Source organism: Dipteris shenzhenensis, chromosome 11 (genome assembly GCF_047967505.1).
Source record: "Dipteris shenzhenensis isolate YYH24624 ecotype China chromosome 11, Dip_SZ_1.0, whole genome shotgun sequence".
NCBI classification, from domain to species: Eukaryota; Viridiplantae; Streptophyta; class Polypodiopsida; order Gleicheniales; family Dipteridaceae; genus Dipteris; species Dipteris shenzhenensis.
The window spans coordinates 3,599,805-3,743,983 of record NC_141606.1 but is presented as its reverse complement, the minus strand read 5'-3'; the positions used below and the strand labels follow the sequence as shown (position 1 = coordinate 3,743,983).

Genomic DNA, 144,179 nt, shown 5'->3' with positions numbered 1-144,179 from the left:
TCTCCTAGGTTAGATCTAGTTTTAGATTGAGAGTTATCTTCCACACAGAGAGAATTTCAGTTTGTTTTGGGAAAGTTCCACTCATTGAGAGAGTTTGAGAGCTATTTAACTCTATTCTTTGAGAGAGAGAGAGATAGTTTAAGAGCTTCGAGAGATGGAGACTCTATGCTTCGAGCACCTCCAACAAAGGCAAGCCTTTACAAATGCCTACCTCGACTAGCTTCAAAGACAATGTTTGGACTCCATTATGCAATATCTCGCATGATTCACTCTGCTAGATAGAAAGTAAGAGCTTCTACAACCTTTGCTCCATAGCACCGACTACACAGCTAAGGCCATTCTATTAACAACAAGCATAGCGGCACACCTCAACTCAGCTCTACAACTCCACGCTCAAGTCACCTTCAACAATATATAAGCCTCACGCCATCCTTAAAGACGGCCTAAGATGACCGCTTAGGTTCTCCAACGCTTTCAACCTCCTATCTGCTCAAAAGCACCACAATCGACTAGTAGTGGTAGGTCCAACCCGGAACTCCATTGACTTGCTTCAGCCAAGCATCCTATAGACGTAGTTGTATCTTCGTTGACCATTTGCTACAGATGCCTCCTACGTAATGTGTGCAATGCTCAGCAGACCTTGTCAGTAGTCGATGGCCGCGAGCTCCATCTTGCAACGAACACTCCTAGCACTTGCCTCTCCAACACGCACGCGAACTTTCACATCGCATGAGCACATCCCGAATTGACTTCATCGTTTAAGTTTCCATTGATTCCATTCCTCTACCACTCCTCTCGATCTCCTCTCGATCAGAGCTCTGCCTTCCTTGTGATCGCATTGCATCTTGTTATTTTTCTACATCTGCAGCAATCATTTCAAGACTCCTCCATGGACGGAGCTGTTGTACTTGTCTTCCACTTTTTCTCTTCACCCTGGACGTGATTTAGAAGAAGTAGTTGTATCGTAGGGTTGTCTCCCGCACATCCAACTATTGTCATCTTGCTATTTTTGAGCTATGTAACCATTGCTCCTAGATACCTATAGCTAGTGCCATGCCTCTCTAAGCAACACACATCGACTGGTGGAGAGGCGAGTGCACATGGTAGAAATTTGCAACTCCGAGGCCACACAACGATTGGCAAACCTCCCCTGGTATACTATTTGACATCAAATCTGCTTCACTCCCGGTAACAACTGCACCTCGCCATAGCTTTAGCACATTGGCAACCAGTCGCCTCTAAGGAAAGCCTTCACAGAGCTCTTCACGTTGCGCCATCACCTCCGACCTTACGTGCCTCAGCAGAGAAGAATGCCTTACCTTAGAAATCTAAGGTTCTTAGAAAATTAACACGTGGCAAAGATAACAACTAACCATGGTTCATGTATTAACCTTGGTTGACTATGCACTGTTAAGTTACCTCACCCTCTACCACATCATCCAAGTGACGTGTCAGAATTAAATCTGATCATGGTTAAGTTTTCTTAAACTTGGGTAAATTCAGTTCAGTAAGAAGATTACCACATGGCATAGGGCCCCTTGCCAAGCACAGTTCTGCAAGCAGCGTATGAACTCCTATGCCACATCATCGAGGCCTCCTCTTCTTCACAAAAACTTCAACAAAGCATAACTTGCAATCCAGGGGGAATTTGCACACGCTCCAAAAAGGAAAAGTGATCGTCTTTTTAAGCTCTACATGCCTATCAGATTAGAATCACTATATGCAATTAGACACTGACAATATTGAAAGAAATCAATTGGTAAGACCTTTGCAACAAATGCTAAAGCAACGCATGAACGTAATAAGCATGCCAAAAGTGCAAGTGCATGAGATGAGCATAGCACATAACATGGCATCCACACATAAAGCATTAAGGCACGTGGTAGAACAAAGCATCATGCATCAAGCTACATCAAGCAAAGAAGACAACGACATCAACAACAAGCATTGAGAAGCAAAAACCTTGCCACGTTTAGCCCATATGTTTGTAAATCAAACCTGACCACCCGAGAGTAGCTATGAAAGCACCTAGGGAAGCTATTGACATGTAAACCACACTTGAACACCTTAACTAGCAATGCATGCACTAACGGGGTGATGGATTCGAAACTCACATCTGTCCACCTTGCAGTAAGCCAAAAGATCATGGCACCAAGGGGAGGTGTTGAGATATGGTGCCATGTGCACATAATTACATGCTAAGCTATGTGCTAAGGAAAGAATTAAAGTAGCCACCCTACAATGTGGACGACATGATGTGGAGATGTGGATTGAGGATATCCACAAGGAGAGATGTGGATCAGAGGATCCCACAGATGTTGACTATTCAAAGGGAACTCTCTATAAGAGGCCTATCATGTATTATCGAGGACACACATTGCAAGAGATATAGATTTGCTATCTCGCTCTCATGTCTTATTCACTGTGCTTTGAGCCTCCTTAGTTCTTTCGCAAATCTTGTGTGCACTAGGCTAGTACGATCCACACTTTGTCATCATATGCCTTAAAAGGAATTACCACATATTGAATAGATAAGAATGACATGTGCAATGTCATCCAAAATGGCATACAAGCACAAGTCTACTTTAGACGGAGAGCATCGAGAGTTTAGATCCTTAGACAAACATATAACCTCAAATTACACATAAGGTCAAGGGCACAAAGATTTGGATATCCAAGGAGCTCACTCCAATCCAGCTCAAACAAAGAAATATTGAACTCACCCAAGTAAAGGAAGCATGCAAAGCAAGCAAATGGGATATTTATTGAGATGGAAAAGCATCGATTAGGGAAATCCAAAACCAAAGACTCTCAATCTTGCACTGATCTTATAAAGGCCACCTTATGATAGTATAAGAACGTAGTTATGCTCTGTACTAACTCAGAAGTAGCTAAGCTTTGTGCACTCCCTCGATTCTTTGGTTATCCAAAGTCACTTTTTGGTGTTGTACTTTGTTGCATACACTTGTGAGGACTTCAATAGACGTTACTCTCTCTCTCTCTCTCTCTCTCTCTCTCTCTCTCTCTCTCTCTCTCTCTCTCCCCCCCCCCTCCCCCTCCCTGCCTCCCTCCCTCCCTCCCTCCCTCCCTCCCTCCCTCTCTCTCTCTCTCTCTCTCTCTCTCTCTCTCTCTCTCTCTCTCTCTCTCTCTCTCAACCCTTAAAGTACTTATGGAGGAAAGCTCACTACAAGGTAAAGGCATATTTTGTTACTTCATTGATTTCAAAAAAGCCTTTGATATAGTCCCAAGACTTAGACTCTGGCAGAGAATGCAAAACATTGGAGTACTCCAAAGAATACGTGCAAGCAGTTATAAAAGTTTTGAAGCATGTTTCAGGATGAGAGACACTTTTTAGAGACCTTTACAATAGTATTGGGGTAAATCAAGGTTTCCAGATCTCACCCACATTATTTGGATTCTGCATTGATGAGCTAGAGGAATTGGTTACAAAGTATACAATCCAAGTGAGGCAAATGGGACTTCACATAGGTGCACGTCATTCTCTTATTGTTGTATGTAGATGACATTGTCCTAACAACAAAAACACAAGAATATGCTTGGAAATCAATGCATGTGTTGGATAACTTTGACCAAAGTAGTGAGCTGCAAGTAAATATAGATGTTAAAGAAAACGCTCAAGAGAACATAGCTTCGTATCACTTATCATTGGGATGAACTCAAAGTTGTTGAATCCTTCAAATATCTTGGCATAGATGTCCCTTTTTTACATTGATGGCATAGTTGTGGAATCCTTCAAGTATCTTGGCAAAGACATCCCTTTTGACATCGATGACATAAATGTGTGGACAAAAGGATTTGGGCTAGTAAAAGAAGGTACTATGTCTTTGAGAATACTTGTAGGTAGGCAAGATATGGAGCTAGAAAATGAAAACGTATCTCTTTAATGTGTTGGTTATGCTTGTAGTGCTTATGAAGTAGAGTTTTAGGGTGGGATCTTATCCAATTTAGCTTGGAATGAGGTGGAGAAAATCTAGAAGCATTTCATAACCATGTTCCTAGGAATGAAAGACGATATTCCATATTCCATCCTACTCTTGGAGACTGCAACACCCCATTGGAGCTCTGGGAAATGGAGAGAATGTCACGATACTTAGTTAAGGTCACCAAATTGCCTAAGAGACTCCCATGTCTCTCAGGGGAACCAAGTTCAAAGTTATATAAACTAATAAGAGTAAGATTCTAGTGTTGAATTGGTTGAATTGGATGGAAGACACAAAGCGATGGTTTATACAATGAGGAATCGAAGCATTATTGGTGTCTTTGATAGAAGACAAAGAAGTGGCAAAGGCCTTCTTGAGGAGATGTTTGTTAGCATCATGGGTGATGTAGATCACCACATAAGATTTGAGTACTAAACTCAAATAATATGCCCGCATTACAAAGACTATTTTTTATACCAATTGGACAATGTACTCAGCCTTACTTTCTAGAACCGATCTCAAGATTTGTCGTGTACTCAGCCTTACTTTTTAGAACCAATCTTGAGATTTGTCATGGATGCAATCGCTTCCATAGGGACCATGTATCATCTAAAATAGGTGGATGGCATGCTACAGGCCTCATGCCCACTCCTCATTTAGAGAGGTTGTGCATGCTATGCCATTACGGGCACAATAGAGTCTAAACAACACTCCTTTTTAGAATGTGATGCATACTCAAGCATCAGAGAGAATTTCAAGACTATCATGACTGGGCATTTGACAATTTCTAGTTTTCTTTACAAACATGGCCATACCTTAGCCATGGGAGCATACATTACAAAGGTTATGGAGACATGATCTCATTTGTTGGATCACCAGACATGCAGCATGTTTTCCAGCAAATGCATGAAGCAAAGTGTAGAACTACAAGGGATTAGCATACGCATTCATCAAGATCACAAGTATTAGTGGAATATACCTCACTTGCTTTATCTTGTAACCCCAATGAATTCCAAAGTTTCCTCTCAAGGGTCCCTTCTCTTCTTTATGCAAAATCATAAAAGTATTAGGTACTTAGGGACAACTCGCATAAACCCTAATATAGCTAAAACAAGACAGAGGTACCATATGTCCCAAAGTAGACTACCATCTCCCATATCAAGGTCCATCTCCACTTTATAATCCCTCCATATTTATTCTAATTTTTAATAGCATACTTCCTTTTTTGCCCAACAATTCTTAGCTCTTCACCCACACTTGAACGTAGTTCCTAACGTGAATGCAAATAAGCCACTATCCCTTACCAATATTGCTTTTCTCCAAAAGCCAAAAATGGTTCTAGCAATTGCTAGGGGCTCATATCTCCATACTTGTCGGGGTGACAAGAACGGTGTATGTGTATGTACATGTGTGTATTCATACATCCACAACATGGCTATAACCAATAATCTCATCATAATGGGGACACGGGTAAAGGTTTCGACCCCACAAAAAAAACTCTAGACTAAGACTTATGCATCGTCTCTTAGCCTAATTAGGAAGTATACAAACTATTTTTTAAGGGGCTCCCACAATCCAATTTTTGCCCCCATTTTCCCCCCACTCACCACTTGTGTGTGTGTGTGTGTGTGTGTTTACCTACTACTTCAATGAATCTATATCCCCACTATTCCATATTCTTAGTCATAGATTTTCAAGGCCCCTGGCAACCATTGCTTCATCAAGATTATGTTCACAATTAAGTTAATGCTTCGAGATTCAGCAAATAGAGTGACCATGCAAAGAGAAATCCATTTGAATATTATAGCTGCATTTTCATTAGAGAATCCAAGGGAACAATATTTCTCCTATGGTAAAACCATAAGACAATTTTTGAAGTGAGCAAGCTTTTAGGTAGTTCACTTTCTAGTTCCCACTGCAAATCGATACATTTATGTAAGCAAGTACAATAGGGTTTAGAATACTGTGTCTCTCATCATAAATTACCAAATTGTATTCTTCAAGGTTGCCAATATCCTTTTCTGCAATGTCATGCCTAAGATCCTATTGCAACTCTGATGGAGAGGTGTGCCAACTCACCTGGCGCCATCACAACACAATGGAAGTTAGAACAATTCATTCATGCTATGGAAGCCATGCTTCAATGCCGGCACCCAACTATTATCCTTGTCACTCTATCTAGATTTGCATTAGTCAAATCATGGCATTCTGATAGTACAGTAAGCACAAGAAGACTCCCTTAATAGTATAGTGTCCAAAAGGAGCCTGTGTTAATAGATAATTTGCAAAAGGAGACCCTCTCAATCCTGTATATCATAGTCAAAAAGAGATCCCAATTGAAGGCGAGGTAAAACAAATTTGTGCTCCAACCAAGTCAAAGAAAAAGCACATTGTCAAAAAGTCCAAATATATCCTTGGCATACTTGCATCTTCCATAGATCCAAGGTTGGCATCATAGTAATAGTAATCAAAGCCATGGTCTTAACCAACCAAAATCCTTCAAATTCAATTATAAAAAGGTACTTGTAAAAGGACCAAATGCTATCACACTATCCTTAAATGTTTTACAAACAATTTGTGACACCATCCTTAAATATTACACACTATCCTTAAATGAATGAGTCCATGGCAACTATCCTTAAATGAATGAGTCCATGGCCTAAGATCATGCCCTTCACCTTATCATAAACAATCCCATGGCCATGCTATGACCGTGGTGAAAGTTGGCTCCATTGGTAGAGTGTACATTTAGGCCCTTGGGGACATGAGCTACAATCATGACCTCTCCCTATATATATCCAAGAGACACGCCTTTAAGGTTCAGTATGTATCATTACACAATGTCCAAGTGTATCCAAAAAGTAGCTAATCAATGTACTAAATCATCTAGGGTCCAAACCTTTTCCTGGTTGATGCCCTCAGGCATGGGGTATATGATATCATACCAACTTCCATCTTCCCAAGTAAAAGTTATTAATTAGCTAAGTCCATGAAAATAATGAAGGAACACCAATCCCTTTAAAGACCCATTCCCTATAATCATAATCTGTTATGTAACAAGCTTTAAAGGTTCCCTCAAGCCCATCATAGTCAAGAGGAAAAATTCAAAGAAAACCTTAGGGACCCTACACTTTCTTCTATGATTAATAGTGCCACAAAAGAATCCTCAATAAGAGAACCGCTTAGTGTACAAAACTTAGTTTAGCATTGTAGATCATCATTTCCATTTCCAAAGAAAAAATGCAGAGAAAGTTAAACATATCTATAGGCATCATAATCAGGGTTTCTCTTCCAACCTCCTTCAAACCCATTCTGTCATGTTCAAAGGGTTCTTTTTCAGCTCCATCCATCATGTTCACACCACAACTTTGTTGAGATATCAAGCTCCACTCGTGATATGCCAAGGTGATCGTTGTGCATTCTTGTTAGCTAAAGATGCGGTTGGTACACTGCCCATGAATAATAGCTGGATGACAGCTATCCTTATGTACTCTAGTTCGTGGCTCAGTTAGTATGCCACCTTAGTTAGCTGAGTTTGGTTTGAGACCCACATATAGGGTTCTTCTATTTCTTTGTACAAGAGTTCTTTTGGCTTTCACAACTAAGAAGAGGAAAACTGTTTTCAACCTCCACCTTTGTGTGTATTCCCCCATTGTGTATGTGAGAAAGCCGCAAGTGAGACTCCTTCCTTCTCTCCCACTATCTTCACATGGTATCAGAGCCTGGTTCATGGTAAGGAGCTTAAGAAAGCAAACCAAGTTCAAGGTGTCCTGGTAAGAGGACCAGTGTTGCTTTCCTTTTTTGAGTTTGGGAGCAAATCTCTGCAGGTAGCACAGTCGAAAAGTGCAAGAGTGCATTGTCTCAGATTGAGACACATATGGCATTGATTATGAAGAAACATTTAGTCCGGTTGCAAGGATGGCAACCGTAAGAGTAGTCATTGCTATGGTTGCATCAAAGGGATGGTCTTTACATCAGATGGATGTAAAGAATGCCTTCTTGCATGGTGATTTGCAAGTAGAGATCTTTATGGAGCAGCCACTAGGTTATGTTCATGTTGTTCATCCTGAGTTTGTTTGCAGGTTGAAGAAAGCCTTGTATGGCTTGAAGCAAGCACCTAGAGCATGGTCTAACAAGATAGGACAGAATCTTGTCACTATTGGCTTTCAGATTTCCAAGGCAGATTTCTCACTTTATGTGAGAAAAACAGAGAAAGGTATTATGCTACTTGTCATTTATGTTGATGATTTGATCATCACAAGTGATAGTGATGAAGATATCCTTCATGTGAAAATGCTATTGAAGCAAAAGTTTGAGATGAAGGATTTGGGAGAGCTGCGTTATTTCTTGGGCATTGAGGTGATTAGATCACCAAGTGGGATATGGCTCTTGCAGAGGTAGTATGATTTGGACATGCTGTCCAAATATGGGATGACAAGCTGTAAGCCTATTTTAGTTCCTTTGGAGCAGAAAGTGAAGCTAAGCGCAGATGCAGGTGAGCTTCTGGAGGACCCTACTATATACAGATGCATAGTAGGAAGTTTGATTTATATGACTATTACCAGGCCAGATTTGAGCTATGCTGTTGGATTGGTAAGTCAGTTTATGCAGGCTCCAAGGAAACCGCATTTGGATGCGGCTAGACGCATACTCAGGTATGTGAAGTCCACATTGCAATATTGACTATTTTATGAGGGGGAATGTTGAGATATCGAGCTCCACTCGTGATATGCCAGGGTGACCGTTGTGCATTTATGTCACCGACTTGTTAGTTGCAGATGCGGTTGGTACATCGCCCATGAATAATAGCTGGATGACAGCTATCCTTATGTACTCTAGTTCGTGGCTCAGTTAGTATGCCACCTTAGTTAGCTGAGTTTGGTTTGAGACCCACATATAGGGTTCTTCTATTTCTTTGTACAAGAGTTCTTTTGGCTTTCACAACTAAGAAGAGGAAAACTGTTTTCAACCTCCACCTTTGTGTGTATTCCCCCATTGTGTATGTGAGAAAGCCACAAGTGAGACTCCTTCCTTCTCTCCCACTATCTTCACAAACTTGTGACCCCCCGTTCTGCCACAAGCTCTGCATGGGATGTACTGAAGTGTTGCACAACCCAGTGTGAAACAAATTCCCAACACCATAGTCAAACGTATAACAAAGCATTAAATCTATGTAGCGTAAAGTTTTGCAAGATACATCCTGTGAGCCGGAACTCAATGTTACTACCAGTGAATTGCAAAATCAACTTCAATGAGGTTGTTGGCCAATAGTAGATTGCTCAGTGAAATGAGAGAGAGACCTCAAATAAGAGGGAACGTAGTGTAGAGATTAACGACCAACTATGCCATTTTTGGGTGGTTTTTTAGCTTGTAACCACAAGACCGAACGTGTTGTTAGACGCTCATATTGTCAAAAGGTCAAAACTTGAACCGCTAACCTTTTTGCACCCCAAACAAGCCATGTAACGACCCTAGAGTGAAGGAGTTTCATGTCTTTGGTTTTGAACCTTTCCAAGACAAAGAAGAGGCTACTTTTCGTTCTAAGTTTTCGTTTCTCTCTGAGGAAATTTCCGCAACAGGATTCTTTTAATGATAAGGCAAGAATTTTGTCTCTACTGAACATCATTTTCTATGCAAAACTGAAGCCCACAAGCAGAAGGTTCTTAAAATAGGCTTCATGCCTTGGACACCGTTGGCTCCAAAATTATACTATGAGGTCTTGCTTGGTAGACTTTGCTCATCAGGAAACATAAATAAGTCTATACCTCTAGTCAGACCATATCGACTCTAATGGTAGAGAGAAGTGAGGCGACACTGCCAGTTTTTCACAGTGTGATGCCATGGATTACTGACTGGGGTGTTAATCTGCTAAGCCTTCAAATCTAACACTGTAAAAAATAACTCTAACATGGGAAAATGGGTGGTTTTACATGATTGAGATGAATATAAAATTGATCTTGATTTACCTGTTGTTCTCAAGGTCAGCATTTATTTAACTTTCAAAGGTTCTTCTTTTTACCCATAATGGATGTTACACAAATGCCATGGATTGTAGAGAGTTTTGTTTGAAACGTCTTATTGAATAGCTAGGTATATAATATGTTAGCACATGGAGTAAAACACAATCATCAAGAACATAGTATTTCACAACTTATTTTGTATAAATGAGATGATGACAAAAACCTCTTACTTCACCAGTAACTATCATGATCAATAATTATAGGTATTCATCTTTTAAAAATGTAGATTAACTTTCTTATCTATATATAGTTTTGAGAAAGAGAGTACAAAGATGTAATTCTTTTGAGTACATTCCATATTTAATCTATATTATATTCGTGTATTCTTCAAGATCCCTTTGCAAAATAAAATAAATAAACACAAAATCTAAATTCCATAGATAGTAATGATTGTAGAGATCTTTGGAAAGAATCATACACACACACACACACACACGCACGCATGCATGCATGCGCATACAGACACACACATACACGCACGCACACATGCACACACACACACAAGAACCACTATATTAAACATTATTTGCAACAAATTTTATGTATTATGGATTTGAAAATGAATGATTTAGGCTATTTTGACAAGTACAATCTATCACTGGAAGTTGGGGAAATTTTGCATCGCAAAAATGGAGATTTGATATTAAAAAATTGAATGAATTTAGGTAGATTGAGGGAAGCTTTCTTGCTAAGAATGAATCGTGAGTCGGTCCACCTTCAACAAATTTTGGATACATGGTTAGATAGCTACAAACACGAACTTGACACTCTATGAATCCAGGAAGGATTGCCCTTTGGACTTTCAAACCGCATAGAATAGTAAAGGCAATAAAATTTTGGTATAAGACTAAGAAATTCCAAGTTCTCGGTATATTGTTTTGCATCACTAGGTCCAATATTTCCAAACCTTGGAACCCTTGAATTCAAAACCTAAAGCCCTTGAGTATCAATCCTAGAACCCTCAAAAGCGTTGAATCTATATCTTCAGAAATATAATCATAACATGTCATACAGTTTTTAGACACAAAGTTTGTTTGTATCTAGTAAGTGATTACATAAATGGATGTATGATGTCTTGGCAAGGCGACTTGATGACATGTTTTTAGGATGAAAAGAGAGGAAATTTTATACTCTACATTGAAGTTTTGTTCTGCTTCAGATTGAAGAAGGAAATGGTCTCATTTAATGGAGCATGTCTTTCAAGCTTGTGGCGACTTTGACAAACTGGTACAATTGAGCTAGTAAGTCATTCCTCCTTCAAGAGTACACTAGAATAATCAACAAAATGAATAAAATAGAATCTTGTAAATGGAGGTTAAATCTCAAGTTCATAATTTGAAATTGGATCCTTTGAACCTCAACAACCTGAAGGCTTGAAGGTTTTGTTAAAAGATAAAAATACAATAAAACAACAAAACAAGCTATAAAGGGTAAAGCTACATCTCCACGTCATAAAAACTGATGGAGTCTTTCTCATGGAAGCACTCAATCATGGCCATAAGTATTCAAGTCATGGCAATGCTGATACTGGCCCGAGGTCCATAAATGTTGTGACATTATCATGCAATAAACTTCAATGGTAAATAGGAAACTAATGTGCCCATATCTTTTAGAGCTAATAAGTTATATCTCTAACTTGGAATAATTCAAGTATCAACCAAAAGTGTAGTGAGGTCAAAGGCCTATTTTAGACATTCCCATTATTGTGCTATTGTCTATAGTGGTATGCTTTAGGCCATGCTTTAGGCCAGGAGAAACTTTAACGAGCCTTTTCCATTTGCATCACCTATACTATCCTAGCAACCATTTTCAAACCCATTCGATTTTGATTGGAGTTGGACCCATGAATTGCTTTTAAGATTCTATTTCATAAGATATACAATTCATTCGTTTTATTTCCTCAATTCAATATCCTTTGTCCAACCATTCCTTCTCCAACTTTGTCATCAAAGTTGGATACCTGATCCGTACTCTAATGAAATGGCTAATGTATGTACGAAGGGCTTCAAAGTAAAAAGAATTGAATCTTAAAATGTAGTTTCCAACAATGTGTAGCCTTTGAATTATGGATGAGAGAGGGATTGATGACAAACAATAAGCAAACTCATTTTATCATCATTGTACAACTTTGTAAGATATAGCTAAAATTACAACAAAGGGTCAAGTCAAACCTTCTTTAAGCAATAACACAAATCGATAGATGAATGTGATTTTCAAATATGTATTTTTTGAAGGCCCTATTCCTTTGGTGATGGAGTGCATGGATAGACCTAACTTAAATTTGTAAGTGCAACTTCTTCATGTTATCTCTATAGTAAGCTTAAAAGTACTGAGTAATGTAAGGGGTTGGAAGAATCATTCCACATAAGTAATTCTTCATGGATCTAATTGAGCTACATGATTTATGCAAACTTTGTATTTTGCCTTTAAAGAGAAATCACGAACATGAAAAGGGGAAAGAGAGCTAATTGGCATATCACACACGCACACATGCACGTAGAGAGAGAGAGAGAGGGAGAGAGAGAGAGAGAGAGAGAGGGAGAGGGAGGGAGAGAGAGAGAGAGAGAGAGAGAGAGAGAGAGGGGGGGGGGGGGGAGAGAGGGAGGGAGGGAGAGAGGGGGAGGGAGGGAGGGAGGGAGAGAGGGGGAGGGAGAGAGGGAGGGAGAGAGGGAGGGAGGAGAGAGAGAGAGAGAGAGAGAGAGAGAGAGAGAGAGAGAGAGAGAGAGAGAGGGAGCATTCTTTGTGAAAAAGCCCATAGTGACTTTAATTTAAGTATAGACATCAACCAACATAACTATGTGGTATAGCATCGAATGATCTTGAGTGCAATAGAGACATATGGAATGAAACACCTTGCAAGGAAAAAGGAAGTTGATGCTAACTTGGTGATAATGCGGAGGCTGGAAAAAGCTAGAAAGGGGGAGCAGCTTCTAAAAGGGAAGAGGGTGTCTTAATTAGTGTAGCATGGTATTTTCCCTAACTTGGCAATCTATTAAAGGCCCTTGCAATAGTAGAGGACACCACGATAGCCTAGTGGTGGGGTTGCCTACCTACCAAGGCGGCAGCCCTCATTCAAGTCCTAAGAGTGTGCTGCGTCTCCACTCTAATAGACCATCCCTAGAGACATAAAAATCAACAATGAAAGACAAGTTTAAATCAAATGATTCAACCTTTTCTTGGTAGAAAAGTTGGAATGTACCAAAGAGATAAGCATCATTGAATGGCACAATAAGATCATTATGCCTTGGAGGCGCATAATTATGCAATCTTGAAATCCTACATACCTTGAGAGAGAGAGAGAGAGAGAGAGAGAGGGGGGGGCGGGGGGGCGTGGAATCCTTCATTGTTGTTAAATTGGAAAGTACACTATTAAAACTCAACATATTAAATGCTACACATCTCTAGCACTATCTTCTTTTATCATAAATATGGGAAAGCAATTGAGAGAGCCATCATGCCTTTGATCTATCGATGTCTCTCTCCTTTCTTTTTGAAATTCTTTGCCCTGGATCATTGTTGAGGCATGATAAGTTGTTTACAAAGGCTAGATAGTGCAGATCTTAAGGAAATAGAGTTTGGACTAGCCTATACCTACCTTTGGCCTTGCACGTAAATGGAAAGCTCACTAATAATTGTCAATCTAAGAGCTTATAGGTGGCCATAGTTAGTATCTTTCAAGGAGCATTCTGCTACACCTTCAAGGAGTTCATTGCTCTTAAGATGGGATAAAGTTGAGCAAGAGAGGTAGCTTCATTTGTGAGCGCAAGGGTCTTGTCCTTAAGATGTGAATTAGATAGAAGTTGAAAAATTTGAAAGGCCTGACATTGTTCTTCGTATAAGTCGGTATATAATGCAGAAAAAGGATGGACAACAGACAAGAACCTCAATTTGAAGGGGGTGGTTTGCACTTTGCCCGTTGAAATGGCATCAACGATAAGGGTGAGAGTGCCGAACAAGAAGATCTAGGCAGCTCAGCTTCTGGTTAGTTCGCCACCGGAATTGTAAACTGGCAACCATTTTCGAAATGTGGGCTTCTTTGCTTGCGTCTATGCGGAAAAGAGGTCTGTGCATCGCCCTTTTTGTGAGGAAGGCGCGGGGTCTTGCCTTGCCAGTCAGCTAGCTTAGGCAGCCGCCAAACTGGCTATGCAGTGCTGCAATGGAAAAAAGAGTGACAGAGTGGCGATGGGATGGTGTAGGGGGAGGGAAGTGGGCGGTGTGAGCACTTCAGAGTGTGTTAGAACGTTGCTGTGAGTGTGATGCGAGGGGTAACATGAATAGTTTTTTGGGTTTGGGCGGAAGGTAAAAGCAGAAACAGGCAGGATTTTGGATATGAGCAGGTGCGAAATTGCTGTCTGCGTGGGTGTAAGGAAAGATGTCGCGGAGCTATAAGCCAAAGTATATGTGTGCTTCATTTGTGAAGATGTTTGATAAGCAATTGCATTGTGTGTGTGTGAGAATGAAGTTAAGAGATTGAATCAATCTGAGTTGCTGAAGCGTTTGAGATTGGAGCTATGAGTAACTGCTTCATCTCTGAAGGTTGCGGCCAATTGAATTTATCTCAACACTGCGTGCAATTTCAAGTTTCAACCTGTGCGCGATTCTACAGAGTGAGTGAATGAGTCTACTGTAATGATTCGTTTGGGGGATGATCTCTCTCTCTCTGTGTTCTGTTTCCAGTGTCCACCTCCATCACAAGATCTTGCTTTCGTGCATCTTGTAGACTTAGACACATACAATCGATTTGGAGAGGGAGAGAGAGAGAGAGAGAGACACACACACACACACTCTCATGTATCGTAGTAAGCTCACACTCATCTAATAACTAGTTTTTGAAGAAGAGATCCCGCTCTCCTTGTAAATGCCTTCCCTTCCAGCTTGCACTTACTCTTAGTGCGGCCCCTGCCGTGCCTGGTGCAAGCTTCCAGCTCTTTTATGGTCAGATTTGTACTCGCCCAGCTGTATCTTCTGCTGCAGCAGGCGCAGCGAGGAGTTGGGGCTGCTGCTTCTGCTCGGTGGTCGCCCCTCCCTCACCTTTACGCAGGTGCTGCCTATCCGCTTTGCTTGCTTCCTCCTCACTGTGCTCCGCCTTTTGGCAGTCCACCGCTCGTGATCCTTGCGTGCCCTGCAGCTTTTCCTGGCGGATGGATCCCCTTGTCTTCCAGGACTCGCTTCTTCCCGACTTTCACCACCGTCTTCGGCCTGGGGAATGCCCACCTCGCATTTACGTCGATAGCGCGGCTGTTGACGGAATTCATGCCAGCCGATAGCGCCTTGGTGTTTTGCAGAAAAGTGAGCGTAGTGCACACCAGCTTTTTACCATTCTGCATAGCACTCTCTCTCGGGCAGTGCGCTCGTCCACCGTTGTAGAAGCGTGCAGATCCGAAGAACCGCAAGTAGACTCTGCGAATCGCTTGACAGTTTCGTTCCGCTTGTGTCGGACTTAGGGGCGTGCATTGCACGCACTTCCTAACACTGTTTCTGTTTCTGGTGCGATGGCGGATATCATGTGTGGCTACTGATTACTATTTGGTGCTCTTTGTGGCAGGAGAGCAGTGGCAACGGATGCAGTTGGCGAGCCGGGTTCTCCTCCAGATCCATTGCCTTGTGAAGAATGAGATTTTGCGACTGTTGCTGCAGAGCTGCTTTCGATCCAGAGAGAACATCTGCCCCGCCACCACGATTCCCTCAACAATAATGTTTTCGTTGTCGAGGCAGAAGGCTTTGATCAGCTTGGATTGTCGCAATCCCATCTAGAACGCAGCGAAAATGGGCACCGGGAACTTCCTAGACAACGAGCTGTCCAAGAAGACGGGCATTTTTGGGCTCAAACTCTGGGCCGTTATCGGCATAGGAGTCGGGGCATTCATCGTCCTTATCCTCTTCTTTCTGTCTCTATGGCTAAGCTCGAGGAAGAAATCCGCAGAGAAGCTTCCGCCCGGCGTTCTGATCCCGAAGGTCTCCAAAGATATTAAGGTGGATCGAGCCCGAAAGCCCATCCCACAGCTGCTCTCCGATGGCCCCTGTCGCTCTCCAAGCAACGTTTCAGAAGACAGGACCATGGAAAAGGAGGTGGTGCACGTTGGGCACGGGGCTACCCCCATGGATCGCAGCTTTGACACGGGCAAATCAAACCGGGAAGCTGAAAGAGATTTTGAAGGCAGGGGTCCGGAAAAAACAAGGCAACCGCCATCCCGGCTGAGAGGAGAAGAGGGCCGCTTGGAGCTCGCTAACAGGGTCCATTTGCCAGCGGTGGAAAGGGGCTTTGTGGATGGGGAGAGGAGGGCGTATCATTCTCTGGACAGAGGTTCAAGTGCTAGTGGCGACTCTCGTTCTGCTGAGTCTCCGGCTCCATCACCAGCTGCAGGGATGTCAATGCCTGAGGTCTCCCACTTAGGCTGGGGTCATTGGTACACTCTCCGCGAACTTGAAGCTGCAACCGATTCCTTCGCTGACGCCAGTGTGCTTGGGGAGGGTGGCTATGGCATCGTGTATTATGGTCTATTGCCTGATGGCACTCGCATTGCTGTGAAGAACCTCTTGAACAACAGGTTCAAATCTCATCCTCCAATGTATGGGCAACCTACACGATTTTCAATACGGAATTGTGATCCTGAACATGTTCAACTGGCTTTTGGGTTTTGCAGAGGCCAAGCTGAAAGGGAATTCAAGGTAGAGGTGGAGGCCATAGGGCGAGTGAGACATAAGAATCTTGTTCGCCTTATTGGATACTGCATGGAGGGCTCACATAGGTGAAAATTTTCGCCTTCATTTTCTTTTGTGATATTAATATAAAACTAGCACCTCCGATGGATGAGAAATCATCTTCTAAGATACCATCTCCGCAATTCCGAGGTCTTTAAACTTCTACAATTGGTATATATTCCCCTTTGTCCTGAAAGGACTGCAGAACGTCTCTTCCTGCTTATTTTATATTCTACCTGGTTCTTCAAACGTGTCCACTTTTTGAGAATCTTAGGCCCTGGCCCCTCTGATTCTGTGTTTTTTACTGTATTGAAAAATGTATGGGAAGGTTTTCCTATGTGTTCAACAAATGTGTTTTTTTACTGTATTCATAGATATATGGGAAGGCTTTCCTATCTGTTGTTCCATAGTATTCATCGTGTCTACTTTCTTCGCCAGAATGCTCGTATATGAGTACATTGACAACGGAAATTTGGAGCAATGGCTTCATGGACCTCTAGGAGAAAATCAGCCAATGTCTTGGGATAAACGAATGAAGATTATTCTTGGTACTGCAAAGGGGTAATTTCTTGAGCTATTGATTCTTTTCCCTGTCCTTTCTTTGTCGTTTGTTACAAAAGGAACACAAGAGGAAGCAAATTAATGGTAGAATGGACACGTTTTTGAACGAGATCAGATATTGTGATTTTAGGGTGAGTAAGTTGCTCTCATGAAAGATTTCAAATTGGCTAAGCCGTCAACGTAGATGTCGAGACACACTGTCCATAACGGATGTAGCACATAAGTCTTCTAAGACTCTAGGATGGACTCTTAGTCCTTCACTAACATTTTGGTTTGGATGGACTCTCAGTCCTTACGATTGTGGTATCTTTAATCTCATAGACCATTTGGTCTTTCGTAGACTATAATATTCTCTCTCTCTCTCTCTCTCTCTACAACCTGTTAGCTGTTTGATAATTCAGAAGCATGTACTGAAATGAAAGGCACAACTTTTTTCGTGTTGTGATTGTCAGGGAATGCTGGATTCGGTTGCGATTCCCCCACCTGCACAGAGAGTATTTTCTTTTATTATATTGTTGCCAAAAGGTTGATAATACACCTCTAGGAAAGGGCTGTCTCTTCTTGTAACTGTGGAGGTGGAGAGAGGCAGGCTGCTGCTCTTCTCCCACGCCTATCTGCTCTCACAAGGGTACTGGATCCTCCTGGGTCTGCTGGAGCATTGGCCGGTGCTCTGAAGCTGCTGCTGCTGCTGTTGTCGATGGAGAAATGAGGGGGAGAATGATTTTTTGTATAGCTCTGGACACCTCCTCCTGCAGGGACTTTAGAGCCTAGGCCGGCTGACCTGACTGCTGACTGACTACGTCTATGGGCTCAACTGACCCCCAGCCTGTCAGAAGCAGCCCTGACCTGCCATGTGGCAGTCAATTGACTTCTATGACCTCTCTGCATGCCCCACTTGCTGTACGGGCCATGTGGCAGCCCCTAGTTGGCTGCTGGCAGCATGCTTTGTCAAGTTGGCTGCCATACGGCTGATGTGGCCCTGCATCACTGACTGCTATCTTCGTGGCCTCCTGTAGGCTAGATGGCCTCAGCATGCCATGGCCTGTAGAGCCCATGACATACATGCAGGAAGAAAGCAACTGACAAGAAGGACAGCAAAGGAAAGACCAAAGAGAAGACAAAGAGCAGTCCGAATGCAGTCATCTACAAGCTCTTTTCTCATTATTGAGAAGATCCCATCATTGCAAATATGGTATTATAACCAAAACATGTATCGTATGTTGACAATGGTGCTACTAGGCATATGGCCAACAAACGGGAGTAGTGCTGCTCCATCAAATTGGTGGACCCTAGGTTTGAGTTCCTATTAGTGACATTTTGAGATGTCTAATGTAGGGAGTCAACAATGTTCCATGCATTCTCAGAACAAGTGAGACCTAAGCTGCGCAAGAATCTTCTCTCTGCTCATCCTTTTACTAGGAATGGAATGAAGGTAGAACTTAGAAGCATTACTAAGTTGATTGTCTAGCATGGTTGATTCTGTAAATGTTTTGCTTGCCATGCATCCAGTGCTGACATCCCCTTGCTCCTGTCTCTACTCCTCTTGAAATACATGCATGTAACATGCAGGGACTTACTGCCATGCCATGCTCGGAAATCCAACGAGGCATATGAGACTAACTACTGTGCTGTGCGGAAGCAAACTGAGTGTCTGTCCATGAAGGTGTGCCAAAGAACGCAATCATGAAGGACACTAGAGATCTTCCTAACCATGTACACATGCTTTATTTATAATGTATAAATGATGGCAAAAATGCCTAAATGACTTGGCTGTATATGACTGCAAAATGGATACGAATATGTATCATGTGCACTACTGCCAATGCGGGATGACTACTGAGGAGACCCTCTAATCTCCATACTGATGCAGCACTATGCTGGAGTAAATGCCAGGACCGGATGCTGGAAATGACTGGACACAACGGAGGGCTGAGGCTCCTTAAATAAGGCCTGAAATCAGCCAGTTGACCAACCAGGTCAACCGATCTGGTCCCGCCAACCAGCTGACCCAACTGGTCGGCCTGACCTGGTCAGGTCAACCTGCTGCTTGGTTATGCCCTCGCTGGCTCTGACGATGGTGTGCACTTTGGTGCCTTTGCTGGCCCTGAATCCTTGCCAAAGAGGTTCTGAATTATGCTGCCAATTGCTGACTTCGCAGCCAGGTGTCACTGCCACCTGTGTCTTACACCGGTGCACGTAACAATGCAAGTTGTTTTTATTATTATGATTGTCATTTAGTTGTTGATCTCTGTTGGATCATGAGGATCCTTGATAAAGTCAGGAAACATGTTCTACAGGATGATTGTATTAACAACTCAAGCCAATACAGCTCCAAAAAGTTGTGGTGCAAAAGAAATGGATTGATAGATGGGGTACATCCCTCTCAGGATATATGTCTTCTTGCATGATGGACAAGTAAGCGAACAAAGGCTCCAAAAAGTTGTGGCACGAGGGGTATGGGCATTTTCACATGGACATGCAGAGGATGGAGGTGAGGTGAATTACTTTCATTGGAGTCAAATCAATTTCACAACTCAAGAGGGATGAAGTGATGGTTCTGTAGGATCCCGTAGGATAGAATAGATGCATCTCGCAAGAGGTGTGAGAGCACAATGAAAGCAATATGGTAGATCTCTATTATGATTGTGAGAAAGAATACTCTTTTATAGAAAGGGGGAGAAGGTAATACCTTCCCTACATAGTGGCAATCAGCCCCTGCATCAGTGGGAATCAATCCCTACATCAGTGGGATTGCCTTTGTCTTACATCATCACTTAGGTCACACACTAGACACATCATAGCACTTGATGTGCCTTTACAACACACACAAACACACATGTGACTCCCCTAGATGCACACATGCATCATAGAGCAAGCCCTTGATCATACTTACCCCAACAAACCCCCCTCAAGGGATTGCCTCTTGCAGTGTCAAGGATTCATCTAGTCTCATAGTTTCTCATGCCATCTCATGGTGGTCAAGGATTAATCTATGGCTAGGATCTCATGCTAGCAAGGGTTCCCAAGGGTGTGAGTTTTAGAGAAATGGGATAGTCAAAACACATATCACATGGTCTACATCATATGGTGACCAGAGGTGATTTAGATAACATATTCTTTTTGGAGTACTACTCTAGGCAGAGAACCTCAAAATTTTGACCAAGTGATGATAAACAAAAAAGACAAAGTGCCTAAAAAGCATAGTCTTCATTTTCTTCATTTGCTGATGGAGTTCTTCCTTTAGGCATAATTGCTTTGTTGTTGAAGTAGTCCTTCTTGTCTTTAGCTTTTCTTTTGTAGACTTCTTTCCATTCACAACATTCCATATCTTCTTTTTCATAAGCATAAGCTTGGCTTTTGTTTGCCAAGTATGGAAACTAGTTCCAACCAACTTCTCAAAAAAGGTCTTAGCTTCCATGGTAAGGTCTTACCCAAGGGCAGTGTCTAGTGCCTTACAAGTGAAAATATGAGCAAAAATAATCCTTCAAAGTATTTAGAGTAGCAAAGACTTGTAACCAAATTCCATACTACAAATCATAATGAAAATGATGCCTTCACTTGCATGCTTCATAGAGGTGGCTAAATGAAAGCATTCCAAGCAAATCCAGGTGTAGCAACTTAAAGCAAAGCTGTAGCCATAGTTGTATTGAAGCCATCAACACTTTAAAACATCAGAAATGCCAAAGTAGCATCTAATGTAGCATCAAACTCACAACATTGTCAAAACTGTCCAAAACACAGACCAGAACTTGGAGGGTGCAATTCTCACAGCTCATAGCTCTATTCAAGGGGATTTTTATGCAGGAAGAAGGGCCTTATACCAGAGAAGGGCTACCAGCAAGGAGAGGCGAAATGCCGCGTCACGTCGCCATAGCCAGCAGCTTGAAAGTCAACTGGTTTTTTTGCTGTTTCTCCCTCCTTGGTGAACCATTTCCCTTCAAATCTGGACAGGAGCTAGCTCATACTGTTGTGCAAGCTTGGCTCAGAGGAATTTTGGAATGGCTGCTCCAGCAAGTCGCATTGTAAGAAAAGGCGTCAGGGAGTGTGAGTGTTGGCATTTCACATATAGTCGAAATTTCACCAAAAGCTTGCAGCTGGAAGTTCGCCCATACAAGAGGAGTTTGCAGCTCAGAGGGTTTGGGCAATGGTTGTTTGTAGGCAGAGAACAGAGCTCTCAAAGATTTTGGGAAGGAGGAGGAAAATGGAGAAGATGAAGAAACTTGTAGTTTATGCTAGAGATAGCATCTAATGCTAGGCTAGGCTAGATCTAGAACCTAAAGCTTTGATACCATTTGTAGGATCCCGTAGGATAGAATAGATGCATCTTGCAAGAGGTGTGAGAGCACAATGAAAGCAATATGGTAGATCTCTATTATGATTGTGAGAGAGAAGACTCTCTTTTATAGAAAGGGGGAGAAGGTAATACCTTCCCTACATAGTGGCAATCAGCCCCTACATGAGTGGGAATCAATCCCTACATCAGTGGGATTGCCTTTGTCTTACATCATCACTTAGGTCACACACTAGACACATCATAGCACTTGATGTGCCTTTACAACACACACAAATACACATGTGACTCCCCTAGATGCACACATGCACCATAAAGCAAGCCCTTGATCATACTTACCCCAACAGGTTCTACATCATAGGATGGGTAGTAAAATGGCAAATAGGGGACTTTCAACAAAGCTCAATAAATTTCCTAGCTCAAGAGTTCAAGTGTCAACTTACGATGGAAGAACATATAAAATTGAGATGGCGAGGTCAATGGACAATGGCAAGGGGCTTCAACATCTTCATATTGGATTGTTCTACCAAATGGTACAACGAAAGACTTTACAAAGCGCTTGAAGGTTTGAAGGTTTTTGATTTCAAGTGTTTCATGCAAGACAAAGCTTGAATATAAATGCTCACATGACGAATGCAAGACAAAGCTTGAATAAAAATGTCAAGAATTTATATTCTAGGATACGATGTAGAATTTATATTCCAAGTTGTGGCCTGCTGGTATTGCGATAATTCTTATATCTTAAATGGTGCGTTGCCCTATCAGCTAGATTTAGATGCTCCTTTGGGAGAGACTAAAATGAAATTGTTTAGACTTCACAAGCAGTTGTAGCTTGAATGAAGGGATTTTGGACTAGTCTTCGTCATGGTTGAGTCTGCCCTTCACCTCCGGAGTGCCGACAGAAACTCAGTACGAAGACTTTGTATAAATAGATGCTCAAGTATGTGTGGGGGTGTGTGGATTGATATGTGTGAGAGCATATTTTTATACTATGGTCTACACCCACTGTTGGGTAACAGATGACGTCAGTGGTGATGTCATAGTAGCTATTGGGAATGTTCTTGGATTCATCTAGGTATAGGATACAATGTAGAGTCAATGTCACGTGCACCAGTGCTAGGCACAGGAGGCAGTGACACTTGGCTGCACAGTCAATTGTTTCCCAGCATCAATTAGCAGCAGATTTGCATGGTTTTGGACACAGAAGACAATGCAGGTAAAAAACACAGAGTTGACTTTCCAACCATGGTCAATGTTGACTTTGACTGACTGGTCAACTGTTGGCATTGACCGCTGACCAAGGTCAACAGTCGGCGTTGACCATCCGACCAGGGTCAGTCAGTTTGCCCTAAAAGTCTACAAAAGGAGGTCATTTTATTCGTTCAAGCATCATTCATTCCAACAGACATTCCAGGCGGTTTGGCCCTCCATTAGCATATACCACAACTTTCCACCACCGTTTAGCGTGCATCAGTCAGCCACAGTCCCTCAGTTAGCATACAGCAGTATTCAGCAGTATATTTTCCTTCCAAAAAGGGTGGTCATCACAAAATAAAAAATCTACCATAAGGTGGTGGTGTTTCTTGAGTGAGCCAATTCTTGTAAAGAGATAAAAAATGACACTATGAAGATGAGATTAGGGGCTGATTCATCCATTGGATATTGCAGATTGGGATAGCAAGCTCACAAGCAATATTTGGAGAGCCTTATATTTAAAAACCTAAGTTGAAGCTTTCCTCATCCTTTCATCCTCAATCAGAAAGAAAGTGTAGGAGTTAATAAGATATTGTTTGAGCTTTTTAATAGCTATCTTCATGATATCAGACTGGAAAAATACCTGCAGCTAGGGAGTTGGTCCAAAAACAACACACTTCCTTCTTTCATTGATGTGTGTAAAATAAAGTTTTTGCTGCTGATTAGTCAATGTAGAATCATGAGAAGACATATAATGGTATATGGAAGCACAATATTCAATCATAGAACTGCCTGCCAACATGTAAACTACAATTGGAATTGGAGACTGGTTGAGTGTAAAGAAGAGGATTGGAAGTTGCTGAAATTGAATAAGGCAAGGCTCAGTAAGACATGGGTTGGAAACTGTATTGTGTATTTCAAGAAGTCAAGGCTTTTGCTAGAAACCGTATTGTCTAAATTAAGCTTGCTTTAAGGTATTATCAACCATTCTTAATTTCATCAAAACCGACCAATATGGCTTTTCATGTACATTTACCATGTCATGGTGACTACATAATGTAACCCTGTAGGAACTCTTGTTTCTGATGAGCATCAGAAGTTGACAATGATATTGAGAAGGCATAGAGCGTGTGTGGAAGTTCCTTGTTATTACAAGACTCTACGTGACTGGGGTCATGAGTTTCAGTTTGGAGATCACTGACATTTAGTGGCAAGTATTAAATCATGTTTGATGTTTTGTTGGTGAGATATTGCTAGTATATTTAGTGGATGCCTCAAACGATGGATCAGAGCCATATTGTGGCTTGAGAGATTCAACTTTGATCATATAAGGACCATACCTTGGAGCCATTTTCACTCAATTATAATATCAAGATGCATACTAGATTGCAACGCATATACTAAGTGGCTTGGGAGCTAAGCCTTGAGTTGATGGGAGAGATAGAGAGTCTATGAGGCAGACACTGCTTTTTATGCCATCACTTTCTTGTGGCTTGGAGAACGAGCCTTGCAAATGATGGTGGAGATACAGGCTGAGCATAACTCAATCTCAAACAGTGAGCTATCCCTGTAAGCCCTCCTCTCTTCTCAGTCTTAGACAGGAGATGAAATCCTCTCAGGGCTGGAAAGGTGCCTGAGTTGTGTGTGTGTGTGTATGTGTGTGCGTGTGTGTGTGTGAGAGAAGAGAGAGAGAGATTTTCGGATTGGGATTTTAAATGTGTTCTTGGCAATTGCAGGCTGGCCTATTTGCATGAAGGTCTAGAGCCAAAGGTTGTTCATCGGGATGTGAAGTCCAGCAACATTTTAATAGACAGCCAATGGAACCCAAAAGTTTCAGACTTCGGCCTGGCAAAACTATTAGGAGCAGGAAACAGCCATGTCACCACAAGGGTTATGGGCACTTTTGGGTATGTTGTTGGCTTTCAAGATGTTCTAGCTAAAACGTTTCAGTTATTGTTTGAAGGGATTTCAGCTTTACTTTTTGTGTGCAGATATGTTGCTCCTGAATATGCAAGCACCGGCATGCTAAATGAGAAAAGTGATGTGTATAGTTATGGCGTTCTCCTTATGGAATTGATCACAGGACGAGATCCTGTGGATTACAGCAGGCCAGCTGGAGAGGTGAAAGCTCAATGCTGTGTAGGTTGTCAAGCATAATTTCAAGTTTTGGAAAGTTTCTGGTCATGTTCAGTCCCAAGGTGGTTTGTTGCAGGTGAATCTAGTGGACTGGTTAAAAATGATGGTTGGCAGTCGTCGATCAGACGAGGTTGCAGATCCAAAGATGGTGGACAAGCCATCACCACGAGCTCTGAAGAGAGCACTGCTAGTTGCTTTGCGGTGTGTAGATCCTGATGCCCAAAAGCGGCCAAAGATGGGGCATGTGGTGCATATGCTTGAGGCAGATGATACTCCCTTCCGTGATGTGAGTGAGATAAACCTTTCTACTTGGTTTACCCCCTTTTCTCAGTCGCTGCGACAAAATTTGTTGCTCTACGGTTCTGGGTGCAAGTGGCCCTGATTGGCTGCTGTAGGATATGCAAGGAGATTGACATTCTGCATGTAATTAATTTGTAAGATTGGAAATCTTATGAAGTTATATATTCATTTCATGTGCTATATATCAATGTTTCCGCAAATTAAGTTATTAAAATCTTTCTTTTGATGTGAATAGGAACGCAAAAATTCTCGGGACTCTCTTAGAGTTAAAAAAGGTCCTCATCATTTGCAAAATCAAGCCATTCCAGATAGTCCTTCCTATGCTGCAGCTCAAAGGGAATCAGCTGCATGGAGAGCAGTCCACAAAGATGTTCCACGGAGAGCAATCCCTGATGATAGTGATCCAGAGATCGAGTCCCCTAGCACTGTTGATCCTAGAGCAAGGTGGCGCAGATATGAAGTTTGAGAGCTGTTGGGCTTTCAAAGCTCCTATGGGAGTTTCTTGAGCAAATGGCCATATACCCGTGCATGTCTTGAGCTCCTACATAAAAATTTCCAATCGGAAGCATGTTCAAGGGATTCTGTGTGTATGTATACACCATTTGTATGTATTAATCCAGTTTGAGGACTGAAGAAGGTAGTGTTTATGACTCATTCTTTCATGCTTTTTCAGTGTAACTGTAGGTTATTTCTTGACGTCACAAGCACACTTCTTCAGTTTTAATGAACATCGAGGGCAATTCTCTTTTCTAGAATCATCCGTGTTTATCAAGTCTGAATAGGCCTCGTTTGGAACTGAAGAAAACAGAGTAGATATTAGCGTGTCTCCAATAGGAGGTTTGGATACATCTCAAGGTGTTCATGGGAGATCTACATATATTCATATTTAGAGAAAATACATACGTACATATATGTATTTACACGCCTGCTCGTGCGCACACATGCATGCATACATATGTATGTATGCATGCATGTATACTCAGTACAAAGACCTTTGTATAAATGAATGCTCAAATATGTGGGTGTGTGGGTTTGTACTGTGAGAGCATATGTTTATATTATGGTCTACACCCGGTGTTGGGTGTTAATGATGTTAGTGGGATGTCATAGTAGCTAGGCCTTGTGATATATGGAGTTTATGGTTTTCAATCTTGTGGGTGACTATCATGAGATTGAAACTGCATTATGTGTCATGTTTATAGAGGATGAGTTTGGGCATGTTCTTGGATTTATCTAGATGTGTGTGCGTGTTGCACGTTTTTTGGCGGAGTCTATTTAACAAAAATTCCTTCCTTAGACTTGAAATCCTTGTCAAATCTCCCTCTACTAAGACTGAGGGAGATAAGACGATATTGATAGATAACAATGAAATTTATGTATCTTTGATCCATGAATAAAATCTAATGCTCTTCCGGTTGGGCCTTGAAGGATGTAACACCATTCTTGACAAACATCATCAAGGGTAAAAAAAATTATATGTAGGGAACCAAGTCAAACATGCAATAGTCAAGTAGCTAATTTCAAATATTCCAATTTCTTTAAAAGCTTTGTTGCTTAAAGCACTCTATCAATTTGTTGACATGAGAAATCATCCATCCCCATGGATAGCCAAGATGATGAACGAGTTGGCTTGGCAAAACAATTTCACTAGGCTAGAGAAGATGCTAGTCATGCAGAGGCAGAAGCTTGGATTTTTGAAAGTTAACTTCCAAACCAAGAGCCAATCCGCACAATGATAAAGCACGCACGAGTTTTAAAGATCCTTCTCAATATTCTTGGTAGTGAAGAAGGAATCATCAACAAAAGCTTGTTCAATCATGGGATTTCTTTCATGAATCTCCAAACATGCAAAGCATCAATAGCCACAAGATGACCTATGTATTGAGGCATAAGATGAGTGGCTATTGCATACAACAAGGCACTAAGAGGGCATCCCTATCGTACCAAAGGATGGATGGAGAGTCCATTGATTAGACACTCTTAGACATAAAGCAAGTGGCTTTGCTATCATAGTACAACCAATATATAATACGTTGGAGTTTTTCTCCAAATTCCAAACATTGCATGGTTTGTAAGATAAAATCCCTTTGTACAATATCACATGCTTTAGTGACGTCTATTTGTAGCAAAAGTATGTCTTGATGTGTGTATCTTGCATATTCCATCCCAACATAGGTGTTTGCAATATTATCCATGATGTGTCTACGTGGTATAAAGCCATATTCGGTGGGATGTAGACCATCGTGCAGGAAACCTCAACCATCATTTTAGCCACCACCTTATAAATGACAAGCATAACTGTAATTGGTCTACAATAAGCAAACAATGCACACAAATGCTTCTTTGGGAGCGACTTAACTAGGCCTTTTTTCCAAGCATCTAGCATTTGCTGATTTTATCAAGCATAATTAATCATGTGCAATTAAATAGGCTCTAAGGCATCCCAACAAGCAAGAAAGAACTCTACAATGAGACTCAAAGACTTCCATTCGCCACATGATTTTAATGCATTAGTAAACTCCATTCTTCAAAGGCTTTTCAAATTGCATAGCCTGTGTAGGAGAAATAATAGGCGAGGTAAAAGCTTCTGCCATCCCATCATGCCTCCTATGAGTTAGATTCCATATGCCCGAACTGTTGAGCAAAATCAATAACACAAGCAGGATGTGCCCATGAGGAAGTCCAACAACCATCAGATATCAAAGCCTGACTAATATTTTCAGATTACCTATTATAGTGTAGGCTTTCGAAGGACTCTTTAAATGAGAAACCTTTATCAAGAAAAGCCCTTTGCCTGGCTTTAGTTTGCCATTTGGACACACACACACACATACACACTTACTATCCCTTTTCCACTTTACATTTAATTTACGTTTTATCCCTTCCCCCTCTTTATTTCCATGTTTAATTTCCCCCCCCTTCCTTTTTCCCTTACTTCCCCCCACCCCCTCTCTAATTTTCCCTTAGTTTTCTCCTTTATTTTTCCCTATTTTTGCTTAAATTTCCCTTAAATTTTTCCTATATATTTTTTCTACTTTTCCTAACCCCCCCCTCCTCTAATATTTCCCTAGTTTTCTCCTTTATTTCCCCCTAATTTTGCTTAAATTTTTCCTATATATTTTTTAAATATTTTCTAATTTTCCTAACCCCACCTCCCCCCCCCCCCCTTTCCTTTTATCCCATTGTTGTTCATTGCCCCTTGCTTCAACTCTCACGTCCGACTTCATTGGCCCCTCCCTTCAATTCCCATGCCCAACTTCTATTTTCCTCTCCGTTGCCCCCATTTTCTCCCTAATTGGCCTTAATGCAAATTACCATTTTCCTTCCTACATAACCACTATTGCACCTTCCTTCAACACACCTTTATTATTTTTACTCATGAAGCGTAATATCTTAATTCTTGCTTTATAAGTTTGTAGTGCATGCAATTTTTTTATCGTGATCCCAATAACAAGGGAGGGGTGTTTATGACATGTGTCTTCCCAACTAAGTAAAATATGATTCTTATCATTTCTCTTGTTGGATGGTCGCAGGTATGCAGACTCCCCTCTTCAATAAAAGTGATGCTTGCTACGACTTATCAAAGTGCAATCTTTTGAACAATTGTGCATTCTACAATTTTTTTAAAAAATGCCCACCTCTCATTGACCTTTTGATAAAACATTAGCGTTCAATATTTTTCATTAATAACAATTGTTCTCTCTTTTGAGCTACATTGTTTTCATTTCACTATGGAAAGGGGTCTTGTCAAGCCTAAAACACACACATAATGTTTCCCCTGCAACTTTGGACGGTTGCACATACATTTAAGTCATTAAGGCCTTCTTGCCTCTTGACTTACTTCTTTGCTCACTGAGCAATTCTCTCTTCCCGACTTACCTTTTTGATCTTGCTCTTCTAGCTCAAACAATTCCCATAGTAGCCCCAAAAAAATCTTCTATCCCAAATAACTCCTAGGTTAGCCCACCTCCCTCTCCCACCCCAGTATTGCTTAATTTTCTACCTAAAACACACTTGCTTGTCGAATTTCAAACTCACCATACTCTAATACATCCTTTCCACTCCTTAAACAACACTTCTATTCCTCTTCAGGTAGACAGTAGGTCATCACACTAGGTGATGACCTACTGTCTCACCTAGTGTGTTGTATACTACTGGGGTTAAGTTGGGTACACACACACACACACACTTACTATCCCTTTCCCACTTTACATTCAATTTACTTTTTATCCCTTCCCCCTATTTATTTCCATGTTTAATTCCCCCCCCCCCTTTCCTTTTTCCCTTCCTTCCCCCCACCCCCTCTCTAATTTTTCCCTAGTTTTCTCCTTTATTTCCCCCTAATTTTGCTTAGATTTCCCTTAAAATTTTCCTACATATTTTTTGTATTTTTCCTAATTTTCCTAACCCCCCTCCCCCCCCGCCTTTCCTTTTACCCCACTGTTGTTCATTGCCCCTCGCTTCAACTCCCACGTCCGACTTCATTGCCCCCTCCCTCCAACTCCCATGCCCGACTTCTATTTCCCTCTCTGTTGCCCCATTTTCTCCCTAATTGGCCTTAATTTCCCCCTTTATTTTCCCTTAAGTTTCCTTAAATTTTCCCTATTTTTCCTATTTCTTTGCTATTTTCCCTTAATTGCTTTTAATTTCCCTTAAATTTTTCCTTAACTACACTCCCTAACCTAACTACCCACGACCCCCCGACTGTCTCTGACTGTCTAACTACCTCGCTCCCCCATTTCCTTCCCCTACACTATATAATGCCCTCCTTCTACCTTTGGTCCATCCACTACCCCCTTTCGCTATGCCTTTAGACTCTTGCTTCAACTAGCTACCTCCCCAGAGTCTGCGCCTGTGAGCTACCTCCACAAGCTATGATTTTGGTACCAGTACATTTCCCGAGCTCCATTTGGATTTGGTGAAATGAGCATGGAGATGTTCTTATACCATATCATGCTACATTGGCGAGTTTGCATTTGTGTGCTTCCTACAACTCTAATTCTATGCTTACTTGAGGATAAATGAAACCTCCTTATAACGTCAAAAAAAAATTGCGTGAGCATCATTTGGATAGACTTCACTTGATGTTCCTACAATTAGTTTTGTATGAGCACTAGAATGACTACTATGAACCTTCACAAGCTATGATTTTGGTACCAGTACATTTCCTGAGCTCCATTTGGATTTGGTAAAATCAGCATGGAGACATTCTTGTACCATATCATGCTACATTGGCGAGTTTGCATTTGTGTGCTTCCTACAACTCTAATTCTATGCTTACTTGAGGATATATGAAACCTCCTTATAATGCCAAAAAAAAATTGCGTGAGCATCATTTGGATAGACTTCGCTTGATGTTCCTACAATTAGCTTTGTATTTAGAGTTTTAAGGGACTAAAAAGTTCTCAGAATTTCTTGTTATTCTTAAAACAATTTGCTCTTGATACAGATTTCTTTGAAATAAAAAATGTACAATAAAAATAAAAAGTCAACTTGTAACCTAGTTGGTTAGACTAGTAAAAAAAGGACCACTGTACAAAATCAAACCATCTACAAGGGGCTACTTGCTCATGGCCTAGGCCGCATTATAGCAAAATCGACACTCAAAAAGAGTATAAGGTGGCTAACATTAGCCAAATTGGAACCTATCAAGGAATCCATATGACCAACAAAGACACTCCGTGTCTTGAAGGAAAATCTTCAACTCAACAAGAGCATAGTCTTCTTGGCTTCCATTATGCAATTCACTCTGAAAGGCCACCGAATTTCTAAGCCCATGCAGGAAAAAGAAGATTGGTGCCCTTAGAAGGGGCCAAAGAGCCATCACTGTGGAATTCAATGCTTGGTGAAGGGGCCAAAGAGCCATCACGATGGAATTCAATGCTTGTGAGTTTCTCGTAGCCATTTCCTTCCACCAGTTGGTACTAAACCTCGCCATTAGACGTGAACTTCAACACTTCCTCGACTCGCCTCCAAGCCTTGCAGGCTAGTATACAATCCCAAAACAAGTGTCACATTGCTTTGATCGACCCTTGCCACATAGGATAGGTGGAGTTGACCTCAACTCACTTACTCAACTTGCCTCGATCAGGGAGCCAATTCTACAAGACCTTCCAAATAAGAAATCTCCTCTTTCCCACTACTAGCCCCTTCAAATCTTCGACAACCTATTCTTTCACCACTCCAAGCCTATGCATAAGCCCCATTTGTTAGTATTGCCTTGCAAGGTAGATCGAGCGATCTAGTGAGACTTTTGCAAAAGAGTGTCCTCCCAATAGATTTTTAGCATGCCTTGATTAGCTACTTTTTATTCTAGTTTGCTCTTGCATGAGTATTCTCTCTCTCTCTCTCTCTCTCTCTCTCTCTCCTCATTAGCATCCTTCTCCTCTATCAATATACTCCAACGCTCTATGAAAGCTTTAAAAATTGAAATAATGAAGATTATCATGTGCTTTGTTTTTTTTTCACACATGCACCCAGATGCACACCCACAGAGATGTGCAATGCTCTCTTTTTTCTTCACTCACACACCCACATGCACACACACACACACACAGAGTTTGCACATCGCTTGCATTTGCAAGTGGTTGCATTATAGCACTCAAAACTTCCAAGCAGGTGCTGTAAAGTAATCATGCATTCATCTTCACGATCATTTATGTTTACAAGAACCTAAGGCAATGCTCACTAGCACTTGTACTTGCTTGTTATTCAACAAGGATACCAATGCTTCACCTTGAAGCAGTAATCTGTAGACCGTCTTTGTGAGCTCCATCTTGCCTCACATTGTCCATTGTCTTGCTCCTCGTTTTGCTACAAAGATAATGAAGTTCATCAGCCAGCCCTAAGGAATACTTCTCAACTCCTTTAAGAGGACCCTAGCTTCCCTTAGATTGAGGTGATAGGCCTCCTCCATAGAATCTACCTATTGACAAAATATGAAGATAGGAGAGGAGAAGAATGGAGATGAGGAGAGAGGGCACAGCTAGAGAGCACACCACAAATGACTAACTGTACACTAGATTTAGTTGGAATTTTAGAATATATACAAACCCTTTTAGGGTTAGGGTTAGGGCATCTAACCCTTTCCTTTATAGCACTCTATGTGTTAGTGCTATGCACAATATCAAACACATGATGTTGAGATGAAGATGATGATTCTAGGGAATCGAACAAGGATTGAGCATTACATTCCATCACACCCCTTTAATGGGAATGTCCTTCCTCTGCGCTAAACCAAGAGCTTGTCAGTGCTTCTCGAAAAGCTTTTTGCCAAGTGGTTCGGTAAAGATGTCTACATTTTCTTTGCTATCACAATGCGGTAGTGGGATGTCACCAAGTAATACTCTTTCTCTGATGAAGTGCTCTCTGACATCAATGTGCTTTGTCTTGGAGTGTTTTACCAGATTCTTGGCCAATGCTTGAGCTAATTGATTATCATAGTATATTGTTGTTGGCTTTGATTCATTAAAGTATCTTGTTTCTAACAATAGTGTTCTGAGCCATATAGCCTCACATGCACCTGTAGTGAGTGTTAGAAAAGAAATTGTTGGCTGTTTGTTTGACAACCATGATACATCACCTTGACCAAGGAGTGGATCTCCTGGTCTCATGATCTCCTGCATAGTCACTGTCACAATATCCTTGTAACCTTGGATGACTTCCTCTGTATACTATTCCAAACTGTCTTGTACCTTTTATGTATTGCAAGAATCTTTTGGCTGCATTCCAGTGAGACTGTTTTGGATTTGCCATAATTGTGCTAGTGAGCTTACTGCATAACAAATATCTCGTTGTGTGATAGTCAAATGTATAAGAGATCTGATGAGTTGCTAATAGTAGCTGTCATTGACTATAGGCTTTTTTGAATCTTTTGTAAGTTTCAAAATTTGTTCCATGGGAGTGGCTGCAATCTTGCAATCTGCCATATGAAACTTCTACAGGAGACTATTAACATATTTTAGCTAACTGATGAAGGTGTTGTCTGAATCTCTCCAGAACTCAATACCAAGACAATAGTGCATAAGTGTAAGATCTTTCATGTCAAACTCTGTAGATAAGTCTTGTTTCAACTTTTTGATGAAGCTATCATTGCTTCTTGTCACAATCAGATCATCTACGTACAAAAGTGTAATAGTATGTCTTCCCCTTGAACTTTGTAGTAGAAAGTACGATATGCATTGGATTTCATGTATCCCATATTAGCAAAATACTTGTTGATTCTGCTGTACCAACTTCTGGGTGCTTGCTTTAAGCCATAAAGACTTTTCTTGAGATGGCAAACCTAATTCTCTTTTCCTAGTTCAACATAACCTGTTGGTTGTTACATGTAGACTTCCTCGTTTAGGTAAACATTGAGAAAAGCATTCTTAACATTGAGTTGGTATACATTCCATCTGCTGAGTGTCGCTAGTGATATCAAGAACTGTATGAATTCCATCTTTGCTACTGGAGCATAAGTCTCATCATAATCTCGACCATATTGCTATGCAAATCCTTTTGCAACTAGTCTAGCTTTGTATCGTCCATCTAGTTTATACTTCACTTTGTAAACCCATTTGTTTGCTATGGCCTTCTTTCCTAGTGGAAGGTCATATAATTCCCAAGTATTATTCTTGTACAAAGCTTCCATTTCTTCATTCATAGCAGTTTGCCATTCTGGCTTGTCAACTGTGTCTTTGAAGGACACTGGCTCTTCTGTAGCCATGATGGTAATCATAAGAGCATAGTTGGTGGTTTCAACCTGAATTGCTTTGCCTTTCTGAGCATATATCAATATGGTATGTGGTCTGCTTTCCCTAGTAGATAGTCTGAGTTGTTGTGGCTCTTCTCGGGGTGCTTCTGGCAATTCTTGCTCTTCTTCATCTACCTTTTCTGTAGGTGAGTGAGTAATCAGTGTCTCTATCTTCATTATAGCCAACCATGATGCATTTGCATGACTTCGCATCCAATTTTCAGTGATGATCATCATGTATATGGGCATATGCTATGCAATCAAATGTGCAGAGATGCCCAATGCATGGCTTGTGCTGTGTGAATGCTTGATAGGGTGTCATACCCTAAATCGGTTCGGTGGGAAGCTGATTAAGTAAGTAGTTTGCAGTGACAATTGCTTCTACCCAATACTGATTCGAAAGATGGTTCTCACTGAGCATTTCTCTAGTTTTGTCTGCTAAATTACCATTCTTCCTTTCAGCTTTTGCATTCTGCTGAGGAGTATCTGCAGAAGTGAATTGTCTTCAAATGCCATTACTTTTGCAAAACTTCATGAATGTTGAAGACATGTATTCACCTTCTCTGTTTGATCTCATGACTTTGATCTTTCTACCTGTCTGCTTTTCAACCATGGCTTTAAAGTCCTGAAATCTGGAAAATACTTCATATTTCTATTTCAGAAAGTAGACCCAGCAATATCTGCTATACTCATCGATGAAAGTCAAGTAGTAAAGTGAACCATTGATGTTGTGGGTTTGGGCATAACACCATACATCTGTATGAATCAAATCAAGAATACCTCGTGCTCAAGAGGTGCTTCTACCAAAATTGGTTTGCATTTGTTAACACTAACTTTTCTAAGAAATTGAAGCTTAGGAATTCCAATTGCCATATTCTGATTTTTGAGCTCTATCAAGCTTTTGAAATTGATATGTCCATATCTCTTATGCCATTTTGCAAAAAGTGGCATCTATTGCAGTTGAGCTGACATGGCATGCAAATCTGGTACTGAAACTAGCATTTTGAACAAGCGTCCTTCCTTGACTACTTTTCCTACTAGCTAATATCCTTTGTATTTGTCTCTTATTGTGTATTCATCTCCATCAAAGATGACTCGATAGTTGTGTTCCATCATTTGACTAACTGATAAGAGGTTCTTGCTAAGCTTTGGAGCATAGAGTACATCTTTCACCAATCCTTTCATACCAGTGAAATTGTTCATAGGGACAATGCCTTTCCCTTGACTTGGATTGGGTGTTTTATCAGTAGTGTAGATAACGTTCTTGTGTCCTTCTAATGGTTTCATGTCTGTGAACCATTCCTGATGTTTTATCGTATGAGATGATGCACCGCTGTCAATGTATCAAGGATCTTAATCTGGTTGATTGACTTGATAACTGAATTTCCCTTTTGAATTACAATCTATGTCAAGATACATTGTTTCAGTCTTTTGCATATCCTCGCTTGCAAGAAACATGTTCTCAGGTTCATTGGCATAATGACTATAACCTAAATGTCCACCACAATGATATCCTCCTCCTCGAAAATTCCCTCGATTGCTGCTAGATTGACCTCCTTTGTTGTCCTGTTTCTTGTGACAATCTCTTTCAGAGTGTCCAAACTTATGACAGTAATTGCACTGAATGTTTGACATGTTGCTAGATGCATTTTCTCATCCTTGGAATCTTCCTCGGTCAGAATGTTTCCTCTTTGCTGATGCTGATGTTGCAGAGGATGGTGCTGAAGCTGATCTTGAATTTGATGCTGACTTTGTTATGGATTATGACCACTTTGCTGCTAGAATGATCTACCTCTGCCTCTGCTCTGCCTCTGCTTTTAGCTAAAGTTGTGAATGCTTGATCATTGGAATGACCTTTGCGTGCATGAATGGCTTGAGTCCTTTAGTTCTTCGCGAAGTAAAATTGACTGGAGCTTTTTCGGTTTGGAATTTGCTGTTGGATGGAAATACACTGGACTAGATTCTCGTATCCCTCTCCTAGCTCATTCAGGATGACTTGAACCATTTTTGCACAATTCATAGTCTCTCCTACTACTGCGAGTTGATTGTTGTAATCCTTAATCTTGAGTACATAAGCATGACCGGTTTCACTACTATTGCAAAAACTCTGGTTTATTCAGTTTCTCAATGTGAGAATCTTGGAAGTGTTCTTGGGCTCGTAAAGAGCTGCGAGCATTTCCCATGCTTCTTTTAATGTCTTGACTGTGTTGAGCTGTCCTAGCATGACATCTTGCACATTCTACTTGATCAAATGATATGAATATTTATCTTTCTTGTCCCATTTTGTTTGGGCTCTGGCAATGGCAGAATCTACTATAGGTGCGGTCATTGTTGGTGCAGTTGTAGATCCCGTTGCTAGTGCTATGGCAACAGGTGGAGTAGAGCTACTCTTGGCTGGATCATCCAATGGTCTAGGTGTAGACCCATTGACATACTCCCATTTGTATTGAAGTACAAGAATGGTCTCTATTCAGTGTTTCCATATGCCATAATTGGAGTTTTCTAGCTTAGCAGATGCCTCCAAATTGCGGTTGCTAGTCGTAGACATGGTGTAAGAAATGTACTCAAAGTGTCTATGAAATCACTATCTAAATCAAGTGCAAAACGGCATGGCTCCTCCAAATATTCTCAAGAAGACTCGCATTATGTTTTCCGTCCTCTCCATGTCAAATGCTGTAGATGTCTTCCAAGAAGATATTAACCCATCAATAATATTTGAACTAGAAGCCTTGAGGGAAAACTAGGCGAACAATTGGTCATGCCACTGCTCCAACATGGGAGCATTGAACCTTGTCCACAAACCCTTTTGTGATCGCTACCCATGGCAACTAGCAATCAACTGCTTAGGCAACAATTTTAGTGAGCAATGTAGTATTCCTTGCACCCATATAAGTTGAACACATCACTCAATTCTTAGGGGGCCCTAAGGCACACAATGTAGCCTCCTCCTGTTACGTTGTTTATCCCATAACAACCTTCTTTAGAAGTTTCTTAACCTCTTCCCAATGACTTTTTTTGAAGTTCCAAACCGATGCAATGTAAATAGTGGATGTCGAGAGGATGTGTTGAATCACTAACACCCAAGAATTCCTATCTAAAGAGTTTCCTTGCCAACTGCAAATATTTTCTTTGAGCTTCTCCCACCACAACTCAAACCTTTTCTTTAAGTGAGACCTAATCCCAGAGGAGCACCCAAATATCGAATAATAGAACCCCTCCCCACCCAACTGACCTATCTCTCCTCTCCTAGACGCGTCAATTTTACGAGCAAAAACATATGAGCAGGTTTATCCGTGCATGTTTTTCAAGAGATTTAAAAATTTGTATTTCTTTAGGAAACATGGTTTCTACATTTTTATTTTCACTAAAACTAGATCCCTTTATCATAAAAATATACAAAATAGTCACTCATTCATTTTTACATAGCATAAATTTTCTTATTCATAGACATCCTTTGTACCCCTGTTATTACCTTTAAAAAGTGTTGAAAAATAATCCCTTTAAGAAACATCCCTCATAATCACTCTCAAGGTAATAATATTATACATATATAATTACTTATTAAACACATTTATATCAATATGACAAGATCTTATAAAAATAATTATTAAACACATTTATATCAATATGACAAGAGCTTTCTAGTGTTCTAATAGCATAAATAACAAGATATTTATGGATGTGTTTCTAAAGAAGTTTAAATTACTACTTGGGCTTATAAATCACTCTCATAAAATACATGTAATATTTAATACTATATATGCACTATATACATGGATATGGCATAGCTACAAAGAGAAATGATGTGCTTGAGAGGGAGGGGAGAGACCTCCTTTATAGAGCGATTCTCAACCTCCTTTACCTTGTTACATTTCTAGTTGGTGGATACCTTCATCCTCTGGTGACATAAGGCGATGGTTTACCCATCAATTGTCTTGTTAGGTTAATTTTGACAAGTGTCCCATCAATATAACCACATAGATGTGCTCAAATTGGGTTTTTCGATCAATTTGAGTGGTTAAATGACTATATTTGGACATTGGATCTGAAAGTTATGCCACTTTTAAAAGTGTCGTGTCCATGGTAGTTTCGCCAACGAAACTACCTTGGAAGACCTACTTCAAAGGGGTTTCGCTCTGGCAGAACTACCTTGATGGCTTGCTTCAATGAGGTTTCTTTGGAGAAACCCTTCATGAAGCTAGGTTGAGAGAGGGTTTTCAATGTCACCCCCTATTAAGTAAAAGTTGTAAGAAGTATCATAAGGGGATTTTCATAGACAAGTCTACTCTACATATGGGTTTCTTCAAAAGCCATCCCAGTATGTTACTCACCATTCCCAAAGATTCATGTAAAGATTTGTGTATAAAATAGGCATTGCCATAATGCTTTGCATATTTCTAGGTGAAACTATGTTTTGTTCCGATCCATTTTGCCATATTTTTACTTGTTTTTTTCCTTCACTCGGATGCTCGGAAGATTTCACTCGGAAAATGGTCGTCCCTCTCCTCTTCTCAGGGTAGATGAGGGCTCAGATCCACTCTTAAGGTTTGCTCTAAATGCACACTGAACCCAAGACTTCACAAAAACTACTTCAAGGCATCAAATAGATTAGACTCTGCACCCTTCTTGGATCTCCCAAGTCATAGCGACAAAATCATCAAGTAAAAATTGAGAGCAAAATTATTTCCCAAAAGGAAGCACTAAACCTTGAATAGACCCTAGCTCCATCCCTTCCTTTAGTAAGACCAATCAACTAAATAGTACTGAGAGCAAAGAGAAGTGAGGCAAGTGGACATCCCTACCAAATGTCTTAGGCATAGAATGGTTGCAACATTCCCAAAGAGAATCTGCACCATATTCACAAAACGTTCCTTAAATCTTAGCTGGTTTAACACCAAACCAATGTAGTCCCATCTCTCCAGGTCAAACCTATTGAGATTTATACACCAAAGTGATTGGAGTGGTTTAAATCTACATCAACATCCTCTAATCATGTAGATATTGGATAGGTTTGGATTAGGCAGTGAGGACATTGTTTCTTACTTAATAGATGATCATCCCTTTGTATAGTATGAATCACTCTAGCCTTCCGTTTTGTGAAGGTGATAGTGAATGCAATCTCTTATGTGTTGATTGACTCCAATTTATGTGATTGAGGCAATTCTGAGTGTGTCACTCATACTTGGTTTTATTCCTCACATGTTTTGAGGCTGATACCTCAAATAAATCTTTACTCATCTAGTCCCAATGGAGGAGGTGATAGAATCTTTAAGATTCCGTCAGCATATCAAAGATTTCGGTGAGCCTTCAAAGTGACACATGGCCTTATCCCAATCCTTGGAGGCTTGGCCCAAAAGTTGACATGCATCATCCTACCCACGTGGCACCCTATCTTGAATCTACCACATCATCAGTCTAAGGACACGTGGCATGTTATCTACCATGTGTCTTATCAACCATGTCGACAAGGCGATCATGATGACACATCATCAACTAACCATTCAACTATCCACATCATCTTTGCCACGTAGGCTTGCTGTATCAACAACCTCGATTAGCTGACATATCATCAACCACATCACTAGGTACAATCAGCAGGCCACCTTCGCATCCCAGTTATATTGCCACATCATCTGCCATGTGGCACACAATCCCCTGCCAAGCGTGCTTGTCTCTTGTTAGGCAATGCACGTGAACTAGATTGCCATATCATCCAGTGCTCCACTAGCACACCACTGCACATGCACTATTTTTGCATGTGACTCTAATTGCCACATCATCATTTTCACCCTTTTTTCCCCTCCACCTAGATCCAGGAAGAATTTGAGGGCACTCCAAAAAGAAGAAACGCTCAATTTTTCATGCTCTACACGCTCGTCACATCACATGCACATTCTGGTGCATGTGTCATACACTTTCTAGCCTTGGTAATAAATCCAATTCTTGCACACATATAAGCCTCTACATCGATGCATCTGACCCAGCACCTAAAGGAACTAAAGAAAATGAATTATTTGGTGCTTTTTCATAGCTTGATGGTTGGTCTAGATCGAGATTAGAGTAGTGTGGTTCATTCTCAGAGGAGAGAATGGCAAAGCAGCCAATCAAAGCCATTCCCAAAATTTCCCATATAGTTTCTACTCAGAGTGAGTCCCTTCACTCGCATGCAGTTTCACATTTCCTGAAACCCAACCACCATCAGTTCAATGAGCATACTTCAGAGTTTTTCAGAAGCATTGGCCAATTGATCAGAGGATAGATTGCACATTATTTGATTTTTACACTCACATGCCACCATTGTAAAGCCTATTTGGCTATTTTTTGGGATTGTGCACAACAGTTAAGCCTTGTAAAACCTGTTGGCTATTCTTGGCATTATTTGCCGCAATCTTTGTAATAGAATTGATACATATTGCAATTCTATCTTCACCGACTGTTCAAATTTCACTTGATACAAACGATGTTTTGTAGTTATTCATATAGTGATTTTTCACAGCAGATTGAGTACATTTCTTGCACCATAACTACCACTAGCAACTTCAATTTGGAGGCATTTGCTAAGTTGGACAATCCAAATTATGGCACATGGAAATACCAAATGGAGACCATTCTTGTACTTCAAGACAAATGGGAGTATGTCAATGGGTCTACACCTAGACCATCTGATGAGACTTATGCTCCAGTAGGCAAAGATGGATTCCATATGATTTTTGATATCACTAGCAACACTCAACAGATGAAATGTGTACTAGATTGAATCTACTTCGCTTGCATCTTTGTATGCTTAATATGTGATTAGGTATGCATTAAGCATGTTTAAAGAGAGAGAGACAGAGTAGTAGCCACTCATTTTGTAATTTCTCATCAACTTAGCGAAAAGATTTCTCTCCTTGGATAGGAGAGGAAGTTAGTGAAAGGGAGGATCCCAACTCCATGGAAATCCCTCGCTATAATTTTTATTAATGTGGGCAAGGATTGATAACCTGGCTTTGGAATGCATCCATGCCTTCATAAATAATCAAACTCCCAATCAAGACTAGACAACCCTTGTGAGCTTGAGCTTCCAAGATTACACTTTAGTTAAGATTTTTAGGCCATTGTTGGGGAGATTGATTGGCCATTGATGGTTGTGCTAATATTGGCCAAGCAATTAAGAGAACCTCCATGGTTGTATTTGGTGGGAAACATAAGTGGATCCCATATTTAGAGCTTGGGTTTTTCTTTTAATTACTTCTTGAACTCGTTCCCTTCCCACTCATCTCTTGCTCAAACCCTCAATCCCTTCTCTACCTACAGGTGTGCATGCATTACTAGATGATTTCACTTTCATGGAATTAATTATCTTCCTCAATACTAGTATTGTCTAGATATTGTCTTCTTGTGGCCACCATAGTGAGAGATCCCCTAGTGGGTCTTCAAGGGAGACCATGACAAGTATAGCTCAACATGCACAAATTTCCCCAATATAACCATTTTCCATTAAAAGTCCCTCTATGAAAGCATTTCCTCCATGTGAATGAGGATGGATTCATTCAAGCACCAAGATAACTATAGATCTACCTCATGGCTATATGGATCACCATGTCCTGGCTCCAAACATCATCTCATAAGTTGTAGCTAGAGGTAGGGCAAGAGATTACCACCACAGGAAATTGTAGAGACTTGAAGCTACATACCCTTTCCAATGTGTTGAGGTAGAGCATTTGCAAGTGACATGCCTTAAATACTATGAGATTTGTTTTTTGTATCATCATGAGCTCATTCATGGGTATCTAGACATGATGAGAGTCATTATTTACCATTACCATATATTTATGTAGCAACCTTGTATATTAGGCAAAGGTTCCAATGGGAGTATTTAAGTGACATCTTGGTTTGGTTGGAACATGAATTCATGCCTAAAAAGGCAATGACAACATTGACTACTTTTTGCCTCTTTTAAAAAGTTCATTCTTACCCCCTAACATGGCTTTCATCTTGGTCCCCAAAGTGCCTATGGTGGTAGTATGGTCAAACAAATTTGGAATTCTATATAAATTGACTTAGAGATAAGCAATGGCAATCTATGCTGATGGCACTATGCCCAACTGTCCATGTTTACATGGTCCCTTCAATATGTAGAGTACTTATTGACTCTTACTAAAAGTAGTATGGCTATCCAATCAATGTATAGACATTAGCATTGGGGGAACCCAATGTCCATTCAACTAAACATTGCCTATTAATTGCTTGAATGGTCTCACAGTGACCTCTCATTTTGCACAACAAGCCTTATCAAGAAGATGTAGCCATCTAACCTATACCATAGACCCTTTGTAATATCGATATGGAACATAGTCATTAGACGCTTTGCAATGAAAATCTGAAACCAATCTTCGACTTTATGGATGCGATGAGATAAAATAAGGTGGCCCATTGTGCCTACAATACAAGGATCACCTTGTGCGGAAGGCCTTCATGTCCCTCTTGGCATGTATGACCGCACGCAGTAGGGCAACATACTCCCTTCTATAGAAGGCTCTGTGTCGATAAGGGGGGTGCAGTTATTACGTCTGGTGTGGATGAAAGCTTGCATACTGGAGTGCATTCCTGAGGATTGCTTGTCAGTTGATTGAGCTCTACAATTTCCGTAGGTTTACATTACAGTAGGACTTAGGAGTTCCTGACTGACCTTAGTGCCCCGACTTAGTCTAGACCACATTCTGGCACTCAGAGAACGGTGCCTCTTGCTTGCAGTGGCTGGATACCCAGGCTCCCTCCTCCTCTTCAAGAGTCCGGCAAGTTTAGAGCTGAAGAGCATCCTGCAGTGCCTAACGAAGGATCGAATTGCGATGGTGGTAGAGTGGCCACCACAAAAAGGTCATGTTTGTTTACTTTGATCTGCTAAAGTTCAGTTGTTTCATCACCTTCTAGCTTCTCCAACTAGGTTTCATTTTGAACGACGTTGATCGAATTCGCTACCTTGAAAAATACTCTGTCCTTGTGCAAGTGACATTTTGCGAAGCTCTTCTTGTATGGGCATATATCAAGGCAGAATGCTTTGGACCCCATCAAAATTTGGCAAGGGAGGAGCAAAAGAGGGGTAGTTCTATGGTGCTAAGCCAGGAGAGTTATTCAGCATCTAGAGCCCCATCAAGAAGAGCATTGACGACGATGAAAACAGCTTGACCACCAATCGAGGTTCAAACAAGAAGAAAATGGAGACAAGTAAAAAAGAGAATGTGCAAGCTCTGAAGAAGAAAAAAATGAAGTTTCAAAGTTGACCCACAAAATTGAATAAAGTTCCTTCGTCATATCTTGATGTCCTTCACCGATATGGTGAAGGAAATTTAGACTTTCCTTGTATGTAATCAAGGGGAAAATATGTATGCTTGCATGTTGACACCGACAAGCCAAGCATTAGAGATATTGAGCAAAACCATTGTCTATATTGAATAGTCCATCATGGTAGTAATTGTACATCATTTTGTCTACACACATATAGCGCATTAAATATGTGTACTATAATTGTAAATGTAATTTGAAAACTTTTGCAACTTGCACGGGAAAATTTTTAACGTGCTAATTTAATATTTGTTAAAAGTAGTAGGAATGACATTGTTCTTTAGATATGCACTCCATTTTAAATTTATCTTTTTGCACTTTACAGAAGGACACCCCTATACACGAACTAAATTCAACTTGGATATCACTTTCCTATGGCATAATACAAGACCAACTACTAACATTCAGGTACAAAATCAGCATCCTATGCATTGACGCTACCTCTTCATGAAGCTACTGGATACTACTACTCTCGATGCTTGAAAACTCAATGCCCAAGGAAGGGCCCGTTCCCTCGGATTATAATTCTTTGGGGAAGGAAGAGTGCCACCTCCCTCCCTGCCCACACTATGTGTGGTTATTACTATAATTATACTATATATTATCAGACACACATCTTTCATTCCTCGTTCTTTGTCACCTTCTTATTGTTTCATGATCTAACTTTCTTCCTTGCATTGCTTGAGGTGATTTTGCTCTCCTTGAAGTTCCAATTGTCTCAGCGTTGCAGCAGAGAAAATACACATAGTACGTGTGCGATATACCTTTCGCCTAGAATGTGTACCAATTAGTTTGAGAAATGCAGAAATAACTTATATGCTTGCACCTGGTGATAGGATACAACTACCTTAATGATGAGGCAAATGATTATCGAGAGGCGTCGCCTTGTTGTACGAAAAACGTTTGATTTGAAAATGCATAAATTGCCAATGTTCGATCTTTCTAGATCGAACATTGGCAAACTGGAATAATGATTGCCCGCAACGAATTAAGAAGCTCCAATTTTGCGCTTCATGTGGAAAGTGTGAGCTTTGGACTAGCAGATGTTGCAAACTTTCACAATTCCAAAACACACTGGAATCAAACATAGTCCCTCCTTATTGCTTCTCCAATGTCCTACTTCATGTGCACGCAGAGAAAGTGCATGGTAAGCTGGCATCACAAATGTTTTGTAAGGGGTGCATCTCTCAGCCTTTTCAAAAGTTATACTCAATTCCATATGAGGTCGAATATATACAAGGCATTCTTCGCACAAATGTCTCCCACATGCAAATGCTATTATTGTTAGATGTTAGTATAAATATCAGCAAATTGTCATTGGTAGTAGGGCAGCTGACATCAAGATCATTGTTAGATAATCCTTTCATTTGTTGGAATATAGAAGAGCAATTATGTCAAAACACTGAACATTTCTTGACGGCCACTAGAGACATCCTCTCTTTGAATCTCGCATTGAACCCGCTGTTAAAGCAATACAAGACAATGCTAGAAAGACCTCATCCAATACTAGGGATTAGTGTTGTCTCGCCAGATGCTATCGCAACAATACTAGAAAAACACTCTGCCAATTCTCCATTTGAGGTGATGGGCACTGCACATGAAAGGAACTACTTGTCTAAATTGGAACACATTGACCAAGTTCCCAATAAGTCACAATTCTCTTGGCTGGCAACTAGAGAGGTTGGGTCAATCATCGTATGTACAAAAGAAAATTCAAGGGACCAAGCGGCAATTGCCACAAGACACGGCATGATAGAAGGCGAGGAACTGATGATCGAGAGTGTCCTCTTTCCATTTCTTTTCCCTTTCGGGCATGGTTGGCACGATGGTCGTCTTTTCGTCCATGACTATTTAAAAATGAGGGTGTCTACATTCTTCTTGCTATTCACATTGTACAAGCCGTATATTTTGCTAATGTATCAACTTCGTCAAGCATTTGCGGTAGCAAACGGGACACAAACAACTATCCTTCAGAGAGAGATCGATCAAAAGCATCATGAAAGACCAAACACAACAACCGAGGGGTTGATAAGGGACATAATCAAATTCGAGATCCTAGCAACAATCCCAGGCTCTCCCTTCTAGCATCAAAGAAACCTAAAGGATCTAATGGCAATGGTGGATCATTGGGGTCTATGACATATATTCTTGACATTAACGGGGCTAATGAGGTTATAGACACGCGATAGTTCGATGATCTTGAGCAACTCGTAAAGCAGTACAACCCATAGCTCACTTGGAGAGATTGCCCTGTCGAGTGTGCCATGATTTTCCACCTCAGGTTGCAACAGTTCGTGCACCAATATATTTTTAGCAACAACGGCTTGTTGGGAAGAGTCAATCATTACTTGATTAGGTACGAAATACAAAATTGTGGATCACTTTATGCACAAATTATGCTATGGCTCCATGATGATGATGTTGATCATGCAATGAAGCTGTGTACTCAATTGACTCGTCCCCTCCGAAGCTTTGTCAAAGATACTTGTGAAACTATTTTGTCGCAACAATGCATCTAATTGACACTTATTGCACGCGCGGCAGTACTAGAGCACCTCACATTTCAGCAATATTGGAAATCCTTCACACACCAAAAGGAATGAAGGCACAAGAGAACCCATGCAACGATGAGGATTTATTCGGGAACTATGTATATCCCAGCACATGACTCGTACACTTCACCAATTACCATCCCACCCACCACCTTGAGGGCTTTTCTTCAATGAATTGCTAAAGAAGGTCCCCTTTAGGAATGAGAATGAATTGCTCTCGACATCCAATCAAACAAGGTTGTACTTTTTGGAATGTCACATGCATGGGATTATCTGGATAGAGCATGACATCTCGTCTCGAATTACTGTAAGATTCATATGCTTGTCGATGAGACAAGATAACAAATAACAAACATGATCTTGCAAAAGAGTCCTCTGCGAGCCATGGATGATACTTCTCTGACCATTTGCGAGGATGGCAGTGACAACACAATCCAGAGGAGCCGAATCAAGACTCTACAACTACTAGACGAATGTAAAGGCATGGGTAATAGTACGCTGACAGAAGATCCAAGTGCTATCTACAAAAACATCTTCGAGACAAAAGGCGGGCTACACATTGTTCGCAGAGCACCAGGCTCAGACATTCATGATCAAGTACATTACATACAATCACATTATGCACAAAAAAAACCATAGTTCTGTTAGCGACAACTGGTGTTGTAGCACTACACTTGAGCCGCCTAGCAACAACAGTCCATCATGAATTCACCCTTCCGAAGAAGAACGATATGTTTCATAGTGCACTTTCCAATTCAGATGAACGCTACTTTGCTTTACTTGCGGCAGACACAATCATCATCGACGAGATATCTATGATGACATCCCAAATGATGAATCTAGTGGTTCCACAACTATGCGATGTTTGCAACAACAGTATGCTAGACCTGTTCCAATCCAAGAAGGTCATTCTTTTTGGCAACATGCAACAAACACCACCGCTATGCAAATGTACGATCGTTGCAAAGGACTGTTGCCAAAAATGCCACATCAGTAATTCGCCCTTCTAGAGAATGGAAAGATTTCACTACATGCACACCTCCATATGGCAGCTGGAAGATCTAGATTTCAATACGTTCTTAAACATCATTCGCACAACACCACCAATAGAAGAGCAGATCGAACAATACCAAGGAGGTAGCAACATTCATGGACGCAGAGATGACTATTCTATGCACTCACAGATAGGATGTACATCGATTTAATGACACAATATTGACAGCACGATTCGTGGGCTCAGACATGATATCAATCCAATTCGTTTTGAATGTCACCAACATTGATGAACTACAAGACTAGATTATGGACCTAGATTTCCATGAAGTTCCTCATGTGGCAAACAGGGCAAAAATAATGCTAACAGAGAATATCAACTTGATGATCGGGGCGGCCAAGGGAGCAACAAGAACTATTCAAAGAGTGGAGTCGGACGAAGCAACATCCATATTGGTAAGGATTCATGCCATCCTCTCCTCGACACGAGAGCGTATAATCCTTAGACACTCAAAGCACACACAAAGGGTGCTGAATGGAATGTGGTACCACAAAACCACATTCCCAATCATGCTTGCATATGCCATGACTGGCCACAAGTCACAAGGTGCAACACTACAAAGGAAGACAATAATCATGATATGAGAGTTGTTCTGACGTATGTCATGCTCTCTCGAGTGACTACTCATCAGAATATTTGTATCTTGCATGGCATAAAATCGACTGACTTTGTATCCATGCCATATATCGCACCACCGGAATAAATGAGGTATTTTCTTTAAAACAACCATCACGTCCACCCTTAGGTTTCCACTAGCAGTTTGCTAAGAATAAATAACAAAATAAGGCCGAGATACGATAAAATCAAACAAATGTAATAAAACATAACTAAGTTGCCATTCCTCGTTTTGTCAGATCAAGCAGTCCAAAAAAAACAAAGGAGAACTCAAAGTAATGGCTACCGCAAAAGAGGTAAACCTATATGCTTTTACATTTCGGCTGCCCTACATTGAAGTAAACATGCCTTGACGATATTCAACAAATTTAACACTCACTACTTTGTAGCTCTTCCAACAATTCAAAAGAAAGGCAGTACAAAAGATCGATGAACAGGAACGTGCCTCCAAGACGCAAAAAAAAGGAACAAAGATATTCATCATCGACAAACAAATGCGAAGAGCTAACATAGCAGGAGCACTACTAGCAAAATACATCTATGGATTCAATTCTCACGAAGAATATCATTCACTAACGACAAGAGTGACCCGGATCTTGCTAGACAAACCAAAAGGGTCCAACAACCTCGCAGATGGGCTAACTAAGCACATTATACAGAAACTCTCAGATGGAAACAAATCAGTCAACGAAGAGATGACTCGTTCGATGGCACAGACGCTCCTTGATAAATATGGTAAAGGAATATCCATGTACTACATGATAATGCTATACTTCGCATTCAATGTTGACATCGAAGAGCTCTCCCAATTGGATGAGCAAGAAGCAGATACCATACTTGAGCAATTCAAAGACGTATACAATGTGGAGGCAGGTCAGTGGCCAGTAACTATTGAAAAAGTGACGTACAAGGTGGACTCCAAATTTGCTGAAGAACATTATGAAAAGGTAGGAACCATCTTCCCGACACCAACAAAGATCAAAACTAAAGGTAGAGTACAGTTTACATAATTGTCTACAATCTTCCTTTCAGAACACCATGAGATTAAACTAACACTTTTCTCCATTGTATCCACAAACCTTGCAGAGATAGACCAAAGCAGCAAAATCGAAAAGGAGACTTCAGTAATGAATTTTATTTATTGCATCACTTGTCTTTACAATGGGAAAAAATACATTGGCCAAACTACAGACGCCGTAAACCGACTGCAATAGTATAAGACTAACCCACCAACTAAAATGCTCGATGATGTACATAGGTACGCCCCATTTGAAAGCCACTTCAAAATAGACATAATAGTGTCGAGACTGCAAGCAAAAAGGAGGCAAATATCTGGGAGCGCCAGCACATTCTACGCAGCCTATATTTTGGTTACACCGTTTCAGATCATTCAAAAAAACATTGAGCCGATATCATCACTTTTGGCTACTTTGACTAATATTGTTATAAGTTGCTTACATTAATCTTCGATAATGCAATGCTGTGCGGTTTTTCTTTTCTAAAATTTGAGTCTTTTTTCTATTGTTAAATGAAACTGTCGTAGAAAAGAACACTATTTTATTTTCTAGTTTTTTGAAGTTTAATGTAGTTAACTTATAATAGAATGCTACTAAAATAGCCACAAGTGCTCATGTTGGGATTGTGAAATGAACACTGTTTACAATCACGCCTTGCTGTCTGCGTACCACGGAACTAGTTGGAAAATTATGAGTGGTAGTAACTCGACAGAGAGAGAGAGTTCTAATGTATTGTGACTTAGTTTTTTTTCCCGCGATAAAGTTAAATATATTGAGAAAAGGAGAAATAATTACAATTCACCTTCCAGAGTGGAGGTACTAGCTTTAAACCCACAGCCTTGACAAGGCATTACAAGCATCATTCTTTTTTCCAAAAAGGGCTGTGAGAGCCCGCACTTCCTCTGAACTTTTTTCCATGGGGATCCTAGATCTAGGCGCTCTGTGGAAAACGATGGCATTCCTGTGCCTCCAAATGATGTCTAGCACAAGAGCTCTAATCACTTGTAGCATCTGATGCATTAAGTTGTTGAGGTTTTTATTGTCCCCCAGTAAAGCTGCTATATCCCGTGGGCTGTCCAGAGCTGAAGTATTGCGACTTAGTTAGTTACTAGGACCTCTCCTTCACTCGAAAGTGTTATATCATAATTTTGTAAATTTGTAAGGGCAAAACATGTGACAATAATAGTCATACGCGTTTAGGTCCCATGACATAGCCCCTTAGTAGTAGAATGAATGATTAGCTCCGTCTCCTCGTGCCAAAGACCCATTTGAAGCGCCGTCCATTGCCTTACTCACACCAATTGTTCGCCCTTCTCTTTCCATTCTGTAGCATGCGAGGCGACTAGCTTGGATTAGCCTCCCCAAGGCCACTCAGTGTGTGCACCATGGGACAGACGTTTCGCAAACTTTTCGATAATATCTTCGGCAACAAGGAGATGCGGGTATGTGGGTTGCTACTAACCTGACAGTTTTGGGACTTCGTTTTTTACTTGTTAGTGAGTACCCGAAGTCGTAGGATCTGCCTTTGAAGTCTTGCAAAAACTCTGTTTAACGTTATGGTTCAGACTGCCAACGGATCCGTCGCGGAACGCATTGTATTTTGCGCCGACCTTGGCGCATCAGAAGGTCTATTATGTAATTAAGCTAGTTCGTTCTCGATGTACAGTTTTTAGACTACACATTTCTTGAGCGGAATCTTCAAAGATTCAAGCTCTCTTCTGTCTGGTTTTGCTTTGACCACTAGAATATAACTCGGTTGGTTTGCTGAAAACGAGGATCAGGAGAGACGATCTTCAGATCCAGCCTTCGGCTTGCAGAGTCTTCTCACGTGAGATTTAAGGTTGCTGCAGCTCTATGCATTGGACGGCTTCGTGCGGAAATGACTTACATGATGTCGTATTGCCATCCAAAGACTCCAAGAGAATGATATCTAATGATTATTATTTAATTATCAGAGCAAATGTCACAAGCGAAAGCTCCTTAGAGGGCTTCCCCACGCTTGCCAGTAGCGCTGTTCCAGTGCTATTTGCAGCTTGCTAGCAGCGCCTCATGCTTCCAGGATGCTCTGCAGGTGCATTAACATTGGCATTCCAGCGCCAGCCCGGCAGCTCTGTTTGAGGGTCTGCTAGCACAGGACTACAACGCTTGGGTGATTCGTTATAACTTTGATCTTCCATGCAATTGGATGAAACAGCCTCCGGCATCCCTGCATGCAAAGATGGCGACCAGGGTGGCTGCCCGGGGAATCTGATGGCCCCCCATCACAGAACTGGGTTCTATTGAGCCAAGCCTCCATGGGGATTCGTCTATTCAATGCTAGCTTGAGCGTGGGGAGCTCCTCATAAAAATAATGATTAAAGCCATGTGGGTAAACTAAATTTCCTAGGACTGGATATTATGGATGGAAACCGTCAGAGCATTATTTCAGGCAAACATAATGAGGGAAAATCCTGTCAAGGCAGTATGAATCAATGTTTATCTTCTGCATGAACTGTGCGCACAGGATAATCCTGATGTTGAGCACAGGATAATCCTGTTTTCAACATTGACAACTTGATGCATGGATCGTGTGAATATTAGTGTATGCAGTACGTTGTTCCTTCATGTGTGAGGATACTACATCAGGTTGTTCTTCTGTTTTTCAACAGATACCCATCTGACCAGACTGGCCCTTAGTCAGGTGCAGTCTACCAATTGTGTAGTGTATTGAGCTCGTCAGAGTTCATTGTAAGTTACAAGGTTAAGAGACTGGGCGATTTGTCGACTCATAGCTCTAAATGTCAGCATTGCCTAATTTTTCTTGCAGCAGGCCCATATAATGCTATGGGCACATATTTTGCCCAAGTCATGGAGACTAGGTTCCACTAGCTGTAACCAATCTCGCTTAGGATTGCCATTGGGCAGTTCTGTGTTTCATTGCATGAGTCTACTATGAGATTCGTGGACGATATCACTGCCTCTTCAGAGACGGCTTTGGGCCCCTTTCTAGACTTCTCTCATACCCAGGCCAGAGGTGCCTCGTGGCTTTCATTCATGGAGCGGTCCGACACAGAGAGCGTCTCATGAGATCATAGAGACATGGACGGGAGACCCTATCAGACACTGTTCCCACGATCACAAATAGCAAGCAAGAGAGAGACCCAGAGACTGATACACGACTTTTGATAGAGGACAGATGCGTATATCACGCTCGTTGACATGTCATCTATGTCTGGACCTAGGATACAGTCGATTGGGGTTGCTGTGGCGCTTGCCAAGCGTAGAGCTGTTGCTAGGATATCACGATTAGCTACACTTCCAGATAGTAGACAACGATGTATCGTGAGGTTTTTGCCTGTACAGCCTAGTCCGTCACCGGGCCTACGTTGACATTTCGTGCCGCGTGTGTGCTGTATTGCATTGTATTGACTATGGTAATCATGACATTGACTATGTCCTACACAATTCTCTAGCATGGGTTAGGATGCTCGTTTAGTAGCTCCACCCTTTTGCTCACTGTATCAAGTTTTCTATCAGTCTCATAGACCCATGAGTCTTTAGTAGACTTTAATAAACTTTCTTTCTTTCTTTCCTCCTCCCCAATCAGGTTCCGCTTGTTTTAAATATACATGCAATTGATATTTCTCAAGGACGCATTTGGGTAGTCACAAGTTTCTATAAGTGTAACCGGCCTTCAACAAACTAAAGGGCAGTGATCTTCTTCTACTCAGTCATAAACCTCATAAATAGCCACAATGCAAGCTTCAGCCACTTGAACCACTTAACAAAACTTAGAACAAACTTCAATAACAACAATGGGGAGGCTAGAATGCCCTTGCTCAGTGAAAAGAGTACATAGTGCACCCACTTGCCCCAAATGCCTTGGCGCCCCTTTCGGTATTTATTTAATGCTTCTGAATGGAAATGCTTTACACCAGGGGTTCACCCTTGCCTGTTCTTCTCTACAAATCCTCGATTTGTCTTCTGGGCATCTAATCCAACTGCACCAGGCATCCACTTCTGAACTGACCCAACTGAAAGGCATTTAGGCATCCAAACCACTAGCAAACTGTACCCAAGCAGCCTCAAGGCTATCATATGCATCCACGCTGTCTTTAAGCCTTTTCCCAGGAACACCCTTGCCTCTGGGTGCTTGCTAGAACTTAAGAGAAACTAGAAAGGACTGCAAAATGCTTCAAAGCAGGAAATGCAAACAAAAGGGAAGCCCAAATCCAAATACCCGCTGTCCGTGGTAGAGGGGCGAGCTCAATCCTCGTGCCTATCCCTTGACCAGGTTCCCAGTAGGGTGCACGAGACTTCCAGCTTCAGGGAGATGATAGAAAATGAAGAAAGAGAGTGGAAGGGGGGCAGGAGATAGGCTGAAGAGGACACCGGCCTGCAAATCTGCCCCAAAGCCTTGTCCTTGGGATCTGTGCCTTAAAAACATGCCCTAGCAGCCTGTACAACAGCCTCGGTGCTGTGCCTTTGCTCCGTACACTCCCTACGGCTGCACAGACTGCAGCAAATGACCCGTACCTTGCTGCGGGATCTGCGCTAGCAACCGCACAAAGCCTCAGGATGCGTGCCTGCAACAGGCCTGCCGCGAAGAGCATGCAAGAGATGGAAGAGCAGCCAGAGCAAAAGCAAGAACCAGCAAAAATCCAACGAAAATTGAAGAGGGAGCTTTTGCTAGACTTGCCAGCCTCCAGGAGCACTGTGTACTGTTTTCACTGAGTAGGGGCATTCTAGCCTCCCCATTGTTGTTATTGAAGTTTGTTTCTAAGTTTTGTTAAGTTGTTGAAGTGACTGAAACTTGCATTGCGGCTATTTATGAGGTTTATGACCGAGTAGAAGAAGATCACTGCCCTTTAGTTTGTTGAAGGCTGCGGTTACAATAAGCATGTGGAGGGAAGGGTTCAAACTTTGTATGCCAACCGTTCTATACATTGATGAACTTGAAACACTGGTGATGCATGCAGTAAGCAAGTTGTGGATGCAGCCGGGCAGAAACCTTGCTGCTCATACTTCATGCAGATGGCACAATCTTAATCTCCTTCCCCCCAAAGGATGTGCAGGCAGTCCACTGTGCTTGTAGTGGACTATTAACCAACTTTATTCAAACAAAAATCACAGTGTTCAGTGGTTGTTGTTAGGCCTTACAATGGCTCTCTTTCTTCCTTAGAGAACAGCTTTGAGATTCTCCTCATACGCTTTTGTGCTCTGGCACATTGTTTTGCTTGACTGCAGCATAGGGGATGTCAGTATAAAGGACAGCAACCTAATGCTAGGATAAGTTCAAGGCACTGCGAAATGCCTCAAACTTCTCACGTGGAAGTGCTTTGGTCAACATGTCTGCAACATTGTCATGTGTGGAGACATAGATCATACGGATCTCCCCTGCATGCAACTTCTCTCTGACATAGTGATAATGAACCTTAATGTGCTTCGTGCGAGCATGAAACATAGAATTCTTTGCAACTGCTATAGCCTTTGATTATCAGTGAGAATTGGAGAAGGACCCTCCAATGATAGGTGAAGATCAGCAAATAAGCGGCGTAGCCACACACACTCAGCTGTTGCTGTGAAAGCTGCCCTGTACTCAGCTTCACAGGAGGAAGTAGCCACAATCGATTGTTTCTTACTTAGCCAAGAAATGCAGGCATGTCCCAAAAAGAAACAATTGCCACTTGTGGATTGCCTAGTGTCATAATCTCCAGCCCAATTTGAGTCATTGTAAGCATGCATTTGCAAGTCACCTCCCTTGGGCAACATCAAGCCATAAGACTTTGTGCCTTGCAAGTAACGGAAGATGCGTTTTACAGCTTGCCAATGTGTTGTCTTTGGGCTCGGTAAATCAAAACAAAAAAGTTAGAAGAAACATATATAGAGAAAGGTATAACTTTTTAGCTAGGTCAAACATGAATAATCTTCATGATTTTGTGGAAGGTAACATTAATTGGTCTAACTTTAAGGCTTTATTAGTTAGCACTCATTATACTAATAATAACATAAGAATTCTTAATAAACTAAGACGTCTTAGAAACAAGCATCTCAAGACTTCTGTTTCTATTAGTCCTATTCATGCCACGCAAGTAATTTATGTTGTCTATAACATACATAGTAATAATATGCTTTATGTAGGACAAATCTATAGGACAACTTTTATTCGTTTTCAAGAACATGTTAGGGAAGCTAGAAAAGTTCATAGGAAGAATTCCTTAATTGAGAATTCAAAACCCTTATATGCAGCAATGGCAAAGTCTGGTTTCGAATCTTTTCGTTGCTTTCCCATTGAGCATATAGAGAACCATTTTAATAATGCCAAGGACTTTTACAAGGCTGCTCGTCCTCGTGAATTGTTTTGGATGAGAACTTTACACACTTTCTTTCTAGGAGGTTTTAATTTGGAAGGAAAATCAACTCTTCGTAAAAATAAAAGAACCTCTAAAAAGAACCCTTTGATGTGGAAAACTCATATCAAGCCCTTTAACATTCCTAATTACCAACATAGTCATACACCTAACATCGTATGGAAACCTAAAGTTATGTTACGAGGTTGTCCTAGCTCTCTTGCAATCTCACATGTAGTTCGTGAGTTGCCTCCCTCACTTCCTCTTCCTCCACTTCCTCCTCCTTTAGTTCCTTTAACTTCCTTAGGTCCAAGAGTTTTTGCTTCTCGAGACTATAAAAGAAGACTACTCTACCTAGATAGATTAATGTCACTGGGTCTTTTTTCAATAAAAGTTTTTGAAAAATATAATGTCAAAGTTCTTTTTAATCTTCAATACACCTTGGAAAACTTCTCTTTTGAGGATTTGAATCTAAATAAGCTCCATTATATACAACTTAAAACTTCGTTGGATCGCTTTAGCTTCCTTTCAAAGCAAAGAAGTCTATCTAAATAAGGAACTCTTGATTTGTATTTTTACTTCTCCCTCACTTGACAAGATAGGCTTAAACTCCATTTTGAAGTCTCCTGAAGTAATGGATTCTCTCCCTCATTTTGTGAGAAGAATTTGGAAGCATCCAGTAGTAGCTTGGAAGTATGTAAAAACTTTAGGACAAAAGGCTTTCAACTATGGAGAGATAGGTAAAAGGCTTTCAGAGCATTCAAAATCTTCTATCCTTAAAGAACCTTGTTGTTGTAAAAGTAAGAGATTCCAAAGCTTTATTGATGCTGATTTAGGACATGTAGTCACAGCTGATACCTTATTTTTGCTTTCTAGTAACCGAAGAGACCTTTTCATGAAAGGCACGAAATTTCGATTGTACTCTTTTAAAGAGTCTTGCCTTTTAAAAGCTATCGATAAGGGAATCTCAAAGTTTGTTTTGCAATTAGAAGAATGTTTAGGAGTTAAAAATATCTTATCAGAATGGAAAGGGAAGATTTTGAAGAAAGTTGCTCTGAAACTAGAAGAAGTCTCTTCGGTTAATTGCTCAAAGAAAAGTAACCATCTTTCTAAAGAAGATGAAACTCTTCTTCGAAAATTCCATAGGAATTTTGTCATTTCTTATGTGGACAAATGTTCCAATAACTTTGTTTTTATTTGCAAAAAGTTTTACTTAGAATGTCTTTTGAGAGAAGTGAACTCGTCTGCCAAAACTTACGCCCCTGCCTTAGTTTCTCAAAAGGATTTGATCTCAAAACATCAGAGTTTTTGCAAGTCTTCTGGGTTTGTTTGCAATCCAGATTCCAAGCATACCTTTTCTTTATGCTGCTTGGAAGTTTCACAAAACTCCAAAAAAGCCAAGATTTATTGCAGCTGCTTGTGAGACTACTTTGATGGATGTCTCTAAATGGCTAAGCTAATGCTTTTAGCCATGTTGCCTAGTGTCCATGAGAGGCAGATGTCCCCTCGCACTCAAGCTGGATTTTAAATGACTCTGTAGGAGTGATTATTGTTGTAAAATTTTTTAATTCCTCTCGAAGCATTCAAGAAAGAGAGTCTCCTATTCTCCTTCAAACCTATGATTTTATCACGCTTTACACAAAGATCGAGCTGGAAGACATGAAGTTTAGAATTAAAAAGCCAGTGGCTGAAGTTTTCAAGCTGAGATTTGACAAAGATAGATGCAAAGTGCTAAAAGTTGAGAAAACAGCCTTATGCTTTGACTTCTTGTGGCTAAAAAATAAAGATCATGACATAGGTTCTAAAAAGAAAAGATACACAAAGGTAGTAACTGTGGAAGATGTTTGCTCTTGAATAGATTTTCTTTTAGATAATCTTTACATCACAATAGGTGATTCTTTGTTTCAACAAGTTATAGGAATCCCCATGGGCACTAATTGTCCTGTCTTTTTAGCAAACTTTTATCTTTTCACTTATGAATTTGAGTTTATGCAACGTCTTGTTTCTATCAATACCTGCCCTATCATTTTACGTAAGCTTAGTCAAGTTAGGCGTTTTATAGATGATTTATTTGTACTAGATGTTCCTAACTTTCAAGACTTTATGTACAAAGATGCTAGAGCTTTTGGAGAAGGAATCTATCCTCGTGACTCTTGTGAACTAAACTGCACTTCAAGAGGGGATTCTTGTGTTTTCTTAGATCTTAGACTTTCTCAATCTACCATAGGATTAGAGGTTGATATATATGATAAACGTGAATAACCTGAATATAGTGGTTTACACATTATAAAAATGCCTCACATTGACTCAAACATTTCTGATTTGGCAAAATATGGAGTCATTTCTTCCCAATTCCATAGATTTTCTCGCCTTTGTACAACTAAGGAGACTTTTATCACTCAATGTAGTAATTTGATCACTTTACTATTACACAAGAGGTATAATCCAAGGAAAATAATGAGAAAAGTTCGCACATTCTTAGATATGAAGTTTTTATCTATGGTGTATCGGCCTTAGGTATGTTTAGAATGATTGAACATAAGCTGAAAACAAAAAGCGAGAGCTGAATAGCCCGTTTTTCTTTTAGTTTCAAAAGAGAGTTTGTTTAAGCATGCTTGTGCTTTCTAAGTTAGAAATGTATTTTTGCCTCTTTGTAGAAATGATACATAAGTGTAAAGGGCCATTTAGCTTTTTATGTTTTAAATAAGAGACAGAGAGAGAGAGAGAGAGAGAGAAGTAGAAGTAGAAGTAGAATTTATTAGCGTCCTCGGGGGGCCAAAAAATGACCCATGGGACCCGTCTCGATACAATGTAAAAAGAGTCTCCTCAAGGAGAGGGGTCAGGAGTCTATGAGTGTTGGAAAGGTCACCTCCCCATCTGTAAGCCCCCAAATGAGGAGTGCGTGGGGGAGGGAGACCTAGGGCAGGATGTGCCCAAGAGAGAAGAAAGAGAGGGGGCTGCCACATGGGCAGCACCTCACAGGATTGGGACCTGCAGATGGCGTCAGCATGGCGAGGGTAGTGGGCAGGTGAAGGGCCTGCAACAGACCCTGATGATGGCGTGGTACAGGCGGGTCAGGACAGCAGGATGTACAGGATTACGGCACAGGACACGTGGCTGGGAAGAGGACCTAGCAGAGGCGCAGATATGGCAGGATGTGCAGGCCCAGATGTGGAGCAGGAAATGTGGCTGTCAGTGGGCAGTAGGCATGCCTTATATAGGCTGGACCCTTGCCTTGAATGGAGGGCCAAAGGGCCCTGGAAGTTTGGGCCAAAAGCCCTGGGTTGTGTGCCCTTATAGGGCTGGACCAGCCACAGACTGGTCGGCCAGTCTGCTGCAGGCTGGTCGGTATTTTGCCAGCCCCCTTGGGGCCTATATAAAGAGGCCATTGGGCCTCATTCAATCATCCAACAGTTCAGCAGAACCAGCAGCAGACAGGAGCAGCCAGAAGACATTTTTCTTGGGCCTCATCTTGGAGGTGAAGGAGAGTAGAAGGTGTGCTGCAGACTGAGCTCTCAAGGGCTGAACCTTGGCTGTCTCTCAGGGCAGCAAGGTGTTGTGATCTGGACGGAAAGTCTACAGAAGCTTGAGGTGGAGCACGCGGGCTCGAGTCTAGAGATAGCCAGCTGATAGGAGAAGGACCTTGTGGTAAGATCAGAGAACCACACCATTGGTGGGACTGTGGATCTATCTCTCTTGTATTGTGTCCATAGTTTTGGACGGAAATATATATTTTGGTGGTTTCTCTATCTGGCTGGTTCATTGTCTATTGATGAGTCTGCACATCTATTGAATGCACATAAGTAAAGAAGTTTGTGATTCCACACCCCACACCACACTGTGTGAGCTCCTGGGCATTACTATAAGTCTTCGGTTGCGTGTACCCTCTGTTGGGTCATTTCTAACATGGTATCAGAGCCCAAGTAGGAGGCTCACAGGTGTGGGAGCCTGAAGGCAGGGACCTTGCTGAAGGACGACCCTGATTCAGAAGCTCTAGGGAATCGACTTCAACGACTGGAGGATTGTGCCCTTGCGAGAAGGAGGGTGACTCAGGTTTAGTCAGGTGCGTTCAGAATTCTGGTTTACTGAAATTGAGTTTGGTTGACTTTGCTGTGTGGTATAAACAGCAGAGATGTCGACCTCTACAGCCTCTTTAGCCCCTGCTTTCCCTTCCTCCTTCCCCAGTTTTCTCTCTTACACTATCCTTAACTTTGGAGAGTCTGGGAACCTGGATGGGACTAATTACCCGATCTGAAAAGTGAAGGTCCGGAGTCATTTAGTGGCTCGGAAGTTGTGGAAGCTGACCACGGGAGAGGAGTCGAAGCCGGTGGACAGGAAAGGGGAGATACTCATGGCAGTAGACAGAGAGGAGCTTGAAGCTTGGGAAGACAGAGATGCCCATGCCCTGGCAATAATCATAGGGACTATGGCGGACTCCGTTCTTCCGCATATCCAACTGGCCGAGAAGTCAGTAGAGGCGTGGGCCACCCTGAAAGATCTGTACGAGACAGACAACACCTCCCGGATTGTGCTTCTTCAGCATCAACTCTACAATCTTGATATGGAAGAAGGAGATACGGTACATAGCCATTTGACGAAGGTCAAGGTGGTGAGGGATCAGCTGGCAGCAATTGGTCAGAAGACAGACTCATGCCATCTGGCCTTGATGGTACTGAGGAGACTGCCTTGGAGTTTCAAGAGCTTTGTTACGGCTATGACAGCAGGACAAAGAACCAAACCTCTGACGTTTAAAGAGTTGTGTCCATTACTGCTACAGGAGGAAGCTCGGGAGAAGCTCTACAACGAGGATAAAGATGACAAGGCGATGCTGGTGAAGGATTCCGCTGGCAAAGGAAAGGGCAAGCCTAACGGTGGCAAGTCCAAGCAAGATGACTCTGACGACGAGGGGACTTCGAAGAGGAAGCACAAGAAGAAGTGTTTCTATTGTGATACGCCCGGACATTTTGCAAAGGACTGCAGAAAGAAAAAGGCGGATCTGAAAAACAAAAAGGAGTCCGACTCAGATTCAGAGGGAAAGGCCAAAGCAAATGTGGTAATCGAAGAGTTGTTCCTGGTGACATCACCGAGTGTTACCGAGGTCAAATATGTTGATCCAGAAATCACAGTGAGGATGTCTGACATAGAGATGTGGGTCGACGAGGAGTCTGATGCCTTTGTGAAGGTGAAGGACAGCATGGAGCGCTTGGTACCTTCCAGGTGTGTGGCTGTTGACACTGACACGAGGGTGGATTCCATGGAAGGCCCTGGGGTCTCATGGTCAGATGGATGTTGGAGTTCAGAAGGGGACAGTACAGGATTACACAAGCGCTTGGTGGGTGCCTCAATGAGAGGTTGCTTTCAGAGCGAACATTCAGGCAGTACAACAGTCTGGAATGTATTTGATATTTTGCATTTGAGCCTTTATAGCATGCTGTGGAGAGACTCTGCTCTTCATTTGTCTCAGGTGATAAGAGATTGGAAGGAATTGGCTTTCTTCGAAGGCAGAAGGGGAAGTATTGGTGCTTCTTCAAATCTTGGACGCAGATTGCTAGAAGGTGATGGACAAAGAGTACTGAAGCCAGAAAGTACCTGCTTGAGAACTCAGCGAGAGTTCATGGTCCAGGTTATCTGGAAATATTCATTGGTTGCAGACCTTGCCAAAGGAAGGACGGGTTGAAACAGACCCTCAGAGCATGGTGCCTGGAAGACTTCAGGTTGTTCAGTCATTATGAGGGGGACGACTGGAAGATCATGACGGCTGGATTGCTCGAGTTCAGAGGCGGGAACGTGACTAAAGGAGGTGGTACCAGGAGGTGCTGTGTACCAAGATGGTGTGTGGAAGCGGAAGCGGACCTGGTGGAGCAGGAGCCATTGGATGAAAAGCCAGGAAAAGATTTCGACACCGAAAGGATCTAGGGGACTACGACCAGGGAGTTACTGGAGCATCTTCATCGACGTGTTGGCATTGGGCCGAGATGTGTCGGTGAGAGGGGGTGTTGGAAAGGTCACCTCCCCATCTGTAAGCCCCCAAATGAGGAGCGCGTGGGGGAGGGAGACCTAGGGCAGGATGTGCCCAAGAGAGAAGAGAGGGGGCTGCCACATGGGCAGCACCTCACAGGATTGGGACCTGCAGATGGCGTCAGCATGGCGAGGGTAGTGGGCAGGTGAAGGGCCTGCAACAGACCCTGATGATGGCACGGTACAGGCGGGTCAGGACAGCAGGATGTACAAGAGTATGGCGCAGGACACGTGGCTGGGAAGAGGACCTAGCAGAGGCACAGATATGGCAGGATGTGCAGGCCCAGATGTGGAGCAGGAAATGTGGCTGTCAGTGGGCAGTAGGCATGCCTTATATAGGCTGGACCCTTGCCTTGAATGGAGGGCCAAAGGGCCCTAGAAGTTTGGGCCAAAAGCCTTGGGTTGTGTGCCCTTATAGGGCTGGACCAGCCACAGACTGGTCGGCCAGTCTGCTGCAGGCTGGTCGGTATTTTGCCAGCCCCCTTGGGGCCTATATAAAGAGGCCATTGGGCCTCATTCAATCATCCAACAGTTCAGCAGAACCGGCAGTAGACAGGAGCAGCCAGAAGACATTTTTCTTGGGCCTCATCTTGGAGGTGAAGGAGAGTAGAAGGTGTGCTGCAGACTGAGCTCTCAAGGGCTGAACCTTGGCTGTCTCTCAGGGCAGCAAGGTGTTGTGATCTAGACGGAAAGTCTACAGAAGCTCGAGGTGGAGCACGCGGGCTCGAGTCTAGAGATAGCCAGCTGATAGGAGAAGGACCTTGTGGTAAGATCAGAGGACCACACCATTGGTGGGACTCTGGATCTATCTCTCTTGTATTGTGTCCATAGTTTTGGACGGAAATATATATCTTGGTGGTTTCTCTATCTGGCTGGTTCATTGTCTATTGATGAGTCTGCACATCTATTGAATGCACATAAGTAAAGAAGTTTGTGATTCCACACCCCACACCACACTGTGTGAGCTCCCGGGCATTACTATAAGTCTTCTGCTGCGTGTACCCTCTGTTGGGTCATTTCTAACAATGAGTTCCTGACGACAGGTAAAAAGATGAGTGACAAAAGATCCCAATGCTGCTGGAGAGGCTGTGAAGAGAACTGATGTCAACTGAGCGGAGTCCCCGAGTATCTGCTGGTAGTCCTCCCTGATATGTGCATATCGGGGGCACTGTAGAGCTACATGTGCCTCCGTCTCAACTGTCTGCATGTCACAAAGGGTACAGACTCTAGTATGCCTGGGCTGGTGTATCCAAGCTCCTTGCTCAATGGCAAATGTATGAGATCTGGTATGGAACTTGGCGATGTTTCTGCGATATAGAAGGGGGATAGGTGTGCTAATATAAGACTGAGCATGAGTCTCTATGGACATGTATGTAGACCAACATGTGGGATTTATGTTGTCTTGGTAGTATTCCAGCGTTACCCTCTTTTCACTTGTCAATCAGTGATTCCGCAAAGTGCTCAGTAAAGACAGTTGAAACTCTTGCATGTTGACCCTTTCAGGCGGCATGGTCAAATATGCTTCCACTTTCCATCTGCTGAACCATTTTCTTATGTCGGTTGCCCATCCTGTGCAGATGACCTTACTTTTGTAGTTCCTTTGAAGCTTTGTGCTGGCATTCCATGCTTTATGAGGCAGCCTATCAGGTTGCATTTGCTGCACCTCTATTAGGTATTGCATAACTCTGATCAATGCATGAAATTCAATCGGTCTCCTTCCCATTTCCAACAGAAGTATTGAGTATGGAGTAGTGGGTTTGACACCAAGGTGTCTCCTTAAGAAAGCTTTTTGCATTTTCTCAATATCATTCCATGTAGAGGCTCAAATGCTGCCTCCCCATACTTCCACTCCATATAATATTGTTTGCACTACATATGCATCAAACAATACATTTCGAATTTTCCAGTTCCTAGTGTCGGTGTGCCTGCAATCATTCTCAAGCTGGTAGTACTTCCCCCAACCAGTGTCCATCCTTCTATGTATACATTGCCACCATCTATGATGTGCCGGGATATCAACCTACTTGAAGGTGCTGACATACTCAATGATCTGTCCATCAAAGGTGATCTTAGGGGGATGTTCTGGCTGATTGGTACAGACTGCCATCATCTTTGTTTTTTCGACATTTACTTGCAGCCCGCTTTCCCTACAAAAAGTCTTAAGCACTTGTAAAAGTTTGTGCATAGATTCCGGATCGTATGCAAAAAGAACGACATCATCTGCGTATAACAACAATAGCACTGTCCAAAGCCCCAATTGCGGTCCTTGCAACCCTTTCTCTACTGCAAATTCATTGATGAGTTCCTCCAGTTGGTCAATGCATATTCCGAACAAGGTAGGCGATAGAGGGCAGCCTTGCTTCACTCCCATATTGCTCTCAAATACATCAGACATACCTTGTGTTTGTTTGAGTCGGCATAATATCTTTTCATAGATGCGAGAGATGCCTACCCTTAAGGCCAAAGGGACTCCTATTTCTTGCATTCTCTTCCATAGTCCTCCTCTTGGAACTGTGTCAAATGCTTTCTTGAAATCCATAAAACAACAAAATAGAGTGCATCCTCTCAGTATGCATTCATCCATGAGGACCCTTAAGGTAATAAGGTGGTCGGCTGTCCTGTGCTCCTTGTGAAAGCCTACCTGTCCGGTGGCTCTTTTTTGTGCCTCGTCTGCCCATGAGCTGATTTTCATTTTAAGCACTGTACTGAAGAGCTTGGCCAATGTAGAGCTGACATTATAGTTCTGTAATTTGTGACTGAATTTTTGTCTCCACCTTTGTGTAAAGGCTGGACCCAATTTTCTTGCTATTCTTGAGGGAAACCATGGTGTAGAGCATGTGTTAGGATGTGTGAGAGCCATGTTCTTGCTCGGTCTCCTGTCCATTTCACAAATTCCGCCTGTATCTTCATGTGATCTGATGCTTTGCCATTAGCCATCTTCTTTAGTCCAACTTCAATGTCTTCGAAGGTGAAAGGACTAGTGCATGTGACCGATAGATCCTCCTTCCCCATTTTAGTAGCAAGTGCATGATTGTACAACTTGATAACATAATTAAGCATGGTTGCATCTGATATATCCCCTATGACCTGTTTCCGTCTGCCTTTCACTTGTTTCCAGCCCTTTCTTGGATTTTTGATGAAAGTGACCAAATCAGATTTCTCTCTTTCCAAAATATATTTTCTTTTCTTTTTCCTTGTGAGGGCATTGTATGTCTTCTCCAGTTGTTTATGCCTATCTGCATCCAGTATGTATTTCAGCTCTTGGTGTAGTTGTTTGCATTCCTCGTCATACCATTTCTTGTGTGGTAGTCCTTTGACCTGTTTCTTTTTTGTTGTAGTTGCTGCTCCAAATGTTTGCGTGGCTGAGGCAAGTATTGCTTCCTGCAAGGCTGTCCATGTGGGGTTGGTTATTGCTATCAGCTTTGCATCCAAAGTGTAGCAATCTCTCTCTCTCTCTCTCTCTCTCTCTCTCTCTCTCTCTCTCTCTCTCCGTCCGTTCGTCCGTCGTAGCCCCGTCCGTCCGTCGTAGCCCCTTCCGAACGTCGCAGTTTCCGGGCGTCCCAGCTTTCCGTCCGTCCGTCGTAGCCCCTTCCGGGGCGTCACAGCTTCCCGAAATAGGAGTCCCTTTGGCCTTAAGGGTAGGCATCTCTCGCATCTATGAAAAGGTATTATGCCGACTCAAACAAACACAAGGTACGTTTGATGTATTTGAGAGCAATATGGGAGTAGAGAGAGAGAGAGAGAGAGAGAGAGAGAGAGAGAGTTTCTAGTTTTTTGGAAGATTTTGTTTCTTGACTTGCTTGTTTATTTTTGCTTAGTCACCTGCTTCGTTTCTTCTTTATTTCTTGTTTTCATTCTCTTTTGTTTATTTGATGTATTTTAGTAAGCATTGGGTTTGCCCAAGAGACTCTGCGGGTCTTTAGAAACTCACTATAGCTGCTTATGCTTGGGCACTGATGACGACATAAGTGTTGCTTTGCTTGCTAAGTATGTCTTTCTTTTGTTTTTCATAAAAGTTTTTGTTTACCTCTTTTTTCTTCTCTTTCATTTTCTCTTTTATATTCTTTGTAGATTTTTGATCTTTAGAACAACAAAAAATCTAAATTTGTATGATTGGACTTATTCTAGTCTTACAAAGGTATATGTTGTCTTTGGGCTTGTGCATATACCTGCTCACCTGAGATACTGCAAACTGAGTATCGGGCTGTGTATTGCACAAGTAAATGAGGCATTCTACAGCCTAGTTGTAGAGTGTGGCATCTACTGATTCATTTGCATCATACATAGTAAGCTTCAGCCGTGGCTCCATGGGAGTGACTATAGGCTTTGCAATCTTGCATGTTGAACCGATCCAAGAGCTTTTGCACATACTTGGATTGAGACATAATAATGCCACGTCTCTCTTGTATAAACTGGATTCCTAAATAAAAATGTAACATGCCCAAATCTGACATGTCAAATGTAGCTTTCAATTCAGCTTTGAAATCTGCAATTTTTCTTCATGTCACCCTGTGAGCAGCATGTCATCTACATAAAGAATGATGACCAAAATATCCCCCCCATCCTTATTGATGTAGAGGGTACTTTTAGTTGGACTGTTATGAAGCCCCTTGCTGGTCAGAAAGGCATCAATCTTGGAGTACCATGCACGTGGGGCTTGTTTCAGCCCATACAAAGCTTTATTCAGCTTGCAAACTTTATGTGCATTACCCGAAATTTCAAAGCCAGGAGGTTGTTTGACATAAACCTCTTCCAACAAGTCTCCATTAAGAAAAGCTGTTTTTATGTCCAACTGATGAACATTCCAATCAAAATGTGCAGCCATAGCAATAACTGATCTGATAGTGGTCATCTTGGAAGTAGGAGCAAATGTCTCCTCATAATCAATGCCCTTCTTCTGAGCATAGCCATTTGCAACCAGCCGTGCCTTGTACCTGTCAATGGACCCATCTGACTTTCTTTCTACTTTGAAAACTCATTTGGTACCTATGGCATTCTGAGCATGCATTCTTTGAAGGTTTATAGCTGCAAGTCAAGAAAGCATCCTCAAGAGTGACTGTAGTATTTGAACTAGCCACTGGAAAATCTGAAATGCAAGACAAAAAGGCATAATGCTCTTCCACAAAGTTGGCTGTAACATCCCCTCCATCATGTGCATTAGGAGCTGATGCATCTGAGACAGCCAAACCCGAATCCTTTTTCTTCTCTTTAGCTATTCGCTTCTTGCATTCACCAATGTAATGACTTGGCTTCTTGCAGTAGTGACAAATACCCTTCTTCTCAGGCTTGTCTGCATCACCTTTAGCCTTATAAGAGGGCTGTCCTGAATCAGCTTTATGCTGATGTGCGGGCTGATTTCCATGTTGCTTTTGCTGCCCTTTCCCTTTGGGCTTGAACTTTGAAAGCATGGCATGCTCGCCAGCCCGTGTTGCCATGTTCTTTCTTGTCTGCTCTTCCTCTGCTCTTCCTGCAACAAGAGTCCTACCAACTCGTGAAAAGAGAGAGGATTGCTTCCCCCTCAATGACAAATTCAGCGAGGTATGGAAACCGAGATAAGACTTAGGAAGAAGAGTGGTGGTAATCATCTCTGAATCTGGAATAATCTCATCTATATTCAGCAACTGTTCCCTTAAATCCTGAAGTTTTGTGGGGTGAGTATTCATAGAATCTCCCTCATCCATATGGCTCTCTCTTTAGGAAGGAAACTCTGGCATCATTTCTTGTTGCAAACATGCTCTCTAAAATCTCCCAAGCTGCCTTTGAGGTCTTGCTTGACCGAATGTAAGGAATGATAAACCTCTTGACAGAAAGAGAAATAACTGGTGCATCCCGTGAATCCCACCTTTTTTGTTCTGTTGTAGGAGCCACCAAAGTAGCAGCTGCTGCTCCTACCACTTGTCCTGCATTTTTACCTCTACCCCTGCCTCGACTTGTAGGAGTGACAGGTGTAGCCATAGTTTCTGGCCTTGTCTCATCTCCATTGACATAATCCCAGAGATGTCTGCCAACCAAGATGTTGCGAACCATAAAACTCCACAAGGAGTAGTTGGTGCCATCTAACTTATCCTCCTGTGTGAGGACTCCAAACGCCTCATTGGGGTTGTTCTGAGCCACATGTGCCAGAAAACTCAGAAATGCAGCAAACTAGACAAGTAAAATCCCTTCCGAGGATGTAAGATGCACAACCAAAGTCTGCCAAAAATTCTGCCCAAAATGACAATTGCTATCACAGCCTATCAACGGCTTGAAATGCACCAAAATGCTCTGCAAATGCCCAAAATCTGCAAAGTATATCTGCAAAAAAGGACAAATGTCTGCAATGTGACTCAAACTGAGTCCAAAACTGCTTGCAAAGCTCCCAAATGATCTTTCCACTGCCAAATTGCATCCAAAATGCAAAAGCCCCAAATTCGTGCAAGAAATTGCACTTGAAAGAGGGCAAATCAACCAAAAGCCCCAAATTTTGCAATTATCTGCAAAAGCCCCAAATTTTGTCTGCAAGATTGCAAGCAGAATCAAAAAGCCCCAAATTTCTGGAGCAGATTTTGCAACTTGACTGCAGTGCCTGCAACAAACAAGATGCCCCAAATGTGCTCCCAAAAACTAAGCCAAACAATGGCTGATTGCAAAAATGCGCCTGCCAAAAAAACATTGCAAGGAAGAATGTACGGACACCTGCAAATGTACGAAATTGTCAGTACAGCCGACGTACAAATGTACGACCTGTATGGTGAATGCTGTATGGAATGTACGTCAAAATACAATGTACGGAGGGCACTGACACAAAAAAGTACAACGATTGTACGGTCGAAGCTGCAAGGAAGAATGTACGGACACCTGCAAATGTACGAAATTGTCAGTACGGCCGACGTACAAATGTACGACATGTATGGTGAATGCTGTATGGAATGTACGTCAAAATACAATGTACGGACGGCACTGACGCAAAAAAGTACAACGATTGTACGGTCGAAGCTGTACGGTCAGTGGTGTGCGGATGGCGTTGTACGATGCACTTGTAGATGTACGACGCACTTGTAAAAGCATGGTGCACTTGTACGAGGCTGGTGTGTAGAGTTATACAGGCAGCATATGGAATCCGTACAAGGTACGGATGACGGGCAGAATAGGTACGGTACGATTGACGGATTGCAGGAGCGCATGTATGAAGTACGAATGATGCAGCTCTTGGACGACGTACGGACGGAGTACGGAAATCTGTACAATCGTATGGGGCTGTACGGTCCTGCTGAAATGCGGGCTGGAGCTTGAGCTTGCGGGTAAGGAGCAAGTCCGGGAGCTGCCTGCTTTGATACCAAATGTGAGAGTAGAGGGAGCATTCTATGCAAGAGTGTGAGAGCAAGAGCAAAACGCAAGTGTGTAATAGAAGAAGATAAGATGAGTACAAGTGTGAGGATAGTTTATTCTAAGTGACAAAACTATACTAACCCACTAACTGTGGTTAGGGAAAAACCTCCTAGTGAAGGAAAAGTGCCCCTAACTCACTTATTAATTACATTGGCCACTGCTTAGAATATGCCAATAATTCTAACAAACACTTGCCTGCGTTCTCCCTAAGAGCTTATGTGGGCTCGTCGTCTTGTGCCACAAACACACCTTCAGGCGATGATGAGTTTAGGTGCAGATCTGGAACCTCTACTGAGAGACATTGATGTAATTTTGGCAGCAGAGTAGCACCGTAGGAAGTGGATTGGAACATCAAAGCGGCAATATGTGAACGTCATCCTGCTGTATCGGGGCTGTTGTACACGACGACTTATACGATGGTGGAGAGCTGCTTGGGCAGCTGCATGTAGACCTCCAGGCCGGTGCATGAAGGCAACAAATATTGATGTCCTTAAACGACCAACTCCTGAGCCTTTTAAGGACATTGCGCAGCTATCGCAAGACAAGCACGAAGTAAAATTACGAGCATAGACATTGCAATTCTGAACTACATCATAGATCTTATGGTGAAGAGAACGTCTTAGTTGCAGTCGTGAGACTTGCTTTTATGAAGGCGTCATCTTCCATAGTTGAGTATGGCATAATTGGGCTGGCCATTCTCAAGATAAGAATTTTGAGTTTCACCAGCAACATCCAAAACACTGCTACAGTCTGATTTGTGACGACCCATAGTCGAAGAAAATGGGCTTCTCTATAAAAACTTATAGCTTCATGTTGTCTTCACGGAGAGGATAGTGGGCAGCAGGAGAGGAGGTGCCGAGCTGAATGGCAAGCCAGAGGCATGGCGGGTAACGTGGAGAGATGTTTCCGGCTTGATACCAATTGTTGGATCATGGTGGAGGACACAAGACTTAGTGTAGATTGCTTGGTGTAGAAGCCAAGTACATGTGCCAATTTTATAGGCTGGCTGGTCTTAACTTCTCACACACACCCCTCACCTATGATGTGACATCTCACAATTATATCAAATCAGATCTAATCTATACAAGTGGCCTCAGGTGGCTCACACATTCACACCCACACACATTGAAGGACATCTTAAGCCTAGTGTTCCCACATCTTGGCTAACACTTTCCCAGCTATTTCGCCATGTGGCTAAGGCCTCTTGATGGGAGTAGGCTTTTGAGAAGCTATCTGAAGGTGATTGGCTAGAGGTGCCCTTATGGTAGTATCCTTGATCTTGAGCAAGCCACAAGACAAAGAGTTGTAGGACAGATTGTTGGTGTCATCCCCATACGACAACAGGTTGAAGATTGGGTTAGGCAAGCCTCGTTTTGGAGATGACCATATTTGACACATTTGTTTGCTCTTTCTTTCCTGTATTTCTTCATGTAACTACAGGTACCCCTTTATCCCCCTTCCTCATGATCCTCCCATAGAGATGTTGTGATCGTGAGTAATGGAGCTAATTGCATATGATTTGTTGTGTATGGTGCTCCCATGATGTTGGCATACCTTGTGACATCATGTACTTTTGAGTATCCTATTTTGTGGCCTTGCCGAGAACATCTTCACTATCGGCCTGTAGAGGGCATTTTGCAAACGAGTGCTTTGGCTTGGTTCATTTATCTTTATTGCGAGAATATAGAAGCCACGAAGGTGGTTGCAAAGTCGCAAAGATGGCTACATGCTGTGAAAGATTGAAATCATACTTATGGTCATATCGTTGAGAAGTGCACAGAAAGAGAGAGAGAGAGAGAGAGAGAGAGAGAGAGAGAGAGCACGCCTCACACACGAGGCACACTGAGAGGGAGAGGGGAAAACAGAGAGAACTGCAAGTGAACATCCTGCTTGGGACAACCTCTATTGAACAATGGGAGAACTGTCCCAAAGATGATATTAACAAGGAGTGAGGGGGGCCTATATATAGCCCCTTACCTCCTCGAGTCGGCTCTATGCTAGGGTTGACCCTAGCAAACTAGGGGCCGACTCTGCACCTAGGGGGCCGGCCCCCTTCAACCCTCTATAGGGCTACACAAGCCCCAATACGTGGGCTAGCAGCCTGACTGGTAGGGCTCTAGGGCCGACTGCCTCTAGCCCTCCAAAAGAGGCTGCACAAACCTATAAGGAGGGCTGTGTCCTCTGCCCTCCAGGGAGGCCTATGGCCGCCCCCCTGCCCTTTGCAGTTGACGAACATGGAGGGTGGGCCGACCCACCTCTAGGGCTTGCCTATAAAGGTCTATCCATGGCCTCTCAAGGGGCTGTACCCAACTGCCTATAGGGCCATCCTGATCTGCCCTCTGAGAGGCTGAGCACTCAACACATAGCCCAGTGCGGCCTATTCGACACTACCCTCACAAGGGGACGGGCATACATAGGCCCTCACTCATCTACCCTAGCCTCTCACTAGGCGGGCACACCCACAAGCAAGGCCCTCTCTCTTTAGGTGACAAGGAGATGTTGAGCTCCAACAACCCCTCTCAGCTTCTGGATGGAACAGCATCGCCAGGAAGTTGGGTGTGCCACTGGAACAATTGGAGGAATCCATCTTGTGATACTCCATTGTTGAAGACCGCCACAGGTACTATAGAAGAAATCCTCTCTTGGTGCGAACCGCCTCAGCATGATCATTGGAAACTTGGAACTGTTGCTTCCAGGCCACAAGTGCTAACTGCTGGTATTGGTATATCACTCCAACAGAAGGTATTTAGTATGGCAATTCAACTGATATTGCCACCGGTGCAAGGTCTGCTTCCCTGCATGGACACTTGTATCACAGAGCTAGATAGCCCCCTCTGACACCCCCTCTCAATTCCAAACTGGTACACTTTCGCCAGATTGATGAATTTTAGTGCTTCAAGGACAATGGGTAAATAACAACTCACAAGGATCAATCAACTGTTTCTGGATTCCCGCACTGGCAATCTGTTGACCCATCCGGATCTCTAGCAGCTCATCAGACAATAGCTGCAACAGAACACTAGGAGACCCCCTCTAGATCTGCTGGGTCATAACGTCCAAACAAGATACATAGATAACATACTGCCACCTGAGTCATCAAGAACAACTCCTTGTGGCTCGAGGTCTTGCCTGAAAGCCTGCTTCAATCATGACTCCCTTTCCCCTGCACTTGATTGGCAGGTCTTGCTGCCACGAACAAGCAAGCAATCCTCCATTTGGATCCCGAAAGCCTGCTGGGAGCGCATCTTGCCTCGTGCAGCTAGAAGGCTGGAGTAAATGTTGTCGCTAATAAGCCAGCTGGTTACTGGGCCCCTCACTATTCTTTTGGGGAGACTGCCGCCAATAATGACCATTTTGGCCACATCGGGTACACGTATGGGATGCCTTGAGTGCTTCTCGTTCCTCAGCTGTCAACTGCTTTTTGCCTTTCCGATCAGCTGCCAAAGCCTCATGCTGACTCTCATAGGTACGATCTACAAAGCGCTCCTACTGGTCAAGCACCATCGGGACCAATTCCTCCCAGGTCAACTCATTCATCCTTCCACTTGTGATCAAGGACGAATAGAAAGCCCCATTCCTGGAAAAGTAGAGTTATGGCCATGTCCTCGGATGATATCTGCTTCCCTAGTTAGAGGATCTCCCGCTGAAGTTCCTGTAACTTGTTGATGTGGTCCCCCATCGATGAAGGCTTCTTGGGATCCAACAACTGCATCTGGACTTCCAAGGGAACCCTCTTCATGGGAGAGGTTTGATTATACATGGATGCCAAATACTCCCATATTCTCTTGGCCACTGTCATGTGCTTCACGCGATTAATCACCTGAGGAGTATCTTAAGAAAAATGAATGATCTTATCCTTGCAGAGCTGAGATAGGGTCTTGGTCTCGTGCTCCTCCAGGATGCCAAGGTCCTTCGCAAGGGGATGTGGTCGGGCAACACCTATTAGTATGAAATCTACCAAATCATATGACTATAACATAGACTCCATCATCACCTGCTAGACGCTGTAATTGAGCATATCCAATTGCCGGTCAATCGGGAACGTGGGCAACACTGGAATTCTAGTCTTGTGCTCTGTCATCTTGGACAAAGTCGCCATGTCGGGGAGAGAGCTGAATTGAAGGAGGTGGTGGATGGGATAGACAGTGACATAAGGTGGAAGAAAGGAGAGGGCTAGAGAAGAAGATGAAGGGATGACAGCCCAATGTTCACTCCTCGCTATCTGTGACCCGTCCCTCTGGTACACCTCCTCTCTGATATGAAAACATCCTTCAAAGTCACCCCTTGCTGGGCACCCGAACAGTCCACACCTCGCACACGCTCCTCCTCAAAGACACCTCTGAACAGCACCCTGAACCTCCTCTGTGTGCTGGCTCAACACTTCCTCCGCTCCTCGGGTCTCAAGCCAACAGCGGCTCTGATACCATGTGAGAACTGCAGTGGAAATAGAGAGGAAGAGAGAGAGAGAGCACGCCTCACTCACACGCCACATTGAGAGGGAGAGGGGAAAACAGAGAGAACTGCAAGTGATCTCAGGCCAAAACCCCATAGCTTGCTTGGGACAACTTCTATTGAGCAATGGGAGAACTGCCCCAAAGATGAGATGAACAACAAGGAGCGAGGGGGGGCCTATATATAGCCCCTCACTTCCTCCAATTGGCTCTATGCTAGGGCCGACCCCAGTACACTGGGAGCCGACTTTGCACCTAGGGGGCCGAATAGGGTCGAATAGGGCTACACGAGGCCCAATGCATGGGCTAAGTATTGCCGACTGGCAGGGCTCTAGGGCCGATTGCCTCTAGCCTCCAAAAGGGGTTGCACAAGCCTAAAAGGAGGGCTGTGCTCTCTGCCCTCGAGGGAGGCCTATGGGAGAGAGAGCAAGAGAGTGAGCTGAGAGCTTAGTTGCAATAGAAGAGTGTAAGAGATACAACTGAAGGAGTGAGATAAGGTTTTGTCCTAGTGACAAAACCTTAGTAGTCACTAACCATAGTTAGTGGACTAACTGCGGTTAGGGGAAAAAACCTCTTAAAGAGGGAAAAGTGCCCCTAACTAGCTTATTAAATTACATTGGTCACTGCTGAATGATATCTATAATTCTAACACCCCCCTGCAGTGCCAATGTCATGTACAAGGATGATTAATCACCAAACGGATATAAGTTCAGGGCACTGTGAAATGCCTCAAACTTTTCACGTGGAAGTGCTTTGGTGAAAATATCTTCAACATTGTCATGTGTGGACACAAAGATCATACTGATCTCTCTTGCATGCAACTTCTCTCTGACGTAGTGATAGTGAACCTCAATGTGCTTCGTGTGAGCATGAAACACTGGATTCTTTGCCACTGCAATGGCACTCAGACTATCAGTGAGAATTGGAGAAGGACCCTCCAATGACAGATGAAGATCAGCAAATAGATGACGCAGCCAGACACATTCAACTGTTGCTGTGAAAGCTGCCCTGTACTCAGCTTCACATGATGAGGTAGCCACTGTAGATTGTTTCTTGCTCAGCCAGGAAATGCAAGCTTTACCCAAAAAGAAACAATTGCCACTAGTGGACTGCCTAGTGTCATAATCACCAGCCCAATCTGAGTCACTGTAGGCATGCATCTGCAAGTCACCCCCCCAGGAAATAACAAGCCAAAAGACTTTGTGCCCTGCAAATAACGGAAGATGCGCTTAACTGCCTGCCAATGCATAGTTTTTGGACTGTGCATATACCTGCTCACCTGAGATACTGCAAACTGAATATCAGGTCTAGTGTTGCAGAGATAAATGAGGCATCCAACAGCCTGATTGTAAAATGTGGCATCAACTTATTCTCCTGCATCATGCATTGTGAGTTTCAGCCCCGGCTCCATGGGGGCTTACAATCATGCATGTTAAATCTGTCCAAGAGTTTCTGCACATACTTGGACTGAGACATAACAGTGCCACGTCTCTCTTGAGAGAACTGGATCCCCAAATAAAAGTGAAGCAGCCCCAAATCTGACATGTCAAAGTTGGTCTGCAAATCAGCTTTGAAATCTGTAATATTATCTTCATTGGACCCTGTGAGCAGCAAGTCATCGACATAAAGAATGATGACTAAAATTTCCCCCCCATCCTTCTTGATGTAGAGGGTGCTCTTAGTAGGACTATTGTGCAGCTTCTTGCTGGTCAAAAAGGCATGAATCTTGGCATACCATGCACGAGGGGCTTGTTTCAGCCCATACAAAGCTTTATTTAGCTTGCATACCTGAAGTGCATTTTCTGAAATTTCAAAGCCTGGAGGTTGTTTGACATAAACCTCTTCCAACAAGTCTCCATTTAGGAAGGCTGTTTTAATGTCCAACTGATGAACATTCCACTCAAAATGTGCAGCCATTGCAATAACAGATCGGATGGTGGTCATCCGGGATGTAGGAGCAAAAGTCTCCTCATAATCTATGCTATTTTTCTGAGCATAGCCTTTGGCAACCAGCCTTGCCTTGTATCTGTCAATGGAGCCATCTGGCTTCCGTTTCACTTTAAAAACCCATCGTGTATCAATGGCATGTTTACCTGGTGGCAAGTCTACGACATCCCAAGTCTGATTTTTCTTAATGGACTGCAATTCATCGTGCATGGCATTCATCCAATGCACATTGTCCTTTGCTTCTTCAAATGTTGCAGGCTCCTCCTCATCGAGAAGAGTACCTGCATATGTTGATTCCACTAAATTAGCACCTTCCATGTGCCTTACTGCACTGCGAGTCCTGCCAAGTAATGGAGCATCAATCTTACTCTCCCTGAGAGTCTGTAACAGCCAGTTTGGGACTGTTTTTGCTGCATGTATGTCTGCAATTTCTTGCTGAACCACCTGTTCCACTGCCTGTGGAGGTGGCAAGACATCCTGTGGCTGAACTGGAGCATTGGGAGGTGGCTGTAAATTCTGATTTGCATCAGAAATATCAGCAGGGGAACCCAAGGCAATGGCTAGCAACCCCTCAAAAACATCCTCTGAAGAAGAAGGCATATGAAATTCAGCCTGAGTGTGAGCTGAATTTTCTGCAAATATCACATTTCTACTGACAATGATCTTGCGTGTAGCAAGATTGTAGAGACGGTACCCCTTGCTTTCTGCACTGTACCCAACAAATATGCACTTAATTGCCTTATCTGACAACTTATGCCGAAATTCAACTGGCACATGAGCATATGCAAGGCATCCAAAGACACGGAAATGATCCACTGAAGGCTTTCTCCCATTCCAGACTTCATAGGGAGTTTTTGTTTTCAAAGCCTTAGTGGGAGACCGATTTAAGATGTAGTTGGCACACATTAGACCTTCAAGCCAGAATTTGTGAGGCATGTGTTTGCTTTTCAGCATACATCTGTCCATCTCCATAAGAGTTCTATTTTTCCTCTCAGCTTTGCCATTTTGCTGAGGGGTCAGCCTCACTGTGAGCTGATGCACAATACCCTTGCCTTTAAGAAAAGCATCAAAATCTGCAGACAAGTATTCCCCACCTCTATCTGTGCGCAATGTCTGTATCTTGAGTCCAGATTCATTTTCAACCATGGCTGAAAAGTGTTTAAACACCATGAACACTTCTGATTTGCGCTTCAGCCCAAAGACCCAAGTGAAATTGGAGTAATCATCAATAAAAGTAACAAAGTAGAGATGACCACCCAATGATGGATTCCTCATGGGACCACAGACATCACTGTGTATAAGCTGTAATTTTCGGACAGCTTTAACTGAACCATCCTTTTTGAAGGGGAATCTATGCATCTTACCTAAAATGCATCCTTCACAGGCATGTGGAGGAGGTATCTCAAGAGGTGGCAATGCATCAACCATAGAGTGCTTCTGAAGTGTCATCAAGCTATTGTAATGCATGTGGCCATATCTGGCATGCCATAACTCTGCATTCTGCATGGCAGCAGTAGGAGTAGAAACTGCAAGAGCATGGGCTGCTCTTTTCTCAAAAAGATCAAGCTGAAAAAGCCCACGTAGCAAAGTACTTGATAATCTCAAGGCATAATCATTTTCTCTGTCTCGGACAGCACATTTGTCATCCTCAAAATCAATGGCGGTAAGCTCAACTTCTCCTGTACCACGTACTGTTTATGACGAGTTGTTGGCACAAGTGACTTTCTTACCAACGGGAGGTGGATGCAAGGAAGTGAAGAGACACTTTCTAGAAGTGATATGCTTGGAGGCACCACTGTCAAAATACCAAGTATTCAGTGTTTCATTGACACTGAAAGCTGATGCATCCGTGGAAGGATCATAACTGCAAGTCAAAAAGGCATATGTATCATCATTACAAGTGGCTGTACTATCCCGAGCATCTGGAGCAGCCAGCCTAGAATCTGAAATGCAAGATAAAAAGGCATAATTCTGTCCAACAAAGTTGGCTGCAGCATCCCCATTGTCAGATGCATGAGGAACTGAATCTGAAACAGCCATACCAGAGCTGTTTTTCTTCTCTTTTGCAAGCCTTTTCCTGCATTCTGCAATGTGATGACCTGGCTTTTTGCAGTAATGACAAAAACCCTTCTTCTTGGGCTTACTTGCATCATTCTTAGTCTTTTGTGAAGGCTGTCCTGACCCACTGGAAGGCTGATTTACTGATGTCTTTGCCTGTCCCTTTGTTTTTGACTTGAACTTTGAGAGCATAGCTTGTTCACCTGCACGTGAAGCCAAGTTTTTCCCGGTCTGCTCTTCCTGAAGCAGAAGTCCTATCAACTCATGAAAAGTGAGAGGATTTGCACCCCCCCTCAATGATAAGTTCAGCGAGGTATGAAAGCTGAGATAAGTCTAAGGAAGAGAATTCAGAGTGGTGGTAATCATCTTTGAATTAGGAATAATCTCATCAATGTTCAATAATTGCTCTCTGAGATCTTGTAGCTTTGTGAGGTGGACTGACATGGAGTCACCCTCTTCCATATGTGTATTACTTAACTCCTTCAAGAAAGATACCCTTGCATCATTCCGGGCTGCATACATGCTTTCTAAGATATCCCACGCTGCCTTCGAGGTCTTACACGACTGGATATGCAGAATGATAAATCTTTTCACTGAAAGAGAGATGCATGACAAAGCTAAGGCATCCCGTGAATCCCATCTCTTCTGCTCTAGAGTGGTGGCTACAGCTGCACCAACAACCTGTCCTGCAGCTGCACCCTGTGCACGACCTCTTCCTCCTCCTTGCCGGGGAGGGGTATTAGGTGCCATACCTGCTGGTCAGATCTCATCCCCATTCACATAATCCCACAAATTACGAGAAATCAGAATATTGCGTACCATAAAACTCCAGAGGGAGTAGTTGATACCATTCAACTTGTCTTCCTGTGAAAGACCACCGAACTGGAAATCATTCTGATTTTGCTGGGCCATGTCTGAGAAAGAGATTACAGCAAATACACAACTGAATTCCCTTGCTGGGAATGAAATGCACAACTCCCAAAAAAACACAGCCAAGCACTGGCTCAAAATCCAACTTAGATTTTTGCGATTTCTCTGTCAGAAATCTGTCAAAGCATCAAAACTCTCCCAAAATCTGCCAAAAGTGCTGCAAAACACTTACAGAAAGGCAGTGTGAACTGAAATCTCTAAAATTGCTCTCCCAACACAAAAGCCCCAAAATAGGCCTGAAATTGCAACCAAAAAGGGGCAAATTAACCAAAAGCCCCAAATGTTGTAAAAATTGCGCTCTGTCTGCAAAAGCCCCAAATTTCACTGCGAAATTGCAGTGTAATCACAAAATCCCCAAATTTTTGCAAGAAATTGTACTGCAAAACTGAAAGCCCCAAATTTCGAGCTTGAAATTGCAACCAGAAAGGGGCAAATTTACTAAAAGCCCCAAATCTGCAATTTCTGAGCAAAAGCCCCAAATTTCAGACCAGATCTACAGATCTGTCTGCAATGCTTGCTCCAAGTGCAGCTCCAAATTTCTTCAACACGTGCAAAGTGTTTGCAATGTCTGCCTGCGAATACAAATGGCCGTACTGTACGGGCGAGCTATGTGCTGCAGGCTGTACAACAAAACAATACGGAATGTACAGCAGGTACGAAGACTGTACGGAACAGTCCGTATGGCTTGTACGGAAGGCAGCGCAAAGAACAGCCAACGAGCTGTACGGAAGAATTCGCAGGTAGTTGTACGGGCAGCAACCAAAGATTAGTACGGGACGAAATGACGTAGGAGTTGTACGGCTGGCGATGACGAATCGTACGGATTGTACGGACGGCGCTGTCGATGAAGGGCGTACGGAAGGTACGGACGGCGAGACGGCAGGTACGGCAAGTACGGAAGCAGCAGGTACGGCAAGTACGAGCAGGTATGGGTGATCAGCGCAGGTGTAGTACGTGCTGGAGTATCAGGGCCGTACGGACCTGTACAGAATGTACGGCACTGTACGGGATGACGGGACTGCAGCAGACAGAAGGTACGGCCAGCAAAGGGAGCTCGCGGGAGCTACGAGTCCGGGAGCAGGGAGCAGGTCGAAGAGCACGATTTGCTCTGATACCAAATGTGAGTGTGAGTGGAGAGAGAGCAAGAGAGTGAGCTGAGAGCTTAGTTGCAATAGAAGAGTGTAAGAGATACAACTGAAGGAGTGAGATAAGGTTTTGTCCTAGTGACAAAACCTTAGTAGTCACTAACCATAGTTAGTAGACTAACTGCGGTTAGGGGGAAAAACCTCTCAAAGAGGGAAAAGTGCCCCTAACTAGCTTATTAAATTACATTGGTCACTGCTGAATTATATCTATAATTCTAACAGGCTGACCCCCTGCCCTATGCAGCTGACCAACATGGAGGGTAGGCCGACCCGTCACCCACCTCTAGGGCCTGCCTATAAAGGTCTGCCCATGGCCTCTCAAGGGGCTGTACCCATCTGCCTACAGGGCCAGCCTGATCTGCTCTCTAAGAGGCTGAGCACACAGCCCACTATGGTCTATCCTACACTACCCTCACAGGGGGTGGGCACACCCACAACACAGGCCCTTACTCATCTATCCTAGCCTCTCACTGGGCTCGCACACGCACATGCAAGGCACTCTAGGTGACATCAGGAGGTGTTGACCTCCAACAATTAGTACATCAGGTTGTCTCGAGGGTCTAAAATCGACGCTCACATGATTGGTGGAAGTGGATATTGGATAGGGGTTGGATGTGGATGATGGAGACTTGGTTCTATTTAGTTGGTGCTATCCACATTGTATGTTGGCTCCTATTGTTGATCTCACCATCTCCTCCCTCTTGAGCATCTTCTTCCCATTGAGCACTCATCCTATTTCTTAACACATATTATATATGGTTGTTCATACCTCAACTCTTGAGTTTGTGTAACTTTTGGCATTTGAGCATTAGAATGTTCATTGCATGAGGTCATTATGTACATCGTATCATCCACGTGGTGACTTATGACTACTGACGTTTGGGATGTTTACGTATCTACGATTCTTGCATTTATGAGATTCTTAGTTTTATGCAACTTAGTTGTGACTTGTAGCAATTACCGTGGACTCTAGTTTTTGGAGTTCCATTTTTAGCTTAACCCCCCCCCCCTCCCCGGCCTCCCCTCTTCCAGATTTTATGTTTTAAGAGGTCATATTTTTTAATTTTCACATTTTCTAGATTTGATGTGCATGCATGCTGAACCCCTCACTCCTATTTAAAAACAGATGAATTACAATGCTATGCCTGTAATGCCTCTAGAACTTAAGAGATGCCACATGGGCAGAATGGATGTCCAGCCTTGAGGCTGATGGCCTGGAATAGAATTTATAGGGCATGTCTACAGACTAAGGCAGAAAGGCCTTTTTTTGATCTGGGTCCACCTTGATGTATACTAGAAGTTATTCTTTCTAAAGACAGGATGTGCAGGAATGTGACTCTTGCTTCCCAAAAAGACAATGAAAAGCTATAGGTATCAGGCTAAGTAAGCTTTTACGCAATGCAGGTTGTGATGCTTGGCTTGGATGCTGCTGGCAAGACCACTATACTTTACAAGCTGCACATTGGAGAAATCTTGTCTACGGTTCCCACCATTGGTAGGTGCTTCAATCCATGCTACTAGAAATTTTCAAAAGGGAATGGTGATAGACACTTCAGAGCTATTTCATAGAAAATGTCATGTTTGGCTGTTTGATTTTAAGCTTATTCTGCTACTTGTCAATCTCTTCAATTCATCTTATACTTGTTTATTACTACAGAACTTCCAAGTTTAGTTGATCAAGCGGTGATTGTAATGTGTTTTGTAGACGAGAAATTCCATGAGAAGTTTGAGTGCTTGTGAAATTTTGGGTCGAATTCCTATTGTTTTTCAAAAGATCAAGGAACAAGAATATTGGAGACCTACTAATCTTCGTTTTGAGTCTAGGTGGTCTTTTGTTGTATTTCCTTGTAGTCATTAAAGTATCGAAGTCGGAGAACGGATCTCTTGCGAGAAATGGAAGCCTAGAGGGTGCACAAAAGTGAAGGAGCAACAATTGCTGTATTGAGAGGTTGAAATGAAGTACAAGGGTATAAAACGCTTAAACACTATGGTATATACAATAAGACTCTTACAAACAACTAACTCAACCACTAATTGTGGTAAGGAAAAAAGCCTCAATGCTGAAAAACTGCCCCTAACCTATTACTAACTTAACCTTGACCACTACCTTAATATTTCCAGTCTGCTATAGTGACAGGGTCCTGACGTGCAAGGTGTGATCTTAATCACCAAATGGAAGCAAGTTTAAATCTTTCCCAAAAGCCTCAAACTTTTCTTGAGTTAGTGCCTTGGTGAATATATCGGCCACATTTTAATGTGTCATGCAAAAGATCAGGCTGATCCCCCTTGCCCCTGTGCTCTTGACTGGGCATTACGAAGCCTATGGGTTGCTACAAATACACCTGTTTCAGGAGGATCCATTTAGAAAGGCTGTTTAAATGTCCAATTGATGCACTTGCCAATCGAAATGTGCAGCCATTGCAATCACACTCTTGATTGTGGTCATCCTCGAATAACTACCTTGTCTTTTTGCATAGCCTTTGGCAACCAGCTGTCCTTTGGACCTGTCAATTGTACTATAACAGGTTCAGAAAACAATTTGTTAAACAAGTCATTTCTGAAGGGTGTGTGACTGGTTGCACCATTGTCAAAGTACCATGTGTCAACGGTCTCATTCATAGTTAGGTGAAATGGAAACAGGGAAACTGGAAATGGAAACGGAAACGGAAACGGAAACGTTTTGGATTTTTGGGAGGGCTGAAATGGGGAAATGCCACGTCAGCAAGGGGATGTAGAAAAGGGCTGAAGGAGAGGGCTAAAGGAGTGGAGGCTGACTTTTGAAGGAGGGCTGAAGGGGAGTGGATGATGGAGGAGGGCTGAAGCAGCCTGTAGGAGTGAAAGGACTTCAAAGGAGTGAATGGGGCTCAAGGAGGGCTGGAAAACCCTCATGAGTGCAAGGGTATGAGGCTGAAGGAGCAGAGGGAGTGCAACGCTGAAAGTTGAGGCCAAAACACAAGTAGAAACAACAAAAGGAAGATGGTGGGTGGTTGTTTGAAACGTCCCGTCTCAGAATTCTGAAACCCGTTTCAGCCAAGATGAAACGTTTCAGGCAGCCGTTTCAGAAGTTTGAAACGTTTCAGACCTGAAACGGCATGTCAGGCCTGGGACTTTTCCAAAACGGCGTTTCAGGACAGGCTGGACCCTAAAACGGGTTTCAGCGAACTATGGTCTCATTAACACTAAACGTGCATGACTCCATAGAGGCATCATAATTGCAAGTAAAGAATGCCAACCATGCTCTATGAAGTTGGCATCTCCTTACTGTTGGAGTCTAACCCTCTTGGGGGGGGCTCATCCTTGCAAATGTTCTAGAGGACTATATTGTTGTGATTTCTCATTGGCTGATGGACGTGGAGGTCTTCATGGCTGGTGGCTTGATCGTGATTCACTCAATAGAGGTGTCTCAACATGGTACATGCATGCCAATTGGTCCATGCAAGACACAGATCTCTCATAGGCTAGCTTACCCATGGCGAACACTTGGTAGCATGAAGGCGCCTGGCATATGGCAACAAAGTTACTAGAGGCAGATCTTATACATACAGAAGGGCACGGTGTTCAGGCTTCTCTTTAGGCTATGAGCCTACGTAGGTAGTGTGTGTTGTAGGACTCACGAGCGTTGTCGAGCATGAGTCGCCAATTATAGATCAAGCTTGAACTTTGTGCATGAGCTCAACGTTCTAAGCAAGCTCATATGCACACTTCTAATTTTGTGGCCTGAAGCTACATATATCATAGTTTAATTTTGTGGCCTGAAGCTACATATATCATAGTTGAGTCGTTTTGAATTTCCATACCTTGTAAAGCTGCAACCAGGTTTGTTAACATGAGTAGGAGGTCTTGAGTCTTGGTCGTGTCTCATGTCGGGTCTATAGATTCATTTCAATGCATTAGTCTTTGGAAATGCCAACTATGTTGCACACTTTTCTATATAGTTGAACTGTGGGAACTTCATTAGCCGTAATTGACATTATATGGGGAAAATACGTCATTTTATGCAGTCTTGCAGTTTTGGTCTTCAAAATTTCCTTTATTCCAAGAAATCTCTATGAATTTAAAGCTGTAAATTCCTAACAATTGGGATCAAAGCTAAGAGCGAGGGGCTTAGCGTGAGTCGAGATCCATCTGTAAGAGAGGTGGTCGTCAGAAACTCTGGTTATTTGTCAGTCCGAGAGTCTTTGTGAGGACCTGAAAAGTCTTTGACTCAGAGAGTTGGTTGTGAGCATCGCTCTCAGAGGAGCCATCACGGTGCTGGGCTTTGGCTTTTGAGCCCGAGTCTCAGATCTAAGCATGCTACAGCTCTCAGATAGTTGCTAGTCTTTGGGTTATATCTGATTTTGCTCGAGCTATTGAGCTCTATAGAGTTATCAGTTTAGCAGTTTTTCAGTTTATCAGTTTATCAGTTTAGCAGTCTTAGCACTCAACAAGGGCCTTAGTGTGCCCTTTGCTCCAGCCCACTGAGGCTTTCATCCTTTTGGTGTACTTTGTACCTTGTCCCAAGGCCCGCGAGGCCTTCCGTGGACGTTAATACGTCTTTCTTTCTTTCTTTCTTTCTCTCTCTCTCTCTCTCAAGCTAGCAGAAGCCAATGCATTCCATTTCTCATTTGAATCATTGAAAAATCAAGACTAGGAAATTTCTAATTGGTCTATTATGATTACGAACCTTTTATTAAATTATTACTCTCCTTTTAATGTACATATGCCCACACACATGCATGGCTGTATGAGATTATTATTCAACAATTGTGCCAACTACGTTGTATGATTTGTGCAGGTTTTAATGTCGAAAAGGTGCAGTACAAGAATGTAATCTTTACAGTATGGGATGTAGGTGGTCAAGAAAAGTTGAGGCCTCTTTGGAGGCATTATTTCAACAACACGGACGGCTTGGTAATAGTTAAAATGTGTGCCTTTTTGCTTTGGCCTAGAAACATTGGGCATGCATCTATGCTTTGGCGTTTTAGTAGTTTGGGTAGCGAGCGCAGGGCTTCAACCCTATTACCATATTCTGTTCAATTTGTCGACACGCTCGTAGGTGCATAAAATATTTTGAGCTATTTCTCACTCTTGCACATGTACATTGCTAAGTTTTTAAATGACCTTTTAATTTTGCAGATTTATGTTGTTGATTCCTTTGACAGAGAGAGGATAGGAAAAGCATGTGCGGAGTTTCAGGTATCTTTAGATGCAAGGTGCTATATTGTTTGTACGTGCGTGCTCTTTTTTGGACTATAGTAAGGCTTTTGTTTTGAGTGAACTATATGAATGCAAAAGTGGATTAAAGACGTGTTTTTTTGCTTGTTGGCCTCCACATCATGCATGGTACGTCTTCCTCCCGCCAAATGGAGTGGGCGTCATCTGTGTGTGTGTGATTCTGCACCCACACACACACAATCACACACACACGCGCGCGAGAGAGAGAGAGAGAGAGAGAGAGAGAGAGAGAGAGAGAGAGAGACCTACCTTCATAAGACTTTAACTCCATCTGTTTTCTATGATAAATCATATTTAAACTACTCTGCTCGTGGTATGTCATATGTTTTGTACGATAAACCATTTTGGTTTTCCATGAATTACTCTTGGACTTTTGTCCTTACTTTAGAGTTGGGGAGGATCCAAACAAGGTCACCAAGCCATCCATCCTAGTCTTTTAACTCATGAAGGCTTGCTGTTGCAAGCCTCTTTTTAGACAACAATCTGGATTTGCATAATGAACAATCACCTTTGAATATGAAGATGCAAGGTTACAAAATATCGATTTTAAGTAGCATGTAGTGCTCACGACTGCCAAGTGGTACAGAAAAAACGACATGATTACATTCATTGAATGCATTCAATGAAAATATTCCAAGTTTCTCGGAGAAAATCAGAGAACCAATAAGAGTTTGAAAGTAAGAAACTTCTTGAGTTGGTAATTTTTTGTTGGGCTCTTCTGTAACTGATCATGGAGATCTGTGATTCAGATACAATTATGTAATGGATAAATCATTCTCCACATGACTTGTATGACCCCAGCTTGTCACCTTAGTAGACGGAAATTGAGACTCCAAAATTGAGATGGACAACTGAAATTGAAGATTTTATGTTGCTCTTTTAGTCATCACTACATTCCATTCAGCTATATACTTCCAGAGCACCAATAGCAAGGGGAAGGTACACAGGTACACACCATGCTTGCACGCACGCATGTCTCTCTCTCTCTCTCTCTCTCTCTATTTGGTGTCCTGTGCCACTGAGATAAGATTGAAGGATGCGATCATAATAGGGATGTTATAAGCCTTGGCACAAGGATGTGATTCCTCATGATATATTAGACTCATCGAAATTGAACTAAGTTCTTACGTAAAGGATACATTTCCCTTTGTTCATCATGGCTAGATGATTCTTAAAGTATCCAATTCCGTGTGTGCTTCTACTGAAGTTAGCAAACTCACATTTCCTTAATTATATTTTCAAAAGTCACTTCAAGCCTCTAGCTTCGATGAAGCGGAAGCATTGACACTAGAAGATTGCGAAGTGTCAGGCATAAAGGTATTCGGCATTGACAGAGCCTGGAACGGATTTGACAAAGGAACCGAAGGAGACGGTGAGATCTCTTTTTCTAGGGGGTGTACCTGTCTCCATTCTTTTCTTGTTGTCTTCAACTATTGCATCTTGTCTAACTGAAGAGTAGTAGCTTGAGGAACAGAGAAAGAGCTGTTCACATGAGTAGATTGACATGATTGTAAAGGGCAGCTCCTAGCAAAATGACCAATTTGTCTACACACTTTGAAGGTAGGGGTTGCTCCATATCCCACAAAATGCAAATTCGGATCTCTCTACTGTAGACCAAAAAATCCCGCTTCGGAAGCTGCAACACTCTCCCGAAAAGAGCTGCAATAGAAGATATGTGCAGGAGAAGAGGTAGTGGCAAGGCTTTTAGGGTGACTCATACATGACAAAAATGCATGAGATTCTAGGCCGGGTCAAAAAGAGGGTCCCAAGGCATGACATAAGCAAAATAACCACCTCCGTGGACTCCTTTCATATCAACTAGCTGATAAACTATCTCCACATCGACACAATCAGCATAATAAAAACCCCTGCCAACCAAAAAAAACAAAAGGAGTTGATTTTAATTGCTCCAACGACTGCTGTCGACCATGCACGCAGCACAGGTGTTGTCGTAATTCGTCCCATAAAATAGAGGCAAATATCGAGTTGTTGGCTCTGAGAAAGATTGTGGAGGAAGGATTCAGAGGGGAGAACCCGACACATAGATGAACTCGAGACTTGATTTTGAAAGATGGACTCCTTGCATAAACGGCGAAGGAGATCCAGTTGCGTAGACGTCGAAGAAAAACTGCCAAAATTAAATCTTTGAGTCTTTTCATTCTGAGCGGGTGTACAAAAGTGAGCAAGCTGCTTTAGTGTCCCGGAACGCTGTTGTGGAGCAGATTGGACCGCAACAGGAGACTGGAAAGTAAACGTTGCCTCCGGAGCGACCTTGACAAGAGTGGGCCGATCAACCGGGTCGGAGGTTGGAGATGAAAATACAGAAGGATTGACGGTGACGGGACTGAGCGTGACGACAGGGTGGGTTAGAGACGAAGTACGAGAAGCGAAATGAAACGAGGTAGGGCTAGGCTGGAACACAGAATCAAGGAAAGACTGAGAGGAAATAGACTTGGCTGGAGGCGAAGGTTGAGACGGAAAAGGTAACGACGGCGCAGAGACATCCTGCTCCATCTCGAAGCTCCACCCACCCTCTCACACACACACACTCTCTCTCTCTCTCACACACATACACACACACACACACACTTTTTTGGGGTGAAATCTTTGATTGATTATATTACATAAGTAGCAACCTCAAAACAAGGTGCTATAATTACATCAACTGAAAATTTCAGTATATGCCATAAAGACCTCATGATCTATGCAGCGGGTCTGCAAGCAATCAAAGAAAGATTGTTGCAGAGAATGCCTGAAAAAGCCAAACAGAGAGAAAGTAGGATCACCAAAGACTTTACAATTCCTATATGTCCATAAAGTCCATAGTGCCCAGTAGCGAACCCAAACGAAGAAAAGATGAAACTCCGCTCTGGATGGATGAAACCCAAATAGGCAGAAGAACTTCCCAAACGGAACAAATGGGAATCTTGCTCGCAGGCGCTGTTGAAGCAGATCAAAAAACTCACGAGAGCACGGACAATGCCAAAACAAGTAAGGCACAGTCTTCGAAGAAGCAGAACATCTGGGACAAAGTGCAGGAGCAATGTGTGGATGAGCCAATAGCTGTCCAGATGGAAACACTCTTACAAGAACTCGCCAAAAGAAAACCTGTTGCCGAAGCGGTACTTTATAGGCCCAAAGTTGCTGTAATCTTTTCCTCCACCACTTGGCTGGGCGATGCATTCACCAAACAGAATCACCTCTCTTTGAAACCCAAGGTTTAGGCAAAAGGATTTGATACAATGCAAGGAACAATAATCTGAGATAGCCTCAAAGAACGAGAAGAGGACCTTGGAGAAGTCAAAGTCCAATCTTTCGGCCAGTCTTGAAGTCCCAAAGGAGGAATCGGAACAAAAGGCGAAAGCATAGAAGTAATTTGTTGCCACAAAGGACGATAATGAGAGCCCAATCCATATTTGCTGGCTGCCAGAGAAAAAGGAAGCACAGTACCAACATCATCAATAACATCAGCAACCGAGGTGATGCCTTTAAACGAGACAAAGTAGGAACGTCGAGGTTCATGTAAAGCCAAGGGAGGCTAAAAGACTTTCGACCAGTGAATGCTTTCATCTCTCAACGAATTCCCAAGCAAAGACTCCCAACCATTCCATTCCAGATGAGAAAGAACATGCTTCCAGTCGCATGTTCTTTCTCTCACACACACACACACACAAAAACACATACATGTGTGTGTGTGTGTGTAGAGAGAGAGAGAGAGAGAGAGAGAGAGAGAGAGAGAGTCTATTAATGTCCATGGACTGAGAGTCTATTGAAACTCCTTGATGAGTGGTACGCCCTCACGGTATACTGCCCATTTTCCATCCTTTCTAGCAGCCTTAACCTTGGATAATTCCGTTGCCTTACCCTTCAATTGATCTCATGTAAGTCATGAGTTTCTCGGCTATCCATACCTTGGTCCCCTTAAGCTTGTAGGTATGGACCCTTTCAGCTTGTAGGATTTCCGGATTAGCCTGATCTGTAAATCTTGTGAATTAAGGGTAACGATAGCATGTGACATGTCCTCTCTCAGAGTGTCGGATATTGGTTGCTTCAATCATCCATTCAATGCTAGGCATGGCAGCTTTGACTTGTGCTGAAGTCTCATTGAAGTGTCCTCCTCTTTGTACCAGCCTTTCGGGAGCCCCCCCGCTCGTGTCATGTCTTGCTTCGTGTCCTTTAATCTCTTCTTGGATGTCAGTTTTACATTCCTTTGTATCGACCTCCACATTCATTTCTTTCTTAATTGTTTGTATTTCAGTATGAGCCAAATCCTTTACTGCAGATACTAGTTGGGGGATTAGGGGGAGAAGCCTTACAGGACACCACAACCTCATCAATGACTGCTTGCTTGCAAGGTCCCTCAAGAACCTGAAGTCTAGCTACTACTACTGCCAATTGAATCTTTAAATGTCTCACCTCTTGCTGTAAATAAAAGATCTGTTGAGAGATATTAACGTCTTTGGGAGGCCTTGTGGGCCTATGACATGAGATATGATAAAAAATGTAACTCATACAAGCCACTATGGGCTGAGGCAAGGGTCCTTGCTGAGTGCTATACTAAGAAACTCAATAACTAGTACTCAAAACCCAGAACTTAGAAAGCTTGAGATAGATGTGATCGACTATCATATATGATCCTGCCATGGTAGCTTTCTGGTGGGATGTGAAGGTATCCCGTATTTGTCTACGCTAGGTCATCTCTCGCTGTGCTTTTTTTTTTTGTTGCGGGGGACTCCGTGATATCTGTATTCAGGGCCATATCGAGAGTGACACCTCGACTTTGACGGTCTCCTCTGAGTAGAGCTGAGAATCGAGATAGGCTGGACCTCCATCGTGTGTGCTGTAGTCAACCTTTGCATGGTTTCTGTGTCTCTGGCTCCACACTTTTCCTGTGGCACTATCATCTCCTGTTGTCTGATCTGTCTCAGTAGGGTTGTTGTGTGCCACATCTCAATTAGATAGAGACGGATGCAGACTTGTTCATGAAAGTGGATCAGCTGAGAGAGTGGCCCACAACCGTGCCCCTCCTGAAAAAGGCAATGGTAGTGTCCATGAATTGTAAATGTGGTCTTCTTTTCTGACAATTGTTGTCCAAGCTCTTGTGAATGATCTATGATTAGGAACTATGCAATGTGTGTTTTGTTTGATTGTGAAATGAATTGGACGTGGTCTTCTGATCTGATAGTTGTTGTCCAGGCTATTGTGAATGATCCTTTGATGAGGAATAGTGCCATATTGGTGTTTGCCAACAAGCAAGACATGGTTTGTCTCTTTACAAATACCTTTGTTGAAGTGTTTATTAGCCATTCCAAGTTGTGTGGATATTTATTAAAAGTTCATTATCTACGCAACGACAATGAACTCAACTTGTGTTGTTTGTGGCTCATACATATCTAATGGAGCTTCTGCTAATGAACTAGACTCTTTATTTTTTGCAAGTAAGAATTGCGGATCGTGAAGCAAATTTTATCGTTCATTGTTTTCCACGTGTCAGAAAGGAGCAATGTCACCAGCTGAGGTATGTGAAGCCTTTGGCCTTTTCAATCTGCGGAATAGACGGTGGCACATTCAAGGCACATGTGCACCAAGAGGTGAGGGTCTGTATGAAGGCTTGGACTGGCTGGCTACGGCATTAAAAGAAATGCAAGCATCTGGGATCCCTACTTCAGTGGGTGGATCGGCAATTTCACGATAAGCAGCATTACAGTTCTGAGATCATCTTGTATATGGATTACCCTTCTGAAACCCTGAGAGCTCATAAACACACAGGCCAAACTTGTGGAGTGCCTTGTTAGGCAGGGTATGTGCTGCCTTGTTTCTGTTTTGTGCAGTTGCTCACTGATTTTCTCCCTCTCCCTTGAGTCCGAATTCTCGTAAGAATTTGATTGAGATGTTTAACATGTAAAAGCATTTATTATTTCGTATAGATTACCAGTGACCAATGACTCTTTCTGACTCAAGATTTCCAGACTTCGTAGCTTAGAGCAGGTTTAGAATATTAGGTAGAAGTTGAGGAATTTTAAGATGCATTTTGTTTTCAAGATTATCTAGATGGGTAGGTTACCTGATTTTGCACAGGTTTATTATACAGTAAACAGTAGGCTTCAAAGACTTCAGGAACCTTCTACATTTGGGACTAAGGTCAGTCGGTTTTGAAGAGCTGTCCAGTTAGATGCATGGTCAACTCTTGGTTGTATTATGATGGCGAGGTTGCTGATGACTTTTAAAGGTAGTTCAGTTGCCTTGGCACATATGTATTATGCCAGTGGAGTTTTGTTGTGTAGCATTTTTAAACATCTTATTGGTGTTGGTAAGGACATCAAATGTATGGACCTTGAAATTTCTTAGCACTAAATGCAAAATTGAAATACACATTTTTTTTCATTGCGAGTGGAGTTTTGTTGTGTAGCATTTGTAAACATCTTATTGGTTTTGGTAAACATCAAATGTATGGTCCTCGAAATTTCTTCATATTGAAGCACTCAATGCAAAATTGAAATACACATTTTTTTCACGCTTTGGAGTAATATTAATAGCCATTTATCTTTTCTATCCCTCTATTTCCCATGGTGGTTAGGGCTTTTTTGGGAAAAACAAAATTGTAAGTTTTCTAGTCTAAGAGTCATTACGAGGGTTTTATGTTGTCATAAATATAACGTGCCCAAAAGGTGCTAGCTTTCTCTCCCTTGATGTGAACCTTCCCTTGTATCTTTGGATCATGTTGTACCTCCAGGGTGAATGCTTTTGAAAATCTGGTTTAAGTTGTTTGTTACAGGTACTTAATGAGGCATGGGTATTTCACGGTGTCCCATTCCATGCAGGATGCATTGATTAGTGATTCGTTTGTATCAAGGTGGTTGCACAGTAGTTAGAAGCCCCAATGTATGTGTTGTATAAGCAAGCTTGGGTATAGGACATTTCATTGTGTCTATTATATGTGCAATACATTACATAGTGAATCAATACAAGGTGGGTCTTTCATGGAGCCCTAGTGTATGCCTTACATGGACAAAGACATGTTAAAGCTTATCGTCATCTTAGGTGTGGGGATTGTGAATTTGATTTGTTAAGATATGTTGCGAAATTTAATTGTACGAGTGAGTTTGTGAATCTTGGGGGGGGGATATAACACACGACCTCCACCACCACACAACCTTGTTTTAAGGGTTGCAACTGTGTTGACAACCTCCACTACCATAGCGTACAGTACTCTAGAGACAAAATAGAGAATATAAAGCACCAAGAAAGAAAAACACTTTGAATTTTGTACTCGAGTAGAATGAATTTATTCGTTTCAAATTTATCAGTATATCATCTTGTTTGAACTCAATCCTAGTCTTGTCGAAATCAAACGCCTTTTCCAATCATAGGTGGAATGCTTTCATTTTTTCAAGTCATTCAAGGTTACTCCACTGTGAATAGTCTTATTCTTATATAGTTATATTTTTGATTTGTTGTACTTAACAAGTACCTTTGAGGGATACATTTTATGTTTAAGCTACATGTTTTGAGGAGATTGGTAGTAGATTAGCGCCAAGTCTCTACTTCGGTAAAGGTGAAAATAGAGGTTTTTGCTTTCGTTTATTGTTTTTGTGAGCATGGTTTCATTAATCCATCTTGCTTACAAATATATCGTACTTTCTTAAAGATTTGGTGATCATTCATTAGATAAGAACTCTCACTAAGAATTGGAATTCTAGTAGGCTTGTATTAAAAAAATTTTCTCATAATGACTCACTCCACATGGCTTGTTTGTGTCCTTGTCCTACCTACTCCATGTTCGTGCATGTCGTCTCAAGGGCAAGCGATACTTGTCAATTTTTGCCTCCCCCCCCCTCGCCCCCCCCCTCACACACACACACACATGCACGCATGCACGTACGCACGCAGTCACTCACATTAGTACTTGTCATACTTCATAACGTCTCTCTCTCTCTCTCTCTCACACACACACACACACACACACACACACACACACTAACACTAATACTATGATTGAGATAAGCCCGAACTACCTCTGCTAAAGCTATCCAAATGTAGCTCAATGTTTCTAAAGAAGACCATGGATTCCTTGAAGGGCCTTGTAACTATGTCAAGGTACGTATTCAACATATCATGGGATACAAGTGAGGAGACTCAAGACAATGTAGTGACATAATCTTTGTTGCATTGCACATAATTGTATCATAAGATGTAGAAGCTAGGAGGCCATGTCAACCCACATTTTACCAAAACCATAACCTTACCATGAATTGATCCAATTTTGGATTTGTCTCAAAGGGATTGGTGATTTCTATGGCTAAAAGTTCGATAATCCATACTAGCGCATGCAACTTTATAACAATGTCTGGCAGAGCACCAACCTACAATAATATAGAGGTTTCTTTTTGCTTCCTTCTATTGATTTTGTGAGCAGGCTTTTACTAATCCATGCTGCTTATAGATAGAGTGCACTTTCTTGAAATTTTGGATCTTCTAATTGTTATATAAAAACTCTAAATAAGAGTTGCATCTCTAGCTAGGCTTATATTAACATATTTTTCTCTCATAATAACTCATTCCACATGGCTTGTTTGTGTCCTACTTGCCACATGTTCGTGAGTGTAGTCCCCTTGAAGAGTTTGCAAGCATACTCTCTCTCAACCCCCCCCCCCCCTTCTCTCTCTCTCTCTCTCTCTCTCTCTCTCTCTCCTCCTTTCTCTCTTACCTGAAGAAGATTATTTCTTAAAGAAATACGAGATAGTATAAGCCAAATTGGATTGTCATAATTCATACCATCTCTCTCTCTCTCTCTCTCTCTCTCTCTCTCTCTCATACTTGATTGAGAACCTTTGCTAAAGCTATCCAGTTGTAGCTCAATTTTTTTGAACATGGATTCCTTGCACAACATATCATGGGATACAAGTGAGGAGACGTGGCATGACAATTTAGTGACAATATAACTGTATGACAGGGTGTAGACCAAAGCTAAGAGGCCATGACCAAATTATGTCTTCAAGAGTGTCATGCCACTTTTCCCAAAACCATAACCTGGCCATGAATTGATCCAATTTTGGATTTGCCTCAATGGTTTTTGGTATCCTTACTATGGCATCCAACCTTATAACGTTTGGTAGAGCACCAACCTATAATACCGGTTAAAACTACACTCTGAAGAAATAAATTGGCGATTTATCTCAATCTTTGCGAGTGGGATCGGCCTTTAATGTCTCTTTGAGCAATTGCTTTTGTTCAACACGCTATAATATTACAATTTAGGCTTCATAAGAGGAACACATCTTATTTACAAGAATGTGCAAGTGCACCTTGTGACAATTCATGTACGCAAAGGGTGCACAAAGAATCTCTGAAATGACCTATTTTTGCAGTGTGCTCTATGAGAACAACAACATGGTCCATGAATAGATTCTCCAACACAGTCCATGAATTTTGGTGATTTTCATGGTGGTTGAAAGTTACGATAGTCCTTACTATGGCATCCAAACTTATGACGTCTGGTTGAGCTTGGCCAGCACCAACCTATAATAATGGAAAAAACTACAATCTGAAGAAATAAATTGCCGATTTATCTCAATCTTTGAGGGTGGAATCGGCCTTGAATGTCTCTTCGAGCGATTGCTTCAGCTCAACACTCTATAATACTACAATTTAAGCTATATAAGATGAAAACAACTTATTTACAAGAATGTGTAAGTGCACCTTGTGACAATTCATGTACGCAAAGGGTGCACAAAGAATCTCTAAAATGACCTATTTTTGCATCGTGCTTTGACTCCAATTGGTTTATCTACGCTAGCTTGTTTCAAGGAAAACCATTGAATATTGGGAGCTAGCAATTTTAGATGTGTTTTGATGCATGAAGCTCTGCATGGGTATAGAGAGGAGCTTGCACAAAGCTGCTAGCTATACGTGGCATTGTATGGTTCCATGTAAAAGATAGAAAGATATGTAATCTCAAGAAATAATAGGCCACAATGGTCGAGTAGGGAGTTGTTCACCTCCTTGGTGCCTGCACATTAGGGAATGTTAAAGTCCATACCTTCTGCATTGTCATTCTCATAGTTTACAACAAAGTTATCTCCCAGAGATAGCATCATTATGTTTTGCATATGTGGGTCCATCAAAGCATCTAAAGGCCCCTTCTTCCTCATCTTCATCACCCTCAATCATCCTCAACATAGATTCTTGTAGTGGAGGCATATTTCCCACTCTCTACCCAATTGGTTTTTACATCTCCATTTCTCCAGCATGCATGAATCACAAAAGCAAGATAACCTTCTATATCTTAAACAATTGCAAAAGCTACAAGTGATGAATTTGTCCTCTCAATTCTCCAAAATGTGACAATTCGACCTTATAGGAGCTAATCTATCCAAATATTGAGAAGAACTAAAACATGCCCCAAGAATGCCCTCATCAAACGCAGTGAGGCAAAAATAGGTGATACACAAGAAGCTATAGTGAGTCAACATGCAAGCTAAACATACAAAGAAGACTTAAATGAGAGAAGGTTTGAAAGTGGCAAGATGAATGAGCAGAGAAGACTTACAAGAAGGAGGCTTCAAATTTGCAATGAGAAGCCAGGTGACTTCGGATCGTGATGACTACCCTACGAGCAAGAGTATGGACCTCCATTTAGAGAAATCAAAATAGCAAGAGTTTGTATGCCCATACCCACAGGCAGAAGAAAATTCCAATGAATAGATGTAAGAGAGCAAAAAGGAACGTATCATACAAATGAACAAGAGAGATGAAAAACCAACATATCATGCAAAGCTTGTCCCTCCAAAATGTTGGACACATGGAACTAGGATTGCCTTTTTGATGGTGCTCTCACCGAAATATAGAAAACCAATTAAAGTAAATTAGTGTGTGGGTAAGGGGGGAAAAGGAGAGGCTAGTCCTCTCCCCCTCGCTCGCCCTAGCCCTACTTCTTGCGTCCTGCTCAATGCTCCCCTTCATATACCCTTCTTCTCTACCTGTTCTTCCTTCTCCTATTCTCCTCCCTCCTATTGTGCTTCCCTCTCCTTTGTCCCAACCGTCCCTTACTCTGCTTGCCTTTCGCCCTTGCTCTGCATCCTTTGCCTTTCAGTTTATGTTCACTACTTTGCATCCCTTCAGTCGACTCTCGCAAGATGACCCTCTAAGCTCCACCATTTAGTCTCCACCACACACGATATCAAGCTGTCGTTTATATGTGACAGTGTTGACGTGGGTGTGTTTGGTTGTCTGTGTTTAGGGTTAGGTGTATTGTGTAGTTAATTTGGTTTGGGTTAGGTTCGATCAGGTCAACTAAGCTCAAGTTTACATTGTGTGTGGGGCTGGGGCAAGGGCGAGGAAGGATGACTTGTGTGTGAATTTTTTTGAGTCTATACTTGGGCTTAGGACTTGTTATATGAGGATGGTGAGATTCTTAAATTTTTATCATGGCAATATTACCATTTGATAGGAATTTTAAAAACAGTTGAGCCATTATTAAAGTTATATGGTGAGAAGAGTATGGAAACTTTTTGTAGAAATTTCACTCTTAAAATAGTTATCACAAAACAAGATAAATTTAGGTTTCTCTTATTATGATAGTTATTAAACAATAATATACTAAAATCAATTTGTCTTATGCAATTATTATATCTACTGTAGATGTCAAAAGATATTAAACTATAGTAGTCCTACCTCGAACATGTAGAAGTTTATGAGCTCACAGGAAGGAGAGGGGATTAAAAAGAGACCATTGATGCGTTTTAGACTTGCGCTATATGCAAGTCTTGAATGCAACTTTTGATGTAAGAGAGAGAGAGAGAGAGAGAGAGAGAGAGAGAGAGAGAGACTACATGTATATACCACACATGTACACATGCATGTGTAAATATAGACATGGGCTTCGGACACACACGTGCAAGCACAAACGTACACATGCATATGTGTACACTACACATATAGGGGGCACACAAATTCACACACGTAAGTGTGTACACACTCACATGCAAGTGTACATGCATGTGGGCGCACACACAATCACAACTGCAAATAGACACACACAAGCACATGCAGGCGTGCACCTTGCACGTGCATGCGCATGCACATGGAGAGGTGCATATGCACACACCACACGGAGACCTGCGGTTGTACAGACATGCATACACGCACACACCACACATACATAAATATTTCTCCACTTATATTATTTGATCAAACAATCACTCAATCCACAACATTACGCGAGTTCCATTATAAGTTGCTCACAAAACAAATCTCCATGAGGTGGATGACAACGTCATGCCTCCTTGGCAATGTTTAGTAGTAGGCGATTGATTTGAGGGACCTAAAACAACAACACAAACATGGTGGACAATGGATGCCTCTACTAGTTACTCCCATAATGGTTAAAAGGGAAAGACAACATCGTTGCACGAGGTGTGAATGAAAGATGCAATACATGCCTATACTAAGGGCCCTAGCACATGGATGGGACTAGCATGGGTTTAAGATGGGAATCTTTTTGTCATCATTACTCCCATTCTAAACCAAGTGATCTAGGATGGAAATAGCCACTTTTCCTCCCATCTTAGATCAGGGCCTCAAGATCCTTAGAGCTAGAATGGGATCCCCTTCTTTTAGGGATTTGCAAGCATGGAATGATGACATGTATCCTTGTCCCCACTTCCTAAACACATGAAATGATGCCATGTGTCCTCTCCTACCTAACCCACACCTAGCTCTTTTGACTTTTAGCACATAGTGAAAAGAAAATAGGATAGAAATTACATTTGCACATGATTGGAATGTATTTTTGGCCTTGCTACGAGTCTATGGAGAAATGGAGGAGTTTCATTGTTTAGATGTTAATTCATTTGGTCAAGTTGACCATCTTAATGTCATGTTAATGGGTGGTTAGTGTTAGGATTAGCGATAGTTTAGACCATGTTTAGTGATAAGATTAGTGCTAGTTTAGGCCATAATACTCGATGTGAGGGTCCTAAATGATTTGTTACTTTGTGTGGATTAAGATTTTGGACTTACATGAGAGGGTAGTGAATTATTTTTTCATTTAGCTTCTATTACACTACCTTTATTAAAGCATGCAAATGAGTCTCTTACCAGAATGGCCATGTCCCCACTCATATTTATGACCTATCCCCTCTTTCATCTCTTTTCTCTCCTAATCAACAAATCTACAAACCATGATGGACTACTTTCGCTTCAACTTAGAATTCAAAATGCTAACAACTTACTCATTCGCACAATGGAGAGACCATTGCATTGCATACATTTACGCATAATGCACACTAACACTTACACCTACAATAACATTCCAAAAGGCCGGGCCTTCGCAAGATTCCCATCTTGTTTCCATTAAAGACCCTAACTACTTTCTCAATTTTGTCGAGATGCTTGCATAACGTGCGGGTGAACAATACATGTCTTTTTGTAGTCTTTTCCTGAGATATATAGCCTCGTTAGACTCTTTGACGAGAGATGAAAAGACCAACGAGATTGAGCAGAGAAGTAAACATTTTAATAGATTTCAGAAGCAAACATCTGTTCCACAAGCGTTGCTGTTTTTTAAGAAGTCAATTGGCTGTTTTCTTTCACTACAGTCAGACGGTGTGCGTCTTTATTAGGGTTTAGATGAGACTTCAAAACGTAGACCATCTTAACTGCAGATGGAAGACTTGAAATGCTGGTAAACAATAATGTATTGTGCCCGTGCCCCCGGTTTGCAAAGAGTATTTCGCTGTACTACTGTGCAGATAGTACAGTGCCCAACAAAGAACACCAAAAGAACCTCTTGAGACAAGCGTGCGCCACACAAGGGTGAGAATGACAAGTACCCTTGCACATGGCTCATTTGCCATAGAAAGGATGCATTTCAGACTCTGCAGTTCAGCAATGCCTGCGAGACATGTGTCCATCTAGAGGTAATGGCATGGAACTTTTGAAGCCATAAAAGATTTTCTTTGAAAAGCTTTTAAAAAACGGCCCGAATCTCCTCAAGGCTTACTTTGGTTGTAACTGGTAGGTCCCTATTTCACAAGAGGAGACCTGGAATTTCCTGGGTCCTGGGCCTTTACTGGAGATCCTCCACCCTGAGGCTTCATTTCTTATATTGCACCAGCCATTTTTTATCATCAATTCTGTGTTAAAAGAGCTTACATATTTGACATAATCAAAGACGTGCAGAACCCTTCGTTTCAGGTGAAGACAAAGACGTGGTGAACCCTTCGTTTCCATAAGCATCCCAAAAATTATTACGGCCTAAGGAAAAAGTGCAGCTATTTATCTCGAGACAATCACACACAGTCAACAGCCATCAACTCATGACGGGGTACAGTATGTCTGCCACTATAATATCCCCAAAGACCTACCGTAGGTATGGATCATTGTTTAAAATAGCTGAGCGCATTTGGTAAAAAGGTCGGCTTAACAGATGGGCAGACTAGGTGGCCTTCTTGTGTGATACACATCTAACATGCGTGAGAACTAGGGCTGCTAAACCCTGCGCGCTACATTATTAAAGACACAATCCAAAAAAACCTAGAGTCATTGAAAGACCATTGTGCGTATTTCGAATGAAGAGCTTGATTTGGGTATCGTGGACATTCATCAATTTTCCAGAATTTCCACGCTTGTAAAAGCTGCTTCTTACTATCTTGCTTCAAGCCCTAAATAATACTCAACAATTCGGGAGATCCTACGGCCTGTTCTTTCCGAAGTTGTTCCGAATACTTACAAGAGGAACTCATCAAAAACATATTTACTTACTTAATACGCCAATTGAGCTCCTGTAAATTTTATTCGCGTAACTGTGTGTCCTTGTACGCGCCATTTAAGCGCGCGTTCAAGGTCGTTTTGCAATCCTCTGAATCGCTGGCGACCATTTCAGCAGCAAATCCCGAATATCAGCATCCATTCGTGTACCAGCTCCTCCCCACAGAAGCATGTGAGGTATATCTAGCAGTGATTCGCCAGTAACCTCGTACACGATCTTGAAGCCCATGCGGGTGTAGTATCGAACAAGCTGTAATTAATAATGAGCTTCTATAAGGCTTTGGTATCTATAAAACTTATGCAAGTAAATGGATGATAGACAAAATATCCAGACTAAGCCAACGCAAGAGGAACATCACGACGACTCCCGGCTGGTCGTGTTAACCTTCCAAACATGTAGAGAGCAAGCCATGTATTCTTAGAACCTTGGAGTGATAAACGTCGGTGTCATTAATGGCGAGCAGCTCTGCTTTGGTGCAGTTGCAGTCATGACCGTAGCGCACGGCAGCAGCGCCAAGTAAGAGCGCCATTCCGAACACGGGCTTTTCGGCCTCGTGAGCCAAGCGGTTCATCCGGATGGAGTCTAGGTGGAGGATGCGGCCGTGCAGCCAAACTCTAACGAAACCCTGAGCGGTGCCCAAAACTTGATTTTGGGAGTTGTGGGCGGTGACTTTGAAGAAGGGGCCGAAGGCATCGAGCTGGAGCAGCACACTGCGTTGCTGGGCAGCGGAGCAGATTTCGGAGAGAGTAGAGAGGTGAGGGTGTGGGGATGGGGAAGCAAGGGCCATGCACGGACTGGCCATAGCAAAGCAAAGCGATTGGATGCACTCCATCTCGTGTATGTTGATGAGACATTTTACCACAATTGCCTACCACATCTCTCTCATTCCATATGTTGCACCAATGTATCTTAAAAATTGAGCAAGCAATCTCCTCAATCCAGCGCGTTCTAACATTGTATCAAATTATGAACATTGCATACTGGGCTCTCAAATAAGGAAGAGCTTCTCAGGCTACCTTGGTACACCCTTTCCTTCATTTAGATATCGGAATGAAAGAAATGGATCAAAGCTATTGATTAAGAGTTCCTCATGACATAAAAATTACATTCTACTACAAGTGTTTTTTCATCAGGGTATACTAGGGCATGTAAGGGCATAAATCAAAGCAAAATTATGAGAAAACCTTATTCTCAAACACCGTGTACCCATAATCCAAGTGCACTGTTAATGATTCAAATTTGTTGATGGCATAAAAGAAAACCCATTTTACAAAATGGAAGCAACAGATCAAAACAAAACTAAAGTAAAGCATACTACTTACATGTTGCATATATACAATCTAAGTGTATAGGGCTATCACGTCAAAGTTCCATAGAATAGACCACACTACTATAAGTGCTTGTCAATTAGGGCACATTAGGGCATTAAGGGAGCATCTTATCATTGTTGTCACATATTTCTCTGTGCTTCTCAACCTTGTTCATCCACATAGTGCTTCTTGAAACCATCTACCCCATTCATGTAGTTCCCCTCTTTTTATAGGACAATGTCTCCATCCTTTCACCCTTAGTTGATTCTATTTATACTTTAGATCAAATAAGTATTTATAGGACAATGTCTCCATCCTTTCACCCTTTATTTGATTCTATTTATACTTTAGATCAAATAAGTATTTCAACGCTAATGCCTTAATTCTCTTTAACTAAGCAGCCATTGCCCTATCAACATTCTAGTCCCATCAACACTTCTACAACCTTCTAGGATATCATTGAATATAAATAGTAACCATTTTCTAAGTAATAAAAAGGAATAATAAATCTTCAGTACAAAAAGTGTGTGTGTGTAAATACAATCCAAGTAAATACATCATGTATTTACACATCATGTAAATACAATCCAAGTATAAGTCTATCGATTCAAAGTTCTTGATGAAAGAGTACATATCGCATTCTACTAGAATTGCTTTTTACTCAAGGTATACTAGGGCATGCAAGGGCATAGGTCGAGGGAAATTTTATCATATTCCAATATATTTTCTTAGATAATCCTCACATGAGATTTTGTTCATTCGAGTAATCTATTAGAGTAAAAAATATGAAAAAGCAATATGCCAAAATCATTGCATACTAACATACTTTCCAATATGCCCAAATCATAATAAGATACCATCCAAAAAATAAATTATACTTCAATCAATCTAAATTTTATAATTACTTATAAACATACTATTCCAACACATGACTATCCAATCATGGAAAAACAAATTGTATTCCAATACAGCTACTCAGATGATCTTCACATACTCTTTTGTTTATTTGAATAGAAGACATACTTCAAACCAAAATCGTGAGAAACCTTTTATTCACACATTAAATACCTACAAACCAAGTGCAAGGTTAATAATTCCGAATTCTTGATAACCATTGGGGGAGAATTGGGGTCTTAAAAGGGCCTCATAAGGAATGGATTAGGGTTTGCTTAGTGGTCTAATGCAAGGGGCTTGGAGGGTCCCAAAGAGGCCTAACTAGCCCAACCGAGGTGGGTTAAGCCCACATTTGCCCACCTCTCCCCCCATCAATGAGGGGAGGGGGCCACTTCTTAAAATTTGAATTTCAAATTTTGAATCTCCCTCCCTCTCTCTCTCCCTCCTCCTCCCTCCTCTCTCTCCACCTCCCTCCCTCCTCCTCTCTCTCCCTCTCCCTTTGCCTCCCTCCCCCCCTCCCTCCTCCTCTCCCCTCCTCCGTCTTGCTCCTCCTCCTCCCTTCTCTCTCTCCCCTCCTCCTCCTCCTTTTGGCTCCCCCTCCCTCCTTCCTCTCCCCTCCTTCTTGAGCTGCCTTACTCCCTCTCCTTTGCTCCTCCCTCCTGCAGAAGCTCTCCCCTCCTCCTCTCTCTTGTAGTATCTCTCCCCTCCTCCTCCCTTCTGCAGCAACTCCTTCCCTCCCTTCTACACCAGTCGCCCTACTCTCCTCCTCCTCTTCCTCTTGCCCTGACTTGCTTCTCCTCCTCCCTCTTCCTTGCTACTCTCTCCCTCTCACTGCTCCAATCTTTGCCAGCTCTCCCCTACATTTCAGCCTGCATCACTGATACCTCTTCTTGAGTACTCATGGCACCATTCGAGGACATATCCAACAAGTACCATGTGAACTTACAAAACTGGAAGCAGAATATGCAAGCACGCCATTTGGGATTTAGTGGAGCTCCTCAATGTGTACTCCACAGCCTTCAATTTGCAAGGGAAGAAGCATCTTGACCTTTGGGTGGATGGAAACTTGTATTTCTTAGACCCTGCCACCCAAAAGAGTCCTCCTTTTCATAAAGTGCATGATGTTGTTTGGTTTGTTGGCAATGGACATGCTGGATTGCTTGGTTATTGCAATCGATTGAACCATTCTAAGACATTAGCTATGCAAGCAAGCGAGGTGCAGAGACTCCAAGCAAAAGAACTTGCACATTTGGAAAATATTGCTATTGTGGCAATGCATAGTAGTATGCATGATCTCCAATTGCAAAATAAGGAACTCAGTGAGACAAAGCATGTGCACTGGACTTGGAGTGACAGGAATTGGAAGAATCAATCCATAAGCTCGCTAAAAGAAAACAAGATTTGGAAAGGTCTATTTATGGCCAAGTTTAACGTGTTGCGGAGAAGAAACGAGAGAAATCGATAGAACGAGTATAAAAGTTGAAGGAAACACCTTTGGGGCTGATGGAGAGGATTGAAGGGAACACCTTTGGGACTGATAGAGAGGATAAGACAATTGCAATCTATGGATGCATTGTCAACTAATAATGGTGCCCGAAAGAGGAGAGTACAGGCTGCAAGGTTAGTTCCCCACTTTTTCAATGAAATTTCTTACTCCAAAATATTCGTGGTGTTGCACTGTTTCCAGGAATACTCATTTGTACTCTAGGAATTTCATGGAGGCTATGATGGGAACAATGGAAATGGATGATAGTGATCCTTCATATGTTCTAAGAAGTTTAATAAAGCCAAGTGATGTCATTGAAGGGTTGAAGGACCCTAGACAAAAAGGGCTACATGAACAAGTTGCTGGAGAGGTAATGAAGGACTTCAAGGGCCTCGTGCAAGCAAAGGAGGTGCTTGGAGCTTGTGATGTTGCTGGTGTAAGTTGTGAAAATTTGTGATGTTGTTGGTGTAAGTTGTGAAAATTTGTGATGTTGTTGGTGTAAGCTTACAACTCTATTTTTAAAATTTTCAAGTCTGCTATGGAGTAAAAGTAAAAGATATCTACAATGCCATTGTCAACATCGTGGTCTATAAGGCTTGCATGTCAAGAAACAAACCAATGTGCCAGTGAAAATCTTGGAGGATACCATTGTGTAAGTGGCACAATGACTTGGAAGAGTAAAAAGAAATCTGGCATCCAAATGTTTGAGATAAATGCTTTCAATAATGTTTACGTGGATGTAGAGAATTTGTAGAGAGCCATGGTCAAATTCTATGGGATGAGAGAAGAAGGAAAGAGAAATTCCCTCTTCGCATTCAACTTTACTTCTTCTCATTTCTATATCCTTACTGTATTTCTCTTTCATTATACAGATAGCAACAAGCTAGTATTTGTTATAAAAATGGATAAAGCTCAGTTGGTCAAAGAGAACAAGCTAGAGAGGGTGAGCATTTGTATTATGAATGATGCCTTGCATTTTGCCCAAGGGGATGAGGAAGTTGGGCAGGGTTTCTCAGTCCAATCTGAGAAGGACATATCATGGCTTACAACCTTTGAGACCCCAAAGGAGTGCGATGAGACATTGAAGTGGGTTTTAGAGAGAACTGGCATCCCGTCGATTATTCGAAGACAAGAGGTAGGGCAAACATTAATAGTGGATGGGCATGGAATGTTTCAAGTTGAATGGCATCTAGCTGGTGATTTGAAGACCCTCAAGTGCTTGTATGGTTGTGGTATAGGTGCAGATGCAAAATGGACATGCTTCCCGGAGGCAATGTGAAGCTTAATGGACAAGAAACAATAAGGAAAGACACAAAATCTTCTTGCTAAAGTGTCCATGGGTGGAGGAAAGGCAAGGAGGTTCTTGTCCAACAACAATGCTGATTAAGAAAAACATACATTGGCTCAAAGCACCCTAGGTTGGGAGTACTGGAAAGCTTTGTGTGATTGCACTATGATTTAAGCTTCACATGCACAAATTGCTACTTTGAGAGCAAAACTGTGGACAAAGCTTGATGCATTTATAAAGTGGCTTAGACAAGGTCAAATAGATGAGCTTGAGAGATTCAGGATAGCATTGGGAGAACTCATATCATTGATGGTAGAAGCATGGGGGGAGTCACATATTACACATTACATGGTAATCCTCCTTAGGTTGAAATTTTGTGCTTTAAACTTGAGTCAATTTATGTTTCTAATACAATGTTTTTCTTAACAGTATATTCTTTATGCACATGCACCGTGTTTGTGGAGCAATGGGACCCAATCTCAAAAGATGCAAAAGGGAAGCATACAGTGGGAAAGTAGCATCCTTTCTTGCAACCAAAGTGCAACCCTTGATCATCACAAAAAGGATCCTAAGTGGGACCCCATTCTACCGATCCCATTGGAGCGGGTACACGTGTGTACTTTGCATGCTGAACTACATATACTTGCTCTATCTCCATCTAGTTTATGCTTGGAATTTGAGGCCACAGCAAGTCTTTGCACAATGCATTGCAAAAGCTGAAGAACTACTCTCTCTAATGGGACTTCCGAAAGGCAATGTGAAGCTTAAGCAGGACAAGAAACAATATGGAAAGACACAAAATCTTCTTGCTAAAGTGTCCATGGGTGGAGGAAAGACAGGGAGGTTCTTGTCCAACCACAATGCTGATAAAGAAAAACATACATTGGCTCAAAGCACCCTAAGTTGGGAGTACTAGAAAGCTTTGTGTGAGTGCACTATGAATCAAGCTTCACATACATGAATTGCTACTTAGAGAGCAAAACTGTGGACAAAGCTTGATGCATTTATAAAGTTACTTAGACAAGGTCAAATAGATGAACTTGAGAGATTCAGGACATCATTGGGAGAACTCATATCATTGATGGTAGAAGCATGGGGGGAGTCACATATTACACATTACATGGTAATCCTCCTTAGGTTGAAATTTTGTGCTTTATAAACTTGAGTCAGTTTATGTTTCTAATACGATGTTTTTCTTAATAGCATATTCTTTATGCACATGCATCGTGGTTTGTGGAGCAATGGGGCCCTCTGTCCATTTGGAATACTCAAGGAATGGAGAAATCGAATAACAGAACCTACTTCAAGAATACAAGGCAAGGGGGTGGTATCGCGCGAAGCAATGCACTACACGAAATGTTCGATTGGTTTTATAGATGTCTAAAGTCTAGGACTCTCGAGCATGACAAGGTAGAGGTCTCAAGTCTCACAAAGCGTTTCAACATGTTAACAAGATAAGGAGATGTGCTGCTTGGAAGTCCTCGACAGGGAGTCAAGGGGTTCCACTTTCGTTGCAACGTAGAGTCAGATAGGGGAGGCATGAGGTCCCAAGAGAACCCCAAATGTAAAATGTTTGATGAATAAAGTTAACACAATTTTGAGTCAATTATAGATTTCAAAATTCACAAATTTGTTTGGAAATTACAAAGTTGCATGTGCGACATGGCAGGATGGAGGGGTGGGTGGGTTGGGAGGGAGGGTGGTGAAAATTAAGCATTATCAAAGTGGCAATAAAATACTGGGGGGGAGGGGGTGCACTCAAAAAACCCTAATTTAAAAGGGCCTATAAAGAAAAACCCTAAAGTGCTTTAAAAAAGACTATATAAAGCACTTCAAAACCCTAAATTCCCTCATTTCTATGGCACAAGTTAAACAAACTCCTAGACCCACTGGATGTTGTTTAGACGCTACCTGCTCTCCTCACAACTCCATGGCCTCCAAACACACTACGAGCCCCAGTGGCCAACAAGGCAATGATTAACAGGGATTTGAGGCGGTTCTCATCCTTAGGAGTCCCAGCAATGTGAGTCCCCACAATTTGACTCTCATAGGGGATCCCAGGGATCTCAACAGAATGAGGGATCCCAACATAATGAAGGATCCAAGCATGATTAGGGTTCCTCTCACTCCTTCCACACAACTAACCGTGACAACAAGACGAAGTATTTGGCAGGCTTGCATATATCATGAACATTGGCCCCAATCCTGCAACCAAGTAGACCGCATGGAAGAGCACCATCAACCCTCTATGCCTCGAGATTCACATATGAGGAGCCTCTAGTACGAGCTGAGAAAGAGCCTTAGCCTGCTGACTCATAGCCTCAGCAAAAGGGAAAGGGAACAAGGACAAAGCAGACCACTAGGTACAAGAGGCGACCTTGAACGACCTACCAGACACAGGAAGAGGAGCCTGAAGGAAGGTTGCAAGGGAGGAGAGGCGAAAGAAGTTCAAAGTGGCCAAGCAGCCATGGAGCCATGTCCAGAGGCCAGTGCAGGTCCCCCAAAGATTAAGAGACACAAGAAATCAGGCATGAAGGCACTTCAAGAGATCCGCAAGTTCCAAACCACTGTGGACAATCTCATTCTCCGTGCACCCTTCTAGCGTGTTGTATGTGAAATAGCACAACATTATAAGGATGATGTGCATTTTACTTCAGGTGCTATGGGAGCAATTTAGGAGGCAATGGAGCAAATGACAGTAGGTCTTTTTGAAGACGCAAACTTATGCGCTATCCATGCCAAAAGAGTAACAGTGATGGACAAGGACCTTGCATCGCCAAGCGCATGTGCTCCGATCCCTCCCTTAGGCCCAAGATGTTGTTTAGGTTCACTTGGTGTAATCTGAATCATTTTGTAAATCTTTGCTCTTTGAAGCCAATGAATAAAAGATATTTTTATGTTCTATTACTGTTCCCATGTTATTATACATGTTATGTGATGCTTTCCATTAGTTTATGCAAGTTCAATGTGAATTTGAGTGGTCAAATGATGTTTTTTCACGAGGCACAGAAGGGAAAAGTGTTCAGCATCGCATGGGGAGACCAGAAATGTCAAAACCATCTATGGAGCATATGGAGCCTGCGCCATAGAGGGTTTTGACCTTTCTGGGCTCCCCGCGCGATGCTGAACACTTTTCCCTTCTACACCAAGGTGAGATTCCTATTGGATTGCTCAGAAATGACCATTATAGTGCAAAAAGTTATCTGATAGCATGCTTTTGAACATAATAGTGAATGAAAATATTAATGCCAACAACAATTAAAGTTACAAAATACAATGATAGTATAAAATAAAATTTGTAAAAGCACACAAAATGGGACACTGTATAAAAAGTATATCTATATTCATATAAAATAAAAGTTCTATACAATAAGGCTTCACAGCCTTTCTGTCTTCTCTAAAACATTGAGAATATTGAGCTTTGAATTCTCAAATAGACTCCTAGCTCTAAACCTAGTTGTTAGAGCATCAACGCTATTGTCGTTGTTGCTGGCCAGGGACATGGCTATTGCCGTCAATGCCATACCTTGAAAATTGGTTCCAAAAGCATTGAGGGTAGCCATGTGGTTCACCAAAATGACCTTGTCAGCATTCCAATTGATGTCAGCATGACCAATCACTTATGACAAGGCCTTGCACTTCAGGAGGTCATTAGTGCCTTGTGGCAAAAGCTTTTTGTGGATAACCACAAAGCGCCCTTTTGCTTGGCCAAGGTAATGTGCCAGTGAGTGATCTTGACCGAAGCTATTGCGAACAAGGCGTTATTGAGATGAGAAGAGGTCGACCTCAAATGCCTCCTGCAACGGTCCAACATTACATTCGAATGCAGATAAAGCAAAATTATACCAAGAGAGAAGAAATTCAAAGCTCATAGTTTCTTACCACTGTGGAGTCATCATGCTCAATCCCTTCCTCTTTGTCAATGAGGATGGATCTAGAGGCCTCCTGCTGTCCAAAGTGAGATGTGGAGGTTTCTTTTGGATTACACTACTCCATTCCTTGGCTACACACATCTATCAAAAAGCTCTTGACTAACTTGTATTAGAGATTGGGTCGAAAAAGCAACTTTACAATTAACCTCTTGATGCTTTTTGATGGACAATAATACAATTAAATACAATATGCTTCAAAAAAATTTCATGAGAGATTGGTCACATAGATATTTGGTCCTAGAATACATGCAAAGATTTAAAATGGTGAATCAACAACCACCATTCGTAAAAACTCATATCCTCACATGCACACCAAAATTCCAGGAAGAACATAAGCAATGCTAGAATATAGTGTAGCAACCATGTAATAGCAACATAAAACAGCACAGATATGTGCACAAAACTAGAAAACAACATTGTTAAATCACCAGCTTAGCACCATGAAACTATGTTAACTAATCACAAAATAATTCTTTAAATAGAATCCAGTGAAAAAATGGCCAAAAGACATTCACGCACACAAAGAAAGGAAATTTGTCACATAACAACATGCATATTTGATCCCCATAGCTTCTAAATTGCACTTTCAAACAGCCAATCTCTACAAATGCATAGAACAGTGATCTTGTACAAAAACATATACAACTATGTAGCAAGAAATAAGGCCAACTTTTTAAAGCACCCAGAACTAATGCCAAAGTTGGTGTTCTACAAAGTCAGTTCCCCAAAAAACACAATCATTGCATATCCTAATGCTAGATCATGCAGCATACTTGTCACTAATGTCCACCACTATTTTAACAACGGCGAGGTGGCACATGCTTGCAATGATCAAGATATATCTCTTGCAAATGTATGTATCCCATGGAAGTGTCCACATTTAAAAAAAAGTCTCTCTTTCTCAGCATCATAATGTAACAGAGGGTAGCTCTTAACCATGCACTCAGCTACAATATGAGTCACACCCTCAAAGCGTCCACTAAGCACTTAGCAAATCCCCTCAGCACCATTTAAATCCTCCCATTCTAGTGGAGGAAAAGGGGGAAGTGATGCAACAAAATCATCAATCTCTCCTACATGCATAGGATGCTCTAAAATTGGAGAAGAAGCTTCTTTTTCTCCATACTCTGTATTGCAACCAAACTCACACCATAAGGTTCATGGAAAAAGAAAAGCACACATCAAAAATATTCAATCTCTTCTCTTTCATAGAACCATATCTCAAATACACAAGACCTTGCACCCTATATCTCTTAGAAATACACCAAGCGTAAAAAATTGTCATTTGTGAGTCCCCACATGGCAAAAAGGCCCATCCAATTTCTTGCCCAACACAACCCCAAAAGGCCTAGACAATGCACCAAATAGAGATCATTATAATCCATGTATAAGCAATAAATGTTGCTCAACTAATATTACCTTCCAAGCCTCATTTCCAAAATCATGACCACTCCATTTAAGCAAAGCAATCATTATTTTGTTGCACTTGCATATGCACATTCTTAGTGTATATAACATCACACATACAAGTGCATGCGCCCTAGCACCTCGACGCTTTAATTTTCCACCCACCTTGAACTGAATCCATTGTCATCACACCAGATCAAAGAGGTTGGAAAATTTCCCACCCACCTTGAATCCATTGTCATCACACTAGATCAAAGAGGTTGGAAAATTAAAATGGAGTCCACCACAAAGTTCAATAGCCCATGACAAAAGAAAACCCCTTAAATAAACACGTGCAAGTGATTGCCAACCCCCAATTAGGCAATGCCTAATCAAAGGCCACATATCCTAGATTCCATGGTTAATCCTTTTTATTCGCAAACACCAACAACCTAAGCATCAATAAACATAACATCACAAAGTCCAAATAGCAAAGACACGTCTTCCTAAATGTATGCATTTGATTAAGCTAAAGCCCAAACAAACCTCCAGTATATCTACAATAATGCAACCTCCAAATTTCATTGCATTCTCATCCTTGCATTTTGTGTATACCCCTCGAGCAAATCCTCATAGAAGTACTTGTAAACCACATGCAATAAAAGAAACACCCACAAACCCCGATGCCATTTGAACACCTCCCAATGTATTTTAAAGCATAGAAATATACATAATTTATTCTCTAAAAGATAACATACTGACATCCTAATCCCTTTTTAAAGGATTCATAAACCTTCCATTCTATTTGACCAAACCCTTCAACAACACTCTAAAGTACAAGATTCATACTTGCTTTTATCCCAAATCACACAATACACATACTCAAAAAGCACATCCACAAAATCAAAGCTCCACATAATAAAAAACCCACACCTTGTTCTCAAAAGAAATAGCATACTCACATACACACACCTCGAGCCCATACCCAAAGATTTGACTAGCCAAATCCCTCACACTATCCATATGCCTTGAGCAAACTCTCATAAAAGCACATGACACATTTATTTAGAAAAATTTGCCTCCCAAAGCAAACCAACAAAACCCATCTCATTGTCCATATGCTATCCGAGTAAACCCTCACGAGAGTACTCCAAAGCACATGGCACATAGCTTTTCTCAAAGCAAGTTAATGAACACATACCTTGAACTCACATCCAAACATTTGACTAACCGAGTCCCTCGCATTGTCCATAGGCCATCTAAGCAAACCCTCACGGGTGTACTCCAAAGCACATGGAGCATATATTTAGAAGATGCGTCCACGAAAAGCATTTATTCCATATACCATCTAAACAAACCCTCATGGGAGAACCCCAAAGCACATGGTACATATATTTAGAAGGTGCGCCCACCAAATCAAATCAATGAACACACACTTCGGGCCCACATCCACCAAACACTTGACTAACAAATACCTCGCATTATCCATATGCCATTTGAGTGAACCTCAATAGGAGTACTCCAAAGCACATGGCAGGTATATTTAAAAGATGCACCCACCCCCTCGCATTATCCCATATGCCATCTAAGCAAAACTCGATGGGAGTACTCAAAAGCACATGGTGTATATATTTAGAAAATGCATCCACTTATACAAACTACCAACCTTTTCATCGACACGATCCAATCTACGATCCCAAAAGAAACTCTCTTAGAAATTCCCAATCTCTTGGAAATTAAAATATCCATTCACATATTTGGGATATTACAAACTTGCAAAATTTCATCCGAACGTTTCTTCATTTTAGCATGGAATTGTAATGGTCATCTACATTACTTCTTTAGCATGGTATTTCAATGGGGATGTAATTTCAATGGTCATCCACATTACTTTATGCAATTTTTAAATTCATAAGACCGAGCATTTTTTTACTTGCCCATACATATCTTGTATGGCCTTACAAAGAGAGAGAGAGAGAGAGAGAGAGAGAGAGAGAGAGAGAGAGAGAGAGAGAGAGAGAGAGAGAGAGAGAGAGAGAGTCAATACAAAAATCTTCTATAACTTCAATGGACAACCAATATAGATAGCTTTAAACCTATAAAAAAGACTAATGAAATGCTATAAAGAATTATATACCTTATAAGGAGAAAATATATAAACTATGCTAAGCAAATAAAATAATGGACAACATTATGTAATTCATCAAGCATTAAGATTGTTTAACACAACAAATATCCTTGCAAAAGTAAAACTACATTTGCAACAAATATAAGTGCAAGTGTGTTTATACATGTGTGTGTGTGTGTGTGTGTGTGTGTGTGTGTGTAAGAGTTGACAACACCCCTTTGCATAGTCAAATGACCAAAGAGTGAAGCTGGAGAACGAAAGAGAAAGAGAAACTTATTGCATTAAAGGAAAAGCTTGAACAAGTAGGTGAACCCCTAAAAGCTACCAAGCGGTGGGCAATTTTGTAAAAATAATTTTGCACAAACTGCATAAAAGTAGAGCTTGGACAAGTCCTAGCAAGCATCACTTTTATTGAAGAGGGAAGTTTGCATACCTGCCACCATCCAGCAAGAAAAATAGTAAGAACTAGTTTTCACTTTAGTTGTTGCGAAGACAAGTGTCATAAACACCCCTCCCTTGTTATCAGAGTCACAATAAAATTTAACACTTGGCCATACACTTATCAAGCTTAATGTAAATATAAGATTGTTTGGGTAGAAGAATGAGTTTAGAGGTTATAGAGAGAGAAATATTGAACCTTTACAGAAGAGGGGAATTAATAGAAAATAATGGGGGGGTGGGGAAAGGGGGAATTAATGTAAAATAGTGGGGGGGCGAGGGGGGAATTAATGTAAAAAGATGCGGAGGGAAATTGAACTAATGAAGATGGAAGTGTAATTGTACGGGTAATTAAGAATAAAGAATTTTAGACCAAAAAAAGGGGGGGGGGTAGAAGACGAGAAAACACATGATTAAAAGGAATAATCTAAATAAAGGTAAGCCAAAAAGGAAAAATAAAGATAATTAAATGGGCTAAGGGAGTAAAAACCAATCTTTGTAGAGAGTTAATTTGAGAATGGGGAAAGGGGGTTTAATTTAAAAAGGGTTAAAGAAATAAATTAAGAAAGGATATAAAAATGAAACTAGGGGGGTTAACATAGGGATATGAGAGGGGGAATGGTATAAGTGCTTGAAGAGGGGAGGGGGGGAGAGAGAATAACACATGGCAAAAAGGTGAAAATGACCTCAAAGTCCATAACGAGAAATTGCAAGATAGTTCGATGGTGAAAGAGAGTCGGCCCAAATCATGAGAAGACCGACGAACGTCAAGGAGTGCTCAATGTACTAGTACTCCATAAAAATCGTAGAAGCCTGAGAGCAGAGAAGAGCAAGGGGCACCACAATTGAGGCACCAAGACTCGAGACACGAGAAGGAGGTTTGAATGCATGAGTAGAGGGAATGGAGGTCGATGAGTTGACGGCAGAGATTGAGCATCCCGTGTAGAGGACGGAGCCAAATGCACAGACTGCTATTGCTTCGTAGTGCAAACACTGTAGAGGACAGACCGCCATGCAGAGAAGGAAGCATAAAGAGGCGGCAACAACAAAGCACGTGGGCAGCAAGGTTGCAACAACATGTAATAAAGGAGGCGAATGAGCAGTAGAGTGTCAGGAAAGGGGGCAATAAACAAGTACTGTAAATAGGGGTATAAGGGGATTCGAGAGGTTTGTGAGGGGCTACATAAGGCGAGCAGGTTTAAATAGAAGGGAAGTGAGTAGGGAGGTCAAACGAGTAAGTAGATGGAGCAACAATCTCGAGGGGATTTAGACACTCGGGGTTGGGGGAGGGATTGGTTAGGTCATGTGGGATTGGTAGAGTTAGGTTTAGGGAGAGCCATAGTGAATATATTGTGTCACTAAAGAAAAAGTTGTAATAGTAAGAAAGACTAATGAAATATTTTTACAAATTAGGAGAAAATAAGGAAAAAAATTTTTAGGAAGATAAGGGAAACGAAGAAAATCAAGAAAGGAAGTAACAAGAAATAAATAAGGAAATTTTAAAGAAATAAAGAATACAATGAGGGGAAGAGAAGGGAGAAAGTAGAAAAATAAGAAAAAAAGGAAAGTTTAAAAAATAAGAAAAAGAAAGAAGAAAAAAAAATTAAGGGAAGTCTATTAAGGAAATAAAGAGATTAAGGAAAAATTTAAAAATAACAATTAAAAAAAAGAAGAGAGTAAGAACCAATAAGGGTAGTTAGGGAAATTTTAGACAAAGGTTGGAGTGAGAAACAAAGAGAGAGGGGGAAGAAAAGAGAGAACAAGGAGGTTTGAGAGAGAGAGAGAGAGAGAGAGAAAACTAGGTAAAAACTAAGAACATTTTAGAAAAATAGTTAGGAAAAAATTAAAAATTAAAATAAAGAAAATTAGAAAAGGTGAAAATAATAGGGAGAATTAGGAAATAATTAGCGAAATTAAGAAATTATAAAAGAAAAAGTAGGGAAGAATAGAAAAAATTAGGAGAAAACTATGAAAATTAAGAAAGGTACTAGAGTGGGATAAGTTGAGAGGCTTTAGGGGAATTTAGGAGAAAGTGGGCGGAGAAGGGTAGAGAAACAGTGAGGGAATTTTTTTTGGAGAGAGAGAGAGAAAGGGGGAAAGGCATTTTAAAAAGGTTTTTCATAGGATTATAAGGGAAGAAAAGTAATTAGTACGGTCAAAAGGAAAAAAGAGGATAGTGTGTGTATGTGTGTCTGTACCCACCTTTGCCCCAGTAGGATACAACACACTGGGTGAGATAGTAAGTCATCACCTAGTGTGAGGACGTACTGTCTACCCGAAGAGAATAAGAAGTATTGAGAAGTGCAATTTTAAGTAATGGAAGAGAAGTACTTGAGTAAGGTAGGCTAGAATTTAGCAGTATGGAAGCAAATTGGTTTAATAGACATATGGGTAAGTTTTGGTTATAGTAATATTAGGCATGGAGAGGAAAGTTGACAATTTTGACAAAAATCTCGGTTAGAAGAGTTTTTATAAAAAGGGAAAAACTAAAAGGTCAGTGTAATAAAACAGTATTGCTCATAACAGAAGTGAAAAGAGTCAAAAGGCCAAGGGCCATGATGACTTAAATGTATTGTTTGGGAAGTGGTGGGAGAAGGAGTTAAGAGCGAGTTGTTGAGAGATTTGGATTTGGAATGTGACATCCCATGAATAATTCTTCAAGGACAAGAGAAGGATAAAATAAATGTTTAATAGAAATAATAATAATAAAGAAAGAACAAGTTAGAGAAGGGAGTCAAGAGCCTTAATGACTTAAGTGTACTATGTGCAATCGTCCAGAGTTGCAAGGGAAACGACGTGTGTGGAAGACTTGACAACACCCCTTTGCATAGTGAAATGACCAGAGAGTGAAGCTGGAGAACGGAATAGAAAGAGAAACTTATTGCATTAAAGGAAAATCTTGAACAAGTAGGTGAACCCCTAAAAGTTACCGAGCGGTGGGCAATTTTGTAAAAAAGATTTTGCACAAATTGCATAAAAGTAGAGCTTGGATAAGTCCTAGCAAGCATCACTTTTATTGAAGAGGAGAGTCTACATACCTACAAGTGTAATAAACCAGTGTTGCTCATAAGAGAAATGAAAAGAGTCAAAAGGCTAAGGGCCATGATGACTTAAATGTATTGTTTGGGAAGTGGTGGGAGAAGGAGTTAGGAGTGAGCTGTTGAGATATTTGGATTTCCAATGTGACATCCCATGAATAATTCTGCAAGGACAAGAGAAGGATTAGATAGATGTTTAATAGAAATAATAATAATAAGTAAAGAACAAGTTAGAGAAGGGAGTCAAGAAGCCAAGAAGACCTTAATGACTTAAGTGTACTATGTGCAATCGTCCAGAGTTGCAAGGGAAAGGATATGTGTGTGGAAGACTTGACAACACTGCTTTGCATAGTGAAATGACCAGAGAGTGAAGCTGGAGAATGGAATAGAAAGAGAAATTTATTGCATTAAAGAAAAAGCTTGAACAAGTAGGTGAACCCCTAAAAGTTACTGAGCGGTGGGCAATTTTGAAAAAAGATTTTGCACAAATTGCATAAAAGTAGAGCTTGGACAAGTCCTAGCAAGCATCACTTTTATTAAAGAGGGGAGTCTGCATACCTGCCACCATCCAATAAGAAAAATAGTAAGAACTAGTTTTAACTTTAGTTGGGAAGATAGGAGTCACAAACACCCCTCCCTTGTTATCGGAGTCACACATCCATAAACTTATTAAGCTTGATGATGTAAATACAAGATTGTTTGGGTAGAAGAATGAGTTTAGAGGCTATAGAGAGAGAAATATTGAACCTTTATAAAAGGGGGGAATTAATAGAAAATAATGGGCAAATAGAAAGAAAAAAGGCTGAGGGGTGGGGGAAAGGGGGGAATTAATGTAAAAAGATATGGAGGGAAATTGAACTAATGAAGAAAGTGTAATTGTACGGGTAATTAAGAAGAAAGTATTTCAGACAAAAAAGAGAGGGGGGGTAGAAGAGGAGAAAATAAGTGATTAATCTAAATAAAGGTAAGTCAAAGGCTAAGGGAACTGTTTCACCCTCGGATCATCAATGATTATGCGGAGCAACTAGAGCTGCATAGCAATTGCAATATTATGTACTACGCTCGACTTAGCAGACCTATTTACCAAGCCTCTACCATAGCAGTTAGTTCGATAACATTCCAGGTCACTTAGGTTGATTTAACATCCAGGAGGTGAGAGGGGGTGTAGAGTTTGACATCTCCTAATGTACATTACTGAGTGAGGGCTTCTTTGTGCCCTATGTGAGGATAGATTAGGGGAGGGATGGACATGCACCAGGGTGATGTGTACAGCCATGGTGTCACGATGGATACAACCACTTCTAGGGCTGATTCAGTATGCCAAGGACTGCGTCAGGGTACAACAGGAGGTACGGACTGGTATGGCTAGATTTGGGGCCTGATACGGCTCTATTTGGGGGTATTTCAGGGTTCTTGTGGCTTGCCCTGGCAGTCGGCCTTGAGCCGCCTTATAGGCGCCATGACTAGGGCCAAGTTGGGGGCTTACCGAGCCAATCACTTGGTCAGTTACCTCGACCAAGCCTGTTACAATCTCTACATACTCGAAGAGGACTGACCTCTCTCCCAGGGGTGTGGGCTGCCATATAAACCCAAGCCAACTCCAGGCATACTTGCTGGTGCTATGTCTGCAGGGTTCTGAGGCTTTTCGTCACCTACAGATATATTGGGATTGTCAGTTGTAGTATATGTGTAGCTTAGGACCTCGAGTCGTGTTCCGGTGAGAGATGTAGGCTTAAGTGTGGTAAGCAAACAAAGTGCATGCATGTGTAAAAGGAACATAAAATCATCTTTGTTGAGGTAATGAAGGCTTTCGCCTTCATTGGGGGTTTTAGGGTTTAGGAGGAGTTTAACGGTTAGAAGGAGGTTCCAAGGTTCAGAAGGAGGTTCCAAAGTTTAGAAGGAGGTTCCAGGGTTTAGAAGGAGTCTAGGGCTAGAAGGAGGATCCAAGGTTCAGAAGGAGGTTCCAGGGTTTAGAAGGAGGTTCTAGGGTTCATAAGGAGGTTCAAGGTCAGGGTAGAGTACATGGTGGAGAACTTGTCTCCCTCGTAGATCATGGAGCTTTAAGGGTTGAGGAACAAAGGGTTTAGGGGAGCATAGGAGTGGGAGAAGAAGGTGTAAGAGCATGGGGGAAAGAAGACGGAGGAGGAGGAGGAGGAGGGAGGAGGAGGAGAGAGGAGGAGGAGGAGGAGGGAGGAGGAGGAGGAAGGAGGAGGAGGGAGGAGGAGAGGGAGAGGGTGGGTTGCAAGGATGAAGGAGAGGGCAGGAGGAGTTGCAAGGTTAGGACATGCTTTTAGACGTGCAGTGCAAGGAAGCATGGACACTTGAGAAAAATGCTTGGAATACCAAAGTAGACTCAACACAATGCCCTAAAGAGTGTGGGCTTCATTCCATTATGGGGTATTTATACAAGTTGGAGAGCTTCATTCCATTATGGGGTATTTATACAAGTTGGAGAGCTTCATTAGGGAGAGCCATAGTGAATATATTCTGTAATTAAGAAAAAAGTTGTAATAGTAAGAAAGATTAATGAAATATTTTTACAAATTAGGAGAAAATAAGGCAAAAAAATTTTCAAGAAGATAAGGGAAATGAAGAAAATCAAGAAAGGAAATAAATAAGGAAATTTTAAAGAAATGAAGAATACATTGAGTAATTAGGGGAAAAGTAGAAAAAAAAGAAAAAAGTAAGAAAAAAAGGGAAGTTTAAAAAATAAGAAAAAGAAAGAGAAAGAAAAACAATAAGGGAAATTTAAGTAAATAAAGAGATTAAGAAAATTTTTAATAAATAACAATTAAAAAATAAGAAGAGAGTAAGAACCAATAAGGGTAGTTAGGGAAATTTTAGAAAAATGTTGGAGTGAGAAACAAAGAGAGAGGGGGAAGAAGAGAGAGAGCAAGGAGGTTTGAAAGAGAGAGAGAGAGAGAGAGAGAGAGAGAGAGAGAGAGAGAGAGAGAGAGAGAGAGTGTAGAGAAAGAACTAGGTAAAAATTAAGAAAATTTTAGACAAATATTTAGGAAAAAAATAAAAATTAAAGTAAAGAAAATTAGAAAAGATGGAAGTAATAAGTGAAATTAAGAAAATATAAAAGAAAAAATAAGGGAGAATAGAAAAAATTAGGAGAAAACTATGAAAATTAAGAAAGGTGCTAGAGTGGGATAAATTGAGAGGTTTTAGGGGAATTTCGGAGGGAGAAGGGTAGAGAAAGAGTGGGAAAAATTTTTGGAGAGAGAGAAAGGGGGAAAGGCATTTTAAAAAGGTTTTTCAAAGGATTATAAGGGAAAGAAAAGTAGTTAGTATGGTCAAACGGAAAAAAAGAGGATAGTATGTGTGTGTGTGTGGAGAGAGAGAGAGAGAGAGAGAGAGAGAGAGAGAGAGAGAGAGAGAGAGAGAGAGCACAAAGTCATATATTATGTTCATCAAATGTGTATATTAAACATATGTGAAGAGAGCTTCACTAAAATGCTTGCATTATTAATGCAAGACATAATAGCTAGCTAATATACATAACCCTAATATAGGGACACTTACGACTAACAAGTAATCATTAGGGTAGGGCAACAATTCACACCATAGGCAATTATAGGGTAGGACAACAATTCACACCATAGGCTAACTAAAGAAGTATTGATTGCATTATAAGCTAACTAAAGGAATATGGTGACTATAAAAATGCACATCGATACAAATAATTGTATAAACAAATAAAAAAGCAACACGTAAAGCAAAATCCAACTCTCACAAACAAACCACAAACACCTCGACCAACATGACACATGACCACCCTCACATAGTCATTGATTGCACTTCCAAATTAGTTAACAGAGAAAATCCACATGTAGCAATACTAAGGAGCTGGTGATTTGGACGATATGCTACTACATGGCATGCTTAATGAAGAAACGAACAAAAGTTGAATGACTGAAGCGAAGGATTGAGAAACACAATGATATTATTATGATAGATGAAATGCAGATGCAGACAAATGTAGAGACAAGGACATGGATTACAAGCCCTAGTTCACCACCGTGTACTCAAGTGAGACTCAAGTATCCAAATTTCGGATGAGTGATGCCCATAGCTCTAGTAGGCAACTTGCTACTTGAGCCTTGTGCAACTCCAATGTGTTCGTGCATGCAATGCTCCATGTAATAGTGCAAAGGTCTCAAAACGTGCATGGCGGAAGCCATTAGAAAATTACAGAACCAAAAGTACCACAAAGTCATGAGATGTGCGTAAACCCAATTTAAAGCATAAGCTCCGGGCACTAGGCAACCACGGCAATCTTATAGCTTTCAATTGACCAACAATTCATGGATTTGCATATATAATCCACCCTCCAATGAAGGCAATTGAATGTATTCTTTTCAATTTGAGATCTAATCCATTTGTTAGCATATAAATGATGGGGAAAAGTATAAGTTAATGACCAATTTTGAGTTGCAAGACTTTGTTTTACCTCATATAATTGATCAATTTGTGACCACTGGGGGTGAACCCTACAATGAATACTTTTTGTAACGCCTCCCAGTTGACTCTCTCTTTTGGTTGAGGTCCCTATACCAATGAAGAAATGGGACTCGTGGGTTGATGCGTGGCAGTGTGGCTTGGGGACTAATCCAATAAGCAAATGCATATGTGACCTTGGATATCAGTACTTGGTGAAGGATGTAAGTACTTGGTGAAGACCATCCTCATGTCCCTCTCAGAGCTTTTGGGTGTGAGGAGGCTTGTGCGTGGCTATGGGACGGAGAGTGGGACCCTCCCACTTGGAGCACATCTTGCTAGTGAATTGGGAGATTGCCACGCTTCTTAACACTAACCAACGATCTTTACATTAAATGCAAGACATGTCGAAGATACATTGGGAGAATAAGATTGACTATGGTGATGTTAGGGATGCAGCCTTGATATGTTTTGTTACAATTTATTCAACGTAACATAAAAAGCATAAACACGAACACTTCATTGCATATTAAGATGCAAACACACGTGGAAACTCAATTGGTAACCTTTGCATGGCTATATTCGACCTATATTTGAGACAAGGTCTAACAGTCTTATGAAATAATTTGAGAAGGATTCTAATAGCATGAAACATTTTAGTCGGTTCGACGTATGCATGAACCTCTTGCTTAAATGAGATTTCAACACTACAACAAGTTACATTTAAGATTAATGAGAAACTTCATAACGAAGCACCAAACAAAGGAGGCTAACCGACCACTTGTAGAGAGAAGATTATAGAGCTGGGTTGCAGAATGGAGGAGGAGCTAGGAAGACTTATGAAGCAGTGATGCAATAGAAAGTAAAGCTCAAGCAAAACCGGAGAGACCAAGCTGTGACTGAACATCTGCAATAGAGCATGAAGCTAGCTTCCAAGAAGCACCCGAGACTGGAGAGCAAAGAACTAGTGGTCTCGCAAGAGCAATGAAAGCAAGAGTTTGTGTGTTGTCATATGGAGCTCTTTTGATTTTACGCCAAAGCCTTGTGTGAAGTCTATTTTGCTTTGGAGCTCAATTCAAAATGTTAGTCCCATACTTGCAAAAGCAACAAGCAATAGAAACGCAAAACCAAACACAAACACCAACCTTCCACCAACCATCATTACCTTGCAATCAGCCAACACCTTGAACACCTTTGCCCTCGCACAACATGCTCCACACAACTCCTCACTCGTCTACAGCCTCCACTCAATGGAACTGTAATCGAATGGGCAAGACGAAATGCAGCTGCTATCTGATGCCTTCTTTGTGTAGAGGCAATGATCTGTCTCACTTCGTGTGTACCCTTGGGATCACATAGATGCATCAAACTTATGGTACCACTCCCTAGGAGCCTACTTCAGCCCATAAAGACTTTTCTAAAGCTTGCATACCATCTGTTCTTTGCCCTGCACAACAAACCCCTTTGGCTGCTGCATATAGATGTTCTCATGAAGATCTCCATGTAGAAAAGCTATGTTTACATCCATTTGGACAAGCTCCATGTCCTCTCTGGCAACCAATCCAAGCAATATACAAAGGGTAGTCATCTTCACCACTGGGGAAAAGATCTCATCAAAGTCAATACCCTTCTCTTGCTTAAAACCCTTGGCTACCAACCTTGCCTTATACTTAGGCAATGAGTACTTATGGACTTCCCCCTCTCCATATTAAAATGCTCAAGTACCTTGCTAATGTACTCTTTCTGTGACAGATGAAGGAGTTTCTTATTCCTATCTTGAACAATCCTCATGCCAAGTATGTGATTGGCATCACCCAAATCCTTCATGTCAAAGGTCTCATGCAACCTTTTCTTCAAGGCATCCACATCCAAAGTAGATTTCCCAGCAATAAGCATGTCATCAATGTATAAAATCAAAATAAGGTATCTTTGCCATTTCAGCCCACTCCTCATCCGACTTAGGGCTGTCTGCTTGGCTGAGTTTCACATAAAAGGATAATATGATGATCACAACACCTTGCTGCCCTAGAAGACAGCCAAGGTCCCCAGCCTCTAGGGAACTCAGTCTGCAACTCACCTTCCACTCTCCTTCACCCCCAGTGTGAGGCCCAACGGAGTGGCTTCTGGCTGCTCTTGTCTACTCCTGCTCTGGCTGAATGTTGGATATGAAATGAGGCCCAGGGCCTTTCCTTTTATAGGGCTCAAGGCCCCCTTGAACCAACGGACCAGCTAGCACTAATTGGGCCGACTGGCTAGTCTGTAGCAGCCCTAACCAACCGACCAGTTGGTTGGCTGGTTGGCTGCCTATCCAGCCCTATTTAGGGCCATTTGCTGGTCCTTTGTTCCATGCAGGGCCCAGCCCCTTAGGACTGCTTACCCCGCCACCTGCCAGCCCTGCTTGCAGGCCATAGACCTCCTGCCCATATACCTTGCCAAAGACCCCGTCATGTAAGCGCCTCTTCTTCTGGATCACCACGCAATCATGCTCCTCATCAGATCCTTTCTGCCAGGGCAGATCCAAGACATCCTGTCCCCGCCATCTCCCTTTCACAAAGGTGTCTTCTGACGCAGCCATGCTGATGTCTCCAAGTAATTCACTCTTTGTTGTCTTGACTAGCACCCACATGGCAGCCAGGATGCTGCCCGTGTGGCACTCCCTCAAACCCTAGGTTCACCCCCCCCATGCTCTCCTCATATGGGGGCTTACAGATGGGGAGGTGACCTTTCCAACAACAACCTAGGGCACCTGCTGGAGGCAGCCGTGCGGACGTCCGTACAGTCCGCATGAAATTTTTCAAGAAGTTGAAAAATGACTTCTGGCACTTCCTAGAAGTGTGTACTAGCTTTGGAACGGCCAAAACACGCTTAAAGCGGCTGAAAACAGGCTTGAAATAGCTCAAAGCCTGCACAAGAACAACTGAAAACGTCCAGCACCTCTGGGAGAGTGAGGAGAGAGAGATGGAAGGTGGGGGAAGCACATGCATACACATGCATGACAAATGGCACCTCCTTCTTGCCATTTGCCCCTTCATTAAAGTCCTAACCCCCATACCAAGAACAACGTTGGTTGTCCTTGGGCCCAACTTTTAGACCCTTTGCCTTGCCCCTAGGACCTAGTGGTGCACCTAGACTTTGCCCCTAGGAACTTCTAGGAAGTGTGCACGTCCTCTAGCCAGTCCCTCATGGCCAAACCATTACAACACTTAACCATTGTTAACCCACGGTTAAGCGTAGGTTTAAGTTACAAATATATTTGGCTTTAGTTGACTGACGTGTAGCCATTGTGCCCATCTTGAGCAACAATGTTTAAAATTGCCCCAAACATGAAATTGCCATTGCCGAAAACCACATGACAAGTGGAAATTCACATTCGCCGACAAAAACCACCCTGATTTCGATCCTAAAGCTTTGTCTCTACTGAGCCAGTGCTAGCAAACTACTTTAGAGAATAGATTGGCATTTGTCAAAATTGACAACTCAAGCATTATAGTTTACGTTGTACAAATTTTACATCTTTTGCCATGTGGAACTTGAGATGATACTATTGTCATTGATATGAGGGAAAGAGGGAGCTATAAAGGGGTGACTAATATGAGTCATTAAGGACTCTCCAAGTTGCACATTTAACCATCACACTCCCTTGGTTAAAATTAGGACTAGTTCTTGCAACTGCAAAAAAAGCAATCAAAGGGACTTTTTAGACCACAAGTCATAGAGATGAATTTGCAGATCTGGGACAAATATACAACCAAAACAATCTCTCATAAAACCTCTGGGAAGAAATGCTCAAAATTAAGCCATAAATATCCATTGGGATGCGCGATGCATATTCTACAGCAAAAGAAGGCTAAAAGCCTGAGACTATATTAGAGGCCATAAGGCCGCTACTTATTCTTTGCTAATGCTACATGCCTTAGAATTGAAGGCTTTTGTGGGGTGGACGTAGAGAGGCCATAAGGCCCTATCTATAGGTGGGAAGGGATGCTCTGCTCTCGCCTCCTCCTAGGCCTAATTAACCAAGAAACAACCTTTGATCTAGGTCTAGCCTATGGTTGAATTAAAACGATCAACAACTTGGTCAATTGGACATGATGGCCGATTGATCAAACCTCTTGCAAGTTTAATCAACCCTTACAAAATGGCCATCACTAACCCCACAACAAGGCCTATGAAAATAACCCAACATGTGCCCCCATTGCTCGCTGATCATGTAGACCCTAAGCTCCTCATATAAGGGATCATTGATCAAGCATATTCCTAACAACATTGTGGGCCCATGCCCATGCCTTTCTCCATTTCTCTTTGGGAACGTGGCCTTCATGAACAAGTTGAAGGCATTTCCTAAAGTCACACACTATACCAACTCCACCTGTTTGTTCAAAAAATGAAATGATCTCCATGCTTCATTTGAGCATGGAATACCTAGTTCTTGGGAACCTTGATGCAACTTTAGTGGTCACAACTCATCTTGTGTGTTCTCCTAAAAGGCTTCCATGTTCTCCAAGATCCATCTAATACAAATAGATTCATGAGCTAGTGTGCAAGCTGCTTTGTTCAAAGAAAAATCAACTTTGGGTTGCTTCTTACTAAGCCATGAGGTAGCCCTTGACCCTAGTGGATTGTTTGGTATCTCAATCACTATACAATTCGAATCACAAAAACTCATGCAAAACTTTCTCTAACAACTAAAATCATATCCAAATGTGTCCTTGAATACGAGTACCCATGTCAATTTTTTAATGCTTCTCCTCATCTTGGGACAAGAAGTGTAATAGCACTCCGACTGCAAAGTAAATGCTAGGTCGAGGATTAGTCTAGAGAAGTTGCCTACCAACTATGATACTCCGTAATAAAACACCAATTGAATAATATTATCCTCATTCCTAAACTTGGCCCAATTGAATATTATCCATACTTTCAAAACCTCTTGTATCTCTTCCAAGCCTCAAAATCTGTTCTTCTAGACCTCTAGCACACCTCGATACCAAGGAATAGTAAAGAATATTTAAGATAATCATTGGACTCCATCATTTTATTGAGAGAAGGTGGAACTCTTAAATTTTACATACGTTGATGCTATGATTCAACTAGCAATAGAGGTAAAGGCCTCTAGAGGACTAGTGGGATTTTTAATTAAGCGCCTCCTAGTAAGTACTCCTTTTAAGTAGAAGACAAGTGCTTCAACAACAACGGAGGGAATGTAACAACCAATTACAACTACATTTCTTTATTTTAATGATTGCGTCTCATTTTATCATGTGCATGTGCTATTGATTTGTGTGGAGGTTTCCTTGGGTCATGAGATTCAAGTCTTAAAGATCTCCCATCTTTCACTATGATCTCCCATCTTCCGACATTTGATGCATTGTTTAGTGAGTAGAGGCTAATACATGTGTTGGACCTCTCATCACGAAGTTAGAGCCATCTAAAGGATTGGGAGTTGTATACATACTCAATCTTGGTCATTAGAAACCATAGCACCACCACCTTCCAGCACATTACTATGTAACATACACGAAGAATGCAAGGCACACCCTTAGTTATTTTACCATTGTTGGGATGGGAAATGAGCTTTGGCAACAATGGGGGAGATGCAAAAGAACAAGGGAATTCGAGACCATTAGTGTATATGTAACTTTAGTGAATATGGTCTCCAAGATATTTGGCTAAGCAACACATGTTGTAGGCAAACACTTATGACCTAGAGCATTTCTTAAATTAGATAATGCTTAGGAAAAGTTTGGTTAAATTTTAAGACCTCTCGTTTGTAAAAGAGAAGGTTATAAGATTTATCCATAAGGATTTGAGGAGAATGGGAGAGCAAGTTTTGTTGTAAACTGAAAAGACATTTTATGGTTTCAAGAATGCACCTAGAGCTTTGCACCTTTGGAAGGGTTTGATTTACTAAATATTAACCCCATCGAAGCTCCTATGGAAACCAATTGAAAATTGAGCAAGGTTTGACCCCTCATTGAAAGTAGGTGCATATCTCTATTGATAACTAGTGGAAGCGATGCATACTAGTCTTTATACTACACATGCAGCTAGATTAGTTAGTCATTATATGTTTAAAAAAAAAAGATTTATGCGTTCACCTCAAAAATTGCGGAGAATATGTGCCAAATCTCTGATTGGTTAACAGCCAATAGACTCATGATTGTGTTACTAAACGATAGCTCAATTCCTCTAATGGGAGATCTTTAAAAGGCTTGCAAACATATTGCTACCTTTAAAAATCCCCCTCTCCAAGCTTTCCTAAACCGTCAGCAACAGGCTCAATACCAATGAAACATCCACATGCTTGGCCAACCCTAAATTGAATGCAAGGTTGATTCGAAGCCCACACTTTATCGTATAGTACCGTTTGAAGCATTCCATACCTTTTGGAACACATTTAATCATAAGGTGCTTCCATCAAGTAAGTTAGAGATTGGGTTCAAAGAGATGTTGAGGCATTATCCATGACAATCGGGAGGATTGTGGATTCAATGATACTACATTTTTAGCTTGAAGAGTGGTGTTTGAGGCAAGCGTCTATCCTTGCATTAAAGTCCCCAACTAGGAGGACTTCTTCGCGGCTAGAGAAGTCAACAATAGACTGATAAAAAGCAACAAATGGGGATGTCTCATCCTCCCCTCATATATCTCTGGCAAAGCGGGAGGTCTCGGGGGGGAAGTAGCAAACTGCAATAAATAGATCCCGGCTATCCATGTGCCGAATCCGGATCCATAGAAATCTGGAATGTGGGCCTCTCTACTCCACTGAGATGGCTCCCAAAAGTGTGGATCTGTAAAGGACTGCGACTCCTCCTGACCCTCATACCCCTCTTGTATCCCTATGGTACGAAACCTTGAGACAAGATCTTATATTTACATGAAATCTTAAAACAGGATGAGGAGGCTGACGAGGGTACGCATATACCTTCACACTTTGAGCAAGACTATAGTCTCCCAGAGGATGATGAGGGTATGGTCGACATGATGGATTCTATTTTTAGGGGCACTACATCCCATGTACACATGATGTCAGAGTCTGAGGTCAAAATGCGAGAGTTGCAATCAACACAATTGTACGAGGGTGCTAGGATGTCTAAACTACGTGCTTGTCTCTCAATCTTGAATCTGCAAGTAAAGTATGGGTGGTCGGATACAAGTGTCTTGGCCTTAATGAGGCTAGCTCTTGCATTAATTTGACTCATTATTTGGATATTGTTTGTTTTGAGAATCATCATGTATGGTGACTCTGGCTGCTTCTGTCTGCTCCTTTTCTTGCTGGATAGTTGGATATGAAATGAGGCCCAGGGCCTCTCCTTTTATAGGGCTCAAGGCCCCCTTGAACCAACCGACCAGCCAGCCCTAAATGGGCCGATTGACTGATCTCTTTGGGCTGACCAGTCTGCCCCCGCCCCAATCTGTAAAACCGACCTGGTTGGGGCTTTTCTTCAGACCCTATATAAGGACCCTAGCCAGGCCCTTTTGGGCTGCTGCTAGGCTGCCCTTTTGTTGCTGTGCTGGAGATGCTCTTGCAAGCTTCATACCTGTCCACAGACCCCCGCCATGCAGCCATACAAGCCGGTGCACCCTGCTGATGTCATCGGGCCTCCAAGGATCTGCACAATCCCGTACAGCCATGCGTCATCACCACGCACCTGACTGAACCTGAGTCACCCTCCTCGCAAGGGCACAATCCTCCAGTCGTGGAAGTTGATTCCCTAGAGCTTCTTAATCAGGGTCGTCCTTCGGCAAGGTCCCTGCCTTCAGGCTCCCACACCTGTGAGCCTCCTACTTGGGCTCTGATACCATGTTAGAAATGACCCAACAGAGGGTACGCACAACGGAAGACTGATAGAATAGCCCAGGAGCTCACACAGTGTGGTGTGGGGGGTGTAATCACAAACTTCTTAACTTATGTGCACAAAATAGATGTGCAAACTCATCAATAGACAATGAATCAGCCAGATAGAGAAACCACCAAAATAATATATTTCTGTCCAAAGCTATGGACACAATACAAAAGAGAGAGATCTAGAGTCCCACCAATGGTGTGGTCCTCTGATCTTACCACATCTGCCAGTTATCTCTAGACTCGAGCCTGCATGCTCCACCTTGAGCGTAAGTAGACTTTTCGTCCAAAATGATCCTCTCCACCTTGCTGTCTAGAAACCAGCCTAGGTGGGCTGCCACTCAAGCTCAGTCTGCAGCTCCTTCAGGGTCACCTTCACCTCCTGTGGATAGGCCCAAGGCTTGCCTTCTTGCTGCTCATGTCTGCTGTCAGAGGGCTGCTCCAGATGATATGATGATCACAACACCTTGCTGCCCTAGAAGACAGCCAAGGTCCAGCCTCTAGGGAACTCAGTCTGCAGCACACCTTCCACTCTCCTTCACCCCCAGTGTGAGGCCCAAGGGAGTGGCTTCTGGCTGCTCCTATCTGCTCCTTTTCTTGCTGGATAGTTGGATATGAAATGAGGCCCAAGGCCTCTCCTTTTATAGGGCTCAAGGCCCCCTTGAACCAACCGACCAGCCAGCCCTAAATGGGCCGACTGGCTGGTCTGTTTGGGCCGACCAGTCTGCCCCCCCCCAGTCTGTAAAACTGACCTGGTTGGGGCTTTTCTTCAGAACCTATATAAGAGCCCTAGCCAGGCCCTTTTGGGCTGCTGCTAGGCTGCCCTTTTGTTGCTGCTGGAGACGCTCTTGCAGGCTTCATACCTGCCCACAGACCCCCGCCATGCAGCCGTACAAGTCGGCGCACCCTGCTGATGTCATTGTGCCTCCAAGGATCTGCAGTCCCGTACAGCCACGCGTCATCACCCGTGCTTAGAGACGCTGCTGTCCCGTACTGTTCCTTCAGGGTTCCTCCTCTATTGGCTGTGAGGTGCTGCCCATGTGGCAGCCCCCTCCCTCTCTCTTCTCTAGGCATCTTCTGCCCTAGGTCTCCCTCCCCCACACTCTCCTCATATGGGGGCTTACAAATGGGGAGGTGACCATTCCAATAGATATATATTTGCCTCGCTCTTCAACTTCTTATTGTTTGCTTTATATATTCGGCCATCTGGTCTTCATAATTCTGAATGAGGAGGTCATATGAAGTTAGATATTTTATGTGCTAGTTCTTCTCTGCAATTGTAACAAGCATGCATGAAATTTCCAACATGTGGTAAGCAGTAAAGAGGTCCTGTAGAGAGAGAGGTCCTGTGGAGAGATTTTACATGAGGTTATCTAGGAGAAATTGCAAAAGTGATCGTTTTACTTCACCAAATCCTGCTGATCGTGAATTATACAGAGAAGAGCTCATCAAAGCTGATCCAATGGAGTCCTAGAAGAAAGAGATAACATAGGGTTCACTCTTGAAATTCGATGGATGAAATTTTGCTATATGGCAGCTCTCAACTCGTTTGTATCTCATGCAGAAGGGTTTATGGGGTATCACCGCGGGCACTGACAAAAAGCCAAAGCATAATGAGCCAGACAAAGTTGCTCTCTGGAAGCAAAGGAATGAGAAAGCTGTCAGTATCTAGGGTAAAGCTTTGGGCTCTGATTACTTTCATCATCTAGATGTGTCAAAGAACGCTTTAGACAATTGGACGACCATAGAGACTTTATTTGGCACAAAAATGAGACACTCTAAATATTTTCTCAAGCAAGAGTTATTCAGCTTTCATATGGGTGAAGAAGAGAGTCTAGGTAAGTGCTTGAATCGATTTCAGGGTTTGTTACGACGACAATTGAATTCATTAGGCTCTAAAGTAGATGATGATGACGCAAAAGCAATTCTCTTGAAGGCAATCTCTAAGAGGTATCCAGAATAAGTGCAAATTCTCCAGGTCAGCTCAGATGAACTTGAGTTCGATGACTTAGTACCACTTCTTCAGCATATGCAGTCACTAGCAAAGACAAGAAATCGGGAGGAAGCGAGGTTAGCACAAAAGGCAAGGAAATCCTTAAATGTTCGTATTGTGGAACGGAAGGCCATGACGATCGACGTTGTTATAAAAAGGCCTATGACACTCAATCTAAGGTGAAACTTGAAAGAAAAGGGGTTAGCTGTTGAAGAGATCCCATCTACAGAAGAATTTGCAGGACTGGCTGTTACTGATGAAGATCCTATAGAAGATGATTGGGCCTTTTAATCCTCATTGCTTGAGACAATGTCAGACCTTGTAAAGATGAATCTTTTGTTGCTGTGCTCTGTGTGGGTGGTGACGCTTTACTATGCCCTGTGTGGGTGGTAGTTTTTTTATCTTTTTGTCTCAATCAACAGTCGAGGAGGTTGTTGTGATCTTCATTGGGTACATCTTTGTGAGAATGTTTAGTATGGAAGGGTGTAAAGGAAGGACAGTGTTCATTGGTCTACTCTGTGGGTGGTGGCATGTGAGTGATTTGATTGGCAAAGGTGGTCATGTGCATGGCAGATACGTGGCAGGAGGTTGGCGGTGATCCTAGTTTCTACAAACCTCTAGACAATGACGTGATCAATCCTTTTGTCCAAACTCCAGTCCATGAGAGTCGTTTTGAGAATGTACAGTTGTCACCAGGCTCTCTCTCGAGGATGGATCTAGATTTCAGTATGTTTTAGCAGCTGCTGGAATGATTCGTGTTTTTCCATAGGGTCGTTGGTCAGTAAAGAGTCTTGCCAGTCTTGTGAGCTCCCTCGAGGAGATGTTATGGCATGCGTAGTCTTTAGTTCGGGTTTGTCTCAGTAAGCTTATACAAACTGTTGGTGATATATATTTGTCTCGCTCTTCAACTTCTTATTGCTTGCTTGATATATTCGGCCATCTGGTCTGAATGAGGAGGTCATATGAAGTTTGATATTTTATGTGCTAGTTCTTCTCTGCAATTGTAACCAGCATGCATCAAATTTCCAACACATGCTGGGGTATGGGTTGCTTACCCCTGTCGAAATGCATGTATTGTGGCCTGGCTAAGCTGCTGGCCAATCTCTCAAGATATCTCCTGCTCAATTTGCTGCCCCATCTGTAGAAATACACCCTGAAGAAACTGTGCCTGTCCATCCTGAGCTGCAGGAGACGTAGGCCGAGTGGTAGGTGCACCCTCAGTGGAAGGCAGCAACCTCAAATGGTGTGTAACCAGCTTGTAGCACAAGGTAGACGCTTGGGTGCCATGGTGATTGTCACTGCAAATAGAAGTCCAAATGTAGACTCAAAGAAAATGGACAATAAGTCTGCTGTAAAGAGCACCTGATACAGTGTATAAAAACACTGAAGATGCTCTGATACCAATGCAATATAAGGGGACAGAGCAGATTTGGAGAAGGGGCTAAGTTGGTGGAAGGGAGAGAGGAGAAGGGCTTGGAGAGAGAGGAAGAGGTGGAAAGGAGAAGGGGGGGGGGAGAGAGAGAGAGAGAGAGAGAGAGTAGGCTTCAAGTAAGAGGAAGGAGGAGGGAGAGTAGATACGATTAGATGTCACATCAAAAGTGTACAATGAGTGGTGGATATCGGGACTTACATAGTCCCATTTCCCTCCACATTTCCTCCTAACTCTAGCTCAAGGGCCACTAAAGTAGCTCCTTTTTCCCCCTTCATTACATCATGAAAGCAACGATGTGTCTAGCAATCGTAAACACGACCATGCTACTAAAATGAAAGAGTAAGTATCCATACGTATTACAATCGAATAGACTATGAAACACAACTAACAACTAAACAGTACATGCCGATATAAAAGACAACAAACTAGATGAAACTTAAGAAAGAAAAGATGTGGACACCAATAGCTTTGCCGAATATAATCAACATACAATAATATTTATATATACCTTTGTAAGACTAGCATAAGTCCAATCATACAAATTTAGATTTTTTGTTGTTCTAAGAAGAAGTAAGCTAATGAGATTCCACCATGGACACTCCAGCACTGTGGGAGAGGAGTGCCACACTTGGGTGAATTGAGACACACTGGCTTCATCATCAAGTGCTTAGTAGATCCCTTTATAGGCGATTTCGTCGTTTGCCGTGACCCCACCCTAGTCCAAGGACAGTCCGGCACGAGCTACGTAGGTCAGTCTCTCACCCCATAGTTCAGTCCTTATTCACTTGACCCACTGGACAACTCAGTAGGATTAGTGTTTCCTTCTTAGGATTAGTTAGGTTAGGTGCTAGCCCATGTTAGGAGCCCCAAAGGGGCCCAGCACAATTGTGTGAAATAGAGGCTGGTAGAGGCGCCTTTTATGGGCAGCCTCAGCCGCCTCTGGGTGGGCGAGTAGGACTGGCCTTTGCTGGCCTACCAGCCAGCCAACCAACCTGGCAGGGGTCGGCCATTGGGCTGGCCAAAGTTGGCCAGCTAGAGCCCTGTATAAGGGACCCTTGGCCCCCTTCATTCCTCATTCAGTTCCCCCCAACCTCAGCTCAGTTACAGCCCTTGCGCAGCACAGAACTCACTCTAGAGATCGAAGTTGACAAAAGGCCGTGCAATACTTGTGCACATTTGCTATTTTAATCAATTTTTTGCCTATAAGAACCTTGAAAACAGAATCTTTCAATAAGAATCCCACGTTATTTGCCAAGCAAGAAAAGTACAAGCGAGTCTTGGTTTCATACAGTCTATTCCCAGCTTCAATATCATACATGGCAAGCTGCTTGGGCGTGATGAGTTCCATCACCAGAACCCAAAAGAGACACGTTTCACATGTTTTCACAATGCCATCTGAAGAGAATGTGATCGAGCACATGACATTTCAAACGCTTTTGTCTCCTCCAACTTGATCACACTTGTGTCTTCTCTTCATTGCTGACATGTGGAGCTGTCTATGCTTACCATAGGAAAAAATTGTATTACAAAAGAAAATCATCTACCAAGTTACCTCTTTTGTTTCTTTTCACCAATTGTGCAAAGATTGAATAACAGAATTTAGCACTGACGCAAGTTCCAGTAGCACTCTTGTCTAACACAGCGTATATAAATAAGCAGAATTGCAAACACATATTGCCAGTATGGGATAAACTGTGAAAATTGACATGATCCGAAGTAGGCAATCGCAACCCAACCGCAAGATCATACAAGATTCTCCAGCGCTCTGTCGGAACTCGTCCTGACGATATAGCAAGCATATAGTGCTTTTCCTTCTCACAACAAATATGTACGCTACACTTCAAACAGACGTCGATATACCTGTAAAGCTCGCAGTATCTATTCAAAGTCAGATAATTAAGGTCTGTTAAAGCCTGGACTGAAAGACCAACCCCGTTCTCCTGGAGAAATTCGATAAAATCCTACCAACTTCGTCCGTACTCTCGTTTGCCTCAGGATGCTCTCCGAGAGTTCGGTGCCATTCCTTCCACTCGGGAAGAAGAGTCGTCAAGAGATCTACGAATCTCCTCTTAGCTTCACGCCTCGGCATACGATTCAAGTTCCTCCAAGCCTCCTGTTTCCTTTTAAGATTAGGATCTGCAAGCACTGTTTGATTCAAGGTAGTGGGAGCCGGCCCGTCTATAGCCTGGGATTCCAACGCATACAGTAAAGCCTTCGGCTCATCCTTAAGATACTGCAAAGTAGCTGAGGGACCTTTAGCAATGAAGAACTTCGCAGCTTTCCAATCCTTCTCCAAAATTTCCTCATCAACAGAGCTCAAGATGGAACTCTCCGCCACTTGGACCTTAACATTTTGCCCATTCATGGCACCGATTGTTCGATTTAGAGGAAAATCAGATACCAGACTCAATCTTAGAATTATTTCCTGGGCATCGCCTTTTAGCATGAATCTCAGCCTCACGGTGGCACCACTTTTTTTTAAGTATTTCTGAAATCTCACATCCAAACTAATTTACAACCCCACCCCCTTGGGATAGAACAAGTTAATTAAATGGTTTGGTTTAGGGTTTCCACCCATATCATTTAGGACTCATTCATGTTGTTTTGTGGCTTTTAGGCTGGTTTCACACACAAGACAAGCAAAAAAGGGAGGTCTCATCCAATGATCTTCGAGAGCCCATGAACCTTCATTGCATTCATTGCTCCTTTTCTACCTTTCAAGTGATTGTGGAACTCTCTTGCTTGCTTGATAATTTGAGAGTTCTTTTCATGCACGCGTTGCTCCTTAATTTATTGCCATTGGGATGTGTGATGTTGGGCAACCTTGTGAAGCAGGGAATTCCCACCTCTCTTGCTCAAGGATTTGTTATGTAATTCCTCAACCTACGGATGCAGCAAAGAAACTCTGCCAAATATTATCCTCTTAGGGAGTGATATAATGTAGGCCTAGTGGGGGGGAAAAGGCATTACTTAGTATGAAGGAGAGGCATGAAAAGGGAGGGGATGGAATAATCAAGAGAAGGGGGGGAGACTTGGACTATATGAGGGAATGGACCTTTTTAACCCACGCACATCCTCCAACACCTCCAAAGCATACTTCGATTTTCCAAATATCCCCACCATTTAATAAGGAAGAGGTGGGGAGGAAAGCTCTTTGGCTTTACCTCTCCTTTGATACTCTTTGTCCTATGCTCTTCAGGTTTATACAACTACCAAATTATTCTTTCATTTCTAGAGCAAGGGATTTTGTCATGTAAGTGCGTCTTATATGTGTGTGCACGCGCGTGCATGTGTATTTAACCCCAAAAAAGTGTGTGTGTGTGTGTGTGGATAGTGCTCGTCTAGCGCTACTTGGTTGTTGAGATTGTTACGAGAAAGTATTTCTCAAAGCCCTTATTCGAAATGACGTAAAGTATTTATAGGATCGCACCAGACATGGCGGGGGTTCTATTTAGGGACGCCTAACTAAACGTGTGCCATTAATAAGTATCATGGGTGATGCCATTTAGGATTACTCACATTAATGGGTAGTCATTTGTAAAGACCATTACTTGGCATGATTGGCTAATCATTTGATGTATATCATTGCACTAAGTATTTGACTAATGGTGGATTGGTTTATTGAGTACAGGAAATGACATGGATGGATGAAAGTAAACAAGTTCAAAGGAATAAAGAAAAGGATGCTTAAGAGAAAAGTATGGAAAAGGGATATTCAAGAGATGAATACGTGACTTTGTATCAATGGCTCATGCTCTTATTGCAATATTATAAATACTCTTGGTGTGGGATCACGAGCCACGCACATCGAGGGGGGAGATTCTACATAGTGATTGCCTCTTGTCTTTTCAAGAGGTTCCATGTATATTCAATTTTTGGTGCTATTGTATGTGTTAGAATTATTATTCACATTTTAGTGCTATCAGAGCTCTTGCTATGCTCCATGAGGACCTAGAATTGAGAGGTACTTCTCCAAAGAATTGTTGGGAAGAGAGCTAAAGAAGGCATCGACTCAGATTTCGAAAAGGGAACTCCAATAGTACTTTGGAGAGTGGTAAATGTGAGTCAAATTTTTGGGGGCTTTATGTCTTTGATTAAAGTCTCTCTTTCTTTTGAAAGGAAAACAAAGAGTTTCCTCTCTGTTACATATCACCGCGCAACGAGCCTCACAATGCTTCATCTATCCCCTTACTCTATTACTTGAAGCCCTTCAAGCTTCCCTCCAAGCCTCTCCAAACGAGTAAAGATGGCCCTTGGGAGAAATTTGCTGCAAGTAACATTCATCTCTCATGAACGGCCATGTGAGAAGAAGAGGATTCAGCTCGAAGAATTTGGCGACGAATTTGCCTCCAGAGCTGGCTATAGGGTTTTCAGACCCTTTGAATGCATTGCCCGGTCCGTTTGAGCTATGGTGGAGCGGATGAGCCAGTTCGAACGCGCTTATCAAGGGAGAAAAGCTCACAAATCGTGGAAGAAGATGATAAGTGCAGTTTCTGTTCATTGATAAGAGAAGGAGAGCTTATCTGATAAGTTATTAAGCCCTGAATAACTCATCAAGCCTCTAGTCCTCTTCTACCCCTCTTATTTCCACACCATTTCTCTCAAAACTCGAGCAAACGAATAGCTTTCTTCAAGCTGATTTTTGGAGGCTCTTCTACTCTAGCAACGTCGTATTTGGCAACATCTAGAACCTGTAAAGCTCTTGTCACTAAGTGTCAAGAAGGTTCTCTCACATATTGATAGCATCGTAAAATTGGTGTTGCAGATCTTGGCAAAGATGATTAGCAATGCTAGTGGACGCTCTCAACTTGGGTGGCGAGTGCATGACAGATAAGTGCATGATTGAGTAAATTTTGTTTTATTGAGTGTAAGAGAGTTTATTTGCTTTCACAAAATGGCACAGCATCTTCCACCATCTCCAACGATTCAAGAGCAAATTAATGCACTTCACCTTTAACTTTTGCAAGAGAGAGATCAACGAGAGAAATTAGAAAAAGAGATTGAGAAATCTAAGAACAAGAAAAGGAAGAGACATGCAAGAGATGAGAGTACTTCAGGATCTGATTCTAAGGGAGTGATTCATAGAGCTGTTAAATCTACATTGAGAGAAAAGAAGAAAAATAAAATTAGTGGGAAATCTTTTACTTTTAAAAAATATGATGGGAAGAAAGATGCAAAAATTATTTTAGCATGGATTAGTTAGCATGATGACTATTTCTAGGGTGAAAGGTTTCCTGAAAAAGACAAAATTAAATGTGTTGTTAACCATCTTGTTGACAATGCGGCACTATGGTGGAATGTGGTAAAAAATAGTAAAAGACGACCAACTACTTGGAAGGAATTGAAGCAAAGATTGAAGAAAGATTTTCTTCTGACACAATTCAAGTCAAAAGTCCATCAACAATGGGATAGTTTGCATCAATTAGAAAAAGAGACTGCTGCTTTGTATGTTGAGAGATTTTGGCAATGTCTCATTCAACTTCAAACCATAGATAGGATTTCTGAGAAATAACAAAAGAGAAATTTGTATCTAGTCTTAGGGCTAAAGTAAAAGCCGAGATCAATATGTTTCATCCTCATTCCGTTCAAACCGTATTCTCGCTTTATGCCATCAATCACATCTTTGAAGGATCGTGACAAATCAAAAGAAGAAAAGACGACTGACTTGAAGAAGGGAACTTGTTTCAACTGTCACAAAGAGGGACTTTATGCAAATAATTGTCCAGAAAAGAAGAAGGCATCAATTGCAAAGATTAATGTGATCAACAAAGTTAAGCAAGAGGGTAACACTTTTGACTCATGCAAATCAGGTAAGTTTTCTCCTTGTGCATTGTTAAAAATGAAGGGAAAAATAAATGAGAAAGAAATTGTTATTCTACATGATGATGGAAGTACACACGGTTTCATTTCTAAACGATTAGTAAAAGCAATGAACTTAAAGTTTCACCACCATAGTATAACTTTAAAGTTGCTTTTACTGAAACTAGATATAATTGTTTGAATGAAGTGAAAGATTTGGAACTCACAATTGATCCATACAAAGAAAAGATAAATTTCTTAGTGGCTCCTCTAAGTGGAAAAGATATAATTTTGGGAATGTTGTGGCCACATCAATTTAATCCTGATGTTGACTACAACACTCACCAAATGTGGATCACACACAAGGATAGAAGAATTTGTTTAAAGGCACAAATAAAGAATGAAATGAATCCTTTGTTGAATCACACACAAGCTAAAAGGGCTTTTAGGAACGGTCAAAAATCATTTTTGCTTTTGGTTATGAAACCAGAAGGTAATTATCTTCACACAAATTCACCACTTAATCAATTGAAGAAGAAAAGCACAATCACACCACGAGAGTGACATCAGACTAGGTACAATCTCCCCCCCCCCTAGATGAGTGGTCACGCTTCCTCATCTAGAGTATTTATGATTTTTCATAAAAGCACCAAGGAGCCAAAATTATCCCTCTCATCCAAAAATGAGGGATTGGCTTTACATAGCCATCTTAGGGCCCAAAATGATTTATGTCCTCAACAAAATATATTGCTCAAACTTGCAATAATTAAACAAATACAAAATTGGCCCATGGCCATATATAATGCGCTATGTGACACCTCGATCGGTACCCTCGCACTAACTCCAATCCTCGCTATGAGTTCCATCACCTGTACTCAAGCCGCCAATTACATTAGTTATTAACAATCGATTGAACGAATCACCGAATCAACCGATCCCAACATAACCACACTCAAAGCACAATAATCAAGCACAACACCAATGACACTAGTGACACCAGTATTAACATGGAATCACCCACAATACCGAACATCTAGCATGGCAAAACACAAGCTAGTCAGGCGTCCCCAACTAACCACACAAAGTATCCACTAGGACCCCCGCCGCGTTTGGTGCACTCCTATGGAGTACTTTGCCATAGTCACACTCGACTAAAAATAATAATGTCCAAAGCAAGACATATCATAAATATAATTTCCGTAACATCCCTCTTGCTTGGATTGCAACTGACCTCAGTTGCGTGTTTGATTATAGGAACTAAGGAGGTCTGGAAAAGTTCGAAAGAACCGCTCAGGCATCCACTGAGCATCTTCTCTTGGATGGTTCTTAAATTTGAGCAAGTATTTAGTATAGACATTTCCTTTTTGGGTCGAGGTCTGTTGATGATCAACAATGCATTCGGGTTCTAGAATTTCTTCTTCATCAACAATCAATGGGGCCTCTTCATAGATAGGATGAATAGGTAAAGGTCCTTTTGAAGGGCTTTAAGAGGCTGATATGGAAAGCATTATGTATTTTCCAATTATCAGGTAATTCAAGCCTATAAGCTAGATCATTGATTTTCTGAATCACCTTGAATGGTCCATAAAAACGTGGTGACATCTTGATTACTGGCCATTTCTCAACACTCTTCAATCTTCTTTTCTCAATCCGAAGTACATAATCGCCTTCTTTAAAAAGCATGTGTTTCCATTTCTTATTAGCTTGTTTTGTGTACTTCTCTTGAGCTATTGCAATCGCTTCTCGAACTTCTTTGAGAATATTTTGATAATCATGGGTAAATGCATCAGCTGCTTCCACTCTATGGGTCAATCGTGTGATAGGAATAGGTAAAACCTCCCATAGATAATCTCAAAGGGTGCTCTTCCAGTTGCAAAATGAGGAGTATTATTATAAGCAAACTGTAAGAGATGAATGTATTTGTCCTAAGTCTTTGGTTGACTTCCTGCATAAGCTCTTAATACTTATCATATCCAAAATAGTACTGTTTGTAACTTCAGTTTGTCCATTCGATTCTGGATGAAAAGCTGATGAGAAGTCTAATTTAGTGCCTAGATTATGAAACAATGCAATCCAAAAATTACTGCAAAACTTTGAATCTCGATCAGACACTATAATCTTTGGCAAGCCATGATGAACAAAGATATGCTTGATGAATAAATGTGCAGCTTGTTGAGCTGTTAAAGTCTTCTTGCATGGGATGAAATAAGCTTGCTTACTAAAGCGATCTATTATCGTCCAAATCATATCATTTTGATTCGCTGTAGTAGGAAAACCTGTTATGAAATCCATAGATATTTGTTCCCAAGGTTGCGTAGGAATAGGCAAAGGCATAAGCAATCCTAAGGTCTTGCCTTTGTAACTCTTGATCTTCTGACAAGTGATGCATTCGGCTACAAACTTAGCCACATCTTTTCTTATAGTAGGCCAATGGAATTCTCTTACTATCACTTGTAAAGTGGCAGTCACTCCCCTATGTCCCATATATGGTGGTTGGTGCATTTCCTCCATTACAATTTGTCTAAAGGGTCGAGTGATGCATAATTTCTTTTGATAAAAGAGGTATCCATCATGGCATGAATAGTCCAACATAGGATTCCAATTGTTATTTTCTAATTTGTTTCATATATCGAAGAAATCTGGATCCCCTTGATAAGAATTCTTCATACCTTCAAAAGGTTGGGTCTCTACAACAGTGATGTGATTAATACTTGGCTTCTGCTAAGAGCATCAGCAACTACATTTTCCTTTCCAGGTTGATACTGAATCATGGGCTGAAAACTCTATATAAATGATGCCCACTTGATGTGCCTATCGGATATTAGTGGCTGAGTTAACAAATGCTTGATACTTTACTGATCAATTTTGATAAAAAACTCAGATCCTATCAAATAATGTTTCCACATTCGTAAGGCATGAACAACAGTGGTTAATTCTTTATCATATGTGCAATAATTGCATTTTGTTGGTTTTAATTTTCAGCTCTCATATGCTATTGGATGTCCATCTTGCATAAGACGGCTCTAATTCCATATCCACTAGCATCGATTACAACTTCAAAGAATGGTCTAGAGAAATCGGGTAATTGCAACACAGGAGCTTGAGTGAGAGCTTCTTTCAAAATTATAAAAGATTTATCTTGACGCTCAGTCCATAAGAGATGCTTAGCTTTTCTAAGAAGGTCTGTCAATGGATGTGCAATGTATGCGAAATTTTTGACAAACTTTCTATAAAAGCTACACAATCCCAAGAATGATTTCAATTCATGTATATCTCAGGGTTTAGGCCATGTGACTATGCACTCAAACTTCTTTGGATCTACTTGACTCCCATCGATGGATACAATGTGACCCAAATACTCTATCTGATCTTGAAAGAAAGTGCTCTTTTCAGGATTTATGTACAATTGATTTTCTTTCAAGAGTGAAAAGACTAGCTTTAGATGTTCTTTATGCTCCTCAACATCTTTGCTAAAATCGAGAATATCATTGAAAAATACTACCACACGATCTTGGTGTTTAGACAAGATTCATTTCATCATTCTACTAAAAGTAGCTGGAGCATTAGTTAGCCCAAAAGGCATAACTAAGAACTCATAATGTCCCGTTTGAGTTCTAAAAGTAGTCTTGTATATATCCTCTTCTACCATACGAACTTGATGATAGCCAGATTTGAGATCTATCTTACTGAAGACCTTGGCCCCTTTCAATTTGTCCAAAAGATCATCAATCCTAGGGATTGGATATCTGTTCTTCACTACGATTTTGTTCAGTACACAATAGTCTATGCACATTCGGTAGGTTCCATTTTTCTTTTTGACTAATAAGACAGGTGCTCCACAAGGAGAACTGCTGGGTCTTATCAATCCTCTTTCTACCAATTCCTCCACTTGCTTTTGTATCTCCTTTTGCTCTAGCTGGTTGAGTCTATAAGGAGCTTTGCAAGGTGGAGTATTCCCGGTAGGATTTCTATCCTATGATCTTCAGGTCGGGAACATGGTAGTCCAGGCAGTAAATCCTCTAAGAAACAATCAGAAAATTGAGAAAGAAATTTTTGGTGTGTAGGCTTAGTATTTGGCTGAGTAGCGTAACCATATTCACCAAAAAAAGAAATGTCTTCTCACGTTTTCTAATTGCTCTTTTGGCTTGTGTGTGGTTGAGTAAAGGACTGGCCTCAGATTTCATTGAGCTTTTCAGACATATTTCTTGTCTGTCCTCAATCCACATCTGATGTGAATCGTAATCTATCTTAGGATTGTATTGATGCCTCCATGGCATTCCTAAGATGATGTCCACTCCTTGTAGGAGTGCCACTAGAAAGTCTCATGTATCCTTGTAGGGTTTGATTGAGATTTCAAGATTCTTGACTTTTCTAGTGCAATTGTATTTTGTTTTGGTAAAAGTAGCTTTGACCTTGTAGTTAGATGGGAAAGACTCTAAGTTTAGCTTTGCTACGGTTCTTTTCGAAATGAAATCATGTGTACTACCATCGTCATGCAAAATAACCTCCTCTTTGCCATTAATGAAACCTTTCATCTTTAGAAGAGCATGACAATTATACTTACCTTTCTCTTGCTTGGCTGCTTCGTTGTCAATCATGTGCACTTTTGCCGTCGAGGTCTTCTTTCTTTTAGGACACTCAGTGGCTATGTGTCCCAACTTGTTGCATTTGAAACACCTTACTTCTTTCTTTGGAAAAGTCCCACCGTTTGGCTTTGAAGAAGAATCTGTCTTCTGTGGTACAAAACCATTTTTAAATTTAAAGAAGGGCTTTTTATCAAATCTCTTTTTCTTATGGAAAGGTACATGCCCTTCTGAATCTTTTCCTTCTTTTGGAATCCCATTCTTCCTTTCACAATTCATTGCAAGAGAAATTGCAAAGCTCAATGAGTGAAGATGAAACATATTAATCTCAGCTCTCAACTTAGACTTTAGACCTGCCACATACTTCCTTCGTTGATCGCACTCATTAATTTTCTCTAAAGATTGTAATTGGATCAATGTTTGCCAAAATCTATCAGTATATGTGGAGATCGTTTCCTTATCGAATTGCCTGAAAGTGTCCCATTGTTGTCTAGATTTTGCTTTGAAATGTGAGGGAAGGAAATCTCTCTTGATGAGCTTTTGAAAAGACTTCCAAGATTTTGGTCGCCTTTTACTGTGCTTAGTGATGTTCCACCAAAGTGCAGCACTCACTATTAAATGATTTGTAGCACATTTAATCTTATCTTTTTTAGAGAATTTCTCCCTCGAAAAATAATCATCTAGCTAACTGATCCAAGACAGGACAGTGCATGCTTCTTTCTTTCCATCAAAGTTTTGAAATGAGAAAGCTTTTCTACTTATCTTACTCTTCTTCCTCGAATTTTGTGCTCTCAGTGTGGCTTTGACTGTCCTGATAATAGTATCATCGTCAGAATCATCGTCAGATGAATGTCTTTTCCTTTTCTTACCATTGATTTTCTCTTCCAATCTCTCCCTATGCTCACGCTCATCGGCCAACTGTGCCTGAAGTGCGTTTAACTACTCTTGGAGCATGGGTGGTTGTGGCTAGTGCGCCATGATAATGTAATAAGTACAAATGAAGCGGAGCAGAGAAAAAAATAAAGATACTAAGTGTATGAGAATTAAATGGATGAAAAAGTGCATTTCAAGTGTATGGTAAGAAATGGATGGCAGAAGATACTAAGTGTATGAAATATAAAGCAAAAGAAATCACTTATTTCGCTCTTTGATCAGAGGTAGAAAAGACTAGAGTGGGAGATATGTGACCGATGATGTCGCCCGTAGTCGTATTTGCACTCGACCGCTCTCCAATTAATTGCACGGTGATTTCATGGTTTCCAATCGCCTTCTTGATTCGAGCTTCTTCAGATTTTGCTTTGATCTTTTTTTTTTGTTACACCTTTGCTGGTCGGTGGAGTGGCCTCGCACTTTGTGTAGGAGATCTCTGAAAGAAAAACTTGGGGTCCTTTATCCTTGCTTTGTAGAAAGTTAAAGGAGTCCTTTGACTTGAGAAGGTTGCACGACCATGTTAACTATAGGAACTCTGAGAGACTGCTAAGTCCTGATCATCTGCTTCTTGCGATGGCATAATCCATGAACCAAAATGGCGTGAGTAGGAGCTATAGGAGCTACTAGGACTATAGAGATGATGGCAGTGGTGGCTTTGTAGAGGTTGCTTCCCCAAGGGTGACGCTATGGAGTCTACCGCTCAGCATTGTCTGCAATCATAGAGGTTAGAGGACCAAAGATTGCCCACTTCGAAATTTCGAGTACAAGAGCATGGGAGCCGAATTTTTGCAGGCGGCTAGCTACACGACGTCCTCGGGACTGCTTGAGTGCATGACTACACTGCGCACGAGCAGAGGCTTCCTTAATGAGCCGAGGGCTAGTGGGCTCTAGGCTCCTCTAGCCTCCTCTTAATGGTTGCAGATTGCAGATAGGCTGTCATAGGCACTGAGATAATACGGTTGTGCGTATAGTCCATGGCCCAAAGCTTCCAAAGGTGGATATTGCGCAGACGCCCATTTCGTGAAAATAGCTCGTGATCCCTCGCTTAGACTGAGATGATGTGATTGGTCAAGGGCACCACTGAATAAAACCACTGATTAATCCGTATAGCCAGTGGGCATTAAGCTCTCCTAGTGACCCTTGAGCCTCATTCAAATTTTGATGCAGAGCTTCCCCTCTCCAAACCTTAGAGCGTACCAAGGCTCTGATACCACTGAAACCAGAAGGTAATTATCTTCACACAAATTCACCACTTAATCAATTGAAGAAGAAAAGCACAATCACACCATGAGAGCAATAGCAGACTTGGTACAATCTCCCCCCCTAGATGAGTGGCTCACGCTTCCTCATCTAGAGTATTTATGATTTTTCATAAAAGCACCAAGGAGTCAAAATTATCCTCATCCAAAAATGAGGGATTTGCTTTACATAGCCATCTTAGGGCCCAAAATGATTTATGTCCTCAACAAAATATATTGCTCAAACTTGTAATAATTAAACAAATACAAAATTGGCCCATGGCCATATATAATGCGTTGTGCGACACCTCGATCGGTACCCTCGCACTAACTCCAATCCTCGCTATGAGTTCCATTACTTGTACTCAAGCTGCCAATTACATTATTTATTAACAATCGATTAAACGAATCACCAAATCAACCAATCCCAACATAACCGTGCTCAAAGCACAATAATTAAGCACAACACCAATGACACTAGCAACATGAGTATTAACATGGAATCACCCACAATACCGAACATCTAGCATGGCAAAACACAAGCTAGTCAGGCGTCCCCAACTAACCACACAAAGTATCCACTAGGACCCCCGCTGCGTCCGGTGCGCTCCTATGGAGTACTTTGCCATAGTCACACTCGACTAAAAATAATAATGTCCAAAGCAAGATATATCATAAATATAATTTCCGTAACAGGTTAATTTGATTACAGCCGCATAAATTAAATTGAATGATGATTTCAAAGATTTTATCTCGAATTTTCAGATTGTTTCTTGGACGAATTACCCCCAGGTTTACCCAAGTCTAGACTTGGAGATTATCGCATAGAGATTTTACCTGGAAATTCACCTCCTTGTAGAGCTCCATATCAAGTAAACATTTTAGAATGAAAAGAGATTCAATGACAAAATAGAAGAATTGCCAGAAAGGAAGTTGATTAGACCAAGTAGCTCCCCTTATGGTGCTCCAGTCCTTTTAGTGAAAAATAAAAATGGCACATTTAGGATGTGTGTGGACTATAAAACACTTAATGAACTCACTGTCAAGAATCGGTATCCAATTCCAAGAGTAGTTACTTGACAAGTTGAGAGGAGCTAAATTTAGGATGTGTGTGGACTATAAAGCACTTAATGAACTCACTGTCAAGAATCAGTCTCCAATTCCAAGAGTAGATGATTTACTTGACAAGTTGAGAGGAGCTAAATTTTTTAGCAAGATTTATCTTAAATCCAGTTATCATCAAGTAAGAACGGCTTTTAGAATGCAAATGGGTCATTATGAGTTTATGGTTATGCCATTTGGTTTGACCAATGCTCCAGCTACTTTTAGTAGAATGATGAACCAAATC

The 144,179-nt window shown here is 41.8% G+C and overlaps 4 protein-coding genes across 10 annotated transcripts; 2 read left to right on the top strand and 2 right to left on the bottom strand.

Moving 5' to 3' along the window:
- Positions 1–13,842: 13,842 nt before the first annotated feature.
- LOC147896500 (putative serine/threonine-protein kinase At1g01540) lies at positions 13,843–25,799 on the top strand. Of its 7 annotated transcripts, XM_087381047.1 has the most exons (8): positions 14,794–15,250; positions 15,507–16,509; positions 16,606–16,710; positions 17,102–17,224; positions 24,446–24,616; positions 24,701–24,830; positions 24,922–25,131; positions 25,381–25,799. In XM_087381047.1, exons 2-8 carry the CDS (start codon positions 15,728–15,730, stop codon positions 25,609–25,611), a joined length of 1,752 nt encoding a protein of 583 aa, XP_087237173.1. In that variant the 5' UTR covers positions 14,794–15,250; positions 15,507–15,727; the 3' UTR covers positions 25,612–25,799. The 7 variants fall into 7 exon arrangements, with proteins under 7 accessions (XP_087237168.1, XP_087237172.1, XP_087237170.1 ...); XM_087381042.1 differs by lacking the exon at positions 14,794–15,250 and adding an exon at positions 13,843–13,942 and having other exon boundaries at positions 24,446–24,830; XM_087381046.1 differs by lacking the exon at positions 14,794–15,250 and adding an exon at positions 13,897–14,022 and having other exon boundaries at positions 24,446–24,830.
- Positions 25,800–49,638: 23,839 nt separating this feature from the next.
- On the top strand, positions 49,639–89,822 carry LOC147896499 (ADP-ribosylation factor-like). The gene is made up of 6 exons (XM_087381245.1): positions 49,639–49,882; positions 80,091–80,181; positions 83,461–83,576; positions 83,802–83,861; positions 89,097–89,162; positions 89,395–89,822. Exons 1-6 carry the CDS (start codon positions 49,826–49,828, stop codon positions 89,593–89,595), a joined length of 591 nt encoding a protein of 196 aa, XP_087237371.1. The 5' UTR covers positions 49,639–49,825; the 3' UTR covers positions 89,596–89,822.
- Positions 89,823–98,458: 8,636 nt separating this feature from the next.
- On the bottom strand, positions 98,459–99,519 carry LOC147896498 (uncharacterized). The gene is made up of 2 exons (XM_087381837.1): positions 99,095–99,519; positions 98,459–98,919 (listed from the first exon to the last, which is right to left on the bottom strand). Exons 1-2 carry the CDS (start codon positions 99,500–99,502, stop codon positions 98,740–98,742), a joined length of 588 nt encoding a protein of 195 aa, XP_087237963.1. The 5' UTR covers positions 99,503–99,519; the 3' UTR covers positions 98,459–98,739.
- A 32,285-nt stretch (positions 99,520–131,804) lies between these two features.
- LOC147896497 (acyl-CoA-binding domain-containing protein 1-like) lies at positions 131,805–132,752 on the bottom strand. The gene has a single exon (XM_087381802.1). The coding sequence runs from the start codon at positions 132,725–132,727 to the stop codon at positions 132,188–132,190; it is 540 nt and encodes a 179-aa protein (XP_087237928.1). The 5' UTR covers positions 132,728–132,752; the 3' UTR covers positions 131,805–132,187.
- Between the last annotated feature and the right edge of the window lie 11,427 nt (positions 132,753–144,179).

What these genes read in the sequence shown, in the direction of transcription:
- LOC147896498 (XM_087381837.1), bottom strand. Translation starts at nt 99,502, where the DNA reads ATGGAGTGCATCCAATCGCTTTGCTTTGCTATGGCCAGTCCGTGCATG. An exon ending in CCGACGTTTATCACTCCAAG is followed by an intron (nt 98,920 to 99,094) that starts GTTCTAAGAATA and finishes TATTAATTACAG; the next exon opens with CTTGTTCGATACTACACCCG.
- LOC147896497 (XM_087381802.1), bottom strand. Translation starts at nt 132,727, where the DNA reads ATGCTAAAAGGCGATGCCCAGGAAATAATTCTAAGATTGAGTCTGGTA.
- LOC147896499 (XM_087381245.1), top strand. Translation starts at nt 49,826, where the DNA reads ATGGGACAGACGTTTCGCAAACTTTTCGATAATATCTTCGGCAACAAG. An exon ending in TCAACAACACGGACGGCTTG is followed by an intron (nt 83,577 to 83,801) that starts GTAATAGTTAAA and finishes TTAATTTTGCAG; the next exon opens with ATTTATGTTGTTGATTCCTT. An exon ending in AAGCATGTGCGGAGTTTCAG is followed by an intron (nt 83,862 to 89,096) that starts GTATCTTTAGAT and finishes GTTGTTGTCCAG; the next exon opens with GCTATTGTGAATGATCCTTT.
- LOC147896500 (XM_087381042.1), top strand. Translation starts at nt 15,728, where the DNA reads ATGGGCACCGGGAACTTCCTAGACAACGAGCTGTCCAAGAAGACGGGC. An exon ending in ACAGCAGGCCAGCTGGAGAG is followed by an intron (nt 24,831 to 24,921) that starts GTGAAAGCTCAA and finishes GGTTTGTTGCAG; the next exon opens with GTGAATCTAGTGGACTGGTT. An exon ending in ATGATACTCCCTTCCGTGAT is followed by an intron (nt 25,132 to 25,380) that starts GTGAGTGAGATA and finishes TGATGTGAATAG; the next exon opens with GAACGCAAAAATTCTCGGGA.